At 41.7% G+C, this 144,179-nt stretch overlaps 3 protein-coding genes across 21 annotated transcripts in view; 1 reads left to right on the top strand and 2 right to left on the bottom strand.

Annotated features, from left to right (window-relative positions):
• The first annotated feature begins 13,096 nt into the window (after positions 1-13,096).
• Positions 13,097-15,977, top strand: LOC144270473 (transcription cofactor HES-6-like). 2 transcript variants are annotated; one of them, XM_077826956.1, is made up of 4 exons: positions 13,097-13,310; positions 13,493-13,579; positions 13,685-13,766; positions 13,986-15,977. In XM_077826956.1, exons 1-4 carry the CDS (start codon positions 13,227-13,229, stop codon positions 14,429-14,431), a joined length of 699 nt encoding a protein of 232 aa, XP_077683082.1. In that variant the 5' UTR covers positions 13,097-13,226; the 3' UTR covers positions 14,432-15,977. The 2 variants fall into 2 exon arrangements, with proteins under 2 accessions (XP_077683082.1, XP_077683081.1); XM_077826955.1 differs by having other exon boundaries at positions 13,493-13,766.
• A 13,346-nt stretch (positions 15,978-29,323) lies between these two features.
• Positions 29,324-101,818, bottom strand: PER2 (period circadian regulator 2). 18 transcript variants are annotated; one of them, XM_077827108.1, is made up of 28 exons: positions 101,762-101,818; positions 101,047-101,122; positions 90,113-90,175; positions 87,186-87,239; positions 86,823-86,965; positions 84,857-85,001; positions 79,644-80,123; positions 78,648-78,710; positions 77,540-77,694; positions 76,826-76,947; positions 73,646-73,847; positions 73,477-73,528; positions 67,477-67,616; positions 65,659-65,737; positions 60,219-60,325; positions 59,143-59,296; positions 58,632-58,740; positions 56,991-57,122; positions 54,386-54,482; positions 53,007-53,163; positions 52,780-52,907; positions 51,137-51,337; positions 50,637-50,897; positions 46,736-47,592; positions 38,757-38,943; positions 37,736-37,928; positions 35,714-35,864; positions 29,324-31,536 (listed from the first exon to the last, which is right to left on the bottom strand). In XM_077827108.1, exons 7-28 carry the CDS (start codon positions 79,898-79,900, stop codon positions 31,387-31,389), a joined length of 3,954 nt encoding a protein of 1,317 aa, XP_077683234.1. In that variant the 5' UTR covers positions 79,901-80,123; positions 84,857-85,001; positions 86,823-86,965; positions 87,186-87,239; positions 90,113-90,175; positions 101,047-101,122; positions 101,762-101,818; the 3' UTR covers positions 29,324-31,386. The 18 variants fall into 18 exon arrangements, 14 of the variants coding, with proteins under 14 accessions (XP_077683234.1, XP_077683235.1, XP_077683236.1 ...); XM_077827109.1 differs by lacking the exon at positions 86,823-86,965; XM_077827110.1 differs by lacking the exon at positions 86,823-86,965 and having other exon boundaries at positions 84,857-84,995.
• Positions 101,819-141,209: 39,391 nt separating this feature from the next.
• Positions 141,210-144,179, bottom strand: part of LOC144270455 (vesicle-associated membrane protein 3-like) — a 6,880-nt gene continuing 3,910 nt past the window's right edge. Inside the window, exons 3-4 of the mRNA XM_077826931.1 lie at positions 143,110-143,268; positions 141,210-141,269 (exon numbers count right to left, since the gene is read on the bottom strand). Of these exons, the coding sequence (XP_077683057.1) occupies positions 141,210-141,269; positions 143,110-143,268 (219 nt within the window). The remainder of the gene's footprint in view (positions 141,270-143,109; positions 143,269-144,179) is intronic.

Raw genomic sequence — 144,179 nt, 5'->3', positions numbered from 1 at the left:
TACCATGCATCAATCATCACCAAATCCTTCAAGATAATCGCTGGGGACTTTGCTGCACCACAGAGGTATCCATGAACAGAGGTATCTATTCAGCTTGGAAAAGAGACGACTAAGTGGTGGTATGACAGCGGTCTATAAAATCATGAATGTGGAGAAAGTGAATAAGGAAGTGTTATTTATCCCTTCACATAACACAAGAGCCAGGGGTCACCCAATGAAATTAATAGGCATCAAGTTTAAAATAAACAAAAGGAAGTACTTCTTCATGCAACACACAGTCAACCTGTAGAACTCATTGCCAGGGGATGTTGTGAAGGACAAAACTATGATGGATTCAAAAAAGAATTAGGTAAGTTCATGGAAGATAGGTCCATCAAGGGCTACTGGCCAAGATGGTCAGAGATGTGACCCCATGCTCTGGGTATCCCCAAAACTCTGACTGCCAGATGCTGAGACTGGGCGACATGGGATGGATCACTTGATAATCTCCCTGTTCTGTTCATTCCCTTTGAAGCATCTGGCATCAGCCACTGTTGGAAGACAGGACACTGAGCTAGATGGACCATAGGTCTGATCCAATATGGCCATTTTTATGTTCTTATGTCCAATCTCCTCCTTGGCTGGAGACACTGTTTCTGAGGTGGAAAGTGGAAAATGTACAACAGGAGACAGAGAAACCTTCCAGAAAAGCTAGAGGTGAGTGTCATCAGCTTAGCAATGATAAATCAGTCCATACCAGCAAATTATTGAAGCAAGATGGAGTATATGGTCACTAAAATGCAAGGCTCCCATAACAGAGTCCTGCAGCAGACAGAAAAGTGTTTAGAGGAATGGAATGTGTAGCTAGCAAATTAGCAGCTATGATTTGAATCAAGCTAGACCAACTCCAGACAGCCACACCATCTGCTCTAAATATTGCAAAAAGACACCATGGTCTATGGTGTCAAAACCAGCAGACAGATTAAGGAGCATTAATATAGAACATATGCCGGAGCCCGCCTGCATCAAGAGATCATTGCAAATCTTCAAAAGGGCTCCTTCTTGAAGCCAGACTGGAATTCATCAATTACATCATATGTGTGGAGGTGTGACTGAAGTTGTAATGCAATGACCCTTTCCAGAAATGTGGAAAGAACTGATGGGATGGATATCAGACAAAGGCTGACAAATCAACTTACAAAAGAGAAAGAACTGCTTCAGGACTGGAGCAGAGGCATCCAAGTTTAGTGCTGCAATAACATCATCAAATAGCAAACACTAATAAGGGCCATGTGTTCATAACCACCAAGTTGCCATGGATCCAGAGAACAGCCCCCCCCCCAGTATACACAACATGGCAATATGTCTGAATGCTAAAGAAATTTTTCCTATTTGGTATGATTGGCTGATGGCTCTGCTTATAGGGCAGGATGTGGCCGTGAGAGATGGAGAGCACCTGAGATCTAACATTCCAGATGTAATGTGGGATATTTTTCAAGTCTCTGCATTCAGAACATTTCTGACACCCAGAGGCATTCTCCCCACCTCCATACAGCAACTAATTATATGCATTATATTTCTTCCCCCAGCCCCCTGAAATAACAGATGTAGGCTACTTTCAAGGCAGGTTGTCAGATTCAAGGAGACCCAGTGGAAAATCCTTTGTTCCCATCTCCTCTGTAGCTGACAACCACCACCACACATTAGAGCTGTGATAATATCAAATTATGGTATGCAACAGTCATAAATCAGCTGATATTCTTCATCATCTCACATTACATATGAGGTAGTTTTTTACTCGAATTGCAGTATGTCCATTTGAAAAATTGTGAGCAGGCCTCAGAGATGAATCTATGCAAACTAGAATTCATAATTTACCTCATTCCCAACTCCTCCTCCCCAACATGTTACATGCACCCCAACAGGTATGATACACATACATCCCTCTCTCTGGACTCCCTTAGGCTGGCTTGCATAGAGACTCATCCATTTACCAACATCTAATTTACACATCACTTGTGAACTTAGATCTCTGAATCTTCATCTAACAGGCAAAGCTGGTGTGACTCACATGCCAAGGGGTAAAAAAAAAAAAAAGGAGGATAACAAGAAAAGCAACCAGCAGGAAGGTGGGGTTTAATTAAAATAGGCCATTCCCTAATCTATTTTATACCTTCTAGCTCTTCAGCATGCTTAGCCTCCAGCTTAACACCAACTTAGCCTCCCTTACATTCAATCACTGTGTGAGCATAAGTAGATCTAAATGATTTGATAAACATCAATCATATTGTAAAGCTCATCTTTTTCTCAGGCACTGAGAGTGGGGGCAGTTAGTACAGGATGAAAGTTGTTCTTTAATATTTAGGGAATATTAATTGGCAGTCTATATTGGCAACAGTGGTATTTTAAATTAGCATCTCAGTGTTCTGGCTGGGCACATTTTTCTACTGTGAAAAGTGAAATAAGGGAATGTGTACATGTAAGGAAATCTAAGGGAGTCTTAACAAATGAGTATAAGAGAATCTAACTTAGCCACTTAAATGCTGAATCTGCCAGAGTTTGCAGAGGACAAGCCTCTTCCCTATCAATTTGAATACTATAAATTCAATGCAGAACTTTATAGATCTACCCAGGGGCGGGGGAGAGAAGGATTTTTTCCTATTGTTTGTGAGGTGATTAAAAACAAGTGTGGTATTGAACAGTGATATTTCATTAGTATTGTGCCATTAGGCATGGATATTATTTTGTACAATTTGCATGCATTACCATCAAGCTTGGCTTGTTTAGTAGATCTCATTAAGATTTAAAATCAAGCCAAATCTGAAGACTAAATATACTATATGTAAGGGTTTATTTTAAAAATACAGTTTGTTCATAAACACTGTCAAGTTATTCAATTTATAATATATTTCAAAGACCATATTTTAAGTCACAGGCAGAAAAAGAACAGAGTTACAGTAATTTAACTCACAGTATTATAGCAAACCTTAATTATGACCTCAGCAATGATAACATCTGTGCACTAAGTATGTGATCTGGCATGTGTTGGTAGGCCAAGTATGAGGTCATAGGGTTTAGCATAACAGTGTGAGGTAAATTACGGTGCTGTTTGTAGTGTTTCTTTATCTGTTAGAGATGGAAGGGGACTTCCTCATAGAAGTTCAGAGTCTATCAGTAACAGATATTAATCATTGTTACAGGTTACCTGTTAACTTTAGTATTTACTTGTATTGCGGTAATGCCAGGTGACCCCAATCATGAAGCAGGACCACATTGTGGTTGGCACTGTAGAAACATAACAAAAAAGTCTCTGATGGAGACTTTTTTTATTTTTTGGTGCCCTTACAGGTTTGTGTGACTGGGTTGTGCCTTAACTGGGTATTAAAGTTTTCATTTGGGAGAATTAATTGTTATTACAGACAGAGACCTATCCATACTTCACATATTTTACCCCAGAAGACATGTTTCCCCAACCAAAATGAGAGGACCTCCTCCATTTCCTCCATAGTATCAAGAGCACTACCTCCAAGACTAATTCCCAAGGGAAATGTAAATAGCTACTGTTAATGGAAAGCCTGAACTATAGGTATATTTTCTGTAATTAGGCCAGGTTTGGGCTCAAATGAATTTCCAATCTCTACAATCCGAGGCTGTCCAGAGTTCCTCAATTTCATCTCCTTTACAGAGGACTTAAATGCCCTTCTCACAATCACACCCCATTGCCCTAACTAAACTGCAGCATTGGTTTCTCTCCAAACCTGGATTACTGTGTCCCGTAGACATCTCCAAATATCTAGGCCTCAAGGCAAACTTTGACAATATACTGGCAGACATAACAGGGTAAATAGTTGCCATTAATTCATACCCTGCTAGCTCAGAAAGAATCTGGCACTTCACACATGCAAAACCCTGAAGTAATCAATTGCCAGGTAATCTGTATTTCTATCGGATAGTTCACTGGATTAGGGGTTAAACTGACATCTTGGATGATCCACAGAAAGAAAAAATAAATCTTAGCTGATTATTTACCCTCCCCAAAGTGGAAATAATTTACAGATCACCCACCAATTTAACAATAAGTGAGCTCAAAAATGAATAGACGGATTTGATTAACTAGCTGTTGCAGACAGAGTCCTACCATTGTCTTTGTTAACCAGCTAGGTTAAGTGCTGCTATAGTGAAATACCTGCAGGGTTGTGTAACAGCTTGCATTAGTGAAAGCAAAATCCTATTCTGATCTGCTTTTGCAGGGATATGGGGCCAACTGCCATATTGCGAACAGGAGTGGGGAGACATTGAGCCAGATTTTCGAGTGCTCAGCACCCACAACTGGAATCAGATTGTCGGAAGAGCTAAAACTCCTATTAAGGCACCAAAGGACCAAATTTTCCAAAGTGCTCAGCACCCAGCAGCTCCCATTGTGACACTTACAGTCAATTTTTAAAAAAATAAAATAAAAGCTCAGTAGTCACATACCGAGCTCTTTTCAAAAGCTATTTGAGCCCTTCTGAAAATAGTACCCATAGTGAACTTTTCAATCACAGATCCTGCAAGTGGGTCAGAATAACTCATGGGTGAGGGGTAGCTCAGTGTTTTGAGCATTGGCCTGCTAAACCCAGGGTTGTGAGTTCAATCCTTGAGGGGGCCATTTAGGGATCGGGGGCAAAAACTGGGGATTGGCCCTGCTTTGAGCAGGGGGTTGGACTAGATGATCTCCTGAGGTCCCTTCCAACCCTGAGATTCTATGATTCCCAGCCTGTCATTTCATAAATGGTATTGAGATGTCAGCCCTTACCAAACTTGCTCTACCTTTGATGTCAGCCTTCATTGCTCCTGACGGCATCTTATTGCTTTCTCCCATGCCACCCCCTACGGAGGTGGTGGAATCTCCTTCCTTAGAGATCAGGCTTGACAAAGCTCTGTCTGGGATGATTTTGTGGGTTAGTCCTGCTTTGAGCAGGGGGTTGGACTAGATGGCCTCCTGAGGTCCCTTCCAATGCTGATATTCTAGGATTCTAACTGTCTGGTATGAGTGCTTGAGGGATATTGATCCCTTGTCTCATCTGCCAAAACAGCAGCCTCTGGGTGCTGGTGAGTCTCAGTTGACTGGGTCAGTTTGGATAAGGAACAGGAGAATCTAGCTCCGCACAAAAGTTTTTTAAACCACTTCCTCCTTAATTCATTGAATTGAACTTGTTTAGCATGATAAGGAGCCAAGAGTTGCTGGAATTAAGTAAAGGGTAATCAAATATTTCACCAGTCTAGGCGAATATTGTAAATATTGTGAAGCCTTATACTGGGAAGACATTTGATCGCACAAACAGAATAAACTGTTCCTACAACTGAATGTCACTCACAAGTGCCTTAGAACATTTGGCCTCAGCATTCCAGCCAGCAGCTTCTTAAACACCCTCATTATCTTCCCAACTCCTCAGGTGCTGCTCAAGCACATCATCCCCCTTCCTTCTGCTTTCCACTTTTCCCCCTTATTCACTCCCTGTTTTGTGCACTCTGGCAAACAAGACAACCAATGGAACATGACTGGCTTAACAAAGATTTCTGCAGGATTCCGAGATCCCAAACAGGCACTTTTTGATGAGGGTTAGAACTTAAAACATAGTTGTAGTACGCTAAGTCAGTGGGTCTGAACAAGGGGTCCGGGGCCCCCTGGGGGTCCGCGAGCAGGTTTCAGTGGGTCCACCAAGCATGGCTGGTATTAGACTCGCTAGGGCCCAGGGCAGAAAGCCAAAGTCCCACCATGTGGGGGGAAACTGAAGCCTGAGCTACTTAGCTTTGTGTTGCTCCCTATGGCGTGGGGCCCTGGACAGTTGCCTTCCTTGATATCCCCTAACACCACCCCTAGCTTTTATATGCAGAAAACAGTTATTGTGGCACAGCTGGGCCGTGGAATTTTTATAGCATGTTGGGGGGGCCTCAGAAAGAAAAAGGTTGAGAACCCCTGTGCTAAGTTACTTTCCCCGAGTGCTCAGGCACTATCATTTCCTGCTGTATTTAAGGCTTTTGCTGTTTTTTTATAACATCAGGTGTCCCTTTGAAATGCCAGAGAATAAGGATTGTTGGTAAAACTAATCTCTGATCAATGATAAAAAAAAAAATGAACACAATCTCAGGACTTCCTGTCAATGGACAGGACAGTCTTTTGAATGCCACTCATTATTGAGACTTCTGTGTACCATCTGGTGAACACCGTGATTGCTGCTAAAACTGTATCCAAGCAAATGAGATGGGTGGGGCAACCTTTGTGGCTTTGAAAAGCTCAGAGGACCCCACAGCCCACACCAAAAACACTCAGCCAATCCGGTTTGTAAAAACAAATGGAAAAAACTCAAAGAGTAGCTGAATGGAAAGCAGGGAAATTTATTCTGATTATATCAGTTAGGGTTAATGTTCACACTGCTGAAAGTGGAGAGACTGATAGCACTAGAAAGACCCAGTATCAGCCTGGCAGGGACCGCAAGCTTCTCCATACAGCTCTTCTAATGCACATTTTTCATACCCTACAACTCTCTGTTATTCCATGTTCTTAGGCTGCTCCACACTAGATGGTTTAGTGATTTGGACTAATCTTCAGTGGAAATGAGGCTGAGGCCATATTGCTCATTTCATTTGTGTTGGGAGCCATCTTTTAAACACCAAATGCCGGAGGTGAAAGGTCTGGAATCTCTACCACCTGCACAGTTTTTACTTGTTAGCATAAAGGTCCACTGAGTGACAGTAAAATGATGGCTAGGGAGCAACTGAGCATCAACTTAACATTTACCACAATTTACACTATCCACCATGAATGTTACTAACCTGTGCTAATCATATTCACAACGGTGACATGTCTTAACGCCTATATGACTGCACAATACTCACTTCCAAAAACCACTGGATTTTGCAGTGTTGCAACCTATTAAAAAAAACTACCTCCTGAGGAGTTTACAGTTTACATGCATCATTGTTTTGCCCTGTGCTATGCTGATATTATTAATGAAGAATTTTGGTTACCCCCTGAAGGTTCAGACTGTGCCCCATCCATGCCTCAAAAGGTGCATTAATATCAGGCATACGTTTTTCCAGTGGTTAGAGTCCCTTCAACTGCACTTCATGCCTAAAAATGTACATGAGACATGTGGGTATCCAATGGAATCATGTACTTCTCCATGAGCTATCGCTTATCCTTACCCCTTAGTCTGTAGTATTAATACCATTGGCTCCATGACAGTGGCAGTAGGATGAGCCTTACATAAAGGTGTCTTGATGCCAGGGTTCATTGACTACAATACATTATTTTAAAATAATTGAAAACAATAATTATATATTTTATATTCAAGTATATTCTGTATAAGTAGTCATGTTTGAATTTGTATAAAAATGCACATGCCGCTAAAAATGCTCCCAAATCACAGCCTGTCTCGCTTAGCTACAAGGAGCTTCTCCCTTAACTGCAGTAGTATTAAGGTTTACATCTTTGTGGGCTATAACCTCTAGTAGGTGATAATTCCATGCTTTTGGGAAGATCTGACATTCCATATGGGAGAGAGAAGTGGTAAGCTTGTAAACTTAGCCATCCATCCATCAGCTGTAATATCTGGTGTATTAAACAGCCTGCAAAGAATTTCGATAGATAATAAATGGACTGTGTACTACAACTTCATCCAGAATTTCCCACCTACGAGAAAGGAGTTAGAAGTGGTGTTGAGGAAGTCTTCTTCCATTTGATTCAAGTCGATGCTCACATTCAAATGTATGAGGTTATCTTGAATTGTTCTACCTGATTTGAATTGTTCTACCATTTAAAGTGGCACAAGAATGTCACATTTTTCCTATAGAAGAAGCAGGTATCCTGCAAAAACGTCCATATAGTGCCAACTGACAAACACAGTAATACTCTTGTATTTCTCTCTATATATTTAAGGTACAGCAAAATCAGCTCCAGCATTTGACAACTGGTACAGCTTTTGTCTTACCTGTAACTTTTCTTAGAGGTTACAGAAGGCCCCACTCCAGAAAAGGTGCCACTTCAGTGCAATGTTATCATCAGTTCAAGTCAACTGTAAAATTAAATTAAAATGTAAGGTAATATTAAACTATTATCGATTGTACTGAGGGTTCTTAAAAGATTTCAGATTGGCTCATTTATTTGTTTTATTGCTAATTCACTAAAGAGCATATACTTTACAATCATTCCAAGCATGGAATCTCCATTGATATCATTAGGATTTCCACGCCGACTGGATGTAGATAAATGGATGTCACTAAGGGCCTGCTCTAAAGCCCACTGAAGTCAATGTAATACCCCCACCAACTTCAATGGGCTCTGAACCAGGCCGTAAATCAGAAATAGATTAAACAAATCTCTCTCCATGTTTTTTGGTTTGTCTCATATCTTCTTTTCAGATTTTGCTAGTATCTCCTCTCCTTTTCTCCACAGCTTCTCTGGTCCTCTGGGGTGCAACTTCCAATTAGTTGGACATGCAAAACTTTTGTGCTGCTGCAATTGTGGAAAGCGTGACAGAGCTATTAAAAAAAAAAAGAATAAAAAAAGCTGTCTCACTTGTCTATCTTAGGTTTCTTGATTTCTCAAGTACCCTGGAAATCAGACTTTTCACTCTGAACTTGCTATTTCTCATTGCTCCTAAATGTGCAGATGTGAGAAAGAATGAGAAATTATACTCATCACTTTTTCGGTGTTTTTCATTATAAAAATCATTTCCAAATTAGTTGAGTATCACAGCAGCCCTACAAGTAAGGTTAGTGCTATCCCATCCCCATTTCACAGAAGGCAAAACTGAGAGGTAAAGTGGCTTGCCAAAGGTAGAAGCAAAAGTCTGTGTCAGAATCAAGAGTAGAATTCAGGAGTTTCTTTGGTGATCCTTCAGACACGCAGCATCCCATTAGCTAGGAATTTTTCAGATTAGTTTAATAGATCAGCACTAAGGGCCTGATTTTGGTTTTATGCTGGTTTTATGTCAGTGCAACTTCGTTGACTTCACTGGAGTGATTTCTGAATTATACCAGGTTAAGTGATAGTAGAAACAGACCATAAATTATTTGTACTGACAAAGTTGGGGACTGAGACTGCTCTCACAATGATGTAAATCAGGTATAACGTCACTGAAATAAGTGATAGGTGAAAAAGTCACTTAATATTTTAATATAGCAGATTACAAATGTTAAGAAAAGCTAAATGTTGTTGAAAGAAAAACCTGCTTGTAGTGTCCTTTTGGATTCCTTATTTGTTACAAATCAAATGCTTTAGATTATATGATTTATACATTTCTTCTACTTACTACACCTTGCTCACTTTGTATCAAAATTAAAATCTACCCAGGGAAACTGTAGTAATTAATTACTTTACCGTATTTCGTATCCATGGTTATTTTGTACCATTCCTCCCTGCAGACTACCTTTTTTTCCTATTATCTTAAATATGACTAAAATGGGAAGTACTATAAAATTGCTGGTCAGATGTGTTTATAAGCATAAACTGTGTCTGTCCTGGCCCAAAATGACATTTGTGAACACTCTGCACTAATTGTGTCAAAATCAGACTAATCCTGTTTGAACTCAATGCATGTGTGCACGGTAGAGTGGAACTACAGCAAGGATTGATTTAGCCTGATGTGCACCAAAGTTCTCATAGATGATTCAGATGAGATTTTCCCAAGTGCTCAGAACTGGCCTAATTCTGCTCCACCTGGAGTCAATTAGGCCAATACTGAGCACTTTGGCAAAGCCTGATTTTCACTGGTAGAGGAAGAGGAGAGTTGAGCAGAAGTAGAACAACAAAAATAAATATACTCATGAAAATATACGCATTAAAAAAAATCTATTGTGAACCACAACTTGAGAAAAAGAGTAGCCTAACTGTACATCTGGAACCAGAAGCTCTTAAATTGATACTGACTTCTGCTTATGGCCATGAGCAGATTACTTAACCTTATAGCCCCAACTTTCATATGTGTGAAATGTGGATAATTCCTATGTTATATGGCTATTGTGAGCATTAATGTTTGTAAAGCATTTTGAAGATGAAAAGTGGTCTTTAAGTATCATTGTCATTAAATGTAATAATGAATCTGACTAAGGGCAATCACAGAGACAAGGTGCGTGACGTTTTATTGGACCAACTTCTGTTGGTGAGAGAGATGAACTTTGGAGATTACACCGAGCTCTTCTTCATGTCTGTGAAACTTCCTTAGAGCATCACCACTAAATACAAGATGGAACAGAGTTATATAAGCATGAAAATTTGTCTCTCTCACAATATAGGTTGGTCCAATAAAAGATATTACCTTACTCACCTTATTTAATACCCTGGGACCAACACGGCTACAACAACACTGCGTAGGAGCTATCGTGTTCTTTTTCAATGAGTAGGACAGTATGCAATAGACTATATGGAACAAGTCAACTGTGCCAAACTGTGAATGATGACCAATACAAGGAAGAGCCATATGCACACACTAACACACACAAGTATGAACATATGTCTCCCTGTAGGAAACAAGTGAGTGCTTATAATAAATACAGCCACAAAGAAAAAGTGATCAGGGATGTAAGTGAGAAACTTTAGTGGGTATTTACAGCATTATCTTCAATTATGCCTTTCTCAAAGGGAGTGTATATGCCATGCATTGTATGAGCACTCCTTCCCCTATTGGCATGCTTACAAAAATAGCATGTGCTAGCAGCATTCATGAACTCAACAATGAAAGTAGCATGAAAACCCTAAAAATGCACTGTGGGGGTGGTTTATGGCAAGATAACACTAGTAGTACAGAGCAGAAATGAAGAGAGTTATGCAGAACACGTACACAGAGGCAGGCAGATACATATACTTGCATATATCTATGCATTTGTCTATCTGTGCCTGGCTCTGATGTGGATTACACACACAGGAGATGCGTCTCATTATCTTGGCGAGTCAAAATATGACATACATTACCAACAAGGGAAAAAAAGAAGGAAACAAAGAAGGGAGAGCGAACACCTGTCGCTCTCCTTGGGGACAAGACCTAATGCTTTTATTTGATTCAGTCTGTTGAGGGGACTGCAGCTGCCAACTGTCATCAGCATCAAGTTACATTCACAAAGCCAGACTATTTCATTCTTTAGGTTAAGGAACAGAAGAGGCAACAAAATCCAACAAGGAAGGGAGGAAGTTTTCATCGTGTTGCAAATACATTGGATCGTGATTCTTTATAGGGTTTCAACATTTATCTTGATGATCAGTCTGATTTTTGAAGCACACACACACTGGTTCATGCTAATTGCTAAATAATTCAAGTATTTAAAAGAACAACATCGCCTTTGGGTATGTAGCATGAATTCTAGAAAATGATAACTGTTAGACGTTCATGGTATATCCTGGAAGATTTGCTGATAACAGTGGCAAGTCTTTTATGGGATTCTGATACTCTATGTTAGTGCCAAGGGTAGTAAAAAACCCCTATAAATAATAGACCAATAATCTGCAGTAACAGTAGATCTGTGTTTCGGTCTTTCACAGGGATTGTACTGTGGTATTTTATTGACCACTCCTTGTTTCCCCAATAAACACTATAAAAGAATGAAAGATTTAGAGAATTATTTTTATTACTTTCTTAATTTTCCCAAAATGAAGAGGAAATTAGAATTTCAGAACATATTTCCATGTTCCTCAGAATTTGCTGAATGCATATTTGACACTATATATATATTAAAAAAAAAGTTTTCCTTTCTATTTACTTTGTCTCCTCCATAACTCATGCAGGCTGCCCCTTCTCCAGAGAGATACCTCAAAGGAAAGAAATGTAATAAGGGGGTCCTTTGAAATCTTATCTTTCCGCTTGTGAAGTTATTCAACTTCTCCTATTTAAATAGGAAGGCTTGAATTCTGCCCTTAGACTGATTTATTTGGGCATTACATACAAATACCTCAAGACAGAAGTTAGTCCTCCAAAGAAACAAAAAAACATGTTTCATTTTTATTTAGACTGGAGTATCAGGTATTAGCCCTACATATGTGAAGCAGTGAGTGTAACGTATATCATAGATACTACACTGTCCAAAAGGTATACATTGGAAAGTGGTGCACATAAACTTTTCACTGTCCTACTTTCTACATTTCTCAGCTAATGGTTCCAATTACTGGACATGGGGGAGTAATGCTTCCCCCCCCCCAATGTTTTTGCATTTGGTCAAAGTTCCATAGACTTCAGACCTGGGAAGGCCCTCAAAGGCCCATTTTTAAACAGGGGTCCCATACTAAATCAGTACAGCTGCTACTGGTCTGGTCTGGAGCATTGCTGGAGCTGCATGGTGCCAATCCCATTAAATTGACTGGGTCACCTTTCTGGCCAGATGGAACGGTGGGTGGGGCAAATTTCAGGGAGTGGGATTGCAACCTGGGGCACGAAGTCACATCATCACTCAAACGTGGCCCGGTCACCCTCTGCTCTGTCCAGACAGACGGGCATCGGGGCCAAAGGCTGTTGCATCAGGAGTCTATCCCAGTTGGGTGGAGCACAGAGGAGTCTACCAAGAACTTGACTCCTGGCAGCACCAGATCATGCAGTGTTCAGGTAAGAGAGGGAAGAATCCCTGGCCCAGGGAGACCCGAGGTCCATGTAGATGGGGTGGGAACTGGAAATTGCCCCCTCCCCCGCGAAACATGTGAATTGGTGCCAGTGTTTCTATCCCTTATCACACGTCTGAGCCTCCCTTAGAGCCCTGGGCGGGGATTACAGCCCAGCACCACTCCCCTAGAGTTGAGATTGAACCCTGGGTACAGCTGGACTCTCTGTGTGTTCCCAATACACCGAGACAAACACGCCTAAGTGAGTCCCAGTACACAGGAGACAAAAAAAAAAAAACAGGCAGGGAAGGACCCCAACCAACACCATCCAGCCTGGGGCATCGTGCCCTACCCCAGCCCTCTCGCCCCCCTCCCGCTGCACTGGCGGAGGCTCAGAGCGCCCCTGGATAGACAAAGCGCCCGTCTCTCATTGGTCAGTTTGCCTAACGCTGGGGCTTCTCCCGGCTCGGCGTGACCAATGGGCTCATTGACATGCAAATCAGAGGCTATAAGTAGGGCCGGGGAGTGGCGGCGCCAGGAGGGGGCGGGGGAGAGGGCAGTGGGGACGCTAGCGGGCCGGCTGGTGCAGAAGGCCGCCCCTGTGCACCGCTTGCCAGCTGCTGCCTCCTGCGCCCCTCCCCCATCCTCCCCCCAGCCCGCGGTGTCTGCGCCGCGCTCTGCCATGGCCCCGTCCTCTCGGCCCAGCAAGAGCCGGCCCAGCCGGGAGGAGGAGGATTTCTGTGACGCGAGAGGGGGGGACAGGAAGGTGAGCCGGACCCGAAGGGGTCCCAGGCAGGACCCGCGGAGGGGGAGGGGGGTAGGGGCTGCAGGACCCGCGGAGGGGGGTAGGGGCTGCAGGACCCCCGGAGGGGACACTGGAGCCGCGGCCTGGCCTCAGGGGGCATGCGGCAGTCGGTGCAATGTGTGTTCCCCCTTCTCCTTCCCCAGGCCAGGAAGCCGCTGGTGGAGAAGAAGCGGCGAGCGCGGATTAACGAGAGCCTGCAGGAGCTGCGGCTCATCCTGGCCGACACGGAGGTAGGGCCGCGGCAAGGGCGCGGGAGCGGGGGCGCCGCGCCGGGAGCCGGGGGGCCCTGGCGCGGGGCTGATCGCTGTCCTCTCTCGCCGCGCCCCGGCGGGCAGTTTCAGGCGAAGATGGAGAACGCCGAGGTGCTGGAGCTGACCGTGAAGCGGGTGCAGGGCGTGCTGCAGAGCCGGTCTCTCGGTGAGTCCCCCTCGGGCACGGGAGATGCGGGGGGGAGAGGGGAAGCCGCTTCCCTCTAACGAGGGGGCTGCAGCATCCCGAGAAGTGACGTGCCAGCCGTGCTGTGAAGGGGGAGGGGTTGGCATGGCCAGAGATCGCGGGTGGTGGGGGGAGGGAAGGGGCTCCCCCGCTTTGACTCCAGCTATGTGTGTTTCCCTATGGGTGTTGCTGCTGCTGCAGAAAGTGACAAGCTGCACCGGGAGGCTAGCGAGCGGTTTGCAGCCGGGTACATTCAGTGCATGCATGAAGTTCATACCTTCGTCTCCAACTGCCCGGGGATTGATTCCACCGTCGCTGCCGAGCTGCTGAACCACCTGCTGGAGTCCATGCCACTCAACGAAGGCAGTTTCCAGGACTTGATCGCGGATGTTTTGTCAGAACCCTCCGTCAGTCCCTGGCCTGGCAGTGAGGGGCTCTCCCAGCCAACGGGGGTGTCCCCTGCTGCTCTGAGCCTGGCCAGCCCCCCTTCAGCTCTTCTTTCGCCTTCCTCCAGTGAAGAGACCTGCTCCGATCTGGAAGAGACAGAGGCTGAGCAAAGCCCGGCCTCCCCAGCTGGACTGGACAGCTCCAGGACACACAACGTGCCTTCACCTAGCTTTTCCAAATCTATGTGGAGACCTTGGTAAATAAAGAAACTGTACAGGAATCAACAAAGATCTACCTAATAATGGGAGAATACTTGAGCACTGTGTTCTCCTTACAGCCATTGGAATGGACAGGGGCTTTCAGAGGGTGCATTTGTGTGTCTAACATTACTGTATATTGGGACTGCATAGATGGCACTCTTACACTGTCAGACCCTGACAGGTTAATTGTTAAACGTGTTAACATTTCATCTGTTTGTGTGTGAGATGTTTTGTAACAATTGGATTGTTTAGGAGAGTTTGGGGTGTGAGGGTGGGGAGGGAGGAAGAGAGATTTTTTTGTAGCAAAGCTCTTCGGTGGATGCACAGCAGTACTTCACAGCCTTGTCTCTTTCTCTGGGCCCTTATAAATGGCCCAAATATCACTCCCTTTTTCTATTAAGAAAAAGCCCTTGTACATTTTATATCTTGGTGGCTCACTCAATGAGAGGTATAGGAGTTAAGTGTGCATGCACAATGTTAAGAGTTATAGTGATAGTAAAGATCCCTGAAAGGGATTGGTGTGGTTAGAATTTTTATTATTTAGTGATCTAGAATCTTGCCTTCAGTGAAGGAAGAGTAAACTAGAGATCAGTTGGAATTAGACAAACATTGAAAATATTGGTGGCAGGGTGCCTTTTAGAAATCAGTGTTTTATGCACATTTTGCTTTTAGCACATCTGAGTTTATTGTGACTTTATGTATATTAGGGTGTCAAATGTTTTATTTTTAATCTTTTTAATAAAAAATATTGAATTCACAAAGGATTGCATGTATTTTGGAGTGTGATACACTTCTAACCACTTTAAAATTAAAAATCCAGTTCCATACTGTTTGCTGTTAAATTTGTATCTGTTGTGGACACACTGCTGGTAATTTAGCACTTAGTTCTTGTACTAAGCATTGTTAGCTCAAGTATTGGAATTTGAATGTTTCTTTTGTTTAATACTGAAAGATGCTTAGGATATTATTGAAGGGAGCAATGTAGTTGTGTTGTTGTTTGACTTTAGGACACTAAAATTCCTAGGCATGGTTACATGAATGCCATTCTAAAGAAACTGCTCTTAACTTGATTTCCCCAAGTAAGTCTCTTTTTGTAAAGCTGTAATTATAACTTAAGTACTAGGCAGATGCTTTACTTGTGGCTTGACTTTACCTGTACATTTTTTCTGCTGAGGAATGACAGGTGTTGAAAAGAAGTGTGTGAAATAGAATTGAAAATTTTCTTCAAAAAGGAAATACTTCCAGTGACTTCTGGAGCATCAACATTCCTGTATACAAGGTCATACACCTCAATGTTCCTATTTTTGGAAGATATAGGCTATTTATGCTGTGATATTACCTTTCACAGAGCTGTCATCGTTACAGGAAAAGTATTGTGAAGTTGCTTCCTTAGTACATGGAGGTATTTGAGCGTAGAACCATCTAGGAGAGGAAGCAAAATAAGTACATGGGGACTAAGACATGTAACTTTCCTTTGTTAACAACCCTATGGAACAATAAAATCAGATATCTACCTATGGAACAATAAAATCAGATATCTAAATTATTGGTAGACCTCTGCTTTGTAACTTTCTTTAAATTATCTGATGTGGGTGTTTTTTCATTCACAGCTGGGTACAGAGTTGTTTGTTTTCCCCAGTTGTGCTAAAATTCTCGCCTGCCTTTGAACTAGCAAGAAGGGCAATGCTCCTCAAAAGGGAGGTGAGAGCACTGCCTGTAAAGACCTTTCTGCTTTAGGGAGGGAGGGTGGTGTTTTGATGTGTAAATGGAAGCAGTGGCATGGACAGTTCAACTAAAAGTAACACCCAAAGCACAAAATGACATCTCCTGGAAACTGGCATTTCACAGAGTGAATACAATCCCAGATTTGCTTAAAAAAAAAAGCCATTGCCCTCCAGTAATACATTCATTTTGAAAATTTTACTCTCAGCCTCTGCTCACCAGTACTGATAACAATGCATTATAAAGATAAATGTGTATTATCCTGCAACATTAAAAACATTTGGCCCTACTTTTAGCCTCTAGCAAACAGTTTACTTATCAGATTTTCTCAAGGGGAAGGTAAAACCACAGGCTGTTTCCTCAACCCATCACCAACCAAAATGTTGAGCATTTTAAAGCCCTAGGCCAGGAATCACTAGCCAGCAGGGCACAGAATGGGAGACCTGCACTAATCTTTCTCAGGATGGGTAGGAAAGGGAAGACCGAAAGCTAACCTGCTCTAAGGCAGTGAAGTGGTGTGAATAGCGCCCCCTGCAGCTGAAAGCAAGCATAAGACATAATTGAGCTTAGGTTGCATGCACTTGCCTGAGTTTAGAGATTTAAGTCATCACGAGACACTTGGTGAAGTCCTGTGCGTTCATCCGTCTCAGAGCATTTTCACCATCCATCGCACACATCCAACAAGCCGCTCTGGCAGTGGTTGTCCTCAAGCTCCTCCAAGTGTACAGCTTGTGCGGAGATTCCCAGGCAGCAAGGGAAGTGCTCCGGAGTCTGTGGGAAGTGCAGCAGCTCAGCTTGGTTTCATTTCCATGAGATGAAAGAGACTCTTGGTTAGGGCTCTTCTGATGCCCCTGTGAAAGCAAAGTGCAAATCCTGACACTTCCACGATGGAAACATGGCCAAGAGACAACATCAAAAATGCCAACTTTGGTTCAGCAGTGGATTTTGTGGCTAGCAATAGTCATTCTCCACCCCCCTTTGTAAATGACACTGTAGATCGAGGGTAAAAGGCTTTCCCTTATAAAGCCTTGGAGAAGGGAAGCTAGGTGGTAAATACTGTGATTCCTTAACTATACATACTCACTGTATTTATCTCTCACACCCACATGCCCTACCTTCTGCATTTTGCTGCAGCTGAAGAAAGAAAGCACTGCCTGGTGCATATTTAGCCCACTCCGGAATGTTACAGCAGTGGATTGATGGCTTTTTGTAACTGTTGAATAATATAACTGAATACTCTAAAAAAGAAAAAAAAGGGAGTACTTGTGGCACCTTGGAGCTCATGAAAGCTTATGCTCAAATAAATTTGTTGGTCTCTAAGGTACCACAAGTACTCCTTTTTTCTTTTTGCAGATACAGACTAACATGGCTGCTACTCTGAAACCTGAATACTCTAGTGATTGTTGCTGCATATTTGTTTTTAGGGGCACTGAGGGAGTGACATACTAGCCCCGTAGTCATGCAAGTCCCCAGTGTGCTTCTTAGATTGCGTTAGTGGAGAAGCTGTGTCCACAATGAAATACACAAACAGCAGGAGGAGGTTTTAGTTTTAGGTATGTTAACTAAGGGCGTCTGCTCTTTTAATAAAACCAGAACGCCTGGGTATAAATAATAACAACAGAAACCAAGTGTGTGTACTCCACCCTTCCTGGAGGGAGGGAAATCTACTTTTCTTTCATAATTCTCAACAGTGTTTTAGTTCTAAGAAAAATCAGCTAGGCCCAAGCAATACAATTAGTCCCAAAAAGTGTCAAAAGCATTTTAGAAATGTGCTAAAGTAGGGGATTTTTTTAAATCCACAAATTAGGTTCACAGAAAGTTTACATCCTCTGATTATGTGTTGCTGGATTTCTAAATTTGCATTTCTGTACCTTACTGGAAAGGTGTCAGATGTAACACTTTCCTGACAAAGGCAGGAAGAGGTGAGCATTGGGGAGGGAAGGAGGTTTCCAGCAGCTCTGATGGAAGGGGGAAAAAAAAAAAAAAAAAATCAATGCAGCCCTTTTCAAGTCCACTCACAGAAACTGCCTTTATTCTTTTCCACTCCAAAGTAATATAAACACGCTCTCTGATCTGACACCGCACCCCATTGTAAAAGGAAAGAGAAGCAGCCCACAAAAAGAGGATCTCTTGTTTGATATGCAGTTGAAGGCTTAGATAAGGATGGACTCATTCTCTCTCCCCCTTCCAGTATATATTAGTTACTCACACCTGTTGCAGGGAAGAATTGGCCCCTGGTAGAGCAGGATAGTGCTGATGATTAATGAGCTAGGCATGATAGTGCTCATGATTAATGAGTCAAACATTCTTATAAACATAGTGGCAATACCATCAAATATTTTTGAGCAACTGTATCTTGGGCAGGATGTAGAACTTAGCCATCACTTAAAGGTTCACAATCAAGGTTATTATATTCTAAATTTGACCTACCTTTTCCTTATTTACATTAGCAAATGTGTGTAATTCTCCAGTTTTTCCCTCGAAACAGATGCTTTAATTCTCTTAATTAAAAATAAAACAAAGGAATTAAAAAAAAAAATCAAAAGTCAGCAGGCCAGTACTCATAAGCAGCCCTAGAGAAACAGACCAGGATGAACACAAACAGCCAGGAGAAAAAGACAAATCCAAACAGATTTCATTTCAAGCTTCCCAGAAGTTAGTCCAACAATATCAAGGACTAAGATTTTTAAAGATATGAAAAGTGTTCTGATAAGGAATATAAACCCTTATAATTGATTTTATATGCATGGTTTATTTTTTAGCCAGAGTGCCTTCTATGAAAAAAATACAGGAACTATTGGAACTCAATCCTGACATCTGAAATATTTTTTCTCCTTTAAATTCTCCCTCAAAACTCACTTCTTTCAGGAAGCCTTTCTATTACTCATTGTTGGTATTACAGTCATGCCTAGAGGCCCCAGTGAAGATGGGGCCTCATCGTGCTAGGTGCCGTACAACACCCGCAAAAGACAGTCCCATAACATCTAAACAGACAAAGGGTGTGAGAAAAATAATTATTCTCTCTGTCCAGATGGGGACCTGAGGCACTAAGACTTTGCGCCAGGTTGCATAGGACACGTTCAGCAGAGCCAGGTATTGAACCAAGACCTCCTAAGGCCACGTCTACACTACCCGCTGGATCGGCGGGTAGTGATCGATCTATCACGTCTAGTGTAGACGCAATAAATCGATCCCCGATCGCTCTGCTGTTGACTCCGGAACTCCACCACGGCGAGAGGCAGAAGCAGAATTGACGGGGGAGCAGCAGCCGTCGATCCCACACTGTGAGGATGCAAAGTAAGTGATTCTAAGTCGATCTAAGATACGTCGACTGCAGCTACGCTATTCTCGTAGCTGAAGTTGCATATCTGAGATCTATCCCCACCCCCCACACTCCCCCACCTCCACTGAGTGTCAGGCCAGTACCTTAATTACAAGGTCTTCCTTCCCCTGAGAATCTGACCTTGCTTTCCTGCACCTGAACAATGGTTCCATATACTATTTATACATGGTCTGCTATGGAGTGCCTGAGCCCAAAAACCCTTACACAGATAGTCCTTGCCCAAGTAGTTGGGCCCACTGAATTCACTTACCTTTAAATGTAAGCCGAATAGGCTGTGTGCTCCATGGGCAGGGCTTGGACACAGTAGAAAAAAAGACACTCATTCGTTCTCTGTGACTGTACCTCTATATACATCATTGGTGATACTGACCCTGGAATACTGTGTAGAGTCTGGTGTGCATGTTTTAAAGAGAATGTGGAAAAACTGGAGAGGGTGCAGAAAAGAGCCACTGAAATGATTCAACCACTGAAGAAAATGCTTTACAGGGAGAGACTTAAAGAGCTCCAGCTGTTTAGCTTATCAAAAAAAGATTGAGAGATGACAATGACTGCATAGAAATATCTTTGCAGGGAAAAAATACTAGGTACTAAAGGACTCTAATCTAACAGAGAAAGGCAGAACAAGAACTAATGGCTGGAAGCTGAAGCCAGAGAAATTCATTAGCTTCTCTTCAATGGCCTTATCTTCCTTGAGTGCTCCTTTTGCACCTTGACCATTCAGTGGCCCCACTGATTATTTAGCAGGCTTAAGAGGTACTAAATAAGAATTGCCTCTCCCCGCGTGGATTCCAGGACAAGCTACTCCAAGAAGCAGTTATTAATGGCATCTAGACATTTTTTATCTCTGTATCCCATCCTGAGGTAACATACCCAGTCAGTATGGGGATAGTTGAAATCCCCCATTATTGGTGGGTTTTCTGTTTTTGTAGCCTCTAATCTCCCTGAGTGTTTCATAATCACCATCACAGTCCCAGTCAGGTGGTCAGTATTATATTTCTGCTGTTATACTCTTAGTAGTCAAGCAGGGAATATGTATCCAAAGAGACTCTATGGTACAGTTTGATTCATTTAAGATTTTTACTATATTTGACTCTTTGCTGTCTTTCACACATAGTGCCATTCCTTCACCAGCAAGCTTCTGTCATTCCTATATATTTTGAACCCTAGTATTATTGTGTCCCATTGATTGTCATTGTTTCACCAAGTTTCTATGAAGCCTATTATATCAATATCTTCATTCAATACCAGGTGCTCAAGTTCACCCATCTTAGTATTTGGACTTCTAGCATTTGTATACAAACACTTATAAAATTTGTCAATAGTTAGTTGTCTGCCATTATGTGATGTAATTGAGTGGGGCTCTTTTTCATTTAATTGTTTCTCTTCAGTTCTGATCTGTACTTTATGAACATTTATCCTCTCCTCTTTACTAAGATATAGAGAATCCCCTTTAATAAATCCTCCCCTGAGGGATGTATCTGTCCAAATTATATGCTCCTCCACATCTGTCAGCTTTCCCCCAGTCCTTAGTTTAAGAACTCCTCCATGACCTTCGTAATATTACACACTGTCACTTTGGTTCTATTTTGATTGAAGTGGAGCCCATCCTTCCTGTGTAGGCTCCTCCTTTACCAAAAGGTTTCCCAGTTCCTAATATACCTAAACCCCTCTTTGGCGGGAGGGATAGCTCAGTGGTTTGAGCATTGGCCTGCTAAATCCAGGGTTGTGAGTTCAATCCTTGAGGGGGCCATTCAGGGATCTGGGGCAAAAATTGGGGATTAGTTCCTGCTTTGAGCAGGGGGTTGGACTAGATGACCTCCTAAAGTCCCTTCCAACTTGATATTCCAGGATTCTCTTCCCAACAGCATCATCTCATCCATGCATTGAGATCCTGCACTTCTCCCTGTCTAAGTGGTCACAAAAATGCTACCACGGAGGTCCCGGACTTTAATCTCTCACCCAGCAGCTGAAATTTGGCTTCCAGGTTCTCCTTCCTTTCCCTAAGTCATGGCTACCTATATGTACCATGACCACCAGCTTCATCCCCGCACCTCATTTAAGTCTTTCTAGTTGTGTCAAGAGGTCCGCAACCTTTGCTACCAGTTGGCAGAACCATATGGTGAATTGCTTATCATCACAAACCCAACTATCTATATTTCTAATCCCCCATTACTATTAGACAGAGACAGGTAATAATTAGGTCCCCTCCCCCAGAGGGCTATCGTCAGGGCGAGATGATACCATGACATAACCTTGAAGGAGGGTCCCAATCATTAGTTTTAATTTAGATATGACAAAATAGAGTTAATCTAGACTGAAAATACATATTTTTTCCTTTGTGTCTGAGAAAATGCAAAGATTAAGTCTTTCTGTAAGAACTAATGGAGTTAGTAATCATGGTCATTCCTCTGGATCCACAACTAGATTACAAGTAGAGCTGGGTCAAACTTTTTTTTTTTTTTTTAAAACCACAACCAAAACAATTGATCAAAGGCTTTTGGCTTTTTGTTTGGAAAAAAAACAAAAACGAATTGTAATTAACTTTTTAGGTTGTGGTAAAAATATTGTTTGAAAAAAGTTTTGATTTTTAAAGTTTCAGTTTTATTTATAATCAAATTTTATTGAGGTTTTAGGGGAAAGAAAACATTTCAGTTTCCCTATGATGTAATGCAGTAGAGATTTTTTGACCAGCTCTAATTTAAAAAAAGAAGCCTTTTCTCTGCCTTTCCTCTGATACTAGTGTGCTCTTGTTGATATGCTAGGGAAGTGGATGGGGGGTAATCAGCATAGGTAGTTTGAATCTCAGTTTAGCAAGGCAAGGTGGCAATTCCTCATTTATGCTATTCACTTTCTTTCCCCTTGTGCTCTCATCTCTCTCCATTCCTTCTGCTAGGATATCATTCACCTCATACTATTCTGGTTGCTCAGATACTCCCAAAACTGATAATAGAATCACAGGGTTGGAAGGGACCTCAGGAGGTCATCTAATCCAACCCCCTGCTCAAAAGCAGGACCAATCCCCAACTAAATCCAAGCCAAGACTTTGTCAAGCCTGACACCACCTCCCTAGGTAACCCATTCCAGTGCTTCACCGCCCTCTTAGTGAAAAAGTTTTTCCTAATATCCAACCTAAACCTCCCCCACTGCAACTTGAGACCATTACTCCTTGTTCTGTCATCTGTTACCACTGAGAACAGTCTAGATCCATCCTCTTTGGAACCCCCTTTCAGGTAGTCAAAAGCAGCTATCAAATCCCCCCTCATTCTTCTCTTCTGCAAACTAAATAATCCCAGTTCCCTCAGCCTCTCCTCATAAAAATCATGTTCTCCAGCCCTCTAATAATTTTTGTTGCCCTCTGCTGGACTTTTTTTAATTTTTCCACATCCTTCTTGTAGTGTTGGGCCCAAAACTGGGCACACTACTCCAGATGAGGCCTCACCAATGCCAAATAGAGGGGAATGATCACATCCCTCGATCTGCTGGCAATGCTCCTACTTATACAGCCCAAAATGCCATTGGCCTTCTTGGCAACAATGGCACACTGTTGACCCACATCCAACTTCTCGTCCACTGTAACCCCTAGGTCCTTTTCTGCAGAACTGCTGCCTAGCTGCTCGGTCCGTAGTCTGTAGCGGTGCATGGGATTCTTCCATCTTAAGTGCAGGACTCTGCACTTGTCCTTGTTGAACCTCATCAGATTTCTTTTGACCCAATCCTCTAATTGGTCTAGGTCCCGCTGTATCCTATCCCCACCCTCCAGCATATCTACCTCTCCTCTCAGTTTCGTATCTGCAAACTTGCTGAGGGTGCAATCCATACCATCCTCCAGATCATTTATGAAGACATTGACAAAAACCAGCCCCAACCCTTAGGGCACTCCGCTTGATACCGTCTGCCAACTAGACGTGGAGCCATTGATCATTACCCGTTGAGTACGACAGTCTAGCCAGCTTTCTATCCACCTTGTAGTCTATTCATCCCGCCCATACTTCTTTAACTTGCTGGAAAGAATACTGTGGGAGACCGTGTCAAAAGCTTTGCTAAAGGCAAGGAATAACATGTGCACTGCTTTCCTCTCATCCACAGAGCCAGTTAGCTCATCACAGAAGGCAATTAGGTTAGTCAGGCATGACTTGCCCTTGGTGAATCCATGCTGACTGTTCCTGATCACTTTCTTCTCTTTGAAGTGCTTCAAAATGGATTCCTTGAGGACCTGCTCCATGATTTTTCCAGGGACTGAGGTACATTTTTGTACATTTGGCAAAGCATTGTCAACAAACAAACAAACAAACAAAAAAAGGCCAGGGTTTTTTTTGGGTCAGAAGTATGATTTTTAAGTTGGCTCAGCAGTAACACCAAAAATAATTTAATCATTAACATGAGCCAGCATAAAGAAACAGGAGTACTCATACTTGTGCATACTAGTTAATGTATTAAAAACACACAATGAAGAAAATAGAGAAAAGTGTGCTCTGTGGTTACTAGATGTGTCAGGGAATTCCCCCCCGCCCACCTCTTTGTTCTACTTGCTACCCTAACCATACAAACATGTCAAAGCATAAAGTACTTTGTGCCCCAGCTGAAGGCAAACACTGCCTGATGCTTTGCTGAATAGTAAAAAGACCTTAATGCAACACAACATTAAGGGCTAGTCTATACTAGAAGTGCTACATTGGCCCAGCTGCACCACCGTAGAGCATTTGGTGAAGACACTTTATGCCAAACAGGAGAGAGCCTATCAATATAATAAATCCATGTCTGCAAGAGGTGGTAGCTATGTCAGCAGGAGTAGCTCTCCCGCCAACATAATGCTGTCCACTATGCTGGTGCTTCGGCTTGTGTAACTAACATTGCTCAGGAGGGTGGCTTATTCACAACCTGAGCAATGCAAGTTATACCAAAGTGGTAGTGTCAAGCTGGCCTAAAGGTCCCTCTGGGGGACAGAGTCTGGTCTCACTGGCAGCAGGTCCCTAAAAATGGTCTCACTTCTGAATCCACCACACTATTCAATGATTCATAGGACTTGTGTTATGCCTGCTGCATGCAGTGCATCAAAAACAAGGATACACTACCTGCTTAGTCAGGCTGATTCAGCACTGAGAAACCTTTATTCTTCCTCAAATGTAAGAGATCATTGGACTGGAACCAGCAGCCTGATGACTTGCCACGTAAGCAGCTCCCTCTGAATGCCCTAAATTGTTAAACCTTCTCCCTCCAGAGTTATTTTGCAGCTAACAGTTGCAGGTTGGACAGCATGTACTGTAAAATGCTTGGAAAGCTCTGTACTGTTGATAGAGGTGGAACTAGTGTGCTCATCTTTTGTAAGTCATTGGTTACACCTGGAGTCTTAAAACAAAAAGTTAATAGGGAGGATGAATTCAATCACATCAACTCTTCCTTCAGTGAGTGGCAGGAATGACCATTCTACACTTCAGTTCCTTTAACAAGTGCCATGATAAATACAAGTAACTAGTGGCTCAGTTTTACAAACTACTGTTTAAGTCTTTCTCACTAACTCCATTAAAGTAAAAACCAGACAGTATTCAAAGCCAGGGGCACTGGCAAGTTGTTCTCAAACACCTTGTGCACTTCCAGTGGAAATGCTGTCCAGTGCCACAACCCCAGCAGGGTGGAGGGGTAAACTATTCAACAATTATCTCCTTCAGCAGCAGATCAAAGGTATTTTTGAGGCTACATTGGTAAGTGCTGGATACACTGTTGCATACAGGATATTTTCTGAAAGCTAGGTATGATGTGGCATGCTGTTGAATGCTACTGTTGAAGAGGTGGAGCCCATCCCATTTAGCTGTCTCACCCAGAACAGACCAATTTGGCAACTGCACACACAGAAAATGGGCAAATGGTATTACTGAATATGAACATCTTCCTAATATTTAGCAGCCAGAGTTGAAGTCCTCCAATCCCCAGCAGTTATCTGTTGGCTAAAACTGTTCTGTTTTGAAGTAGTTTGAAGCGTGGGGCAGACAAAAATAAATTTCTATTTGGAATGTGGAAACATGAACTGAATCAACATTTCCATGTTCAATTAAAGTAATATTTCATTTGAACTCATTTTAAATTCAGGCCATGCATCTATGAGGAGAATCTAGCTCTAAATGCACAAAAAAGAAAAGTAACCACCCCCCAAAAAAAATCCAGAGGTAATACAAAAGAAGCAGCAGTAGGAAAAGAAGAACAAATGAAACAAGTGGAGCAAAACAGCCTCCAGCAAATCCAAATGTGTGTGAACAGTGACATCTATAGGCCACAGAGAGAAATATTCCAACAGGCCATTGCTCCAGTCTGCAGCTTAAATTATTCCCAATAGTTTACAATGTGAAGAAAACCACCCATCTTTAATGCTGTCAGAGGAGAACATGCCAGATGTACTTCTTTTGACGTATACCCACCTCTCTCACAACACAAACCACACTTCTGTAAGAATTCTTCACCTGTCAGGGTGGGCAGCTTCTGTTCTTTGTCTCCAAGCGTTCCTGTTGAGTGTGTCTTCCAAGCTCACTCCTAAATTTGTCCTCCTTCAGTGTTTTGCACCATCTTTTTCTGGGTCTTACCCATGGTCTTTGTTCTATGAGTACCAGATAATGTACTCTCTGGGCAACATACACCAACTTTTCTAAGAATCAATACACTCTAGTATATAAAACTGCAGATATAGCATCAGAAGCAGAGATAATACTGGAAAGCAGCCAATATAAAGGAAAAGGTATATTAAGTTTAACCATAGTATGTATTCAGGAAAGTAATGCTTCTTGAGAAATCGTGGTATTTGATTGCATTGTTGCTTCTTTAAACATTTGTACTCTTCCCCTTTGCTACCTGCAAATTATGCAGCTTGTAGTGCATTTTCCTCATTCTTCCACTGTACATTTGTGTATTTATTTTAATTATAAGTGACTCCTATGCAGAGTTTGCAATTCTGTGGATGATTTGATGCTAATAAAGGTTAGTATACACGTCAACATTTTAAGGCATTTTGCAAAGTCTGAATTTGTAAAAAGAAAAGGAGGACTTGTGGCACCTTGGAGACTAACCAATTTATTTGAGCATAAACTTTCGTGAGCTACAGCTCACTTCATCGAATGCATTCAGTGTATTTTCCACTGAATACATCTGATGAAGTGAGCTGTAGCTCACAAAAGCTTATGCTCAGATAAATTGGTTAGTCTCCAAGGTGCCACAAGTCCTCCTTTTCTTTTTGCAAATACAGACTAACATGGCTGCTACTCTGAAACCTGAATTTGTAAAGGTACATTGCCAAGTTAGTGCTTTGGTCAGAAAACAGTAATAATTTTCTGGCTCCAAAGGAGTAAGTTTGCAAATTTAGGCCCTGATTCTACAAACACTTAACACAGACTTCAGTGGGACGTAAATCCTTCCCTGTTCAGCAAAGCACCTAAGGGGATGCTTAAATTCTCTGCTAGATCAGGGACAGAAAAAGGACACATGGTAGTCAGAGACCACCATTTCAAATTAAAAAAGGCCTTTTCTGAAAGTTAGTTTGAACTTCATATATAGTGCCTGCTTTCTGATCCTTAAATGGCACTTTTCCAGCAGCAATTCCATCTCAACACACCAGGAAGGTAAATTGTCAGTATTAATCTAACAGAGGGGACAGATTGGGCAAAGCACCAAAGTGTTTGAAGTCATATTGTGCCAGTGGCAGACAAAAAAACAGAACCCAGGATTCCTTGCTTCTATTCCCCTTTCTAAATCTGTCACAAATAGTTCTGTGACGAGTTGTCTTAAAGGATATTTTCTTAATGTTCCAAATCCAGCAGTGTCCACATCACAACTACCGCTTTTCAGATAAACTGAGTTCTGTCTTGCAGCCACAAAGAAACGGTCGGGTTGCAGGAGCAGCAGCGTGCACTGTCAGAATAACACTCCGGGTAAAAAAAATGGGTTATTCCACATTCCATGGACAGTAATAACTACTAACAAGTTAACAGGCACCAAACACACCTGCGGTAAAATCTATGGAAAAAACAGGAAAGGATTAGCGATTAACTGAAATTGAGCACAAGTTTTGCACACATGCTCAGTGTGTGCAAGTTACTATTCTTTGGCTTCATAGCCTAGTACAAATATTTCAGTCTACTGAATCCGGAAAATTTTGATTTTGAAAATATCTGGGTAAAATATAATTTCATATTTTCATTCCTGGATGACTTTTTACTTGCTTTAATGTGTCCTGGATCTCTGTTTTAATATGGTATCTGACTTTTCACATTTCCACAATACAAATCACTACTCTCTCTTCCCAATTATAGAACATTTTTATACATCTGATAAAAAGGCCTGTGATTGTTACCCAAAGAACCTGTCGAAGTTATCAATCTGGCTACTGTTCAGCAACCTGTGTGAAAGATGGTAATCTCAGTCCACAAATGCCCACAATACAAAAGCCATCACCATAATTGGCACACCCGTTTGTCGGTTTCAGGGAAGATCTCAAAGTAGGCCAATTTATCCTCACACCTAAGCAAGTCCCTGACTAAATGGGGTAATCTGGGGAATCTTGCACTGCTGCTGTATGGACTGTACTAACTCTGGATAAAGCTAACTTTGGTCTCCACAATTAATTTTTATTTATTTATTACTAGGAAAGCTCAATTTACTTTAAAAGAAAGCACTGAGCTCAATCTAGCGCAATTGACCCCTAAACCCCACCCTTTCAAGCAGATAAACCAAGTTGCACTTTTTTTTTTTTTTTTTTAAATTGACTTTCACCTTTGTGTGGCTTTTGGAAACCATATTAATTCTCCCTGATACAATGGGTTTCTTTTGAACTATAGCACTTCAGAATTCCCTTATACAGTAGACAAATACACACTCCGTTTTGGTCAATGTAGAACTACCCTTTGCTTTAAGGTTCTATGAAAAACCTTATATGTCTACCCCTTTCATAGAGCCTTTTGTAGCACCTCTATTATTAAGGCTTAGAATTTGGCATGCAGTTGTGGTAATTGTGAAAAACAGATCTACAATTCTAAAAAACTGAGCCTAATAGTTTTTAATCTGTTTTCCTGTGGTAGGCCCGAAATTTAGGTTTTATAAAAGCTTTTAATCAAATCTAAAGCCAACAGAACTATTTTCACTCCAGTGGAAACTAATTTTTTTTTGAAAGTAGCATTCCAAACTCAAACATTGCAGCATTGTGTGAGGGCACAAGAATGCAAAAATGTAGTTAGAAATGGATTATAAACAATTATTTTCATGAGCTAAAGTTCAAACTTATAGAAAAACACACATACGGAAAGTAAATTAGCTTGAAGCATTGGGTTTTAATACTTTACAGCATTACTAACACCACAAAGGTAGGTATGTCTAATAGTGATTAAACATGACTGAGTTTCAGGGCGTGAAACTGGAATTCTGGTTTCCTCACCTGCTCATTACAAGGATTTAGAGGAGGGCGAAAGAACAAGTAATGATAGTAGTCTAGTTGACATTTAACAAAAAACAAGCAGGAGAATGTCGCCTTCTGGTGTTTTTGAACAGCTAACGCCCATTAATTCACATTCAAACATACTGAAGTCAGGGGTGCTTCCCCTGCCAGTCACTTTGTCCAGAGTCTCAGAACCACTAAGCCAACATTTTCAGCATGCAAAGGTTGCATTTTCCATTTTGAACACTAAGTTTACTATTCTGAGACATTAGCAAAGATTTAATTTTATCTGCTTTGGTACAGTAAGCTATTAGTAATTTGTATAACCTTCACGTTTGAAATAGTAGTTTACATATGTTAGGTATAACTGGCATATAGTTACCCCCAGCTATAAAAGGTCAATAAATAAAAAGGCAGCTAAAAATATACGTTTTATTTATCAGTTTTCTAAAATGCAAAAAGTCAAAGATTAGTCACAAGTGACAAAACCAAAATATATTGCACTGTGTACAGAAAACATTGTTGACAAAAGGTTATGTCACATCATATTACAACATAAATTATAATTTTTCCCAACCTATCTAGAAGTGGAGATTTGTCATTTTAAAGTTACAGGGAAATATTTTAAATACTACCTTGTAAATGCACACACTTTAAAAAAAATGCAAGGGTAAGTTTTTGTATAAACATCCACAAAATGCTCTAAATACACCTTTTCCCTCCCTTTCACTAAGTTAGTTACAAGACATTTGTTAAAAAAAATTAGCCAGAAAAGCATGCTAATGGTGAAAAAAAGAGTACAAAGTGGTTGAGAAGTCCCTGAAAGTTGTTTGTACACTTTGAGAAATAAAGCTTTAAGAGTGCAATCACTCTGGTCCAATTAAAATATATTTCTGCATGTAATAATGGCATATGCGCAATATGCTGGTATATCTGCACGGCTTAATTTCTGCACAAAACATCTAGTACACTGGACTTTATAAACACTGAAAAATTAAATTGGGTTTCCCATTTGAGTTAATATTTACACAGATTTAAGTTTTATCTTTTCACTATTAAAAACAATGGGAGTATGAGCTCTTGCTGGTGAGTGTTTCATACAACATTAAAGTGAAATGGTCACTAGTAAGTTGTGATTCTATGAGTTTCGTAAGTTCTTCCTGTAAGCTATAAAGATGAAAAACACCAGAAATACAGTTGTAGTAATTGTAAACACATTAAGTGAAGACACATTGAAACTAATGTTTTAATTTGACTGTAGCTGAATCTCTTTATACATTTCCCCCTGCTATCCTTCAGACTCAGTACTGCCATCCAGAAGTATTCTAAGCTTAAGTGTTCTTTATCTCAACACTTATTGGCAAATCCACCCTTTTTTGTCCTCTTCTCATTGCCAAGTAGTATAAAAGAACAGCTTCTGCACCTAATGCACAAATATCCAGATCCATACTATTCCAGAGGTACAAGTAAGCTTCCTGACATCAAAGGATTCTACCCACACAGCTGAAGATCACTCAGTAACCAAATATAATGAAATGAGTACTGTTATAAAAACCTTTTCTGTGTATAATAACTATTTTGACTTTGAGAAAAGTCAAACCCTCTGAACACATGCATGTTTAATGTTTTATTTAGCCAGAACTGAAAGACTGGTGGCCAACTTAATGAAGGAACAAACTAGAAAGAAGGGTACACAAACTTATACCAATCTTTAACAAACAGGCAGTGGTAGAGAGACAGTATTCTTTTCTGCAGTTCAAGTTTTTGAACATATATTCGTTCTGAGAATTTATTTCAGTGTAATGAATAGTTCATAGTGTTTCAATGGTCATGAAAACAAAACATTACAAAGTTCATGGCTCTCCTTCATGTTCTCCCATACATTCACAATTTTAATCTGTGACCTAAAAATTTTATGAACAGATATTGACGTTAGTAATATGCTATTAAAATATTCCCAGCATTTAAACAACATGAATGGGAACAAAGAAGATGGGATCAACTAATTGGAGAAAGGATGCGAATTGTGAATCAAAATACCTGCAGAGTATCAACATTTTTCTTCAATATAGTGGAGTAATTCAGTAATTAACAGTGATTTCAAAATGTAAACTCAATTTAGTGCTGCATCATTACTAAGTGGATAGTTGAAAAAAAACACAATTAAACTATGTATTTTACAGCACTCATTAACCTGATTACCAGATCTATAGGCTTTCATGAAAGCTTCTACAATTTATAGAAAAGCTTTAGGCATTTAAGTGAGAGTCTTTTTTTTTTAAAATATATAAAACAGTGTACTGGAAAGATAAGGGATTGCCCCATTCAAAGAGATTAATTCACAAATGACTTTTCTAGAACAAAAAATCCATTTGTTTTATAAACCAGATTCATTTGACTAGAAACAAGTTTTAAAACCTTAAGACATGCTGATGCATCATAGTAATTTAAAGCAGCTGCTTTTCTAAATAGTGCCAAATATTAGGTTTGTTCTTCACTGATTTGACTCAGGGTAGCCAAGTTGTTTTCTTCACTGGCTTCAATCATTTCATTAAGCTCCATTTCATGGATTTCTTCATCATATGGTGTATAAAAACAGCTTCGTGTGTTGTCCTCACAGTAAATACACTCCTTCGAAAGAAATACAATAATGCTTTATGAGGATCTCTCACTAAGTGAACCAATACTTAAAAGTTGGGTCGACATAGCTGTGGCACGTAGGCAGAGGTGGATTAAGGTTTCGTGGGGCCCTGGGCCAGAGCAAGTGTGGGGCCCTTTCCCCACACTTTCTGCCTATAGCCCCGCCCCTGTTCTGCCCCTTCCCCCAACCCCTGTTCCACACACTGTCCCAGCCCATTTCAAGCCCCACTGCAGCCCCCATTTGCTCTTTTCTGCCCCCCCCCAACCACTGCAGCCCCAAACCCAAAGAAGCTCTGCCCCCTCCTCCTCCCACCAGGTCCCTAGGGCTGCAGCGGGGAGTGAGTGCTCCCCCAGTCCTGAGGCAGCAGTAGGAGCCAGAGCTCCTCCAGCACCTGGGCTGAGGCACAGGACTGGGTGCTGCGGCTTCCCCTGCCGCCCTGTGCTTCTGTGGGGGGACGGGGTTCGGGGCACTGGGGCTTCTCGCACCCCGCTTGCCCAGAGCTATCTGGGCTGACTTGTGCCTCCTCATACCAGCGGGAAGCTGGGGGGAGGGGGGACGTGGAGAAGAGAACCAATTAAAGGGGAGGATGTGTGACCTTCCTACAGGTCTCCTCCCTGCCCCTCATGTTACCTGCTCTGTCCTCCAGCTGCCCCCGTCAGCACATTTGGCTACCTCCTGCCCTTCCTGGCGGCCAGGCTCAGGTAGGGAGCAGGATGGAGCTGCTCAGTGGCTGCTCTGTGCAGCACAGCCAGCTGCCTGGGAGAGAGCCTGGCTGGGAGGTGGGGGACAGTAACGGCAGCCCACTTCCTTCCGTGGACTTGGCTTCTGGGACAGGGGCCTAGCAAGCCGGAGCCCAGCGAGCCAGAGCCCCGCTCTCCAGCATGCTCTCTGTGCACCAGCTGCCGCCAGGGACAGAGCCTGGCTGGGGAAGGGCAGCAGCCTGCTCCCTGCCCAGGCACGGCTTCTGAGGACAGGGGCCAAACGTGTTGGGGGGAAAAGGGGGCACTCCGGCTCACTCAGCCGTTTCCCCAGAAGCCGAGCATGGGCAGGGAGCAGGCTGCTGTCTCTTCTCAGCCAGGCTCTCTCTCAGGCAGCTGCTGTGGACAGACTCCCAGCACAGCTGGAGAGGCTCTGGCCCCCAACCCTGCCGCTTGTCTGCTGGGAGTGAGGTGCCCACTTTGCCGGGGCACCTAGGCAATGGCCCCATGGATAATATGCCATTGCATGTAGGGGTGTGAAAAATTAGTTAAGCTGACCTAACCTCTGATGTAGATGCAGATAAGGTCAAAGGAAGAATTATTTTGCGCACGTCAATGTTCTATATCAGTAGTTCTCAAACTTTCACACAGCAAGCCTGTGAGTATGAACCCCCTCCCCAATAAATCAAAAACTATTATAAATGCTGGAGGCAAAGAAGGAAGGGCTTGGGGGTGGAGGCTGACAGCTCATGACCCCTCACGTAATAACCTCATGACTCACGACCCCCAGTTTGAGAACCTGTTCTATATGATGGAATCTTGGACAGTCCATTTGTGGTCATCTGCAGAGGTGGTCTGTGATACTCTGTGCCTCAAGGGAACCCCCTGCACCCCCATGTTCATCCTTATAATATGACTGTGTGGTATCCAGTGCAAAGTTTGTCATATCAGGTGTCTTTGGAAGGCTCATGATGCACTGAGCATTGTTGTTACAGTAATGTTATAAGAAAAGGAGGACTTGTGGCACCTTAGAGACTAACTAATTTATTTGAGCATAAGCTGTAGCTCACGAAAGCTTATGTTTAAATAAATTGGTTAGTCTCTAAGGTGCCACAAGTCCTCCTTTTCTTTTTGCAAATACAGACTAACACGGATGCTACTCTGAAACCTGTCATTATGCAAGTGACGTTATACATTGTAATTTCATGTATATAGTTATGAGACTGAAAATGGGTCATCATAGCTTAAAATAGGCCCAGGCAAAAACTCCCCAAGAGCAGAGGGGTAGTTCACACCTCATCAGGGCATGTATGGGACAAACCAAACCCAGCCCAGCCTCAGGAATAAAGGACACCGGCCTAGGCAGCAACAAAGGATCTGTTGGACTCTTGGGTGAGTCACCTCCTTTCCTTTGGTCAGTTCAGGACTGCAAGGAGATAATGCTCACCTGCCTCTGAAGGGGGGGCGGGGGTGCAGAAAAGCCAAGAGGGAAGAAAGAACATGATAAAAGAGAGTCGTTTGCCATGCTCTTCCTCTCTTCTACCTACATCTACAGACACCACCACCACACGACTGAAGCGCTGATCAAAGGGGAGAGCCTGGCTGAAGGGCAACCAGCCAGCCTGCGGTGAGAAGCATCTAAGTTTGTAAGGGCACTGAAAATGTTAAGATCAGCTTAGAATGCGTTTTGCTTTTATTTCGTTTGACCAAAATCGACTTATTGTGCTTTGACTTTTGAACACTTAAAATCTATCTTTGTAGTTAATAAATCTGTTTATTCTACCTCTGAGGTGGGTAAACTATGGCCCCCTCCTGCCCAACCCCTGAGCCCCTGGCCCCACCCCCTGCTGCTCCCCCCCCTGCTGTTCCCCTTCTCCCACAGCCTCAGCTCACTGCGTCACTAGCACAATGCTCTGGGCGGCAGAGCAGCTGCAGAGCTATAGCCTGACCCGGTGCTCTGTGCTGCGCAGTGGAGTGGCTGGCTCCAGCTGGGTGGCATGACTGCATGTCCTCGTGCTCTGGGCGGCACGGCTCTAACGCCGCCAGCCACCGGTGCTCTAGGCAGCGCGGTAAGGGGGCGGGGGGGGGGTTGGATAGAGGGCAGGGGAGTTGAGAGTGGTGGTCAGGGGGTGGGGGTGTGGACAGGGGTCAGGGCGGTCAGAGGGCAGGGAACAGGGGAGTTGAATAGGTGCAGGAGTCCGGGGGACCAGTCAGGAAGGAGGGGGGGTTGGATGGGGCAGCAGGGGGCAGGAGTTCTGGGGGTGGTCAGGGAGAAAGGGTGGGGTCCCGGGGGGGGGGGGGGGAAGGAGGAAGAGAATCAGTTGGGAATGAGAGGAGGGGTTGGATGGAGCGGTGGGGGGTTGTTAAGGTGGAGGTCCAGGGGCGGTCAGGGATGTGGGTGGTGGTGGATGGGGCAGGAGTCCCTGGGGGGCTGTCAGGAGGCGACAAGCAGGGGAGGGTTGGATGGGGGTGGGGGCCAGGCCACGCCTGGCTGTTTGGGGAGTCATAGGCTCCCCTAACCGGCCCTCCATACAATTTTGGAAACCCGATGTGGCCCTCAAAGCCAAAAAAAAAAAAGTTTGCCTGACCCTGTTCTACCTGAAGCAGTGTGTTTGGTTTGAAGTGTGTTAGAGAGACTCCCCTTGGCTTAACAAGCCTGGTACATACCAATTTCTTTGTTAAACTGACAAACATATAAGCTTGCAGCATCCAGCAGGCATAACTGGACACTGGAAGACTGAGGTTCCTAGCCTTGTGTCTGGGTCTGGAGATATTGGCTAGTGTTATTCGGTTGCACAATCCAAGGAGCAGCTTACATGCTAGAGGCTGTGCGTAAACAGCCCAGGAGTGGGGGTTCTCACAGCATAGCACGGTAAGGCTGGCTCCCAGAGTCAAGGATTGGGGTGACCTAGCAGATCACCGGTCCAGATAACAGAGGGGAACGGCACATGGTCCACTCAAAACTTCTGCAAGCTTGCCAGGCGTAAGGTGGCTAGGATAACGTGGTGGTAAATGCATCAGTTCCAGAGACAAAAAACTTCTTGGCAAAAGAAGGGGATAGATTGCTGTCGGATATAAAACATGGCTACTGTGTTGTCAGTCATGACCTGGATAATCTTTTATTGGACCAACTTCTGTCAATGGAAGAGACAAGCTTTTGAGCTTCAGGCCTTAAAGAAGAGCTCTGTGTAGCTCAAAAGCTTCTCTTTAACCATCAGAAGTTGGTCCAATAAGAGATATTACCTCACCCACCATGTCTCTTTAGGACCAACACAGCAACAACCACCCTGCAAACATGTTCTGGACTGTCATTCCCCGTAGCATGGGAAGAAGTTACCCTAAAAATTGGAATTAAACTGTCTCTCAATGTAGTTGATCAAGTTTTCTGTGCAACAACTATAAAAATGAGTCTCAACAGCAAATGAAGACTTACATAATAAAGGAGTAGTATTAATCCATTTAAACTTACTGAATTAGCAACTGCTTTTGGAAGTCCACCCTTCTGGATCCATGGATGAACTTCAATAAGCTCTCTCTTTTGTTCTTCTGTAAACTTTGGCTGGAATTTTTGCATTTGCTTTAGTTTTTGTTTGTCCTCTTTTAAAACCATTTCCAAATTTCTAAAATAAATGTATTTAGAAATTGAACTGCACAGTTTTAAGGACCTAAAGTCTAATTTTTATCTGGCTTGCACATACAAATATCTTGTGGAAAGCTAACATTTTAAGCTCCCCCATCCCTAACCCCAAATCTATGTTAAACTTACAACCAAAAGTAAGTCTGAAAGATGTTATGGTTGTGTCAGCATCTTCAAGTTTGCAGACAGACCACTCCTGTGCCTCTGCTGATAGCTCATTGCTTTCCTGAAGTGCAGCAGGGAAAACAGACTATCCCTTTTCAGAGTGACTCTTCAGAAACCTGCTGGCAGCATCTGTGAAACTGACAAGAACGTTGTCAGTTGCACTCTGCTGCTGCTTAAGAAAGCTCAGAGCTAGGGCAGATACAGGCACCAGAGGTATTTACTAGAGAGGAGAGCTCAAAAGAGTCTGGATTTCTGATAGGGGTTAGAACAGAAAAAAGGAGACCTGTTCTTCTACAATAGGCCGCACAGTCAGGCAACTCTAGAATTAAAAGTGACAAAGAGACAGAAAACGCTCCTCCTTTCCAGGAGTCAGAGTGTGTGCGGAATTTGGTTCTGGGGCGTTGAATTAAAATTTCAACAACATTTACTAGTCAGGTGCTGATATGGAAGATGAAACCCCAAAGCAGAGTCAAAGGACAGCACCCTGGTAGGAATCCCAGTACCTTTTCCTATTCCTGCTAGCAGGAATAGGAATAGATTGGCTTCTCACTTAGGTGTCACACTTCCACTGTCTTTCATATCAGCCTCTATGCTTATGGGTTTAAATCTCTGGTTATTAGACACTGTTCACTGGAATAATATTTGAAACAATATACTTTTGCAACTGTTCCTACTCAAAAATTCTAAGACTTGGTCTACAACTAAAACTTAGCTCAAACTAGTTATATCACTTATGGCTGTGAAAAATGTCATGCTCTCTGCAATGGAGTTAGGTTGCCCTAACCCCCACTATAGACAGAGTCAGGATGACCAAAGACTTGTTCCGTCAGCCTAGCTACCGCCTCTTAAGGGAGTGGATTTGCTACAGGGACAGAAAAAATGCCCTCTGTTGCTGTAGTAAGGTCTACACTCCTGGCGCAGCTGTGCCACAGTTGCATTTGTAGTGTAGACATACACTAAGTCTATATTTATATCACATTAATAGGGAACACTCAAGTTAACCACCACCCCAAGCTTTATAAATCTAGAGGTCAAAGTTCAACCTCTTTTTGCTCCTCACAGGAGATAACAGGCTTCTCTTTTCACACACCTACCTTATCAAAACTGCAGTTACTGAAAGACAGATAAAGGAGGAGAATCCAAATCAAGTGTTTTAAACTAAGGGTTTACTCACTGCTTGTGGGTCCTTATCCTTCCTAAGGTGCAGAGAGTGGGGCTTTGTGAGGAGCAGGGGATGTGTGTGTTTATAGGGTAGGGAAAGGATTCAGACAGGAGGCAAGTATTTGAATGTGGAGGTTTTCAGTGAAATAGCAAGAGTACAGTGATTTGCATACTACAATCACCATGCACGCCAACTGATAGAAGTGTAACTAGTCAGACTAAAAGGATTTGTATGTATACGATTGTCAGTCAGTAACTGTACAACAACATCCTCAGCCAACACCATAGTTTAGGACCATATTAATCCTACTGAATTGGACTTATCCTTGTTTCTATTGCTATCAAATACATCCATCTTTCAGGCTAGTAAACAGAAAACACACTAAAAAGAGACCAAGCTTGAAAAGCAGAATGACGTAATGGCTTAGTCCATTCAGGGTCAGATAATCTTTACTGAAATAGCAGTTCATCTCTTCTCCCCCTTAGCATCTCTGCAGCTCATACAGGAATAAAAGTACTTAGAGTTACCGGGATGGTATCTGGTAAGTCATCATAACAGCGTCATCTGTATTTGCCATCAGTAACCAGATAGGATCCTGAAGGACATATTTAATGAAATGTTCACTGTTTTCCATTTCAGCGTTCTTTTTTGTATTATGATTATTTTCTGAGGAGTCGATGCTTCCAAAATATTTGCTGGTATGACTTGTCTCACTACTGCCTTTAAAAATAAAAAAAGTGGCTTTTATAATAAATGTCAAATGTTCCATTTAAGTACACTGTTTGAACCATATTTTCTTCCATAACAGGCAAACCCTTTTAGCCAATCAAAATGCCTGATGGAGGTATACAATAGAGAATCCCCTTAAAAGTCTCTGAGTAGGTCATCTGTGTTAACCTCCTACATCCCACAGAGGGAAGATTCCCTCAATAGCTGTTGCTGCCGAACATGGAGTAGAAAATTTGGAATGAAAAAAAAAAAAAAGGTAACTAGAATACATATTCATCTTCCTTTGGGCCATTACCCAGAAAAGACTGCAGCTAAGAAAGGAACCCTATCACACTTATCTGAACACACGACAATGTTACCGACAAGCTTTTTTTAAGTTATAATTCTAAGATCTTTAGTTTTGATTAAAGAAACAAATAAATACTTTTCAGTTTAAATTAGTCCTGTTAAATAGAAAATGAAGGAAAAAACAAAACACATTATTGATCTGTCACAATTACCTCAAACATCTTCCTACCTGGCCTCACAGCCTATCTACAACTAAGATAGCATATGTTAGTTGTTCCAAATGCAGCCCAAAGAAAAACATTTAAACAGAAGTCAACGTTTCTCCATTTTCAACAGGCTATTACAGCAGTCCGAGACAAATAAAGCTATATGAAATTTTTAAATATCATAAGATAGACCGTAAATTAGATTTAAAAAGAAGAGTATGATTTTACTGTAAAGCACTTGGGGTCAAAGTGATATCTGTAATAGCTCACAATCCCGCTCTTAATGTTTCACAAGGCATGATTATATTCAACCAGTAAACGTCACCTGTTCTGCTCCCTGACATGCCACAGCCGTTGGATCCAGATCCCAGCGACTCGGCAGCTGCTGATACGCCACTTCCTGATGAAGCTGAGCCAGTGCCTGAACATGCATCCTCTTGAAGTAAAATATGAAGTAAATCACTGTACGTAGAGAGAGCATCGCTATTTTGAGCTCCCACTGGAGAATCAATCTGGGTGAGAGGAAGGGGAAAAGGAAATCATGACCATTTATTCACTAATATTTATGTTAAATATATGGGACAGACTGAACTCAGTTCTTTACATAAAAGTAAGGAAAAATACCTTTTCATAGAGAAAGGACCAGCTGCACAACACACAGGTAGTCTGACTGATAATTAATTAAGGAGGTAGAAGGAAGTGGGTTAATAGGTTTGTCGGGTAATCTTTTAGTCAAATAACTCATTTAGATTTCAACTACATATTCTTTTTCAACACAAGTTAAAGCTTAAACATCTCTCTTCAATGTAAGGAAATAGTTTGTCAAAGGTACAGTATTAATGTATGTCACTCTGCTGGAGCCATCTGACTTCTTCTGCAGCATCTAGATTCTACTGGGACAGGAAAGACTAGGAATCGTCCCTATTGTAACAACGCAAAAAAAAAAAGTGACATTTGCTACAATAGCTATCACCATTGCTGTAAAAGGGAAAAAAGATAAGGCTTATCTACACACGGTTCCCTAGGGGAAGAAGCTACATGTGTATAAGCATCTTTATACTGATTTATAATTAGTGCACTCTAGGGGATTGGACCAATAACTGTACTTTTTTATAGTACAGTAACAGTATTTTTTTTCTAATCGGGGCTCCTCAATGCTGTAGGAAGTGTCGATCCCACTATAAGTTCACATGCACCCTTTGTGCACAAGACCAGAGGCACACAAGCCATTTGTGCTGGAGCCACACACCTCTGTACCTCCTTGTACATCTGTATAAGGGAAGAGTGGGCACAACACTCCGTCAGTTCTCTTGCAATTCAAGGCCTATACTGCTGAGGAGTGCTAAAAGTGGAAACAGGGGACAGGTCATAGGATCCACATTGACTACATCTCAAAAAGCCTGTGACTGTAAGGTAAGCAACCGTTCTGAGTGTGACAGTGTGGAAATCCACTCAAGGTGGCCAGCAAGCAGTATCTACTGGCAGCAGTACCTGGACAGTGTGAGGGAGAGTCTCATCTATATCAGTCAAACAGAGACTGAAGTACTGCTAGTTTGAACTTGGCATCTGCCTGGGCAGCCATGTCAAGTGCATAATACTCAACAACAGTTAGTGGGTTACTCCAGGCATCTGCCCTACAGATCTCAAGGACTGGCATGTTCCTGAAGCAATAGGAAGCTGCTGCCTGTGCCCTGGTGGAGTGTCCAAAGGAAAAGGCTTGCTAGCCAACTGATAGCAGGTGGAAATACACAGTGTATTGACATTTTTAGGCTTGACCTTTCAACATGCTGGATATAGCCATGCGGAAGAGAGTCCTGTGCTGAGAATCCTGTCCTGAAAGGCTGTGTCTTGTTGAGATAAAGCAGGCCCTGCAAACATCCCAAGTAGGACGCTTCTTTTCTCCAGCAAGAACGAAATTTCAGGAAGAAAAGCAGTAAGGTCAAACTGGTTCACGCGGAGTTCTGAGATCACTTTAGGGAGGAACTTAAGGTGCAATTTCACCACCATTGTGTCCCTGTTGAAGGATGTTCCGGTCATAAGTGCTTGGAGCTAATTGACTTTCCATGCTGATGTGATGGCCAGGAGTGAAAGTCTTGATGGTGAGGTGGTATAATAATCACTGTGAGAGAAGTCTGAATGGAGGTTCCATAAGTTGCAGGAAAACAATGTGGGGAGTTGGGACTCTAATTAGAGAGCAGGGATGAAGAAGGCTCTTGAGAAACCTTGACACTAGAGTCAGAGAAGACTGAAAATGACTATCAGAGCAGAAATGGGGGGTGGGGGGGAGGAATCTTTTCAACTTTGAGGCATTAGTCCTCTTGCTGGAGGTCTTTTGGCTTTGTAAAACAATCTCCTGAACCTATAAGGAGTAGTCTGTCAGTCCTACTCATCCAATCAACGTCCAGGCAATTAGGTGTAATGACTGTGGGTCTGAGTGAAGTATTTGACTCAGATTCTGAGACAGTATGTCTGGACATATGGGAAGGCATACTGGGAGGCTGGCTGGACACATGCACGAGATCCAGCAGCTAAAGCTGCTTCAGCCAGTAAGGGCTACCATAACTATAGCCTTTTCCCATCGTATCTTGGACATTATCCTGCGGATCGGGGGGGTGGGGGAAATCAGTGAGAAAACATAGGAGTTCTTGAGACCAAATGAAGAAAGGCTTCTACAAGGGAGGCTGGGTTCACAACCCCTCTGAAACAGAAATCCCTATATTTGACACGGTTGAATGTGGCAAAGAGGTCTACAGTAGGGGGTCTCACACTGGTGGAATATCCTGTCAAGAATGGATTTCTGCAGTGACCACTCAAGACTAGTTAAGTTCCAGCTCAAAAAGAGCGCCAGGTCATTGCTGACTCCCGGACGATTTTGAGCTACCAAGATTGTCCCATGCTGATGACGCCATTCCCAGAACCTCATGGCTTCCAAAAAGAGATAGAATGATTGAGGGCCTCCTGTTTATATAGTGCACTGCCACTATATATAGTGCTCTGCCAATGTGCCATCTGTCTGCACCACAGAGTCTGAAGAACAGGCAGGAAAGCTACACAGGCTAGCCTGACAGCCCTTAGTTCCAACAAATTCATGTAGAGCTTCAGATGATTCTGACACCATGAGCCTTGCATCTGAAGGTGGTTCTATTGGGTGCCCCAGCCTGTTCTGGATATCTGTAACTAGCGTAATCATTGGGGAGGAACTGAAAAGAGTATTCACTCATGTTCAGTGGATCTAGCCACCACATGTGGTCCTGTGGGACATGAGGACAAACTATAACTCATCTGCTCATATGATGCTTGGATAGGAGTAGGTGGTCCTTGACCACTGTTGTGGAGTCCACAGATTAAAGTGTCAGATATACAAATGCAGACGTATGGCCTAAAAGTTCAAGGCATGTACGTGCTATTGTCAATCTGACCACACGTCATGCACTAATCAACTAAAGAGACCAGAACCTGTCCTGCAGCAGACCCCTTTGCTGATCTGGAGTTGATTAGAGCTATTATCTCTACCAACGGAAAAGGACAATTTCTTGTAGGTCACCAGGAGTCCCAAGTGGGAAAACTGGGAAAGAATGTGATCTAGGGCTGTTTCAATCTTTTCTTGGGACCTGCCTCTTATCAGCCAGTTGCCTAGATGGGGATTCCTGGTTTCTTAGATGTGCCATCTCTACAGCCAGGCACTCAGTGAACACTCTTGATGCTATGGAGAGTCCAAAAGGCAGAATCCTGTACTGATAATGGTTGGACCCACTGTGAACCTTATGTATTTCTAGTGGGCCAGATGGATGGAGATGTGGAAGGATCCTGCAAGTCGAGAGCCATGAACCAGTCTTGAGCGTAAAGCAATGGAAGCAAGCATAACTTAAGACATTTTATTTATATAATGTCTTAAGTTAAGCATATATATTTTATTTATTTGTTGGAGTATCCTCAAATCTAGGACAGGATGAAGTACCAGGAGTTTGAAGGCTCTTCCCATGTTCCTGGGGAACCTCTTCTACAACTTCTAGATGAGGCCATTTCTGTTTCCAATAGTTTCCTGTGAGACGGATTCATAAAGAGGGATGGGGAAGAAAGTCATGTTCTGTGGACTGGTTCTGGTGCTACTCTTGAACACCTCATCGATTCTGAGGAGTCTTAGTGCAGCAGAGTTTAGAGTCAGGGTTGAGATAGCTGTTGTCCTCTACTGTACTTCAGATGCTCCTTTGCATCACATTCTGTCTCTATTGTAAAACTGCAGATGCTGCCTCTGCTGATATGCAAGCTGAGGGCAGGACATGTGCATCTACAGTTGGATCCAAAACGGACGCATGCCATAACTATATGGGTGTTTCTTTGGGCATGAAACCTGTGTGTAGACCATCCCAAAGTTTAGTGGGGTGACTAAAAATTGAGGTTGGGCAGAGGAGTTAGCAAAAGAGGTGACATTTGTACGGACTAATTCTAACAGCAAAAACAGAGCTGTATAGAAAGTTCTACCTAGCTTTCTTTCATGTTGAAAAGAACTCTCACAGTAAAAAATTTCACAGCAGGTACAATAAAATTATGTTTTGAAGGTTTACGAAAAAAATATGGACCGAACATTTTAGGAAGCTCAGACAAGTAGTAAAAATTTACAGTGAAAGCATCAACAAGATGAACAGTTTGTGGTTAAGTCAAACACTAGAAAACATTTTCTACCTCAACATCTACATCTCAGAGCAGATATAACTGAAAAGCTGCCTAACAGTTATATTGTAAAGGTTTTGTTGCAATATAGGTCAAAGATACTTGGAGATTCAAGCTTTTGACTGAACAGAATATATTAAAAATAGAAAATTAGCTCAAATATAGCAGATGATACTGAATGTTCTACATTTCCGGGTGGGAGCTTAAGTTTAATTTTCATGACTAGCATAAACACAGAAATAGCTTGTTTATGAAAATTGAATTTTCCACTCTATCATCTTGCCAAAGTGCAAGGTATCAAAAATGTAATTCGTACATCAGTCCCCGTTTCAAGTCAATCGAGTTCAGAATTTCTCTTCTTTAAGAAATGTAACATAACACAATTAAGATGAATGTTAGATGAAGAATTTGACGGAGATTGAGAGAGAGTCCTAAAAAAAAAGTTACACATATGAATTGTTCAGACCAGTGATTTACCTAGTCCAACAGAGTCTCTGAAAACGGACAGCATTAGATGCTTCAAAAAAAGATGCAAGAAAACCTGCTACAGACAACTATAGAATAAACTGCCCAGTGGGGAAATTTCCAATTTTTGAGTTAGCAGTTGATTTATGTATTAAAATAAGTTTTTTAAAATTAGCATAAAAATTAATATTAATCCTATCTAATTTAACTAGATATCCTCAGCTAATTAATGATTTTAAAAAAATATCAGATATTACACTCTCAGCCTCAATGATGATATTTACTGGTAAGAGAACTCCATAGGTTAATCAGGTATCATATAAAAAGACAATTACCTTTTCCGTTACTGGTGTTCTTAGAGATGTGTTGTTCATGTCTATTCCACAACAGGTGTGCGTGCTCGCCACGTCCACTGGTGCTGGAAGTTTTTCCCCCTAGCAGTACCCGTAGGGGGGAGCGCCCCCCACAACCCCTGGATTGGTGCCTGCTGGCACAGTATAAGGGGAGCTGCGCGCCTTCTTGCCAGACAACTTCGACAGAGGGGAAGGAAGGTGGGATGTGGAATAGACATGAGCAACACATCTCGAACACCAGTAACGGAAAAGGTAACGGTCTTTTCTTCAAGTGATTGCTCATGTGTATTCCACAATAGGTGATTCCAAGCTATGCTGGGAGGTGGGTAGGAGTTCACAAGTTCCAGGACGGAGGACAGCCCTGCTGAACCCAGCGTCATCCCTGGTTTGGGGGGGGGGGGGGGGAAATGATCGCATAGTGCGAGGTGAACGTGTGAACCGAAGACCACGACCATGTGGCGGCCCTACAAAGTCCTGGATGGGGACATGGGCCACAAAGGCAGGCGACAAGGCCTGCGCCCAAGTCGAATGTGCCCTCACAATGGGTGGCGGGGGACACCTTGCAGCTCATAGCAGGAGCGGATGCACGAAGTGATCCGATTGGAAAGCCGTTGAGTGAAATCAGCTGGCCCCTTGTGCACTCAGCCGAGGCTTAAACAGACTTGCAAATCTTGCACCTTTCGCTGATATGGGTTTCTCCCAAACAGCGCAAACAGTCTGCGTGCAGGTCACTACTTGGCATAGAACGCCTACAAGAGCCGTATGACTTAAACCCCGGGGCATGTCCTGGCCCGGACTCAATGACTAAACTAACTGAATGGCTAACTAACTACAGGTACTAACACTGAACGAAGGAACAGTTCTTGGGAAAAGCTACAGCAAAGCTGGAGCAGAGCAGTTCTGACACCTTCACTGGCAGCAAGAAGGAACGGGGGCGGGGGGGTACGCAGCTTCCCTTATACTGCACCAGGTAGGTGCCACTCCAGGTGGCGCTCCCCCCTACCGGTACTTCTAGGGGAAAAACTTCTGGCACTGGTGCACATGGCAAGCACGCACATCTATTGTGGAATAGACATGAGCAATCACTCGAAGAACAAGTATTTCCTTTTGTCAGTTTTAATTTGTTGCGTTTCATTTTTGTTAATGTCCCCTTTTTTTATATTAGGAGAAAGGATAAATGAAAACACACAATTTACCTTCTTCATGCCATCTCCCTTTTTATTGGTCTTTTCTAAACAGTCCCTATTTTATCAATCCTTCTCCATATAGTTATCTCTTGGACCCTTCTATTTCTGCTCTCTCTCTCAAATAGGGTGATCATGATTGATCATTTGAATACGCCACATGAGGTCATTCCATTGGCTCAGATAATGACATTTTCAGTATTATTTTTCATCCCATTCTTTATACATTCTAACATTTGTTTGCTTTTGACTACCACTGCACACTGTACAGAAGTTTCCATTGAGCTGTTCAGTGATATTAGGTCATTTTCCATGTAGTTAGTTACTTTCAAACCCAACCATGAGCATGAGTAATACAAATTATTCCTTCCAAAGTACAATGCTTTGTATTTGTCAACAATTAACTTTTTCCTCTCAAGTTTCTCACACAGTATTCTCTAGAGGTGCACCTATTACATTAAAGCATTGGTTGAAAACATCTAGTAAGCACACCTTGTACTTTAGAAATGAATCCGGACTATGTGTCTTACTACTTGACAGCAACCCCCTTAAAATAATAAGCTTTATGATCCATTGTGGGTAGAGTAGTTAAAAAAAATCATCCAAAGATCTAAATTCAGAAAATTTTGACCAACCCTAAATATGGATTAGTCTTTTTTTTTTTTTAGTGGTTTTAATCTAATTAACCTTTAAGAGGAAAATATTGCATGCTCATCTTAAACTAGTTGAGGCTTATAAAAATCACATGGCATTCATTGTGCGCTCTCTCTCTCCCCAACGACACAGGGGTATCTGGATCTTGCTTAATATGCCAAGAAAAATGGCTATAGCTCCACAGAGCATAATTTAAACACACAAATGCCACTGCAAGACAATTCTATGAACAAAAAAGTTGTACGTATTGGTTAACTCCTTTGCATTATAGACTAGGATTTCCCAATGAACGCTAAAGTAAAATGCATCAGAGATTCTTAGTGTTGAAAATAAAACACTGGACGATGGCAAGGTCCAAACATTTTGGAGATAGGAATTCCAGGGCATATGCATTAGCATCAATGTATTTGGCATCAACTGCATCAGAAAATCCAAATGCCCAATAACTATTTTTAGGGATTCCATATAGGTTAATATGGCTAATGTCATTTACTACAATTAACTGCATAATATTTTATGATTCATAAGTACACAACAGTATACATATCTTGGGTATGTGCGTGCACATGTGCACACCCCCCCCTCACACACTACATAAGTTTTTAAGGGCTAACAGGGATCCAAATCATCTCACTATTAGCCTACCTCAGTGTTGTTAAATCCTGTATAGCAAACATTATTCCAACGGAGATCGTCAGATTTTCTGAGTTTAAATTCAACAAAATCAACACCCACATGTTGATCCTTGAAATTTAAGGAACGTGAGGTAAAGGGGAAACTGACTGATGGTCTGTACAATTTTACTATACCAAGTAGACCAAGGAAAAGCTACAATGGTGGAAAGATACATATATTAATTCATTTCCTCATTTCATTTGCCAAATGTACTGTACTTTTTGCACATGGGACTATGAAGAATAGGTATGTTCAAAGTGTAAAGATGTATTTTTTTCTGGAAACTATATGCAAATACTTACAGGAGAGGATCCTTTTCTGCTGCTATCATCAGTTATGGGTTTGTCTGTGGCTCCTCTTTCAATTAAAGTGCGATGTAAACCAGCAGCAGCTCCATTTTCAGCACTTTTGGGGGTTTCTTCTAATTGCAGAAGGTTTAGCTGTAGAGGAGAACTGCACCTTGACTGGAACAAAGGTGGTGAGGTGTGATCTTGAGGCCCAAGAGACTGCGGCGTGGAGGAACGGGATCGATCATTTTGTGATTCCATGGCAGGAGCCTTTTTGCTTTCTGCTAGTGTATTATAATGGAATGGTTGTGTTGGAAAGAATGTCTGTCGAGGGAAAGGATTTGGGGCAGCTAACGGCGGCTGTGTTGAAAACACTGACTGTGAAGAGGAAGTAGGATCAGCAGAAAAGTTAGGCTGGCCATTGTAAAGTATCTGGGGTAAATTATTGTTCATTTGAGGGTACATGTAGTTGGGGAGCACAAGTGCTACCACTGGCGTTACAAGAGGTGCAGAGAACTGCGATGGCTGCATAGGACAGTTATTTCCAGAGTCTGGTAAATCACTGAAACCAGAAAGGCGAGCCTCAGGACCTGGTGGCACAGTTCCCGCTGCTGAAAAAACTGGGAGTGGATATGCAGGCATAGTAGCAGGGAAAGACATGGCTGAATGGCTAGCTTGAGAAGCATCTGATGGTGACCAAGCTGTACTATTTAGACCTTGCAGAGGGAACTGATGAGGGGGATTGGGTCCAGAAGTTGTACTGTCAGAGGATTCCTGTGGTTTAATTCGTTTTGGTTTTGATTTCCTGTTCTTTCCACTTTTCCTCCAGGATTGATTTATTCCAGAAGTACCATTTCTTTGCCCACGAGCACCTGGAACACAGTGGGGAAATAATTACATCAAATTGTGAAGTGTCCCCTTCAAGTCATCCTCAGAAGCTGCTGAAAATTGTGTCTGTTGCTCTATTCCAACAGAATGGAACTAACTAGGGAGGAGTCAGGTTCACTTTTCCACCTCTGGCGCAGAAACTTGGCAGGAGCAGCTGTATTAGCACAATTGCAGAGAGAGGAAAATCAAGAGGAGGGGGAAAAAGCTGTGCATTTTGTGCCCAAAATGCAGTCCTTCGCCTCTTTGGCCAACAGTTTTGATTCAGTGACTTCAGTTTTTGAGGAGCGAGTACCTCTAGAATTCTCTCTGGCCAATAAAAACAGCAACTACAGAAAGGCAATTCTAGCCCTCTGTTTTAGAGGATCACTGACATGCACACCTTTAATTTAGGAAGAAACTATAAAGACTCTCAAGCAAGCAAAAGAGGTGCAGACAAAAGAGGGAATAAATCCAAAACAAAAGATGTAGCAAAATTAGGAGAACGGGGGGTGGAGTTTGGAGTCCCCCCCCCTTTTTTTTTTTTTTTTTTTTTGAGGAAAAGATCTTAGTAGAAGAGAGTGTTGCTTTATTTTATGTGGAAGACTACACTAAAAATTTCTTTTTGTTATGAACTAAACTGGTGTCAGTAGTCAACTGGATTGATAGATGAAAGAAATTAATAAATTTCACATATTTGAAAATCTCAATTCTGATGCACACTTGCCAGAAGGCAGGGAAGAAAGTTTCTCAATTATCAGTGGTGTTAAACACCTGGCTGTGGACTGTGCACAGTATGTAGATGTCTATAGCCACCATGATACATGAGCCATAATTAAAAATGGAATTCTGCCCTCTCAGACTGAGTTTGACACTGCTGATCTAAAATCAGTTCAATACATTAGTTCCCTACCCCATAATATGACCATCTTTGCATGATCATTTTCATTCATCACCATCACAAGATTACTTATAAGTGAATTTATCCATCAGTTCCAAAACTTGGGATGAGACTGCCCCTTTGTTTTTAATATTAATGTAAAATGCACTAGCGCACAATTTGTAGAAGTTCACATCCTGCCATAAAGAGGTTAATAGAATTTGAATCTTCTGTTAAAATATTGATCATATACACTGTAGAAGTGAAGAACAATTCCATACATAAGTTTAAACATTACTTTTATGGATTTGATTCTCAGTTGCTAACTTTCAAACAAGATATTCATTGATGAAATATTTTGTCCTCACTTGTCATGGCAACTTGTAGTACAGTAGAACCTCAGAGCTACGAACACCAGAGTTACTAACTGACCAGTTAACCACAAGCCTCATTTGGAACTGGAAGCGCACAATCAGGTAGAAGCAGAGACAAAAAAAGCAAATAGAGTACAGTACTGTGTTAAATGTAAACTACTAAAAAAATAAAGGGAAAGTTTAAAAAAAAGATTTGACATAGTAAGGAAACTGTTTCTGTGCTTGTATCATTAAAATTAAGATGGTTAAAAGCAGCATTTTTCTTCTGCATAGTAAAGTTTCAAAGCTGTATTAAATCAATGTTCAGTCGTAAAACTTTTGAAACAATGGTTTGTTCAGAGTTACAAACATTTCTGAGTTACGAACAATCTCCATTCCTGAGGTATTCGTAACTCTGAGGTTCGACTGTATGTTTTGTTGATATATGTTTTAAGGACCTAGTAACAGAATCCTTGGTGGTTCCCCACTGTGAGGGTGGGAGAACCTAACCATGCCCAGTTATCTACATTGCGTGGTTCCTTACTATTTGCAAGTGGGGGGAGGGAGTGCTCTGTCCTTTGTGGGCCTTCTTAAGTCTCTCCAGATGAAAGACACAACCCCAAAGATGTTCAGGGATAATTCCTCCCTGCAGCTGCAGTAAGGGGGTGTGTTTGGCAAGTCTATAGTGCTACCAGCGATCCAGCACCAAAGTAGTGGGTTTTGGGGAGATTGCTCTGGCTGGGCCTCTGAGTCAGGCTCTGAGGTCTGCTATACTCTCCTCTAGGTCAGGGTGAAGGTATCCTGGCTACAGGTTCCGTCCACAGCTTCAGGAGTCACTCCTGCAGTCTGCTGCTTAGGGCAATCTTGCTCTTCCCCCACAGGTGACTGCAGTTTAAAAGCCTCCTCATTATCATCCACGATTGACAGGGCTGGAAAGACAGGGCTAACCCCACCACCTGGACTCTGAGGCCTTCCTCATCTGTGTGGGATTTATACATCCCATCACAGGTATAGCGTAACATCTCACTTTTAAAAAGGACTTACCAATTTTATGCTTTATGCTATAGATCAACAGCAGCCAAACTGAGGCTCATGAGCCACATGCAGCTCTTTTATTGTAAAAATGCAGCTTGCAAGCCCCTGACATCTCCCCATTCTCTGCCTACCAGACTTGGGGGGTGGGGAAAGAGCTCAGGGCCTCTGCCTTGCAGTAGGGTTGGGGCTTCTGTCCAGCAGAGAGGGCGGGGGGGGGGGGGGAAGGGGAAAAAGGGTGTCTCGGGGCTTCAGCCCTGCAGGCGCACCTGCTACGGCTCAGGGCTTCAGCAGGAGTGGGGCTGAAGACCAAAGCCCCAGCTCCTGGCAGGTGTGCCCCACCTTTCAAAACTTCTGAAGATTGTTGTATGCGGCTTGGATGCCAGTAAGTTTGGCCACCCAGCTACAGATTCTTTAAATACAAATGCAAAGAATCTTTAATTTGTAATGGATGCCAGTTACCAATACAAAAGATACAACTATCCATGCCTATTTTACATATAATGTTCTTCTATTGATTCCTCCTACCACTGTGCCCTACAGATCAGTGTCCCTTCTCCATTCCATTCTGGGCTTCCTGGAAGAGGCAGGATTTTATATCCAGGGTTCACTGAACCCTGAAGCCTAACTTTACACAAAGAAAAACTGACAATTTCATTTGTACCACCCTTAAAGCGATCCATGGTTTAACAATAGCTTCTGAACCTGCAACATCTAAGATATGTGTTTTCCTGTTCACAGATCATTTTAATGGTTAAAAAAATTCAAAAGACAACTATTGCCTTACCACGTTCACCAGGACGTCCTATGGGTCTATCTTGTACATAGTAATTGCAGCAGGATTGAAAAATCTTGAATCTTTTGATTTCTTTGAATTTATTCAAAAAGCTCTGCTCTTCTTTTTGTGTATGCACTGCAAGGATTTCCTTTGTAAGTCCCAGTTTCTTAAATGGCTCCTTTTCCTGGTTTACATGTATAGTGTTGGATGGAGGGACAAAAAGTTGACTAACTAAGAGTTCTGTTCCACTAGGACCATCTTCTATCATTTCTAGAATAAAAGTGAAAAAATATTTAAGGCAAATGAGGCAAAATATTCTGCCAACTTTAAAATTAAGACTTTATGATAAAAGCTGTATCAGCTGTAACTGTAAAATAAGATGTCTGTCCATAAGTATTCTATAGCAACAAAAAACTTACATCATTCCCATTGTAACTAGCTATTCCATTGTCAACCAGTGGTAAAATGTCTTAAAATTAAGCTATTCATTTCAACAGTAAGTACTGTACCTAATTCAGGTTGTGTTTTTTTGTCCCCAACATGAACTATGGTGCTACTGTAGCTGCACTGACTGGTGAAGGATACAACACTTTCTGGTTTCCCAGGTAAAGCCAAAGAGGTTAAGTGAGCACCAACTACCGGGGGACCATTTGATTTATCAGATGTCTTCAACACAGCAGGATCTATACGAGTTTTCAACAGCACTCTTTCTTTAGAAGAGAAAAAGTTAATAAAACTTCATTAGATGAAACATGAAATAAGCTAATGAAAAAAATCAATTGCCTGAGTCATAAAATGCTAAAGACTGAATTGCTTTTGAGAAGACAGTGAAGTTATTCAGATTCTGTTCATTCCCAATAGTTCAGCAAGGGCCAACGTGTTTATATCAGATATTACCTCAACTTTCAAGACAACATACTATTATCCTCTAACACACACATATAGAAAAGTATTTCCATCGATAACAGCTGAAATTTACAGATACGCGAAGTAAGAAGAATGCTGCTTGAGAACTTAGTATTTGATTTAAGGATATATTTTGACATGTGATGTTGACAATTTGTGTTTTAATGGTTATAAAGCTTTAGCTTTTTGAATCTCACTGTCTACCGTCATTAAATAATTTTGACCCCCCTCATAACTGCCAACAATTATGAACATTTAAAAAAAAAAGATAAAAATCAAAACAAATGCTTAAAAACAAAATATCAGTCAAAATTATAAAAAATCAAAATCAAAATCAAAATTTGTCATGCCTATTTATGTAGTCCTTCTGCCTCCCTTTTCTATTCCCTCCATCCCTTTTCCAACAATTATGCCAACCTTATATCTAGTTCTTGGAGATGCAATCGCCATCAAAAGTACAACATATCTTTGGTTACTTTAAAATTGTATAATTACTTATAATTTGTCATATCCAATGCTTGCCTCTTAATTGATTTGCTTTAGCTTTGACCCCCAGGAAACATATTATGTATATTAATATGCTCAATGCACTTGTGTGATTACCATAAAAAAAAATCACAGCTGTTCAAATGTCAAAACCAAAATAAGATTATTGCAATTTCTATTTTGATTAGCTGTCAAGGCCTTCAGAAACTCACAAATTAAGGGAATCTTAACCAAAAACAGATTAGCAAACTACAAAAACTGCAAACATTCATAAATTTTCACAATTTTATGTAGCTTTTTAAAAATCTAATACTAATGTGATTTGTTCAGTGTGCACAGATGATGAAACTAAGAAATTTCAAGAATTGTCTTTGACAGTGCAGAAGTTACCCTCAGCTAGAGTTATTTGGAATTTTGATTTCACTACCACATTGTCTTGTTAAAAGAAAAGGAGTACCTGTGGCACCTTAGAGACTAAGCAATTTATTTGAGCATGTAGCTCACGAAAGCTTATACTTAAATAAATTGGTTAGTCTCTAAGGTGCCACAAGTGCTCCTTTTCTTTTTGCGAATACAGACTAACCCAGCTGTTACTCTGAATTGTCTTGTTAGACATGAGACTGTTAAAATCTAACACGGGCATTTTCCCCCTTCACCCCCCCCACCCCCGCAAAAAAAAAAAAAAAAAAATCTATATTTGAGAATGTTCTGCACAGAATTGACATTTTTGTTACATCCTAATTTTAAAAATTAAATTTACCTCCTGATGGCTTTATGGCATTATCAGCTGTTTTCTGCTTCTGATCATCAGAACTCAGTGAAACAGCATTTGATGAAGGTTCACATTTTCTCTTTACTGTGCCAGGTATGCTGCAACTCTCCAAGTACCTATATAATAAGTGTTTAACAAAGTTAAATAAAAATGTTGTAAACTTAGGGGTTAAAAACAGTTTACACACCAACAATACACATTGGATGGAAGCCTACCTGATGACACTGTCTAAACAACTAATCTGTTGATAGGAATACACAGGTTGTTCCTTCCAAGCCAGTTCCTCTGTAATCACATTCTTATGAGCAGCAATGGCTACAGTATCCTTTTCAGTTATATCTTCCATCCGAACACTGGAACAATTTGTTTTTTCTGTATAAAGATTTATGCTTATTACAAGTTAACCCTTCATAAAACTCTTAAAATAAAGCAGATGTAAATCCCTAATTTATGTCTTCCCTCAATGACTCAGAAGTTATCCTTCATTAAAATATAGTAAAACCAGTAAATATTACAATAAAATGTTGTTTCTGCAAGTCACATGCAACCGAATACTGCATAAATGTTTTTCACATTTAGCGGAAAACCAATAGTCCTTATAGTTTTAACTTGAAATTTAAATTTGCATTACAATGCCCATGTACAAAATAACTATATACAATGTATTCAGTAATTACTTATTTTAAGTCAGCATAATCAACTCAGAATTTATGGTGTCTGAGGACTACTATGGTGGATGTACAGTATAAAGGAAGCAGGGGAATAGCCAAACTCTTTGTATGTCCAAATTTTAAATCTTATGAGTGATAAGTTGAAAGTATCTATTAATTTTTGGAGTTACAAGCAGAAAGAAAATATTTTAGTTGTTTTTGTAACCTTTTGTCCCTTCCTAAATTTAGCTTTTCACTTTAAAAACTGCGAGCTCAATTCATGTGCCTCATGATATTTTCTCTGAGTCACACCAGAATTGTTGGGCCGAGGCATTTGTTACAATATCTATGCTGACATGATCTAATACCCACTAAAAAATGCAATTACTGATGGTTTGGTGGAATACTCCCCAGTAAGGCTAAAGAGAATAGTGTGCAATGAAGACAGGATCCAGGAAAGTTCTCACTACACATCTTCTTACAACTGCACCTATATTATGTACCAACAATGTTGCAGTTCAAAATAAAGTCCCTGCTTGAAGGAATTTACTACTTACAGAAACAGAACAAATATGCAAGGAGAAAGACAGAGAATAATAATTAAATTACTTATAACATAGCATAATCCAAATAGTTATCTTAGAACACACTTGGACAACTTTCAAAGACTTAATAGCTATCACAAAAATATTCAATTAACTGGAAAATTCCAAATAGATACAATTCTCAAACACTGAACTCACATCCATAAACACAAAAAGTACCAAATAAAAGGAACGTTCTGTTGTTTCCCAGTTAGTATTTAGTCTGACAGTTATATTTGGCCTGGAAATTGTATTTAGTTATTTTAACACAGCTGACTTGTGAACAAAAAAAAAAAAAAAATCTGAAATTCTGCTGTTTTACAGGGGAAAAAAAAAAAAAGCAAACTCATGCTGTTTTACCTCCAAAAGACTTTTTCATATGTTCCAGCTTCACTCTTCTACCAGTGAAAACATGTTGCCCTTCATTTCTGGCCGTATGTGCATCTTGACATGTCACCTGAAAAGTGTCAAGGGGTGTGTGAAGAGAAAGTAGTCACTGGAAAATTTTGGCTTATTCATACATATTGGGTCCTCAATGAGCTCCCTAGGCTTCAGAACCCAAGCTCCAGCCTGAGTCGCAACTTCAAAGAGCTTTGCTGTCCACACAGCTATTTTTAGAGTGCTTGTGCCACCCTCACAAACCTAACCTGTTGACCCAAGCTGGGAAGGTTGTTTCCACGGACTGTGTACAAACACTGAAAGGACTGGTGACTACGATTTTTTTCCTTGACTGAGAAAGCAAAGCAAAGACTTACATAATTTAACTACACACTGTAGTCGCATCTCAGACTGCATTTAATTCTTCCAGCGTTAGCTAGGGGACCACAAACTACCAAGAACAAAACACTTTTCCCCAAAATATTGGGCCATTTAAAACTAGCAACTGAGCTGGCAGAGGAAGATTAGAAAAAGAATATTCTACACAACAGACGCAGTCTCATTTATGGTCTCTGGAAAAAAAAATGCTTAATATAGCACTTCAAAAGAGATCTGCCTGCCTTTTTAAAAAGCATTAATTAAAAATTCTTAGTCTATTCCCACAAAATGTATCATTCTGACCCTGCCTCTGGACTTGCTAGAATAGTTTCAGCAAAAAGCTGTATTTCTGATGCGGATGTTTAGAAAAAAAATTCTTTAAATCAAGACGGGGAAGGTAGAAGTCTTTAAATAAGGTTTTAGTGAACACTAAGATACTTTTTCCTGCACACAATATTTGTACTGATCGGTAGAAAACAAAGAATGACATACTCGAAAGCCCACAGGAGTTGTAACACAACAGTATCACTAAGAAGTTATATTAAATAAATTTTTAAAATATTTTTCAGAAGAATCTGCAAACTTCTGCAGTCCAGATTTGAATGCCAGCCCAACGCAAAAACACACAAATACTAGAGCTGGGCAAAATTTTTCAGCGTATGCTAAATTGCCCAAAAAATGCTTCTAGGTCCAGGCAACCAGAGCAGTCGCCCTGGGCATCGTCTTCCAAAGGACTCTGTACCAGTCAGAGAGCTGGATTTTTTGGCTCAGTTTCTCCGGGTGGGCACCAAAAACATCGTCTGCCCTGGCCAACAAAAAGGCCCAGGACCATTCCTCTTTTGGGGGGGTGGGGGGGCATCAAAACTATTTGTGAATTCAGGTCCAATTCAGTGAATAGTTTCAACCAAAAATGGAAGAGTCAAAAAGGTCAAAACAACACATTTCAACTTGTCATTTCAAAATATCAGTTCATTATGAAATTTAGCTAATAAAAAAGATCTATAGGTAAAAAGTATCCAAAAACAACCCAAAATGAAAAATTAAAATGATAAAAAAATTTCAGACTGAACAAAAATGCTGCACTCAACCCAAAACAAAGGGGTTTGGTTTTGTTATTTTGGCAAGAAAAACTAAAAATTCAGTTTTAGTTTGAACTGAAATGAGTTGTTTTCATACTTTTTTTGATTCAACCCCTGAACTAAAAAAAAAAAAAAACAAAAAGAAAAATCCACCAACTATTTGCTAGGCTCTAACTAGGGATAGGGCAGTGTCATCAGTCTTTCTTGTTGGCAAAGGAACCCAGTCTCAAGGCCCAGGCACAGCCTCAAAGGACACTGCTATTCAAAAAGAATCTTTTCCCATGTACATGAGTGGAAACCATATGGACAATCATTCAAAAGAGCCAAACTACTCCACTCCTAGACAACTGTCTCACACTTGCAATGCGGTGGGGGTTATTTCCTCAATTTAGGCCATCCACACATGATACAAGTTCACTGCTCTTCTGTAGAATGTCTCACAATCCTCACAGGAAGAAGACAAATACAAAGATTTCCTCCCCCTCATTTCTTCCATCCATAAACAGATAAGCCACCCAACTAGCTCTTCCCTTACAAAATTAAGGAAAAAAATGTTGTGCAAAACTAATAAAGCTATGTCCCCGCTTAGAGGCAGATTAAGCTTTTGTGGGGCCCTGGGCCAGAGCAAGTAGGGGCCCTGCTCCACTCCTTCCACCTGCAGGCCCCTGTCTCCTCCCTACTCCTGCTGGGGAAATGGGGTGAGGGTATGGGGGCTTCCTCTGCCTGCCCGGTGCTCCTGCCAGGGAGCAGGGTCAGGGGCTTCCCTGACTCCCTGGCAGGAGCACCAGGCAGGCAGAGTGGGGCAAGCCCCTGTGCCCCAACTCTGCTCCGCAGTAGGAGCGCCGGGAGGACAGATGGAACAGGTTGGCGCCCATTTTTCCACGGTCCGTGGGCACAGGCCCCATTGGCTAATCCACCACTGTTTTTGGTCCTGGATAGGAATTCCTCTCAAACAGGACCAACCATCTCCCCAACATTTCTGCTGGAGGGACCTGGCCAGAGCCACAATGCAGCAATAGCCTCGGTCCTAGCCCAGAATCTGAAACCACAGTAACAGTAAAAATCATTTTCAGTTATAGCAAGTTTTGTACCAAAAAGGCTTCATTTAAAAAATAAAATTTAAAACTTACATGCTTGTCCTTTAGCGTTTCCTCATTGTTGTTCCCATTGCTGTCACTGGATGATGCTACACTCATTAAATGCTCATGTGATCCATTACTACCCAAGCTTCCATAGCCACTAGATCCACTGTTGTGTACAGGCTGCAAATATTAGCCATCAACTTTAACAAAAGTTAAGCACATACTGATAATTCAGAATGAGAAAAACTAGCAAGATACTATAGCTGCATGCTTTCTTAAGACCCCAGACAGGGATACACCCAAAGTAGTCAATAGGACTCTGGACAAAGCAAAGTTCATTGCAGGGTTGGGGTAGTTTGAAATATACTTTAATAAGGATAGTATATTTGACTTCTAATGAAGAAATCATAGCTAGTTAAACCACAGCATGATTTTGAATGCAACACTGACAGTATTTCTACCTGGTCAAATATACCTATATCACTTTTGATAAAGATAAAATACTGTCTATTAATGTCTTTATTGTTAGACTGAGTGGGACTATTGTGTAGCTTCTTAAAATTCCAAATAAAGAAGTTTAAAAGATAACACCATCAGCCAAATAAAGAAATCAACTTTATAACAGTTTAAAACCTAACCATTATCAGACAAAAAACCCTCAAAAATTAAGGATAAAGCTATAACTCACTCCATCATGGGATATTAAAAGCAAATTGTAGTTTTAAATAACTAAGTGTCTTGCAGTCTGGAAAACTGTCATTAAGATTAAATAATTAACCTTAACTCTACCCCGTGTAATAGATTGACAGTCTTATGCATGGAATAGTGCCAGTATCTGTTGGATACTTGGGGAACTGCACGTGTTTGATTTGGAGCACATTAGTGGAGCATATGAATTTATGTGGCCCGAATCCAGTGATCCCCAAACTTTTTACCTCATGCCCCTACTTACTTGTCTGCACTCCCCCATCCCTCCCAGAGCTGGGGCTGGCAGCCGGGGCCCTGGGTGCAGGACTGGGGACCAGGAGCAAAGTTGGGTGGCGCTCCCTCCCCACTCTCCCATGGGAGCTGGCCCAGCCCCCAGCTGTGCCCCTGAAATGTTCCTCCATGTCCCGCCTCCCCCCAGGGGGCACACCCCACAGTTTGGGGACCTCTGTCCTAATTTGTCATACAGGAAGATCATTTTCCACCCAAAAGAAAAGTGTTATTTTGATTTCCTCATTATGATGCTGAACAGGCCATTCTGTCTGAATTGGGAGAATGGACTGCAATGCAATTAATTCTTGTTACCGCTGCTATGGTGATGGGGCGGGGGGGGGGGGGGGGGGAAGAGGGAATATAACTTTTGTACTTAAAAAGTAAACTGTAATCATTTAAACTACTGAATGGGGAGAATAAAAGTCTGGGTACATTTGTTGGCGTAGGTTGTGAGATTCCTGGTGTAAAATGCAGATGGGATCATAAGGGCGTTAAGTTTTTGACTGTAAATTTGTGTAAAGGAACGTGTTACACAGTAGAGAATTAGATAATTAAACAAATGACATCTGTAAAATAGGGTAAATACACTGATACCACAAAGGGATGTTATGAAGACGAATGTATTAAAGATAAAAAAACTCTTGGTACTGCAGTAATGGGGGCCATGTACGTACCCAGGACCCCAGCACCATATAAAACCCCAGACCTTACCTGTAACAACAGCCGGTATATTTGTTCTGTGATTTCCTGAATGCTAGGATGAAGGATTTTATCTTCTGTGTAGGTGGGAGCAGCAAATACATCTTCATTTAAGGGACCACTGTAAAAATTATCATACCCAAAATATTCCAAATGCATGTAAAACACAACTTTAATCTCTCATATATATTAAATAGGCTCTTGTTCCTATTCTATTGCATCTAAAAAAAAAACTTTGAATCTGATAAAATGTGCAACCTTACTCTGAACATGGCTTCTCCATTCTGAAGTAACTCTTGACAATATTGGAAAAACCTGCAGCACTTACAAATTTGTTAAAAGCATTTAATGTATTATAATATACACTTACAATCACAAAACCCAAATACCAAGATAAAAAAAGCAGTCTGAGTTAGTCATTTTTGTACAGCTCTCTTCCACTAATTTAAAAAGAGCTGCTACGCAAACTTGAACCCCCCACCCTCATTAATAAATATGAGAATCTAATAACTTGTCTACTTACGTCCTAACTTTGTGTCTTCCAATTATAAATGAGACTTTTCGGCTCCAAGGATTAATGAAACTAGACCAGCTGGTGTCCATAGTTATGTATTCCCCATTTCTAGTGCAGAACCTGATTGGTGAATAGTCAAAAGGCTGTCCACCATATTGAAGTACTATAATGCAAGTTTTAGAAAATATGTCAGTTTTATATTCCATATTTAATGTGGAAATTATATTTAATATGCTTTTATTCAATGTTTACAATAGTTTCACAACAAAAAAATTGAATATGTATATATTTATGGCAGACATAAGGTTTATCCAGTAGCCAAACTCGGGGTAATTTCACATCGAAGGAAAAATTACAAGTGTTTGGCCACCAGAGGAAACCAACCTTCACTGAATATATTTTAAATTTATAAATGTTTAAATTATATTCCTTGCCCATACCAACATCTACAAACACATTTTAATGAAAATAAATCAGACTATTTGCAATACTGAATTTTTGTTCTCCAACATAAAATTATTCACTAGATAGAAGACCTAAATATATATATATTTTTGTAAATGCATTTTGTACATAAATACTTGATGCCATCGTAGCAACACTAACTGCACCAAGAAAAATGTCCCCAGAAAAAATAACTGAAAAAGTATTCCAAAATTTATGCAAAAAGAGTTGACACTGACCAAGAGGCTGGTATTCTCTTTTCTGTCAATTCATTAATCAAAGAAAAAAGATCACTCAAAAATGACAATTATCTTTCTGATAAATGGCTAACATATTTACTTATTATGGCCATTTTGTCTACAAGAGTCAGATTTTACCCTAAGGAGCAAGAACTTGAATAATAATTCTCCTGTTTTGTTGTTGACTAGTGTTAAATGTTCAGCTGTAAACCAAATGAAAGTGTAGTTTAGTTTTTCTTTGCTTTCAAAACAAATAATCAGAAAATTGACTAATTCTATACAACCTACTAGCTTGTCTCCCCTTTAGTTCCTTGAAAGTTTTAAGGTCTCTGAATTCTAACTTGTATTTTGTAGAGTTCTTAGACAAATCTACCCTATTTGCCAATGTAAGAGATAACATACTTTTTTTGTGAATTGCTAGCATTAGAGGTCTGTCACTTGGGTGAAGATGCAATAAAACAGGGGTTCCTATTAAATCCTGAGGTAGGTATCCCAAAAGAGGTACAGCTCTGAAAAAAAATTTAAAAAAGAAAAAGAAAGTCAAGTAGAGTAAATGCACAAAAAATCCTATTTTGAAATATTTCATTTGAAACTCTCTTTTCCAAACTTTAGCTTTTTTTTTTTTTAATTTAAAAAAAGTTATGTGGAATTGCTTTGGGGAAGCATTCGTATCAGTTCCATAGTAACATGTGACAACCCTTTGGAGAAGATTGCATTAATTTTTATAGCACTTACCTATGGCACCTACCACCAGAGTATCTGAGTACCTCCCTAACATTCATGAATATTAATGAGTTTGTTCTCACAAAACTCCTCTGAAATAGGGCTGTATCCTCAATCTACAGATTGGGAGCTGAGACAGAGAGGTCATACCAGATGTCTGTGGCAAAACCAGGAACTGATCTCCTGAACTATTCTGGTGCCTGAACTAGAAGTCCACTCTTCCTCTCAGATTAAAGGTTTAATTTTCTGAAGAGTTGCCACATAGTCAGCCTGGTAGTTTAGGTATTTAAAAGGAATTAAGGAAGACTTAAAATGTTAGAAGCTGGTCTAGAATTTTATTAGACCACCGTAACTTACCAATGACTTTGTTCCAATGAAGAAAGCTTTTACGTTCATGCAACAAAAACTCATTTATAGACTAGTTAAAATATGCATATTAGGGAGATTTTCAAAGCACAGTTGGCAACTAGGTGCTTAATTCCCACATGTGCCTTGAAAAACATCTTAGTACTACTCGCAGCATTCCTACTTATGCCAAAGAAGTTGATGGATAAGAAGTTATTGGCAAGATACAAAAACAACTACCTTTGTAGACATCAAGAGTTGACATCTGGGATTTTCAGACATCTGCATTTGTCAGAGACAAAGTGCCTGACAAGCAGAGAACAAACTCTAGGGAAGCATGGTCCTTGCTCCCAAGGAGCCTAGAAGCATTACAGCACAGGCACTGCTTTCAGCAGTGTACTTCTGACAGTCCATAGGAGAACTCCCCTCCAACATGTTCGGTCAGCGTTTCCAAAAGCATGAAGTGCACCTCCTTGGGATAGGGGCTGGAGCACACAGACAGACCTCAACTATTCCCAAATCTCAGCATTCATTTAAGAACAGGTCTGTAGCTGTTGTGCTGCAGAGAAAACGTGACCTGAGCATAACTGATCAAGCAATGTCTTCCTGAGTTTACAGACAGCCTGAAATGATAACCTCTCAGAGGTGAGCTGCCTGCTCATTTTAAATGAGTATGCTAATTATGACAGTTAACAATGTGGATATTTAAAGTACTTCAAGGCTACAAGCACATAAAGGAGAGGAAGTGTATTATGAAGGTTTCAATCTACTCTCAATGTCTTCTCATTTTGGGTAGACTTCAATATCCCATGACCAGGTTGAAAGAGATGGGGGTGAAATTGGTTTCATTTTCCTGAAAGTAGGCAGGTGGAAGACACACTCAGCTAGCTTTCAAATAAAAATTAAAAAAAAAAAATCTAGCTAACACTACCTTATGTGGTGTGTTGGAGTGCAACACCTGCCCTACTCATCTTAGCAACTTGAACTCTTACCACTAATTTAGTTATGAAGAAACATGCAAGTTTGGCTACCATTAAGCAAGAAGTCATCAGGCAAGAATTTTTAATCTGAATTTCAAGATACATATTAACAACAAACAAGGTATTGTCAAGTACATTCTACATATCAGAACTGTTAGGTATCATTATCTATTTCCACATACAATATCTCCTCCATGAGCTGATTAACAGCATTTCTAAAAATTGAATGGATGGTTAAGAGCTAAGGTTATTATGAAATTTACTTGGATTCAAATGTGTATATTGTTAATAGAAAGTATGAAGTATTAAGGAAACAGAATATGTGTAGAAGATACCTTATCTGGTCATTAACACACACACACACACAGCCCCCCCCCCCCCCCCCCCAATATCTAAATTGTAACACTTATGTAACTGGTAGGAGAGGTTTATTATACACTATCAACCTTTACTGTGAGTTAAAGATTTTATGCAGGAATTAAATTAGACTCAAGAGAAGCACATATTGGTCAGTATATTAAAGTTCATATTTAAAGGTAACATGGCTATTGAGCATCATGTAATTGTAACATACGGTAGGAGTGACAGTTAATTACAGGGAAGGGTCTACTTTTTACCCAACACATTGAATATGCAGATCTACTTGCATAATTAAGACAAATTCTGATTCTGCAACCCCTAAACAGACACTGGTCATCATGTAAGCTTTACTTACTTTGTGCAAGTCTATTCATAGTTTCAGTGTTACATTATGAACAACTTTCAGTTGACAGCAGGATCTCTATTATAAATATTTAATTCTATACTCTTAAACTGAAGCTCTAAAGTTGAGGTATTGTTTTACATAGTCTACTTGACTCCTGAGAGACTGTGATAATAAACTGCATACACATGCATGTCTTCCTAAGCATTCATCTCACTTGCAGTTTGGAAAATGTCAATGGTCCTAAAATTAATAAAAATGTATCAGCTATGTGGGCTGCGGAACTTATTGTAACAGTCTTAAAACCATCCTAAGTTCATTGTGCTGCAGCAGCCCTACTCTGCTCTACAATGTGGAGTACCAGAGTTCAAAAATGTCCATTGGTTAAACTAGACTAATAGAGGACGGAAGACCTCAGAGCATCAGCCACGAAGGAAGGGGGAGTGCTGTACGCAGGGCCAAGGAAATAAGATGATCTTCTTCCTATAGTCATTCCCACTCCTTTTAAATTTAACTCCTGGAAATGCACTTTTGGAAAAGCTCTTCTTGAAGAGGCATCATGAGTCCAGCTCTTTTCCCAGGCTTAGCCTCACAAGCACAGTTGTTGGCTTTTAACTGCTTAACCCTCGCTCAGGCCCAGGCCACACCTCAAGCTCTCACCCCGCCTCTTCCCTACCCCTCGCCCCTCCTTGCCAGCAGGGGAGAGGCACTTGTGGGAGGGGAGAAGGGGAGCTGGCTGCCAAGCACTCACTAATTTTTTTTTCCTGTGGGTGCTCCAGATAACATGTAAATGGAAATCCCACAAAGTGGCTAATGCTTCACATTTTTAAGATCCACAAACCAGAATGGGGTCAGCACCTATACTCACAGGTACCAGGGAGCTAGCAAATTTAGGAAGGGCAAACACATAGATGTGTTTCAGTCTTCAGGTAAAATGGCAGCCAAGCCAAAAAATCCAAGAAGTCCAAATGGAAATAAACAAGCGCATGCCCTGCGGAGGAGGAATTTGAGGAAAAGAGGAGGGCCAATTGACATTTAAGCAGTACTCAAAAATAAAATTATTTCCTTTAGACACATCTGAGGTGATAAACACCAAAAAGGATACAGCAAAACCCCTCTCTCCAGCAAGTACCTGCTCATAAAGTCAAATTACACTCACTTCTGCACCTTAAAGATGATGATAACAAGTAAATGGAAATCCCACAAAGTAGCTAATGCTTCACATTTTATAAGATCCACAAACCAGAATACTGAACAATCTGTGTCCCAAAAATTTATATTAGGTAGCTTCTCTGGAAAAGTATCTCCTCCCATCTGAGGAAGATTTTTCTCCCACAGACCACCTCAGCAGAAAGATCAGAGCTCTTTGACCTATGTGTTTGTCAGAGCCACTATGGCATAATGTGATAAAGTCTGTGCACAGCACTTAACACTGCTGACCAAACTAAGTTCAAACTCAAAATAATTCACAGCAGTAGTTCAGAACCAGAGTGCTTTGAGATGGGACTACTGCCTAAACTGAAATCAATATAACTTTGCAGCTAAGTCAGTCAAAGACAAAGTGAATAAATACAGCTTGTGAAACCACAGCACTGGTGTTGCAATGACAGCTACCATATAAGACGAAATTTTACTAAACCTAAGCTCTCAGAAACAGAGCTATCTAAAATCTGAGCTCTCAGAAACAGAGCTATTAACCAGGAATGTAAATTGCTTTCTTATGCACTACCAGTTTGCCTGCATAGTAGTACTGGAAAATCAGTTCTTGTAAGTAAAAGGTATTGATTAAAACATGGGAAGTGGTTATTGTAGCAACTATAAGTATAAAGGGAAAGGTGTTATGCAATCAAAATAAAAAACATGTCATAGAAAATATATAAGATGTACTAGGTAAAGTGAAAAAGGGCAAAATTGTGAAATGCCTCCCAGTAGGTATAAATACAAAAAGAGTAAGCACAGAATTTTGAGACAGTTTGATCACTGCAACTGCTGTTTACCACAGGGGTTGGTCATATATGTACTTTTCCTTTCTGTATTAAACTCTAATAATCTGGTTAATAAATTGATTAAGCCTAGTTATTGGACGTCTCGTTATTAGTTTATATTGTACATAAAACATGCAAGTCTCTCTCCAGGTAAAGAGATTTACTTAGTCTCCACCATAGTTGCTGATGCTTCATGTGTGCCATATATTTTTCAGATAAAGTCACAACCTCCAATCTGGGGGCTTGATGCCTTATTTGGCTTCACCCCTGGAATGTGGATAATTACTCTAAGCAGATTCTACGTTCTTCAAATTTCACCAGTTCAACTTTTCATACTGCTCAAATCAGACACAGCAGAAACAACTGCAGAGATCTCAATTTCAACTGCAACAAATGCTGCAACACGGGAAAATCATTTGATTCCTCTGCAGCGTTTGCCCTCAAGGACTCAGTAAAACTATAGAAGAGAATGGATTGCTATCTAATTGGATAGTGTGTGTCCACTGTGAAACTGTGCCAGCAGGGAATGCGTGTGGCGTACAGTTATTTATTAAAATGTTCTCTAACTTTAATTCTTTGACTCCTTTTACTTAATATGTAATGTTTTGTGGTTTTAAAAGCACTCTTCCGCAGAGACAACATCGCCCCACATCAGCATAGGTGGGTAGAGCGATTACTAGCGGGCAGTTTATTAGCTGGCAGGTATGTTTTCCATTTTCAACTGCAATAAAAGTCACTTAAAAATTAGCTGTTAACGAAATCCATACTGTGAATTCACGTTATAATAGATATAAGGTCAGTTAAAGTTCGGGGATTTTTGTTTTTTCTTGGTTAAATTCATTATTTTAAGAATGAGACACAGAGTGAGAGAGTGAGTGAGTATCTATATCTATCTGCCTTTATGCACCCTCTTGTAGTCCTTAGTATGCCAGGCTTTTTTTTATATATCACAAAACACATACATAAATAATATATTTGACAGCAATGTAAGATATCTGCTTGTTTCCTAAAACCTGGAAGTTAGTTAAGGACTAAAACTGCTGTGTAGCTATTGGATATTTTGTGGAGGACAGATAAAAACAAAAAATATAGTTTCAGTTGTTCACCTTTCATCTATATCCTGGAACAAACAACTTGGTGTGTGCGTAGTTGTAAAAATTCTCTTATCCGGAGGAATTCTGGGTGCTGGGAAAAAAAAAAAAAAAGAAAGAAAAATAGCTTGAAAGCACTTTTCATATGCATACATTGCTTTAGAATAACTGGATCTTTCTGTCAGCATGGAATAAATTTTAACTCAACAGACAGCCGTCTTCAGTGTTACTAACTGGCTCACATCCATCTGCACCCTCTTAATGACAGAGCACAGTCCTGATCACCCATATATTACAATTTATAGCAATATTTTACCTCCAAGATGAATGTGTTGGATACAAACTCAAAATTGTTGTGTTTCTTGATATCTGGATTCACTCCTTGGGCGCGGCTGAGCTTCACCTCACACAGGACCCAAGAGAGTAGTGAGACCAAAAGACAATGTACATTGCTTTAATATGCCACGACCTGATCCTGGGCCTGGTTTGGCTCCCAACACAGGTGAGGATAGCCCCAAAGCTAGTATTACTTTCACCCACTTGCAATCACCTGAAAGGACCACTGTGGCATCTGGGAACGGCTAGACTGCAGCTGCACTCTGGAAATGGACCCAAAAAGCCTGGCATAATAGGGACTACAAGAGGGAGCATAAAGGCAGATATTCTAACTTCACATCACTCAGGGATCCCTCTACACTGGGAAGTCTAAGTATCTGACTAAACCAGCTGCTTTGTGTTGGTGTGCTGGTACAATGCAGATGCAGCAGGGACCAGGATCTGACCTTTGAGGCTAGTGTGATTTGTTTCAAGCAGAATGGCTCTTACAAGCAGAATCAGATTCTTAACATGCCTATAGAAAACGTCTACCCAAGAAGACTATTTTCATTTTAGGATGGTTTTATGACTTGGCTCAAGCTTAACAGTTACACATTGCAATTCTGATGTTGCTTTTAAGACCATTGTGATTAAAATTAAAAGTACATAACTGAAAATGTGGGCCTATATGTTTTGCCATACTAGTTTTTCAGAAAAAACATAAAATGAATCCTGATAGCGTTGCCATAACTTCAGTTAGGTGCACACCTGCCTTATGATTACACATACCCAACGTACAAGTAAATCCTTATTTGGGCATCAGCACACTTGTGCATTTATAGGCCTTCCCTACCACAAAGGGCTCTGTGGTCCTCCTGTAAGGAGACAAATCTCACGCCATGTGAATAAATACATCCTCATGCAAAACATGTACAAAGAAGTTTCTCTTAACCATAATCAGAAAATTGATATTTCAATTTGCAGTTATTTTCTCTGCTGTTTATGTTCCTTTTCAAGAACAATGTTGATGTCACCTTTCTCTCCACATCCCAACCCTCTGCAGGCAATTGAGGATACATATTAAGAATGAAATCCTGACACTAATGAAGTCAATGGCAAGACTTCCATTTGACTTCAGTGGGGCCAGGATTCTATCTAAAGGACTCCAAATGAGCTTCAGCAATTACCTCAACTGCTGCATTTATAGTTATTTTTAACAAAAACAACACATAATCATGGACTTGGCTGTGAAAGCCCTATATTGCTGTTCACGAAAGGATGTGAAAACCCACAAATAAAAGTTTGAGTACTTTCCCCCTTAAATACTCATGTTTATAACACGAAAAATGGGTGGCAACCCTGATCTAGTTACCTCAGGACAGTTCTTACCAGACAAAGTAATTTTTCCTAAAAAAATTACATGTAATTTCATAAAACAACTGAATGTTTGTTATTTTAATAAAGCAGACCTTTTGGTTTTTACAGATAAAAAAAATCACTGCATCTTAGTGTTATTACCTTCATAGCCAGAGTGCACCTTTTCTGCAAGCAACACACAGCAAAGCTGATCTTCTGCATTCTCAGTATCTTGTATTTTGATAAGGTAAGGAGTTATACGAAATGGGTGGTAGCAGATATATTCATGTTCTTTTCCTGCACTAATAATGAAAAGAAAGACTAATTAATTATTTGTTTTGCACAGAATTTAGTCTTCAGTGAGGTCTTCAGTGCAATAGCTCATGGACAGAAATTTCAAAAAAGTGCTTACGAGAGTTGGGCATCTAACTCCCTTAAGAACTTTGGAAAAATCTCATCTCACGATCTTCTTGGAGAGTACCTAGAGGGAGACCCAATACTGACTAGGGCCTTTGAACATTAACTGTAATGAGAGTAAGTTATTCTGCCATCTTATATAAAAAAACCCAACACTGTTTTTTGTAATGATTTGCACATTAACAACAAGGAGTCTGGTGGCACCTTAAAGACTAACAGATTATTTGGGCATGAGGACCCATCCGCATTAGCCACACCATCAGGGGCTCATTCACCTGCACATCTACTAATGTGATATATGCCATCATGTGCCAGCAATGCCCCTCTGCCAAGTACATTGGCCAAACTGGACAGTCCCTATGTAAAATAATAATGGGCACAAATCAGACATCAGGAGTGGTAACATACAAAAGCCAGTAGGAGAACACTTCAATCTCCCTGGACATTCGACAGATTTAAAAAGTAGCCATCCTTCAACAAAAAACTTCAACAGACAGAGAAACTGCAAAGCTACAATTCATTTGCAAATTTAACACCATTATTTTGGGCTTGAATAGCGACTGGCTGGCTCACTACAAAAGCAAATTTTCCCTCTCTTGGTATTGACATCTCCTTGTCAATTATTGGGAGTTGACCACATCCACCCTGACTGAACTGGCCTTGTTAACACTGGTTCTCCACTTGTAAGATAATTCCCTTCTCTTCATGTGTCAGTATATTTATGCCTGCAACTGTAATTTTCACTCAATGCGTCTGAAGTGCAGGTTTTTTTGCCCACGAAAGCTTATGCCCAAATAAATCTGTTAGTCTTTAAGGTGCCACAGGACTCCTCGTTGTTTTTGTGGATACAGACTAACACGCTACCCCTCTGATACTTGATGTTCACATTAAGTCACGGGAACATCACTCTATAACAACGGAATCTTTCTCTTGCCTTAATCCTGGTCTTTCCTTCAAAAAGGAATTAATTTTATATTTACACAGTGGCTGTATGCTAATATGACCTTCACTTAGTAAAACCCCGCACAAAAACCTCTAGTACTCAAAGTAGTTTTTCTAGCTCAGCATCAATAAAATCAGAAGTTCATAGCTACAACATAACAAAACTGTTATTTGTGTACTTTTGAAGTATTATCGGAGACAAAAATGACAGCTCTTCAGGGAATATTTTAGTTGACATATGGAACTATCTAGCTATATTCAATGTTACCAAGTTTCTATTCCTCATGCTTGAGAAGATCTAGAAAAAAGGAATCCTCTAAAGGCTCAAAGAACCTGTCAGGCAAATAAAAATATACAAATTTATTATATTCTGTGCTTGAAACACTTAAACAGAAAACTTCTTATCTGTTAATTTCCCCTCTTTAAATGCCATCTCTACTAATTCTCACTACAGGGTTGTTTTCATTTTATGCAGATCAGGTGTGTACTTCTGTGGTGGTGAGCAATCCAACTGGCCAGAAGAATTCTTCCACAGTAATAATAAGTACAGTTCTTAAAGAGAACGTTAATTGTGGTAAAAATTAGCTGTTAAATTTTCCAATCGCTCAGCTTTAACTATCGAAGAAAAGTGAAATAGTGAGGGAAAGAAAAAATGTTGGCTGCAAAAAGAATGAGCCCTGCCCTGCCACCTAACAAGGAGAGTTACTTTGGGACCAACTCTGTGGCTGAAGCATGCCTCAGAGATGCCTGGAAATCAATCTTGCAGTGCCCTGTGAATGTAGAAATGGAGGCCCAAACCTCTCTCCTGTACCTCTTTCTAATAGATATTGAGGATCTCTCTGCTTAAGACTTGCTACTTATCTGGTGGAATGGAAGAGAATCCCTACTAAAACTGATTTGATTTATGCCTTGTACAGATCTGTAATACAGCATCTGCTACATCTGGAAGTAGAGGACTGAAGACTTTCCTCCGCCATATGAGACAGAAGGAAATAAAATATGATTTTCTGATGATTTGGGACTGGTTCTTTTGAGGTAAACAACCAGCCTCTTGACAGCTCACATGTTCTGTAATTTCTCTTATGAATGTACTGGATTCCAACATGAGTGGGAGAATCACAAATCTTAAGAGTTATTTTTAAATTTTAAATAAAGAAAAGAAAGAAAGAAAAAAGAAATTCACTCCAAAAAATGAATGCTAGAGGCATTCCTGAAAACAATGCTGTGTTGGTTAATAAATACTACCTTCGTTCTTCCATAAAAATGATTTTGACCAGAAATATGTTTCAATACAGAAATTAAGACTCTACAGAGAGAAATTGCCTTGGAGGGTAGGAACAGTCCGGACAGTACGTATTGCACAAGACTTAACCTCCACAGGAGGAACAGTGTATTTAGGTTGTTTGGCCAGCTTGTCAATCCTTCCAGGATCTACTGATGTGAGTGTTTGATATTACTGAAGACGACATGCTCAGCTTCAGTACCCCTCCTAAACCTGAAACTTCGATGTTTTGATAACTAGATCTTACAGTGAAGCCATCTTATAGAAAATGTATAATGGATTCTGAGGGTCTCATTTTCTTTCCCCCGCATCAGAACGATCTTCAAGACCTGGAATAAAATTCACAATGCTGGATTTCCTTGAGGAAAGCAGAGTCTGAAACACACAACTCTAATGTTTCAACTGAGGGGGCCGGGATCCAGAAAAGCCTATTCCTATTGGTCATAGTCAAATTCTTTGGCCTCCAACAGCAATAGTTCTCTATTTCTTGGGAAACAAGGAGATATGAGGCCTCCTAAATCTCTTTTTGTGACACTTAGATTTTTGCTGGCTTCCTGAGGCTTTTACACAGCTTCTTTTCCATTTTGGCTCGTGAAAGAAGCGTTCACTTCATTCACGCTCTTGAAGAGAAAGTGTGCTCTGTCCTATGTCTGGGGACCACAACCCGAAGGAAGGAGTCTAGTCCTCTTAAAGGCCTGGGTTGAATATTTTCAAGGGTGATTAGGGAATGTGACCACACAATTTTCTTAAGTGTCAACGGAAGTTGTGCCGCTAACACCCCAATCACCTTTGGAAATTTCAGCCCTGGACAGAGGACTGTTTTCCCCATGGACAGGTAAAGGCAGAATGCCCCCTTACTAACATTCAGTGGGGGTGTTTTGGTTGGCTCGCTCCTAGTACTAAAAGGGGAAGGCTCTATGGGAAATCAGGACCCTGAGACTGACAGTCCCCAGGAACAATGGGGAGAGGCCAATGCTCCAGGTCAGCTTGAATGACAAGGCGGGCAGGCTGGCTAATCAGGGAGTCAGGAGGCCAGGGAGGTCCTGTCCTCTGTGAGAGCTGGAAATACCTGGGTCAGACAGAGTGGGGCCGAGCTAAGGAGAAAGCAGGGGCCCAAGCTGAGCTGGGGAGCAGAGCTGTGCCAGATCCAGAGGGACCAGAAAAGCAGCCCAGAGAGAGCAGACCCTGTCCTGGGAGCAGAGCTGCAGCCCCAAAGCCAGAGACACAGCCTAGAGAGAGTAGACTTGCCCTGGGAGCAGAGCTGCAGCAACCAGAGCCAGAGGGGCCAGAAAAGCATTCCAGGAAGCAGGTCAGTGCTGGGAGCAGAGTCACAGAGGCAGCCTACGGAGCAGATCTGTCCTGGGAGCAGAGCTGTAGCAACCAGAGGCAGAGGGGCCAAAGAAGCACCCCAGGGAGCTGGAGGCAGAGCAGCAGAAGCACTGAGACAGAGTGGTGGAGCTGGGGCTGGAGCAGTCCAGAGCTGAGTGCTGTGAGCAGCTGGGGAGAGCTGAGTGCTGTGAACAGCTGGGCCCAGCACAGGGAGATGCCTCAGCCAAGAGGCTCTGCAGGCCAGGCTTGGATTGTAACCCCGACAGGGCGGGGGCGACACTGGGAAGAAGGATCCTACCACTTAGAGCCTGAGAGCGTGTGGCCACCACCAGAGCAAGTGTCCAACCCCCAGCATCCCTACAGCACAGCCAGGGCTTGAGAAGGCGGCCTGGGACTTACAAGGAACAGACTGAACTGCCTGGACATTCCAGAGACACTGTTTGATGTTCCCTGCCATAGAGTGGGTTGATGTGTTTCCTTTAACCTTTCTCATTTTCCTTTATTCTTTTTAAAATTAATTGTTGATTAAATAACTTGCATTTGCTTTAAATTGTATGTAATGGTCAGTGGGTCAGAGAAGTGCCTATTGCAGAGAGAGTACCCCGGAGTGGGGACACCCTAGCCCCTGTCCTAGGTGACCACAGCATGGTTGGGGGTCAAGCCCCCCAGGAATCCTGAGCCCAGCCTTGTTGGGGTTATGAGGACTCTGCCAGACAGGAGAGTGGAAGGGGAGTCCTCAAGGGCAGGGAGACCACTAGGTAAAGGAAGTGGGAGCGAGGACTCAAATCCTTTCGCTAGCCCACTTCACCAGGGTAGTGCAGAAGCCAGGAAAGTTCCCCACTATTCCCCCACTTACATCAGGTATGAAAGGACCCATTTCATGAAGTCAAATAGATGACTGGAATCTGGCATCTTTAACTGGCTGCAGTCTCTTCCAAAGACTTCAGGAGTTTTAAGGTAGTTATGGTCTAGACTGAATAGATCAGAGCTAGCACAAGGCTTCTGCCCTGGATACCAGCTTTCATTCTGACAGAGACCATGCTATGTTACATCATGAATGCTCCCTGCCCTGGCAGAACGAGGCTTCCTGTGCCAGACACACAGCTGGCATAATTCTTTGTCTGCAACAGGCTGCAGGTATTCAGTATAAATGAAATATGTTTTGTATTTGGCCTTCTGCTTCCTTGACTGTCCTGTTTTTTCTCTTGGGGGGGGGTGGGGGGGGAAGGTAAGAGGGGTAAGGAGGTAGGAAGCATGAAGGGAGCAGCAAAGAGAGTAGTCCCCATGGTGGGAGGAGGGAGAACACTTGTCCTCTATGTGAGTGCCCAGAAAGTAGAAAAAAAAATGGAAGGAGCTCACTACTTAAAAGAAAAAACTGAGGAGAAAAGCCCGAAAACAGCAGTGTTCTGAACTGCTGTGTTTCATCTGCATGGGGGTGGCAGAACTAGCCATTTGTCAAGGAGTTGGGGCTTCTAAGCTCTTTGGCATATTGATGTCTTATCCTTTTATCTCACACCCACTTCATTTCTGTTTCATCAAGACTGTAAACTCTCTGGTACAGGGATCATCCTCAGGTACCATACAGACAAGTAACAATCACAATGGGATTCTTAAGACACTAATGTAATAAATTAATAATGCGTGTTGAACTGCCCTTCATCAGGATCAAAGGAAGGACTGAGCAGAGATGGACTGAGTGGAATGTACAATATCCACTGAATTAAATGAAATGATGGAACCCTTCAATGATGGAAAACTTAACAAGATCAGTTTCATTTGTACCTAAGTGCAAAGGTAAAATTCCAAACTGATTAATAACGGAGACATGAGGAGGGTGAGGGAATATCTTTTACTGGACTAACTTCTGTTGGAGAGAGACACAAAAGCTTGTCTAATAATAAAAAAAAAAAACAAGATATTCCCTCCTCCCCTTCTTGTCTCCAATATCCTGGGATAGACAGCCTCAACTACACTGCATTAACAAATGAGATGCAGTTACTTTCTATAACAATCTCTAAAATGTAAGTTATGCATGGCCTCTGGTTATCTATGATTTGCCTTGCTTTCAGATCAGGAAAAAGACAGTGAATTAAGAAATCACATCCTACCTGGAACTCGTAATGACTGAGTACTTTTTGATATGCATGATCTCAGTATAATACTTCAAATCCAATTTTAATATTTGGTCTTACCTGATGCGACAGAAAAATGATTTCTCCTCCATGCAGTCTGGTGTGGAATTCTCTAAAAACAAACATTAAATGGATTTCATAACAAGTTGCAATAAACAGTTTAAAGTTTTGTATTCCAAAATGTTCATGTTACTGAAAAACAGATGTATTCAATGCTGAAAGTACTTACCAACTCCATTACAAATACTCCATGATGGCAATCTGTAAGGGGTTGTGGAGCTGTAGAAAACACTGACATCCTGAGGTGCCAAGAACTCCACAAATTTGGCATTTTTAAAGAAATCCCTCTTACAGCGGAGAATAGAGGCAGCTTGATCAGAGATGTACAAGACTTTCCCAGTAATCAGGGAAACAGCTACAGCAAACATGTCCTAAGCAATAACAAAATCTCAAACATTTTAGACAATTAAGAGAACATTTTTAATCTTCTCTCTGATATACAGTGGTTTAAAAATGGTATTTGGAAGTTCAAGCTAACTTGATGTTAAAAATAGACAAGATGAATAAAACTTAACTAATAACAAATGATTAAACCAAGTGTACTGTATGAGACATCAAATCTCAAGACAAATTCTTTTAACTGCCTGAAAAGTACATGTAGCTGGTATAAACACTTTAGGTGATGGTTTTAATATATATTTTGATGTAGTTTTAGCAGTTGGTTGTAGAATCTTACTATATGGACTTGACTATCATAATGCAGAAGTTACTTTGGATACAGAGACAGCTGGACTTGGTCACTACAGTTCCGCCTTCATAAATGTTAATATCACAGGCATATTTTGCATTTATAAAAATTAAATTATTTAAGTGCCTTAAAGATGACACAAATCAATACATTCATCTACCACCAAATGAATGTGCCCAGTGCTTAGTAATTTAGTACACTAATTTAAGGACAAGTGGTTAAACACAAAAGTTAATAAACGGAAATCTATTAGATGGCCTAGTGATGTCTATCTTGTTGAAATAGATGATTGTTCTATACAGCACGTGCGTCGATACCTTTGTCCAGTTCTGTTTCATACATCTTGAGAACAAAAGTTTGATCTCTGCTGCTGGAAACCTCTACAGTCGAATAGATCTCAGTGTGAATGAACGTTTGACATTCAGCCTACATTTTTTTCCCTTAATACCATCTCATCTGCTATTTATACACCTTTAACTATTCACAGGAACACAGAAATAGCCTTTCCTGATCAGACCAAAAGGGATATCTAGACCGGTATCCTGATAATAGCCAAATGAAATACTTCAGAAGGCGATGAAGAATTCTGTAGTAGACAATTACGGAATCACTGATGCATAAGGGAAGTTTCTTCCTCTAACCCCCATCAGGTAGTGGTTGGCTTATGCCTTAAAACATGAACTTAAAGAACATTTTTTCTCCCTCATTGCTGTTAGACCCTCACAAACCCAGGGCAATCAGCTGCCACCTGCATGGACTTCAAAGGCCCACATAAAGAGAGGTCAAAGCCCTCTGTTGTGCTCTCTGGAAGGCAGCTAGAGGTAAATGCTGCCCACCCCCCCAGTATAGAGCCTTGGCCACTCAACTCTTGCATTCTCAAAAGCGGTCAGATCAGAGCATCCCTGCTGCCTCTCCAGCACATACCTCTCCCTGATCTCAGTTCTTGAGATAGTGGTGAGGAACATTTTTCTTTCAGCTCCTCCGCTGCCTCTCATTCCTAACTCTCCTACAGGAGAGTCTAAACCCTTCAAACCGTGTCTGCCTCTTACCCCTACTCTTTTTTGGTTTTTACAGTGGGGTGGTCCCTCCAGGCCCACAGCCTCCACCTCAGCTTCTTCGGAAGGGGTAGGGAATGTACCTTCCTCAGAAAATCCTAGGAAAGAAATAGAGAAGCTGGGGAAGGGGGTTTCCTCCCTCTCCTGCCAACCCAGCATCTCCTGGTTTATCCCCAATGAAGGGCTTGCCTGGAGTCTCCCAACTCAGTCAGGCACCTCATCTATCCCAGATTCTGCAAGAAGTCTAGGGCAGGGATGATATCTGCCCTGATGTTAGCAGGTGCTTCCAAGCCCATGAAGTAGTCCAAATAGTAAGGAAAACTACCAGGGCATATCTACACTGTAAACTTAAGTCGACCTATGTTATGCTGTCTTACAGTAATTACTGCAGTACTTCATGTCCACACTAAGAACGTAAGAATGGCCATACTGGGTCAGACCAAAGGTCCATTCAGCCCAGCACCCTGTCTACCGACAGTGGCCAATGTCAAGTGCCCACTATTCTTCTTGTCAGTGGTGCGCATCCTCACCAGGAGCTTCCACCGAATTAACAGTGGCAGTGTGGTCAGGACTCCGGGCACAGAGCTCCCCTCTAGGGGCAGCCGTGCTCCCAGTGGGGAGCAGAGAACCCAGAGGGGGCAGCTAGGCTTCTGGCAGGGGGAGCCGAGAGCCTGCAGGGACAGTCAGGTTCCTGCCGGAAAGATCCATGTGTGGTGTCCTGTGTGGCTGCCCTGTTCCTGGCAGGGAAGCAGAGCCATGAAATTGACAATAATGACAGCCAACAGATGTAAGTTACTCATAACTACACCAACATAAGCCCTATGACTCTTGTGGAGGTGGAGTTATGATGTCTGGGTAGTAGGGCACATACATAGGCGGACAAGGCTGTAGTGTATATACTGATCTAATTGGGTTGATTTAAGCGGCCTTACATCGACCTAACACTGTAGCGTAGACCAGGCCCCATGCTGTTTGAAGAGTCACTGTTTTAATTCTGTCCTCCTAAATTCTTATTTGAATTTTCTACAATTTGTAGCCAACTTTCCTGTACTGAAAGTGTCCAAAACTGAACATGGTAACCTAGGTGCAGTCTCACCAGATACATTAGCTTCCTGGTCTGTGAGGCACTACTTCTCTACACATAAGCCAAAGGAGTTTAGTATTTACCACCATACTTTAAGTTCTAGAGTGAACTTCTGCCAAAGATAATTTAATCATCAGATTCATAAGTATATGCCAGGATCAAAACCCTCATTTCTGGAGCGGATGCTTTGTAACAGATGATAAAGTAGCAGTCAGGGACGGATAACCCACTATTTGGGATTAAAGTATTTTGCATTCTTTTCAGGTGTTTTTACATATATAGCATATGGGATAATTGTTTAGTTGCAATATCCAGCATGATCAATTCTTTCCCATCACAGGGCAAATTCTTCAGAATGCAGTGTCCAATACCAGCAACAAAACCATCAAAGCTGCTAGCAATAAGGCATTAATCCATTATGCCCAATTTTTGTTTTGTTTTTTTAAAGAAAGGTTACAGTTAAGAATTCCAACCACACTCACCAATTACATACACACAGCAGTAATGGGTCAGCATACTCACTGCATTTTTCATGATGTATTCTGAAGTAATGTTCTCAACTTCCTCCACCGTATGGGATGACACATCAAGACCAGAAGGATGGCTTTCATTAATCATCAGTAACTGGTAATATTCTTCATTGGCTACATAAGAATATTAAGGCAATTTTTTATATTCACATTTCAAAATGTGACCAGTTAACATTGAGCCTGCTAACACTGACTGGACAGAAAGCATGAACTTGTGGTTAAGTACAGAACATGGTATCTAGGTTCTATTCCCACTTCCACCACGAGAAAAAGCATTTAACTTCTTCCTGTTTCAGTTTCTTCATCTGTAATCTGGGGAAGTTTATGTAGCTCATAAGGGTGTTGGGTAGCTTAGTTCATTACAATCTGTGAAGTACTTGGCAATCCTTGGATAGAAGGCATTGCTGAATATTGTCTATAATCAATATACCACACAAATTGTAAGTGAATGGCTAACTAAATACCAAAAATGTATTTTAAAATACAAGTCTCACTCTACATTTTACTAGGTTTATTTTTAATATCTGAAAAAAATAGTTCCTGTAAGTGCTTACCCAGCCCAGTCCCCTCGGCCTTTTTTGGCAGAGTCACAAACCCAAATTATTAAAATGCCACAACTACATTAGTTTTATGATCTTTCATTTATTATGAACTTGACTTTATAAAGAGATCCACATTCGGATACTAGTTCTGGAGCTGACATTACCTTTAACTTGTTTAATGCTTTTAAGTGCATATTTCAATGTTGCCAGCACACTAGATTTTCCTTTGATTCTTTTTCCAGGAGGAAGGCATGCTTTCAGTTCCTGCAATGTTTTCCTCAATTCCTGGTGTGTTTTGGCTTTAGTGGATTGCTCACTGCTATAAAATTAAAACAAAAAAGTTACACTGATATTTAAATGGATACCATACCTTCTAGAAAACCAAAGTCTTTTGACATTTATCATGTCATTAGACTAGTTCTAAAATTATACTAAACAGATTTGTAAAAGTATTTAGCTTCAAAGACACTTTAGGATTTGCTACATTAGCTAAATCGGGGTTCTCAACCTTTTTGGGCTAATGACCCATTTGTAAACTTGATGGCCTGTCACAACCCAGTAAATAGCTCTAGTGCAAAAACACCTGTCTAACTAAATATTTTTTGCCCACAACATCTGATACACACGAATGTAATAAATCCACTAAGTACCTTTGAGGTGGCTCCTGTTACATGGGACTGGCTGAGCTAGTCTCCTGGTTTTGTGCATTGCGACCTCCAGAGTCACAGCTTCGCTCAGGTTTGGCCCAGTCCACCTGACAGATGGGCTGATGGGGCCAAATTTGTGTGAATGGAGTTGAAACCTGGCACATGGGGTTGCAGCAATACTCACCCATATTTAGCCCAGCTGGCCACCCCCCTCATAACGGGGGTGGGGGGACAGTTGGGCCAAACTTGAACAGCACTGAAACCACATGCACTAGGTCACAGACGCCCAGGGCAGGGAACTAAATCCAGCCAGCCCTGTGGGACTGGAGCTATCGCTGTGAGGTGAGTGCAGGACAGGCTCTGCAATCCCACAACCCCGGGGTCTTCCAACTGCCCCGGGTGGAGAACCCAACCCTGAACTAGGGCCTCCCACGTGACCTTTGACATATTCTTGCAACTTATTTTTGGGTCACAACCACAGGGCAAGAGATCCTGAACTAGATTTACCAAATTTTAAATTAATTCATTTTTTGTTCATAATAATTACATCAAATAGCTTTATTCCGTCATTGTTTTAAACAAAAAAACCAACTTATTTTAAAATGCACAATACTTATTTATTTACCTGCATCCACTGGTAGATGGATTATGTTCGGAGTCCGCAATCATCAGGCTAAATGCATTTGAGCTGAAAAAGAACCACCTCAGTGACGTTAAAGTCAAATATAAGTTGTGTTCAGCTTTGAGATCTCCATTTTCTATTTGTTACTTTTAATTAACAGATGAACTTTACACCAATGAAACTGGTGATAATGCCAATTGAGCAGCTTCAGCCAAACTAGCTTGTGTGTAAATGTTATGTGTGCTTAAAAAGATGTAATCCTATGGTAGATTGGTGTGTCCGCTAAATCACTACAGAGTAGACTAATAATGCTAGAGAGTGTCCAGCAGCAGTGTCATTAACAGACCGTCATAAAAAAAGGTATGACGTATATCACCGCTCCATGGTTTTCTTCCCCAGTCTCCTCAAATAATAATACTCAGGACTTAAAAAGAAAGCCACAAGATATCATTAATGCTTCAACTTGGTAAACAAGATTTATGCATGGGAAAGACACATTCTAAATTTGATTTTAAACTGAAGTTCTGCTCTGAACTCACAATTTGACCACTTTAATCTAAATCAGATTACTGTTTTTAATCAATAAGATTCGGAGATTCTGAGATGGTGAAACAAGCAGTTAAAAGCCTTACCTCACTGATCTATTTTATTTGCCTTAGCAGAAAATATGAAGACAAACTTCTTTGCTGCACTTCCAGCAGGATTTTTACTATCTTTTCCTCTTTTTATGTTCTCATATGGCTCTACTTTCAAAAGTATTTCACCATAGCATTATTCTCTTCAAGTAGAAGAAAGTAACTATGTAGAAGCAATCTGCCATCTCCCTATTATGGTATGAGCCAGTAATGAATGAATAAATAAATCAGCATGGAATGGAAAAAGCATTAAGCATAGGAACACAGCCCAACACAGATTATATTGTGTGTATTAACATGAAAGATGGTTAGATTTTAGAATCTTAAAAACATGAGTGGGGAAAAAAAAAAATCAGCATATCACCTTTTATGACAATCTAAAGACTCCACAAGCATTGCTGTATCTTTCCCATTTTCATCAGATTCATTGCCATGAGAATCATGGCCACTAAAGTAGTTTTCATTCATATACTTTCCACTGAAGTCGTTACCACTTGATCCACTGCTCATCTCAGTGTCCTCCTGAGAAGTATCTGGATGTCGTTCAGGCTCGGTTTGAACACCAGTCTCCTCAGCAATCGTTTGACTATGGTTGATTGCAAATTCAGAATATCCACTCATTTTGTATTGCTGCTTTGATGAGTCTGACTGCCGAGAAATATTTCCACCGATTTCAAGCTGTTGTGGGTTCTGCTCCTCAGTGCTAGAGGAGAACCCCCTGATCTTAATACAGTCCACTGAACACTCATTAGGAATATTTGCACAGAACAAGAATTAGACAAGCCATATTCATGTTTGTGCTCTGCATACAAGATTGCCAGTCTTGAAGTGTGAATCCAAAAGCCTAAAGGGGGGGGCAGTGGGGGGAGAGGAGAGAGAGAAAAAAGTAAACTATGCTGAAATACAATTTGTTTTAATCAATTTTTTTCAGTTTGATCAATATTAAAGTTCTGTTATCCACCAATCAAAACTGAAATAATGAAGTAGCTCTAATAATAAGCTTTAGTTTCAAGAGTTTCGTTATTAATATTTTTATCCCAGAATTTGACACCTTTAAACATTTTACACACCAATACATTTCCGTAATTAATTCAAGGCTAACAATATTATAACAAATATTCATTTTGGCATAAAATTCACAGGGGAAAAGGAAGTTGAAATAAAGTGAAATTTTTATTAGAGGACAGCCTTTTCAAAAATTTCAATATTAATCATTTCTTAGTCTATATCATTTCTGTCATGCTTACTGGCTGGAACTGTATCTTACTGCTTCTGCTGAAGACTTAACACAATGAACTATACTAATCTCATTTTCCTATTTTAAAAAATTCTTTCCTCTGTTGCTGCACGAGAGACTCACAAACAGAGGAGACTGACTATCCAGTGGAAGCAGTGAATTGACTATGTATTTAGTGCATGTTGAGGATAACCTAGAGAAAAAGAATTCTCTCATTTCTTTCAATTACAATAATCTTAAGTGTCAAAAGGAAAAAAAATCCAGACAGAAGTGAATTTTTTAAACTGACCTTTTAAGATTAAGTACAATCAAAAATGTCAAGTAGTGCTTTGGAAATTTACCTCTAAAAGAAAGAAAAAGAACTGCTATTAAAGCAGTTTCAAATTTTAAAAACCAACATCAACATTAAACATTATTAAAGCAACAAACATACATATTAAGGACCTGCCATCAAAAGGTAAAAAGCACCAAACAGCAGTCATCCTTAAGTAGCAAACTAAACACCAGAAAAACACATAGGCGAAACAAGGTCAGGAAATTAGATTTCTCTGGTCCACAGACAGCAACACTTGTTCCATAAGAATATGCTTAGCGGTCATTTGCACTTTTCCAAGATTAATGTACTCTGAACAATATTAATGTAATACTTGACAATGCAAATTATTTTTATTCTTACCTAAAATATGGGCGATTCAGTGTTTGGCATTTTTACCATTAAAACATATAAACACTACCTACTATTTGTTTGCAATTCCAATCTGATGGTTTTCAGATTGTGGAGTACAACAGAATGAAAAAGTTTAGTGGTAGTACTGGCAAAACTTAGTGCCTTGCTTTTTAACACTCAAAAGAAAAAGAACAAACCTACAACAGTCAGGTAGTTTTAACTTAAAAATTCTCCTACCGTTTTTCCCCAAAAAACAATTGAAACTATTTTCTTACCCTCCTAATTTTTGGTTTTCCAGACATTTTACATTTATTTCAAGTTCTCAGAAGCAAATATCACTCTTCTTCTCATTCAGCCAAAGATGTGCACAAGAGATCTGTTTTTAGTTGGAAGAGGAAGTGTTTTTAGGGGCATTTATTTTAGCCGTCACTACTGATAACTATAAATATTTTCTTACAGCTAGAATATTTTCTGGAAACCCAAACAGCCTTTTGCAAGTAACACAAGGCCGTATTTTTTGTTTTTATTTTTATTCTACCAGCACAGTGAATTTATGCAATTCAGATCCACCAATCATGACTGAGCTGATGACTGAGCTGTTCATTCATACATACTGAGCTGTTCATTCATACGACAGACAGATCAATAGATGGAGAGCTGTTATAGTAGCACAAATTCTGAACTACAGTTTACTTCAGCAGTTTTTCCTGAGCCAAAATAAGCAGCTACTTGTGTCTCCCTAAAGTTACTTAAACTGAAACACCAGGAAAAAGAAGAAGAGGAGCTTTGCATTGGTCTATAGTGTGGCAAGAAAAATGTTACAGGATAGGGGAATTTCTCTTCCTTCATTTCAGACCGATGGTCTAAGTTACTAGCTAGAAGTTACTAAAGAAAAAAAAAAATCTGTTCAAGGTCTCAAGTCACACTGAAGTTTGCTCCTAGATGAAACTCCCAGTAGCATTTGACATATAATAAAATATCTTCTGTTGGTTACCTAGGATCAAAGAGACTAGACAATTCACCTCTAGCGAACAGACACTCTAAGTGGGTGGGCGCCTATAATACAAACCAAGCACCAGATCTAAGGAACGGTCCAATACGTAATGTCGACCTAATTCACTATACCATTTGTCCTTCCAGCATTTAGGATCATGACATCTAAACCAGTACTGCTGCTAGAAAATCAAAATTTGTTTACAGTAATTTGCCTAAGGCAATAATTACTAGTAAAAGTTTTGCCCTGTATGTCTCAGCAAATAAGACCTGGCCACAAGATCATTTTACAACCTTGTCATGCTAGATTCATTATGGCCAGTTTCATTGTTTACTTGGTCATTCAACACAACAAAAATCTAAAGGAACTGGTTTAATGACATACACAGCTTCCATGGGATCCATTTTTAAGACCTTTCCCACAATGTCCAAAAGTGTCCTTGGAAAAAACTAGTATATAATAATTTAATGAAGACTTCTGAGAAATAAGATTTAAGTCCTCTTCGGTTACTGATGTCCTGGAATTTGGGCTTGGTTTCCAAGGTACAAAGGAGGCAAAGTCCCTTTATGAACTATGGTAATTAGACAAAAAGCTTACAAGATGGTTTAAATAAGGACTTCTCCGAGAAGCTGCAGAGGAAAAAAAAAAAAAAAAAAAGTCTTCCAACAAGAAAAGCCTTTCTGTATAACAACCTCATGTAGACACCAGTTTAGTATTGCCATACATGGGTCTGGAAATCAAGAACCACAGTAGCCAGGATAAGCCAACTTAAACTTTGAATGGAATTCATAAAAGGTATTTAGCCATCTAGCTCCCACTGAACTCAATGTGAGTTAGGCACCTAATCACACCTTTAGAGTATTGGGGGGGGGGAGGAAGAGGAGAAGAGACAAAAAACAAAAACAAAACAAAAACACCACATTTCAAGGCTCCCAAAGTGTAAAGAGATCTTTTGTAGGCCTCCAACCTTAACATGGAAACTATATTGGGAGGAAGGGTTGAAATCTAAAGAACTGGCAGATGCATTTACATCAATCTCTGTTACAGGGTAGCTTACTGCTGGTGTAAAATCAGGTCAGCTACTTAGAGAAGGTAAGCCAGACTTATCTATAGTCATGCCTTTGGGTCACGAAGAGCAAACCAGTAAAGGTTCCTCTTATGGTAAATCATTCCATCACTATTTATTTTACATAAGTCCTCCCAGAGAGTAGAAGGTAGGAAGGAAACCAGTAACTAGAGAAGTCTACCAAAGGGCTTGTCTTCACTGTAACAGATATCTTGAGTCAGTATACTTAAGTTACCGCATGAAGTGTGACTACACTTCACAACAGCATTGGAATTACAGTGTGATTTCGTTATCAGCACAGAGTGACTGGCTTAGTACTGAGGAGTTGATGCAATTTGAGTTGTATTGCCATTGCATTACTAATTTGAGCAATGTTCATTTTGGTGTGTAACAACCTAACATCGTGAAGAGTGATTGGTTTCGTACTACGGGATGAGTACTACGGGATGCCTTGATACAACCACTTTCTTGTTAATATTTTTGAAGCCCCTACACCCAGAGCTATTGGCAAAGTGCCAACATATAAATTATGGATCTTCATATGGTAAAAAGGAAAAGCAAATTAATTTCAATTCCCCCAAACCACAGAAGTACTAGTGATGTACCTCAGTGAACACAATCAACTCTCTATAAATCTAAGTATGAAGATTTTGCCTTATTTTCTAACACCTTATGATAATGTTTTTACCAGGACGGGTCCTGTCATACCGCATACATGAGTACAGATATCAGAGAGATCATTCCTGACAGTATAGATTTTAGAGCTTGCTACTGTAATTTTGATTAATGTGAAATGTTTCCAGAAGTCCTCTTTTAGAGGGCTGCTTTGCCAACTGGTATTGTTTTGGAATTGTTATATGGCAAACAACTGGCAATGATTTGACCATTCCGTACTATTTGCATAAAGAATTAGGTGTGAAAATTTACATTGAACACAGGCTCCCTGGGCAAGCAGGCAATGCTTCCTCATACCTGGTAGCAAAAGAATGCTAACTTGACAATAGCCATCAAAAGTGAGAAGTCACTTTAGTATATTAATCTACAAGTTGCCAGTGCATCTGTAAAAAAAAAAAACTATACAAACAGTTGAGTTTTAAAACTTATTTGAGGGCTAAGAGTTAGCAGATTATCCTAATTGTGACATTCTTTCCAGCTAAGAGACAGCAAAATACTTGTGTTCTCAGACCTCAGCACAAGGAAAATGCAGAGCAGTATTTGGCAGACTTACAGTAATCCAGGAACATTTATTTCCTTAGTATGTTTTTTTTCCACATCTAGTCTTCTTCAAGTCGCCCTGAGCATAAAAGCTTACTACTTGCTTAATGAAGAGTTTAATACCAGAATTCATTAAAAATTCACAGCAATAAAAAAAATTCTCAGCAATATCCAGACCAATAAGCAGATGCTGCAATCTACACTGAGAAACCCTAATGCTTGAAAATTCAGTCTTTTAAGGAAGTGAGTAAAGCCTAATTCACACAACTTACATATTTACATTTCTGGAAATTAAAGATAAATTAAAAACAGTTGGAACAAAAATAGCTTTCTGAATAAACTATTTAAAATTTAACTTTCTACTCAAATGAATCAGAACAATTACACACATTCCTTACCTGCTTTTTAAAATCAAGGTTGGCATAAGTGTTATCAGGTTCCCTCCCAGCTAGCATCAAAAAGCATGAAGTACCTAGGTCCAGAATTTCCCACATGCACTCCTCTTGGTCATCCTCATCCATTAGAGTCTGGACACCTCTAAAACTATAAAATATAAAAGAAATACCAGGGCCCCCCAACAATGTCCTTTTCTTATAGTTTTGAGAACAAAAAATACCACATATTGCTCACAGTTATGCCAACCCTATACACATAGCCCCTTGGCAAAGAAGGAATTCTCATCCAGCAAAGGAAGCATACAGACATTTTAATACACTTGGATTTCAGCAAAATTATTTAAAGTTTCAAAATACAAATATCTTTAAACTAGATAGAACACACCTAAACAGTATGTAGAGTTCTGGTTCAGCAGTAGCATGGTAGGATTCTAAGTCTGCACAGGCTAAAAAAAAAAAATGTCTCCTCCAAATTAAGAACCACCTATTGTGGCCTTTACCACCACCACTAAACACCCAAGTCAACAGGAGCTGTGTGTATTCAGCACCTTTGGAAAAACTAGGCTACTTGCTTAGGAGTCCAAATTCAGATACTCGGATTTCAAATTTCTGGCCTAATGATTTTCGCTATCCATATTTCTTGTCGGCGTCACGCTAGGAGGCCTGCAATTCAAAACCTACAGTTTCCTGAAATAATAAACGCTGGAAAAAAAAAAGTTGTTTCTTCTCCCTTCCTCATGCTCTGCAGCAACACAAAATTTGTACAATTCTTGTCAGTTTAACCGTTGCCCACAAAGGCTCACAACAGCAATAATGTTAATGAAAAGATATACATTTTATTCTAAGGCTAACGTACATTCAACTAAGGCTATGTCTACACTCGCAACTGAATGACAAAACTTGTGTCTTTCAGAGGTGTTTAAAAAAAAGAAAAGAAAACCCACAAACCCTGAAAGACAAAAGTTTTGCTGCCAACAAACGCCAGTGTGAACAGCACTACGTCAGCAGGAGCTCTCTCCTGCCGCCAACGCAAACGCTGCTCCTTGGGGGTGGAAGTTTTTTGTTGGCAGGAGAGCCGACAAACAGCGGCTGCACTGCGTGACTTTTAGTGGCACGGCTGTAGCGACACAGCCATGCCACTAAAAGCTGTGTAGCGTAGACATAGCCTCAGAAGCAAAAGCACTGGAGCTGCCTGTTTATTGACAAAGTCAACACCCATTCTTTAATTTTCAATCCCCTTTGAAAGGTTCTCTTTACAACCATATGGGGCATTCACGTCTTTTGTTGTTTTAAACGAAAGGTTAAATTCTACAGAAATGGACGTCTTAAGCCTTCATATTCATCAGTAAAAGCCTCCCACTAGCAAGGGGATTTTTCAAGTCCTGGTTTGGTGTACATTAAAATCTGATTCAGCACATCTTAGGGAAAGTAAGACTCTAGATTGTGTGAAACCTGTGGGGGGGTTTTTGCCAGATTTCCTGTTGAACCCAAAACATCCAGCTATGTTGGAAAGTATAATCAATACATGGCCGTCACAAGTAGCAGAATAAATTAAAACAAACAGTATTTTAAATGCGACAAATATCTAAATCATTTTCAAAATACTTAGACTAAAAAAAAATTGCATTTGAATACCCAAGACTAATGGTTTAATAAAAAAAAAGGACTAGCACTAGAACCTTGCGTTAAATACGCTGAAAAACGGCATATGTCAGTAAGTCTCATAATAAAATGCTGTGTCTTTACAGCTGCTGTTTGTTAAAGTACACTACAATGTTGGCCAGACTTAAGGAAAAAAAACTTATTCACAATGTTCCATTCTGCAACATGTGACATGAGTGAATGTGAGTTTTGGATATGCAAGGAATACAGGATGGGCCCTTTTTATTTTTTGGTTCTAAAAGACTACAGAAATTTTTTTAAGTATAACATTAATGATTTTACCAAAGAGTAGTATAGAATGTCTTACGTTATAGTTATAGGTTACATAGCAGGTAATCTTGTGAACAGATTAATTCCATCAATGTTTGGCCTCCCTTATTGTATATTTTAGCATGATGGGATTTGGCTAATTGCTTCCCCAAAAAGACTGTCCTCTGCTTCGAATGGTGGCTGAGAAGAGAAAATTAAAGCATTCAAATATGGCAACCTAAGAGGAGCTTTTCTCGGAGAGGAAATCTAGTTCCATCAGTACGAAAGGAATATTGAGCTAAAGAGAACATTCAGACCAAATCATGTCTTTTGAGATTGAGTTATGCATATTGTACAGAACATAAAATAGAAAGTCTTCAAATATTAGAGAAGAGGCAAGAACCTGATTTAGGTGACACACCTGTATCACAGGATCCAAGCCAAATCCCCCTTTTAAAGAGAACAGAAGTCACACCTGTAGTATTAAAAACAGAACAGTAAACTGTCAGTTTTAAAAATTTAACTAGTTAAGGTTTTTGTAGCAACAGATAAAGATCAAATGATCAGAAGGATAATTAGGTATGTATGTGATACGACTGAGGAATACAGTAAGCTTCTTTAATTACCAAAATACTTAGAATTCTGATTCTACATGCTCAGCAATGTTATAAAACTAGCCAAAACTCATGTACAGGTACCCATCTCCTCCCTTCCAGCTTCTCTAATACATTGTCCCTCTCCAGCCTACATAAAATGAAGCTTCTAAGATCATCTTCCTTGCTTATTGCCCTGACGACATCACCCCTTATTTGAAGCTCTCCACTATCTTCCCCTATTCACTGCATCATCTTCAAAGTCTTTCAGAACACCGCATCCAATAATTGTTTCATCACACATCCCAGCCCCGCAACATCAACCTTGTTTACCTGTGTCAACTTCTTACATATGGAAAGCACTCCATGAACTGATCTATAAGGAACTGCCCTCTCCAAAATGTACAATGGAGCCTTATCAAAATTTAGTTTTTCTTCAGAAGATGAAAGCTTAGTGCATGCACAGACTGAAGTAATGTTTTCCTACTTTTTAGAGGAAAATAAAATGATTGTTAAATAACTCAGCTGTGATTTGTTATTAGGGCTTCTGATTTTAGGTTTTAACAAGTGATCAGTAACCCGCCCCCCCAATAAAAATAAATCTGTGTTTATCTAATGAACACTGCAAAAACCACAGGAAATAGTTACTCATCATGGTGATTTCATCCCTTTCCCAGTGCAATTTATTTAAATAGGTAGGGCCCTACCAAATTCACAGGTGTGAAAAACACATCATGGACTGTGAAATCTGGTCTTTGTTGTACTTATACCCTATATTATACAGACTTCACGGGGAGACTAGCATTTCTCAAACTGGGGGTCCCAAGGCTATTGTACAGGGGGTGTCACAGTATTGCCACCTTCACTTTTGTGCTGCCTTCAGAGCTTGGTGGCTGCTGGCTGAGACCCCAGCTCTGATGGAAACGCCGCAGCAGTAAAAGTAACAATACCATACCATCCTTAGTTTTGCACTGCTGCTGGCAGAGGCACTGCCTTAAGAGCTGGGCTCCCAGTCAGCAGCTGCAGAGGTTTCTGCAGCTGGGGGAGGTTCCCGGAGGTGGGTCTGACCTGGCCCCGGGGGCGGGGGGGGGGAGATGCCCCTACAGGTGAAGAGGACGTCCCATCCCTCACCAGCGTGTCCAGGACCAGCAGCTAGATCCCAACATACGATAGGAGCCCTCGTCCAGGATGCCCCCAGCCTTGCCCCTCCCTGGCTCTGAGCAGAGAGGCCCAGTGCTTGGGAGTTAAAGGTGCCTTGGTCTTGCTCTGTGTGTGTATGTGTGTGGGGGGGGGGAAGCCCCCCCCCATGGCACTTTGGGTGGGGCGGTCGCTCACATATAAGGCTAGCCCTGCTCCCCAAAAAAGTGAGAACCCCCCATACCATGCCACCCTCACTTCCGCACTGCTGTTGGCAGCGGTGCTCCTTCAGAGTCAGGCACCCAGCCACCAGCTGCCGATCTCCAGCCGCCCAGCTCTGAAGGCAGTGCTACTGCCAGAAACAGCGCACAAGTAAGGATGGCAACACCATGACTCCCCGCCAACCCCCTTTTGGGTTGGGACCCGTCCAGTTACACCATGCAATTTCACATTTAAGTATCTGAAACTGAAATTCATGATTTTTAAAAGCCTATGACTGTGAAACTGACCAAAATCGACCATGAACTTGGTAGGGCCCTACATATAGGCAGTGTCTCTGCTTCCTGGCTTGTATTTAAAGCCCTCTCTACATGGGGCAGTACTGCAGAATATAGGGGTACAATTTCTGAAGTGCATTATGTGCTGCTCATTAATTGGTATATGTAAACCCTGCCAATATCCAATCGTGCACTTTAACATAGTTATGTTAGAAACAGTACTAGGCGGTATATACAAAAAGAAACTTTACACCTCACCCCAGCCCTTTTCACCCACCCCAGCCCTCATTTTTGGATATCTTCATAAAACTGAAAATATGCCAAAAAATAAACTTCCAAAAATGAAACAAAGCCTGAAAATCAGAAGTCCTATTTATAATTCAGTTCTAATTTCCTATCTAGGACAGTATTAATTCAGTAAGCAGCTATATTATTTTGATTTATACATTACATAGGCATCACTGGACTGTTTACAGATAAACTAAAAAAATTATGCTTAAAGTAACCTTTTAACTATCACAACAGTTCTCTGCATAGGGAAGGCTCTGTGATGAAATCTGTGTGTCAAAGACTATTTAGGTATAGATAATCCACATCTAAACTAGCACTGAAGTGACTAGAAACTAGAATCTCTCCATAAAAGCATACTATGCCCTATGACATCAAGCCTTGGGAGCAGAGATGTGCCCATTTTCTCCTGAGCCACAATCCCAGAGACCAAATTAGCATGTACATTCACGGTTCCCAAAATCACCTTTGGCATTGGAATTCCTTAAAACCTCTGAAAGGAAAACCCAAAATATTGGAAATAACAGAAAATCACTTTATTGCATAACAAGATGCAGCAAATCTAGCAACTAGTATTAAGATGTAACACTAGAGGGCTTCCACTTTCTAGAAAGGAAACAGAAGCCAGCTCATTTCCATGTGCTTCATGACTTTTACCTCTCTCTCTCCTGCAGTTCCTATTTCTTAAAAAGCTTTCTATATAAATAAGTAACAGCTCCAAAGCAACATCTACCACACACACACACACACGATATAAATTCAGAGTAAGCAAGAAAGCAGAAGGTACACACTTCAGATCATTTCTTGGGGGAGAGCATAAGACAGACACTCACCTTAATGAATGTGCTAATTATGATCTTTCCAAATCAAGGTCTGAAACTGTAGTTAATACTCTCCTGCAAAAACAACAAACCCAATATAGTTTTATAAATAAACTACAGAAGAAGACTTTAAAACCCTGCCTATTTAACAAGTCCCCGTAATTAGTGGAATAAAAGCCTAGTCATACATGGCAGAAAACATGAATTGTAAAGTTAGAGAGCAGTTATATTCATTACGTATTACTGATTCAAAGGTAAACCAGAGGAAATAGGGAAAATGCCTTAGCTTAGCGACAACTGAAATCTGAAAATAAAACTACAGTATTGTTTTCTTAAACTGTACATGAAGAGTTACTGATTTGTTTTCCTTTGTAAATTCGAAAAAGCCAAAAATGCCTCACACCTGTTTTAGATCCTAAATCAACAGGACACAGACACATATTTAAATACATATGTTCGAAAAATCTATTTCTAATGCATTTATGTAATTGCTTACCTGCCAAGATCCAAGTTAAAGAATCTTTATTCCTACAATAAAAATTGAGATCAAACACCCTGAAGCATGGAAAAAGTTGCATTTCTTACTCTACCGGTGTTTGAGAAAGTCAACTCGTGCAAGACACACTCAGAACCTTGAACTAGAGTCTTTGCAAGAGAAAAACTTTTCAGATAACTGTTGAACTGCATTCAGCTAAATAATCCAATGGAGTAAAAGTACACAGTACATACATAATGTTTGGCACCCATTGTGGCCATTACTAGCCCCTTGCTCTGACACACTGCTGTGCATTCACAACTGCAGTAGCTATTCTTGGGAAACATGATCTACGACCATGAAAGAGGAGGTCTCAGCAGAAGCCACTCACTATCAGCATGCTGCTGTCAGGACAGTAGAATGGAAATGTAAAGTTCCTTCAACTATGTTCTGGTGGAACTGAAGGGAGTAGGAGGCCTCAAACCTCAGCAGCTGAGTCCTTGAGTCCAAAACCCACCTCCTGAGTTACCTGTGATCAATCCTTCAGCACCTAATCCAGCTGAAGCAGAGTTTGACTTCCACCTCCCCACAGCACCTAGTTATTCCCACTACTTCACTTCATCCTTTATCATCCAGCAGGACCATGTTCCCTCCCCTAGCCAACAATAAGCAGTGCTTATCTCACTCCTCTTACATATTTAGCACCATTCTCTTGCTCCTCCTTCACCATCACTGTTCACCTCCACAATAGGTCTGATTATTCAAGGCTTCCAACACCCTCCAATAGCTCTCTCCCTCCCCCTCTCGAGCCTTCTTATTTCCCTTTAACAATAGGTTTAGATCCTAGTCATCACCACTACATTCAACATTTTCCTTTGTTCCCTTTTTTCCTCTTAGGAATAGCACTGCACAGAGAAGTTTGCCCATGATTAACAAGCTTGTTGCAACCTGTTCACCACAGTCGTTCTTACCCATATGCAAACTATGCAGCTGCATCAGGCACCAGGAAATTTGGGACACCAAACTGCCCCAAATTTCCTGGTGCCCTACGCAGCTGTGTGCTGCTCCAGCAGCCAGTCCAAACCCCGCACCGCCTCTTCCCCAAAGCCCCACCCCTGCTGCATCCCTTCCCCTGAGCTACATCCCAGGGGGCTGCAGCAGGGGTCAGGTGCACCCTACACTGACGGGGCAGCAGGAAGTGGAGTGACTCCGCCTGCTCCGCTCCACCGGCTCCCAGCCGAGCCTCCTGTGAGTGCTGGGGGGCAGTTCCCCTCAAGTCCGAAGGCTGGGAGCCAGGGGAGCAGAGCGGGCTGGGTCACTCCACTTCCCGCCGGCCCACAAGTGCGGGGTTGAGCCCGCCCTGCAATCATGAAGCGGCAGGAATTGGAGCCCATGCACCAAAACGTCTAGGGCCAGCCCTGCCGTTCACAGGCACATTTCCACAGAGGCCAAAGATAATCTCCACATATGTCCCATGCTAAGGCCTTGTGTACGCTGCCACTTTACAGTGCTGAAACTTGCATCACTCGGGGGGGGGGGGGGGGGGGTTCATACCCCTGAGCGAGAAAGTTTCAGCACTGTAAAGTGGCAGTGTAGACACCAGTGCTGGCAACTATTCCCCTCGCGGAAGTAGGTTTTTTGTTTGTTTGTTTTTTTAAAAAAAAAAAAAAATCACTGTTGCTGGTGCCGCAACTACACAGTCGCTGGTGCTGTGACAGCGCTTTAACGTAGGTAGTGAAGATGTACCCTAAGTTATAGTCCCTTGCCCTCAAACATTAGGCTATATACTTGTAACTCTACGGTTACTCATTCAATAGATTTTGTACTTTTCACTATAAACCATTTAAGCTCACATTTAAGTCAAAACAGCATTTTTGTTCATTCATTTATTTTTATTCAGGGTAAGGTTATTCATAGATTCCAAGGTCAGAAAGGACCATGGTGATCATCTAGTATGACCTCCTGTACAGGCCTTAGACCTTTCCGGGGGGTGGGGGGGAGACAGACACACGACCCTAGAGCTCATCTTTTAGAAAAAAGATCTAATTTTGATTTTAAAATTGTCAGAGAGGAGAATTAATCCACCACAACCCTTGATAAATTGTTCCAATGGTCAGTGACCCTCACGGTTAAAAATGTATGCCTTATTTCTAATCTGAATTTGTCTAGATTCAACTTCAAGTCATTGGATGCTATACATTTCTCTGCTAGACTAAAGTGCTCATTATTAAATATTTGTTCCCTGTGTAGATACTTATAAACTGATCAAGTCACCCCTTAACCTTCTCTTTGTTAAGGTAAACAGACTGAACTCCTTGAGCGTTTCACTACAAGGCATGTTTTTTAATCCTTTAATCATTAATCCTCTTCTCTGAACCCTCTCCAATTTATCAAATATCCTTCTTGAATTGGGGACACCAGAACTGGACATGGTATTCCAGCAGCAGCCCCATCAGTTGCAAATACATAGGTAAAATAACCTCTCTAATCCTACTTATGGATTCCTGCTTATGCGTCCAAGGTCACACATAAGCCCTTTTGGCCACAAGCTGAGAGCTCATGTTCAGCTGATTATTCATTATGACCTCCAAAAAAATTTTCAGAGTCATTGCTTCCCAGGACAGTGTCCCTCATTGTGTAAATATGGCCTACATTCATTGTTCCTAGGTGCATACATTTAGCCATATTAAGATGCATATTGTTTGTCTGTGCCCAGCTTACTGAGCGATCCAGATCACTCTATATTAGTGACATGTCTTCTTCATAATTTACCACTCCTCCAATTGTGTGTCATCTGGGAACTTTATTAGTTTAGGTCTTCTTCCAGATCATTAATAAAATGGTGAAACAGCAGAGGGCTAAGAATAGAATCTGTGACTTCCGCAACCTCTATGACAGAATCGCAGCCTTACGGATAATCATTAGGCCATACCATAAGTAAAAGGTACTACTTCAAGCTTAGTTGATGGCAATGTGGAACGCAAACTGAAAAAGTTACAAGCCAATCCTGAGTCTGAAGTGATGGTATGATGGAGGCAAGCATTACCACATCCTGAAGCCAAGGCTATGGAGGCACTGTTCATTCTCCTCAAGTTTGAGTGGTTAATGACATGACAAATCTGCTGCAACCTTGCTCTGCTGTGGGCTATTGCTTCCCAGTTGCTGGAGGCAATCTGACATGCTTTGAAGTTTGACTTCAGTGTGACTTTATATCATTTGTACTGACTACCATAAAGAACAAGTGCCTTGCTTTAGCTGACCATAAAACATAGCTGTAGGTATTCTCGTGTCAGCCATGTGAACTAGGAGCCCAGACCAGTACAGCTGAGTTTTTTATGAGCACATTTGAATGCAAGATAGCTGACTGTGATGAAGGATTTCGATACTGGGATCTTATCCCATCACCTGACCATGCAAACTGACCAAAGACAGCTCATATAGAACAGAACAAGTTTCCTAATGTAGCATCCATTTGTTGTCCATGTCTCACAACCATGTAGAAGCATTGCAAGTACAACTGCCTAACAAACATCTAACTTCGTGCTTATTTTGACACCCATAGCATTCCATACATGGTGTGACAACATTCCAAATGCAGAGTTGCCCTTGGCTGTGCAATGAGTAATCTCATCCTTAACTGCGGCATTCTGACACAGCATACTCCCTAGGCAGAAAAAATTCTCCACAGACCTGAGAAAGCACTGCTGACCTTAACTGGGTAGTTGTGTGCATCCCCAGCACAAGTTGGTAAATTCTTCAGTTGTCTTTAGACTGATTGTGAAACGAATACAATTGACTGCAGGAGTGAAATGATCAGTTATAAATTGAATGTCATCAATCAACTGAGCAACCAGCTCGGTCATCAGCAAATAAAAGCTCCTTAAGAAGTAATTCTGCCACTTTTATAAAAGCTCAAGTGTTGTAGATTGAACTGCAGAACTGGATAAATTCCCCTCTGTCAATGGCATGAAATGCATCCATAAGCATAGCTGAAAAAAAAAAAATGATGGAAAAAAAGCATGTTAACCAATATACAACCTTGTTCGGTGCCACTGGTGACCAGAAATGGGTCTGATATCTTACCATTTTCCACAACTCTGGACAGCACCCCCCCATCAGGAAAAGGCTGAATGACCAAAAATGAAAATAAGAAAAACACTTTTGCAGGATGCATTTCTAGAGTCCCTCGTGATTTACCGAGTCAAAAGCTTTAGCTGAGTCAAAAAAATACCAAACAAGGACCATGGTTTTGCTCTCGGCACTTTTCCTGAAGCTTATGGGCTGTGAAGATCATGTCTACAGTGTCCCATCCAGACGGATATCTTTCTATACTGAAACTTGGGAGAGAATGGGTTCCACAAGATGGGTGTTAATTCTATTCAATATGACCCATGGAAGAATTTTCCCAGCAACACAGAGCAGGGAAATGCCATGATTTAGGATCAGGAAATACCTCAGTTTTGGGCTGGGATGAAGATCCCCCTTATTCAGAATGAAGAAATAATGGGAGTAGAAACTCTTGCCCCTGTATTCCTGAAGAATTTTCCACCTAGGAGCTATAGAAAACAAAAAGAAAAAGGAGTACTTGTGGCACCTTAGAGACTAATTTATTTGAGCATAAGCTTATTTAATTATAAGCTTATTTATTTGAGCATAAGCTCAAATTTATTTGAGCATAAGCTTTTGTGAGCTACAGCTCACTTCATCGGATGTTGTAGCTCATGAAAGCTTGTGCTCAAATAAACTTGTTAGTCTCTAAGGTGCCACAAGTTCTCCTTTTCTTTTTGAGAATACAGACTAACACGGCTGCTACTCTGACACCTGTCATAAAAAACAAAGAGGCTCTTTGTCAAAAGGCTCTTGTGAGATGGGTTGCAGAAGAAGGAAGATGGGGTAGGGGTGGGGGTGGGGCAGGTAAAAGACAAGAAAAGAATGTTTAGCACCCATTTGTTAGTTACAATCTCCACCCGTACCTCCTGGAAGCAGGGGAAACTGGTTTCTGAAAGTTGGCTATGCAAAAGATTCCGAGCTTGAATGCCTGAGGGCATATGCACACCTACAGATCCACAGCAACACATATTTGAAGAAGAACCTGACTTCTCATATTACTAGTAACAAAAGTAATTTAACTACATAAATTGTTAAACCAAAGTGTATAAAGTGCATCCACAATGCCTGCATAAGGATTTTTAGCATGTAAAGGCCACCTGATTCCTGGTGACTGTCTAGACAGTCAATGAATCATGCTACTTAAGTAACCCTTGACACAATGAGCTCCTGAAACAAAGTGAGTAAATACCGATTTTACAAACTGTATAATTACATATTTAGACTAACTAGTACATGGACTTCACACTGTTGGCCCAATCAATGTATTCATCCAGCCCTTATGTCAGCTTAAGAGCACAATGTAGTCAGGTACAATGTCAACAGCCACAGCACTCAAAACAGCTAGCAAGTAACGAAAATGTGTAAGATTACATGAGCCTACTAAATTTTATTTTTTCAGCGGATTGTGTAAAGAGCTTTACTGTAGCCAAAAGAAAATTATTAGTAAAAAAAACGCTTTACAAGCTGCAGGACCCTGCAGGACCCTGCAGGAGGAACTGAAATGGATGAGGTTAGGATCTGACAAAAATAGCCTTAGTTTCTGTGTCTTGATCTACCTCTACACTAGTACGTTTGTCGGTATAACTTATGTCGCTCAGGAATGTGGGAAAAAAACCACCCCTTCGAAGCAACAGAAGTTACTCCAACAGAGGTGCCACTGTGAACAGCGCTATGTCAGCAGGAAATGCTCTCCCACCGACATAGCTATGCCACTAGTTGGAGGTGGTTTAATTATGTTGACAGCAGGGCTCTCTCCAATCGGCATAGAGCAGCTACACAAGCAATCTTACAGCAGCACACTTCCTCGATACAGCTATGTAAATTTGCTCATGTAGACATGGCCTAAGAATGACAAAGAAAAGGTGATAAGAAACCGAAACGATAGAATGGGAAAAGAAACAAAGGGCAAATATAGAAATGATCCTCAGCACTCCCCCACAGAACCCAGTTGGAAATCTTGGTAACCTACAGACACTCAGAATGGAATCATAGAACTTAGAATAAAAACTTGGAAGCACAAAACTTCAAACATAACAGCTGTTTTGTTACTATGTATCATAATTGCTAGGTAACCAAGCATTGTCAGTAAAGAAGCTTGTGCCCAGTATTACACAATGCATTAAAGAGAACATGCTGTTCCCTTTTAAAATGGGCAATTATGAGTACAGTGAAACTACTGTCAATTCAAATGAATTACTAATAGACTAAAAAGAAAAGGAGGAGTACTTGTGGCACCTTAGAGACTACCAAATTTATCTGAGCAATAAGCTTTCGTGAGCTACAGCTCACTTCATCGGATGCACTGAGCTGTAGCTCACAAAAGCTTATGTTCGAATAAATTTGTTCATCTCTAAGGTGCCACAAGTACTCCTTTTCTTTTTACAAAACCAAAGTTTCCCTACTTCAGATCCTGCAAAACCCTGACTCACACCTCAAATAAAAGAGCCTAATGTCATAGAATACATCGGATTTCACAACAGAAGTTCTTAATTCAGTATTGATGGCAATATTTCCTTACAAGAGTTTAAGACAGAAATGTTTCCATCCAAGTAAATAGGAAACATTATCAAAAGTACTCAAAGTTTCCAAATGTTACTGTAACCAGCAGCGGTATTCAGTCCTGCACCACTATCATCTCTAGATTTTTACTTATGTATTCTTTTTAAAAAGCTGTACTGCAGTATTTGGGTGGTATTCTGATGTGGTTTCTCATTAACTTCATTTTCTTGCAGATAAAAATAATTCTAGATCTATAGAGAAAACAATAAAGTGGCCTCAAATACCTAAATAAATAAAGAGTGATGAAAAACTAGTTTACTGATTTCAGCAGAAACAGCCGCTATTCATAAACAGGAGAAATCAAACTGAATGGTACATCTGTTTAAAAAGAAAAGATCAAAAATACCTAGCTCTTTAGCACTTACAAAACTGTCTTTAATATATGCATAGTTATAAGCACAGGAATTTTTTTTAAACAATGGTAAACCACTCAAACTGCTCCAACACTGTAAATGTGTTAGTAGCTCAAGGTCACTTGACATATGGCATTACAACACAATGGTGGTAAAAAAATATGATATAACTAGTAGTGGTAGAACACTCCTGCCTTCTCTTTGAAACTAATAAATAATGTTCCTGTGAGGTTCACTTACACTACAAATCCATCTGTGGCAAAGGACCTAGTTACAACACACCGTAAGGCAGACAGCTGTTAGCCATATTCCAGGGATGGTCAAGCTTACTGACCCGCTGAGCCACATACCACAATCTTCAGACCTTTGGGCCTGCAAGGGCATGCCTGCCTTGGCTCAGGGCTTCAGTACAACTCCTGCTGAAGCCCTGAGCCCTGGCAGGTGCACCCTGCGAGGCTGAAGCCCTGAGCTACCCTCCCTGCTGGGCAGAAGCCAGAGGTCGCTTATGGAGAACAAGTGGGGGTCATGTGCCCCCTAGATTTTTGCCAGGGTTTGCTGGCCCTGCTCCATCACATGGTGCCACTGCCCTCCTCTCCCCACTGCATGCAGCTGCTAGATCCAGCAAACTGGAGAGAGGCAGCGGCAAAGAGTTGGGAGTTGCAGGGAGAACTGCTACTTTTGCTGTTGCTTCTCAAGGTGGAACTAACACCTGGGAATTGCAGGCAGGGGCTGCTGAGGGTAAGAGGGAAGGTATGCCTGGGAGGGCATGACTCAAGCTGTGTAGAACCTTTAAATTGTGCCCCCCAGCAGGCATCAGTTGTCTCTGGCCGAATCCCCTAATCCCACAACCTCATCCCAGTCTGGTAGGCAGAAAATGGGGGCGGGGGTAGTGGGAGCTCCACGAGCCACATTTTATCTGTAAAAGTGTTGCATGTGGTTCACAAGCCATGGTTTGGCCACACCTGCCATATTCCATAACCAGGCTAAAATCTGTAATGGTGCAGACTCAGGGCCTGAGTGCATAAAATTTAGCACATGTGTAAGTTTTTTCAGGAACAGGACCTTAATTTGACACTGCTATGCCATGTATTAAGCCTTAGTATGGCTGCTACACATATAGATAAGGATTTGGATATCTCAGTAAGTGCTCAGATGGCAACCACTATCAGCACTATTAGCATCTTCTGCATTTATTTTCCTCATCCCTGAGAGATGGAAGCCAATTCCCAGAGGTACTAGTAGTATTGAGAAATGTTAACTAAACAGGTATGTCATAAACAGTCTCAATGGCTAAAGGAACACTGACAACTTGAAATCTTGTCAGTTTTAAAAATGTATTTAACAGCCTCAGGTACTACTCCTGACTCCATGCCAAATTTGATTTTAGAATCATTGGTTTGGTTTTTCTTTTTCTTTATGTTCTTTCCTTACTTGCTATATGAAAAGTCACTTTTATCATTTCCCTGTTGCCTGTGTGGGCCTATCTATATACATACACACGTGCACAGAGAGCTATCAAATGAGCAACATAAAGAACAAAATAACTTTTTCCTCTCAACTTTCAATAATAGTAATCTTGAAACAATAGCAGAAGAAAGAGAAATGTGGTATTTTAGTTGATGGTGTTCACTTTAAATAAACCTTCCATTTTACTCCAGTATTAAAAACATTTTCTATTTCCCTATGTAATCTACTAAATAATGACAATATTAGTATAATGTAAAGTTGTATGACCATTTTTAATGAAAAATAATCAAGCAATTAAATATGTAAGGTTGTGGAGTTTAGAACTTTACATATCTATTTTAGAAAGTCACTTTTCTAGCACAGGTCTTAAGACAATTAAAAAAATATAGTTCTTTAAAATCCTGCTAATCTAGTCTCTCAGCTGAAAACAGTTATTAAAGTCCCAAAAACTCTGTCTTGGTGTCCAAGTTAGAATATACCATAAAGCAGCATTTTTCAAATTTTGGGTCGCTCTGGTCAGCACCACCGACTGGGACATTAGAAGTCCCGTTGGCAGTGCTGCCCAGCTAAGGCAGGCTAGTGCCTACCTGTTTCGACACTACATTGTGCCCCGGAAGCGGCCAGCAGTGGGTCTGGCTTCTAGGCAGGGGGGCCACGGGGCTCCGCGCGCTGTCCCCACCCCGAGCACCGGCTCCGCACTCCCACTGGCCAGGAACTGGGGGGGGGGGGGGAGGGGGGGAGGAGCATGGTGCCTGTGGACGAGAGTCATGGGAAGCTGCTTGCACACCTCCGCCTAGGAGCCGGACCTGCTGCTGGCTACTTCTGGGGCGCAGCAAGGTCTGCATGCCAGGACAGGCAGGAAGCCTGCCTTAGTACCCCCGCTGCACCACTGACCAGGAGCCACCGGAGATAAGTCTGCACCCCAACCCCCTACTGCAGCCCTGAGCCACCCCCAAACCTGGATCCCCCAAACTCATCCCAAGCCCCACCCCAGAGCCTGCACCTAGATCCCTGACCCCCTCCCACACCCCAACCCCCTGCTCCAGCCCAGAACCCCCTCCCACACGCTGAAACCCTCATTACTGGCCCCACACTGCAGCCCTCACCCCCACACCCCAATCCTCAGCCCCAGCCCTGAGCCCCTCATCCCCAACTCCGTTGGGTCATGTGCGTCAACAATTTTCTTCAACTGGATCCCCAGAAAAAAAGTTTGAAAACCACTGCCATAAAGCCATCTTTTAGAGATCATGATGTTGGCAGGACCACATTGTCGCTAAATTCTCTCAAATTATAATTTATTCAGTGAAATACTAACTGCCAATTATTAAACGTTATTAAAAGAAATCAATACCAGTTTTGTCCATATAGTTACATTAAATGAAGTTTAGCCATTAGTATGGTTTTACAAAGACAGTGTATGTGCATTTAAGGTGAGTAATAACATCTCATAGCTTTGAGACAGTTCGCTTACATACATAAAAAGCAACATAAAACAAAGCATCTTCTTGCCTCATATATGGTTTATTTAATTCCGTAATGGAGATTCAGCTAGCTAGTACAATCTTTTGTCTCCACATTTTAACAAATAGAATTTAACTTGCGGGCTGCTAAATCTTCAGTGTATGCATGCAAATCTCTATCTAATTTGCATTCTGAGTTGATATTTATCATTCATCTAGTATTACGCACATTTAAAAGCATTTATTATCATTAACATATATAAATACCACCTACAACATACAACTCAGCTACAATATTGTATAATACTCCTATTGGAAAAGCAGAATCCAGTATAACACAGCAGAGCTTAACAAAGAAAGTCAGCAACAGCTAGATGTTAAGGTCACATTTACCATCAGTTTAAGTGCAAGTGAAGCCCTAAATGTGATTAAACAATGCCTCTGTCCCATCATCCTACCTCCTAATGCCAGACTCCAAGGATTATAACCACCTGCAGTGCCACAGTCTAGCTGGGAACTCACCTCTCACAGTACAGGGAGGATCTTAGCCTCATTGCAGTGCCAGAGCAATTACTTTCCACTCACCATGGAAGAGGAACTAGATAAGAGCCATACATCAGAGGGAAATAGTGACATTCAGTGCACACCCCTCTGTATAGACAACTAACACCTCCTTATATACACATCTTTATCTCCCTAACACTACCATATATGCACCCACTGCAAACCCACTTTCCCCTCATTCACCCGGCCCCTAGTCCAGCTGATTGCATCCTCAATCCGTTTGCCCCCAATCCCGTAAACGGCCCCGCCAGCCTCCTGCACCCCCAATCTCATAACCGGCCTCGCCCAGCCCCCTGCACCCCCAATCCCCTCGCCCCAATCCCATAATCAACCCTGCCCATCCCCCCAATCTCATAACTGCCCTCACCCATCCCCCCACACCCAAATCCGCTCACCCCCAATCCCATAACCGTCCTCGCCCCGCCCCCCCGGAACCCCAATCCGCTCGCCTCAACTTCCCTCAATCAGCCCCTCCCGCCCCCACTCTCATACAGGGCAGGGGGCTCCCTGTGCTCGGGGCCGCGCAGCAGCCGACCCCCCGGTCCGTAGCGTACCGCACCCCCTGACAGGCCCGCCGCGCCTCAAGCGCAGAGAACGGGATACTCCCCCTAACTCGGGGGCACGGTTACATAACGGGGGGACGCGACCCACCGTCCGTCCGTCCGTCACTCACCAGACGCCCCGGCTCCTCACAACGCTGCTAACCCAGCAAAGCCCCGACTTCATACACCCAGAAACGTGACTAAGACACCGCCCCGCGCCTCCGATTGGCCGGGGAGGCACCGCCTCTGCATGCGGCAGGGGGGCACCCGCCACCCCATTGGCTCCGGCAGACGTCGTTCATTTTACATAAGCCTCACGTGTGACTCCATGTTTCACTACAAATCAGGCACGGGTGTTTTCGGAGTAACAGCCCCCCCATTCCGGAGCGACGGTCTGCCGCAGGGCCAAAATACTCACCCCTCCACTGGGCTCGGCAGGATACTACACAGCCGTCAGCAACGGCTGACTAGGGCAGCGATTGCATCACGGCTAGAAACGCAGTGAGACTCCTCCCCACCTGACACTGTGGCTGACGTCAACGGGCGCCGTTGAGGGCAGGCGGGACGGAATCGATGCGTGCGTCAGGAGTCGAGGCTCCGCCTGGGCTGGCCGGAGGGGCGGGGCTCCGTCCCAACGGCTGCCAGGACCGGAGGGGGAAGGCTCCGTTAGTGGCCGACCAGGGCAGGGTCCTTCGCTGCTGGGGGCCTCAGTCTCCCCTCGCCCTCTTCCGGGCGGGGGGGTGGGCACTGTGCAGGAGTGGTCGCCGGGAAAAAACCCGGCGTGGACGTGACATTTTAACGTATGTCAGACGCTTTATCTTGCAGTCAAGCAAGAGGTGACCAGCCCTCCCCCCCCAGGGCTGACCTGGTAAAACGAGAGCAGCTGGTCAGCCCCCGTTCCTACCGTGGGGTAGCACGTGCATGTTCGCTTACCTTGAGGGGGTTTAAAAAAACAACAACACTTTTAGCAGTGAAGACAAGGCTGCCCTTTGGGGCAAGCGCTGCCCGTTGCCAGCTGGTTGTACTGGGCCTAGCCCCATCCTAGCTGAGACCTTTACATCGTAGAAATGGAGACCTGGAAGGGACCGGGAGAGGGCATTTAGCCCAGCCCCCTGCGGTGAGGTGGGACCAGGTACATCATCCTAGACCAGGGGTGGCCAACCTACGGGCGTGGGCCAGATCCAGTCCCTCAGGGCTTTGGATCCCGCCCGCGGGATTGCCCCCCGTGGTGCCGCTCTCTGAAGCGGCGGGCACCACGGCCCGGGGGTGGGGGAGAGGGGGTGGTGCATTGCCCTTGCTTCCAGGCTCCGCCCCCTGCAGCTCCCATTGGCTGGGAACGGGAAACCGCGGCCAATGGGAGCTTCGGGGGTGGAACCTGGAGGTGCAGCAAGGGCAGCACGTGGAGGCCTGTGCCCCACCCTTCCAGGGGCCGTGCGGGGACCTGCCTAAGTTTTAAAGAACCCAACCAAGAAACAGATAATTTTGCTCTGTCTTTTCTGTGTTTTAAGGTTAAAAGCAGGGTATTGATTTACATGGTGTTTCTTATACATTTCAATAAATATTTAAAAGAAAAAAGAGAAATACTGTATGCCTGCAATGCGGTGAGTTAACATTACTATGAGAATCTTAAAGAGTTCTGCTCCTTTAAAATCAGGAGCTAGTTTATTATTGGCACCAGAACAAGTTACTCTTGAGGCCAAAATCAATCTCTCATTTTTAGTGTGTGTTTAGCATATGTTCATCTCAAAGTTTTCCACTTTATGAAATATATTATTTAATGATCACACATTTACACCATCCCCAAGCAGTTTTTCCTCTCATAAGACTTGTCAAAGTTCTATATCGCATCCTGTTTGAAGTTTTATCTAGGGCCCCACAATCCTGAAAGGCAGACCCCTGTACCCACAAAATCTCACTAAAGTTAGTGGACCTCCACCTGGGCACAGCAGTCCATCAGCATGCATTGCAGGTTTAGGACCTATGTTCTTATCTGGCACGCATCACCATGTGTCACAACCTGCCCCTTCCCGAGCACACATTTTCTTCAACATTGGTGTCTCTGGGTGTCTAGAACAGGCCTGTTATTCCCCAAAGCTTTCTCTCTGTGACTGTGAACACAGGGTGATCCTGGCTGCTCTTCCTCTTTTTTCAGGGCCCTGCATACCTCTTCACAATTGCACTGAATACCTCTGCCCTCTGGACTTTGAAAATCACTAAGCTTTTATTTAACCTGAGTAAACAGAACTACAGCTTTGGTAACCCTTCTTATTAGGGTATGTCTACACTGGCAGAGTTTCTTCACCGGCAGTTACATCGCCACTCAGAGAGTGCTGAAGGGAAACCGCTGTTGTGTGTTCACACTGTCAGCTGCCTGCACAATAGCATGTTCAGACTTGCAGCACTTGCATCAGCTTTCAGAGCAGTGCACTCTGGGCAGCTATCCCACAGAGCATATCTTCCTCTTTTGCTTCTAAGTGTTGTGGGAAGGTGGAGTGGGTCTCAGGGCATTCTGAGTCCTGTCCCAATGCCCCGTGATGCATTACTTTGCATCCCAGAAATCCCTGTGCTTCTGTCTGCATTTGGCACCATCCTTCAACGGTTTGTGTAGGAATGGCTCTGGCTCTTCAATCTGTAGGAATGGATCCTGCACTGTTGACAAATATGCTGCTCGTTCTCACTAACACATCATGACTGGCAGTGGAGTTATTCCTTAAACTACAAAGACAAGAGGTGTCTGACATTGATCTCACTGCTTTTGGGCTCAGGAAACAAGCAGTGAGTGGTGGGATCACATCATCATGCATGTCTGGGATGACGAGCAGTGGCTGCAGAACTTTCAGGTGAGGAAAGCCACTTTCAAGGGACTGTGTGATGAGCTTGCCCAGCCCTGCAGCGCAAGGACACAAGAATGAGAGCTGCCGTGCTGTTGGAAAAGCATGAGGGGATTGCACTGTGGAAACTGGCTACTCCAGACTGTGACCGATCAGTTGCTAACCAGTTCAGAGTGGGAAAGTCGACCACTGGACTCATGTTGACGGAAGTGTGCAGGGCCATTAATTGCATGCTGTTGTCAAAGACTGTGACTCTGGGCAACTTGCGTGACTATGTGGATGGTTTTGCACAAATGGGCTTCCCTAACTGCAGAGGGGCAATAGATGGCACGCATATTCCAATTCTGGTGCCAGACCACCTAGCCACAGAGTACATTAATCAGAAGGGGTATTTCTCAATGGTTCTCTAGGGACTTGTGGATCACTATGGGCGTTTCACGGACATTAATGCAGGCTGGTCCAGAAAGGTGCATGACACACGCATCTTTCAGAACACTGGCCTGTTCAGGAAGCTGCAAGCAGGGCTTTCTTCCTGGACCAGTAGATCACCGTAGGGGAAGTTGAAATGCCCATTGTGATCCTGGGAGACCCTGCCTACCCCTTAATGCCATGGCTTATGAATCCATACATGGGGCACTTTGATAACAGCAAGGAGTGGTTCAACAACAGGCTGAGCAAGTGCAGAATAATTGTTGAGTGTGCTTTTGGCCATTTAAAGGCCTGTTGGCACTGCCTATATGGGAGGCTGGACCTGGCCGATGGCAGTATTCCTATGGTTATAGCTGCGTGCTGTACTCGCCATAATGTTTGTGAAGGGAAGGGTGAAAGCTTCACTTAGGGCTGGACCATTGAGTCTTAGTGCCTGGAGGCTGAATTTGAACAGCCAGAGACCAGGGCTATTAGAGAGGTGCAGCATGGGGCCATAAGGATCAGGAATGCCTTGAGGCAGCAATTAGAAGCTGAAAGCCACTAATATTTGTTGCTATGCTCGAGAGTGCAGTGCTTGTAATGCTAGGAGGTGATTGTGATTGGTGTGGATGATGCACTGTGAAGGTTTAAGAAAATTGCCTGTTGCTTTGCAGGGCTCTGTTTGCTTTCAGTTAATGAAATAAAGATTGCTTTCAAACCCACACCATTCTTTTATTAAAAAACAACAACTGGAGGAGAGATGCAAACAAAAAAACACATCAGCACTGTGTGGGATGGTGGAAGGGAGGGCCCCAGGAGGAGGTGGGGTCCCGGAATGGTTAAAAATTTGAGTATGTCCAGGTATCATATGCAACCTTGTCCTTTGAAGCATAGTGCAGTAGGTATTGTACTTCAACAGGGCTAAACTGCAGAGGAATAGGTGTTGAGTGCAGTGGGTACTGGGAGTCCTCAAGGCTGGACTGTGATGGGGCAGGTGTAGAATGCAGCAGGTATTGACTGGAGCAAGGATGTTGACAAGATTGTGTTGGTATCTTGGGGGCCCATGGGAAAGAGTTTTGCAATAGCGGCTGCAGGGGAAGGCAGACGCAGAGCTGCTCGGTTTGCAGTACTCGGAGCACCTGGAACATGTCCACTTGGCTTTCCATTACGTTTAACAGTGGCTTCATTCTGGTGCACCGCGTTCTCCTTTCATTCCCTCTTCTCGCTGTCCTGCCACTCCTTCAATTCTTGTTTTTCTGCCACAGCATGCAGCATGACATCACACAGAAGGTCCTCTACTTTTTTGTTGCCACTTCCTACTCCTGTGCAGCTGTTCAGATGGCGATAACAGAGTGAGAGGCTGGGCTCCCAAGGCCATATCTGTGAAGCCAAAATGCAACATTTTACAGAAGCACTATTGTTTGCAACACACAGACCACTGTATCAGTGGTTTAAAACACAACCACTATTCACATACTTATCACTAACTGGCCGACCCAAGACAAGCACACATGAGCCACAAGACCCCCAAAATGATGAGCAGCCACTGGGGCATGGGAATTCAGTGTTCCAGGATAGTACTGTACACTGGGCACGTGGCTCTTGGGGAGAGACAGCACTGTAGGGGGGGCATTAAAATCATTACCATCCCCACATTTTCCACAAGCTGTGTTCATTATGGAAGATATCTCGCTGCGGAGGGTGATCAGGGAATCAAGGGAGGGTCTTCTCCAAGACTGCAGCTTACGCCCTGGCCCTTACAGAGCTCGCCTGTGTGCAGCTATGGTCACTCCCAGTGAAGGCAGAGTGATGCGGGAAAGTTACCCTTAATGGGGCAAGAAACAAAGCAGCTCTGCCAAAGAACCTGCGGCAGCGGATTGCCCAGTATCTCCATATGAGTTTCATGGAGATCTCTGAGGCAGATTCATGTGAAGTGTGGGCGTCTATCAACACCATGTTCCGCCACTCTGACTAGGCATGTGGTGGTACGGGCATCACACAGACACAAGCCTGCCTTCTGCAAATCCCTCCCTGCAAGCTCAGTGCACAGAAAACTAGCCATCCTTCTGCAACCCTTCTTCCCCCAACAACTTGCTTCAGTGATTCCCAGCATCAAAGCCACTTGCCAGAGGCCTCCTCTCCTGTTACCGCTTTGCCAAGACTGGCTAGCCACCTCTGGGGTAGAGAAGAGCTACTGGCTGCATGCATGTCTGAACACTGAGTCATCTTCTGCCTCTGCCTCTGGGTCCCCGTCCTCCTCCACATCCTTGTCCAAGATTTCTTCCTCCTAGCTCGGTCCAATCTCGACTGGTACACGAGCCTCCTAAGTATCCACGGGGCTCTTCGCAGTGGGGGGGGGTCACCTCCGAATATCGTGTCCAGCTCTTTGCAGAACTGGCAGCTCATGGGCACAGCACCGGAGTGGCGGTTTGCCTCCCAAGCCTTGTGGTAGGCATTCTGCAGCTCCTTCATTTTGACCCTGCACTGCATTGTGTCCCTGTCATGGCCCATTTCTATCATTCATCGTGATATCTGTCCGTAGGTTTCATAATTTCTACAGCTGGAGCATAGCTGGGACTGGACAGCCTCCCCTCCCCAAATGCTGATGAGGTCTTGCAGCTCGGCATTGCTCCAAGCCGGGGGTTGCCTGGTGCGTGGCGCAGCCATGGTCACCTGGAAAGATGTGCTGAGACCACTGCACTCATTGCCGAGCAAACAGGAAGGGGACTTTCAAAATTCCCAAGGAATTTAAAGGGTGGTGTTGATAGTTGGTCACTTGAGGGCAGAGCAGTAGACTTCAAACCTATGACCAGAGAGGCAAGAACAGGCATTGTGGGAGTTCTTGGCCTTGAAATGGTCCATCACTGAGAAATTTTGAGACTACTTGTATGGTGCTCAGTTTCAAGTGTGGACAGACAACAATTGACTGACTTATGAGTTAACATGTGCTAAGTTGGATGCTACAGGGCAGAGATGGGTGGCCACCCTGGCTAGTTACGAGTTCAGCATTCAGTACCGATGAGGGAGAAACAATGTAGATGCAGATGCATTGTCTCGGCATCTGCAGGCATCGGAAGTTGCTATGATACCTATGGATGGAGTGAGAGCTATTTGCCGTGTGAGTCGTCGAGAGCCAGAGGCCCATGAGAAGCTTTATGGGTGTGCTGCAGAAGCTCTGGGCCTGCCCCCTGAAAGTGTGCCTTCTGCCTCAATGAACTATATCGTGTCGGATCAATCTCCATTGCCGATGCTCAATGCGGCTGACTGGCAGGAAGCCCAGCTGCAAGATATTGAAATTCATGATACACTACTTGCTAAAAAGGAGGGGTGAAGCCCAGCTGCTATTATCCCACCTAACGCTGAGGGTAAACTACTATTGAAAGAATGGAACAAGCTAAGACTGATTTAGGGAGTGCTGCACCGAATTACCACTGACCCTTTAGAAAAGCAACAAATGCAACTAGTGCTTCCAAAAGAGTACAGAGCCCTGGCCATGAGGGCCCTGAATGATTACTTTGGACATTTAGGAATGGAGAAGACCCTGGAACTTATTCATAGTAGGTTCTATTGGCCCCGGATGGCTGAAGACATTCACAGGAAATGTGAGACATGTGCTCAATGTGTTCAAAGGAAGACTCTGCTCCCTAGAGCTGCATGTCCGAAGGACATCACCACCAGCAAACCTTTGGAGCTGGTATGCATTGACTTCTTGTCTTTAGAAGTGGACAAGAGGAACACTGGGAACATTTTAGTAGTGACTGACCATTTTACATGGTATGCGCAGGCATATCCCACACATGACCAGAGGGCCACCACTGTCACTCGAGAATTGTGGGACAAATATTTTTCAGTGTATGGGTTCCCAGCTCGGATACAGTCCGACCAGGGGCAAGATTTTGAGAGTCACCTTCTGAAGGAGGTGCTGAGGATAGCAGGAATTAAAAAGTCTAGGACAACACCTTACCACCCTCAATGTGATCCTCAGCCAGAGAGGTTTAATCGAGCTCTGTTAGATATGTTGGGGATGGTACGGCCCGAGCAGAAGGCAACCTGGAGCCAGCATGTTGCGTTTTTGGTGCATGCCTACAACACTACAAAGAACGATGCTACGGGAGTCACCCCATATCTCTTTATGTTTGGGCGAGAACCAAGATTACCCATAGACTTGTGCTTTGGTGTACCAGAGGATGGAGATAGCCATGAGTCTCATCAGTTGTATGTATCCTGACTAAAAGAAAAGCTGCGGGATGCTTATCACTTAGCTATGTCTGCAGCTCAGAAAAACTCAGACAGTAACACGCATCGGAATGATGCTAGGGTCGTTCGGAGGAGTTCCAGCTGGGGGATAGAGTTCTGCTGCAAAATTTGGGTATTGCTGGCAAACACAAGATAGCCGACAGATGGAAAGCAATACCTTACTTGGTGGTGGGAAAATGGGAGATCTGCTGGTCTATAAGATTAAACCCGAAGTGGGGCCAGGGCAGATAAAGACAGTACATAGAAACCTTTTACTCCTTGTGGGGGAGTTGGTAGGCGTCCCTTATGAAGTGGACCACAACATGGCAACTGGGCAGCGCAAACTTGCTAGACCAAAGCCACCATCCAACATAGACGGTGGGCCCCCTACAGCTAACCTACCCCTACTCAGCACATCTGAGAGTGAGTCTGAGGAAGAAGATACTACCATGATGTATTCTAGAATGGAGATGAGATTTCAGTCTCAATCAGCTGAACCAAAGGAGAGTGCCACTTCTTCAGCCCTAAACCCCATGTCAGAAGCATTTAGGCCCGTTGCTCACACACCATGCCATCAATGAGACCGCTCTGTGATGATACATCTAGGTTATTGGACAGTGAGACATACAGGTGGAAGGTATCCCAGCTGCCCTACTAGAATCAGATATGCAGGGGTCTATGTCAGTAGCCGAGGGATCCTCAAAGGAACCCTCACCATCCGTTGCCCAAGATAGGTATTTGTACCTGGTGGTGTAGGCTTTGCCTAAAGGCCTCAGACACTATTTAGCCCTGCCTCTTTTCACTGTGTAATAACAGCTAATTTAGACTCAATTGAGAGTCTTGTTACACACAGCAGAGGTGAACTCACTGATACCTACATCTAAATGTTAGATCTGCTTTGGTACAGTGTCTCTGATTCAAGAAACTGCCTAGTGTGCACCAGCAGTGAAGCTCCCCGCTAACAGCTGAAATCACTAAGAGCTATGTTAAGTGGGGGCCCTGAACCCATCTTGGTGGCCAGCAGGGCAGCTGGTGGAGAGGCGCGGCCAGCAGCGCAGCTGGCCAAGAGTGTCGGAGCAGAGCCCTGCAGAGAGTGGGGGTGAATGAATACCAGAGCAGTGGAGTGAGTAAGGTGCTTCCTTACTCCCTCCCCCTTCACCCAGGGTGGGAGCTGATCTCTGGAGATGCACCTCTGAACTCTGGGCCTGCAATGTCTAAGGACAGCAACTGTGAGTGAGGTGCAGAGGAGGGACGGACACGTTAAAGGGACTTTTGGGTTACTGGACTTAAGAATCTGAGGGGAAAAGAACACTGTCCAACTTACTTGGTGGTAGGTCTTTTGCTCATGGTTTATGTTTATATACCGTGTTTGTGGTGTTTCCCTAAATTAATGCTGCATTATTTCCCTCCTTTTATTAAGGGTTTTTTTGCTACACTCAGATGCTGTGCTTGCGAGAGGGGAAGTATTGCCTCTTAGAGGTGTCCAGGGGGTGGTATGTAATTGTTCCAGGTCACTGGGTGGGGGTTCGAGCTGGTTTGTGTTGTATTGTTGAAAAGGAATCCCTAGATACTGAACCTGGCCCTGGTTGCTGCCAACCCTGACTGGCAGATGGGTAAAATAATTATGGTCAGAAAAAACTTGAAGTGTCACCTTTTTACTCAATATAACATGCCTGTGTGTCTTCAAGCGATGTTTATTTATAGACTAAAACAGGTGTTTGCTGCCAGCACCAAAGAGCTAATACACCTATGAAAGGGTAAATTGGAGTCCATTTTGACTCATGACTTATCACCTAAATAGCCAATAGCTACAGACTTCATTACTGGTGATGATGTAAGGGCAGAAAGAATAAAGATTGAGCTTATCAGACTAGCAGTTTTAAAAAAGTCATTACCCTTTTCCTTGTAAGCTAATATGCAGAAGCAGAAATCCTTGCAAGAATAATTTGGATTCCCACCATACCTGCAAACATATAAGCACATAAGCAACTTACTCTCTTGTTTAGTCCCAGTGAAGTAAATAAGACTGCACATGAGTAAAAATAAATACATACATCAGTGTTTGCAGACTTGGGGCTTAAATTCAGATGTGATACAGTAAATGAAGGTAATAAACCCAAGGGGGAAGGATGGAGATCAGTAGGCAGGTTTAAGTGTTACCCTTCTGCCCGTCAGAGTTGGCAGCAACAAGGGCCGGGTTCAATATCTAGGGGATCCATTCCAATAACACAATGCAAACTGGCTCGAGCCCCCACCCAGTGACGTGGGACAAATATATACCACCCTCGCTGGGCGCCTCCAAGAGGCAATACTTCCCCTCTCGCAAGCACATAGTCTGAGTGTAGCAAAAGCCTTTTAATAACAGAGAGAAACAATGTGGCATTATGTTGGGGAAACACCACCAACAGGATTCATAACACAACCCATGAGCAAAAAAAAACCCACCCCAAGCAAATTGGGGCGTGCCCTTTTCCCTTTGGTTCTTGAGTCCAGCAACCCCAAATCACCCAAAGTCCCAAAAGTCCAATGCCCCAAAAAGTCTCTGTCCCTGGTCAGGGCAGCCCCAGAGTTCGAAAGTTTATCTGCGGAGCTTTACCTCCCAACCTGGGTGGAAATGGGACGGGGGTAAGAGGCACCTTACATGATCTGAAGCTGACCGCCCCATAGCTCCATAGCGGCGCTCCGCTCCGCCAGCCGCCCCACGAACTCCTTCGCTCAGCTGCGCTCCGCTCCGCCAGCCGCCCCACGAACTCCTTCGCTCAGCTGCGCTCCGCTCCGCCAGCCGCCCCACGAACTCCTTCGCTCAGCTGCGCTCCGCTCCGCCAGCTGCCCCACGAACTCCTTTGCTCAGCTGCGCTCCGCTCCGCCAGCTGCCCCACGAACTCCTTCACTCAGCTCCACGGTCCACAAGCAGCTCCTGCCATCCACAAACTGCTCCACGTCAAACTGCTTCACCAGCCGGTCCGCAAGGCACTCCAGCCGTCCCGCAAAGTCCTCCACAATATATCTTCAGGCTCCCCCACTACTTAACACAACACTCAGTGATTTCAGCTCTTAGGTAAATTCAGCTTGTAGTAGGGGAGCCCCAGTGCTAGTGCACTGTCAGCCCAAAGTAAGCTCAGCAGCCTATAACTAGACTTCTAATGAAATCAAAATTAGCTCTGATATTCCACAGTGGAGAGAGGAGGAAGTGCAATTAGCATGTAAGGCCCTCACCAAGGGGCCCATGCCACCAAGTATTAATACTTGTCCCCAGCCTCTCTCCCTTCACACAGTTTTGGAACCCATGACCCTTGCCTAGCGAGTGCTACTTAGTTGATGGTGAATCCCTCCATCATAACAAAAGGCCACGTACAGTTCCAAGCACAGTTCCCATAATCAGGGTAATAACAATTTATTCTTCCTGCCCCAATAACAGAGACACTGGGGATCCCACAGCAGCCAAAGTGACCATTTTGGGCACCTATGGTCTCATTCTAGGCGTGGTGGGTGTGCCTATGCAAATGAGATCAGCCCCTGAAGTTCTTTTCCACAACTTGCCGCACCTCACCACCAGATGTCAGGGTGGAGCCCATCCTGACTCTGCTTACATAAGTAACAAACTCACGTTATATTGTTACATTTCTTGTTTGCATTCTACATTCCTATGTTGTGTGTAACTGCATCAAAAAACCCATGACCACAAAGTCAACTGTGGAGAGTGTGAGCGGGGAGTAATAAAGGCTTGTTACCTCTTTTTACCTGAGTGTTTAGCTGATATTAGGGACATAGTGTATTATTTTCCTTAGAGGGAGAAACTGATGATGGACTCAGGTATTTCTGTGATTCAATCCTGTTTATTCATAAAAAAAAATGTACAAAAAGGCCTGTTTCCCTGAACGTCACAGGAATCAACCACCAGAGGACAGCTTCTTTGGTCACAGTTCAAAGCCCTTTTCCAGGCAGCGATCTGCCCCAAAGGTCTCTCTCTCCGCTTTTTCCTCAGGGTTATACTACAAATGCTTCTCTAGCTGTCTCTGATGTGTCCTTACTTCTCTGGTGCTTTTGGCTGCTTTTTTCTCTCTCTCAAACACACAAACAGTTCCATGTGTTTCCATCCAGCCCCCAGTAAAACCCCTCTATCCCCATACCTCAGGTTCCTCACCAGCTTTTCATGTGGCCTGTGTTTTGAGTGCTGGCTCCTATTGTTTCAGCAATCTTATTCCATAAGGGACATTAATAGCTTCATACATTTGTCCTAAATGAAGAGTGGCTGTTATGCCCACCAGCTTTGATCCCCCCAACATAGCAGTCTAAAACAGTGAGCATGAAAAAAATTGAATTCTACTGAAAGGCCCTTAAAAGGAACTTTGCCAATTTCTGATTTTTTTCCCCTCGGTGTTTCCTCTCTCCCCCCCACCCTGCCCCAAAAGCACCAATCAAAAATCTTCAATATTTGTTTTCAATTTTAAACTGATAACAGAATCTCTACTATTAATAAACTGTTGGTGAGTTGTAGGCTGGTTAGGTTTTTTTGACACACCTACACCTCTCATCATAGGATATGTAATAACTGAAATCAGACAATCAGTAGCAATCTACTATGAATGCTAAATATAGATCAATTTATACTTTTGGGGGGAAAACACCTGGTTTTAAAATCATGAAGAGGTGCTTCTACAGTTATGAAGGGGGACTCTGCTGCAGAGTAATCCATCTTAAATTCAGTTTCTGATTTAGTATTGTTCTTCTCTCTGAATTAGTTTTTCATTGGTAGTTCAAGCAGGCAGCAATCTGAATTCAGTTCCTTCTAAAATTAAGGGGAGTTTTGATATTGTTCTCAGTAGGAGTGAATGAATATTTTGACTGGCTGTGTTTTGTTGTATTTGTGACAAAATCATTCATCCTTCAGGTTTCCACGGAGAATCCAGCTATTACAGGAGAGTGATATGCTTGATAGGCACTGATATAAAACAAAACATGGATTTTAATAAGCTTTTCAGGCATCACAGAAGTCACACATAATCTAAGCCAATTTAAAATGTCTTAAATTAATAAATACAGTTGCACCCAGCCAAACAGAATTTCTGATGAGCCAAGCACATTTTAAAACTCTCTGATTTGCTCACAGTTGACTCTGTTTATCCACTGCATTAAAGACCAGAGCCACATTTTGCTGGATACAAGGGGAAAACACCCACTGATTTCAAAGGATTTGGATCAGGCCCCAAACTAGGTTCAGAGGTTCACTCCTGGAGTTGTATGGGAAAACCTACAGGGGAATTGTTCATTGTTCACAGGGGCAGAGCTATTGGATGCTCATCTCAATGAGAAACAAATTCACCCACAATTTTTTTAAATCAATAGGTTTTGTAATAATTTTTTAGAAAATATTATTGACTTTGCAAGACACTCTACATGGATGAACAGCACAATGATACCCTCTGTTCATAATATTGGAGTGTCAGAGTTAAATGTTACCACTACAACCAACCAGACAAAGCCTACTTTCTTTAAGAAAGGAAGTGTAAGGAAAAAAGAGGCAGCTTAATATGAATAATTTTAACTATCTGAGGCTCATTAGAGAGCTCCGACGCAGGAAACAATAATCTTACCTTTCAGAAAATTGGAGCAATAAGATATTGCTTCTAGAGCCAATTATATAAGCTTTGCACTCCTCATTATTCATTTGTGGGTAGAGAGTGGAAGCTGATAGGTTTTGGAATATTTTTCCTGTATCCCTGAAGAACATTTTAATAGCCTTTTTTTGAAAGTCAAGCCTCTTTGTACTCTTCCCTTGGCTGGTAATTTACCATGCTTTATTTTGTTTTTCCGGCCTTGCGCTGTCATTATTAGCTGGATATTGTTGTTTATAATCTGGTAGCTGTTGCTGGCTTCATTCAGCACTGCAGAAAGATTTCAGTTATGTACTCGCTGTAAGATGTTGATGGCTTTTGGGTACCAGCAAATTTCTTAGTCCTTTTATTTAATACTGTGGGGAAAATATAGTAACCAGTGGAGTAGAGGCAGTCTTCGTTTCCAAAGCCTCAGTCATCTGAGAAGCAACCAGTGGGCTCTTAATTTAGCACCAAGTATATTCACTTTGTTGTCTCTCTCTCTCCCTCTGTGGCAGCGACAGTCTTTCATTCACTATTACTAATTGGCATCAAATAATTACACAAATTGTGGCTTTTAGTGTGCATGGTTAATTATGAAGTTCAATAGGGCTAATTTAAAAGTAGGATGTTCTTCAATATTAATCTCATCGACTGATTTTCAATCCTTACTTTGAGAAAAAACATGTCAATATCCCTAGTCTCTGGTTAATGAATGGGCAGTGTAGAAGTTTAATGTCCCCATACAATACTCATTGCTGAGAGACCAAACAATAATATACAGACTTTCACAAGAAACACTTAGGAGTTATGAGTAAGGGAGTTTGAGGGAAGTTGTGGCGAGGGTCAGAGAATGTTCTGGAACCTGGACTGGCACCTTTCTTTTAGCAGAAGGAGCTGTGAGGAGAAAGTGGCTACAGCCTGCTGAAGCTATGTGACACAGAGAAGTGGTTACTAGTCAAGGTGGGATAGCATATGAAAGGGAGGTGTAAATTTCAACACATGTATCTAGTTTTAAATGTTTGTATTTCTTCCTTTCAGTGGGTGCACTTATTCTGGGCTCCAGGTGTTTCTGCCACAAATTAAAAATAAAATCAATTCAAAAACAAAGCCAGCAATTGCTTTCCACCTCCAACCTAAAGAATATGTTGGATCACAACCAAATAAATTCCCAACAATACCTCTACTCCCTTAAGGATCAGTCCTTGAGCTTATTGCTTCCTCCCTATACAAAGAGATGGGCCTTATAGCATGCCCTGAACATCAGCAAAGTTTGGGCTGTTTTGGACCAAAGGAAGGTGGCACGTTCCATAGCTCAGGACCCTTCAGGCTGAGTACCTATCTCTTTTACACCAAGCAGGGGTCAGCTTGGGCACCTACTGATCACAGCTGTGGCAATATAAATAGAGAGGGAGGTGGGCTCTCAAATAGACAGTTTCCTTAAGCTACTTAGATAATTATACTGATATCTTAAATTCCACCTGAACAGCAAGAGCAGCTCATGGAGCACTAGGGTCAGACATCCTGGTGACATACACCACATAAAGAGTGCACTCCCATAGCCTGATTAAGCTTTAATTTTCAAGTTGGGTTAAGGTGTAGGCCCATGAAAAGCACATGCCAGCAGTCCAATGCAAACAAACAATATGCTTGCATTCATGTCTCAGCATTTGCTTTCTGTAAAGGCTTCCTCACAGCCAGGTAATTTGAATGCCGGTAGCAGGTCAATTCCTTGTTGAGAGTAGGGTGATCAGAAAGCAAGTGTGAAAAATGGGGACAGAGGATGGGAGTAATAGGTGCCTCTATAAGACAAAGCCCTGAATATTGGGACTGTCCCTATAAAATCAGGCTATCTGGTCTCCCTAGTTGAGAGAGATACGCTACATACACAGGATACTGTATTCTAAGGTAATTTGTTTATAAATAAGTACATTCTTGAACAGGGATATTAAGCTATACACTGTTTCCACCATCTTATAACCTACACAGGTATGGCAGCACAAGGCTTTCAGAATGCCAGCAAACAGCTCTGTGCTCGTTACTGTCTAAACCCTTTCTCTCTTCCTGTTGTAGGACTTCATGATTCCAGTTCTCAGTTGGACCAGTCCTGTTCTGAGTGCAGAAGTGGAATGGTGTGGGGTAAAGATGGCTTTTTTGTGGATGCTGAGCAACTTCGAAAATCAGGTCATTAGTAATTTATCCAAGGAGTAAGTGGAGAATAAAACCCACATCTTCTGAGCTACAGGCCCCTGCTCTTGCCAGTAGGCCACATTTCTACATAATGCCATCATGGGCACTTATCAGCACCCGTGCTTTTTGTAGATTTTAAATTTTTACTTTTTAAAGACATGATAGAGTTGCCAGTTCATGTGTTAATACAACAGGGCAGCTGGTCAGCAGTGTTCTACTTTGCTACTTGTTGCTCTTACAGAGGATTAAGATTAGGATTAAACTGTGAGGGGAAAAAAAGATGAAAGCTGATGTGGGTGCAGAGGATAAATTGTTCATATTTATTTGTTAAACAGTAGTCTTAAAACAGGTTAAATGAAGTCTGAGAACACCCTTCTGATTTGTTTGAAGGACACTAACTTTCTGTTCCACCCTTCAGTTTCTGCTTATTTATAGTGGGTTGTTAAATCATATGTTGAAGGGGAGGCATGGTGTGTCTTTGAGCTGGACACAAGTTTCATCCACAACTGGGCTGGGTAATTCTCTCTGAATGGTAAGGTCATTATCATTAAGGCAGGTGATACTGGGGCATTTATGTCCCAGGAAGCCACAGGCAACATCTTACATATGACTCATGATGTTATGAGTCACTGTCCATTCATAAAATGGATGCATTCATGTATCACTCTTATTCTGGCAGGACAAACATGTATCTCTGCAGTTCATTCTTGCAGGGTTCATTCTTGCAGGACCATAAAAGAATAAAGGGTGCCACATCAGATACAAGAAATTTAAAGTCATAACTTTATTTTTTATAGGGAAGGGGTGGTTATACTTGTAGCCTATTCACCTGCAATGCTCCTTTAACAAAGTGAGCTAATGAATACAGGCAAGTAGATCTAATCTGAGAAATTTTGGGCATAGAAACAGAGAATATAGGAGGAGAAATGCTATCACATAGGAGAGCGAGCCCTGGGAGAGTGAGGAGGTCATGACTGTGGTCTGGAGAAAATGTGGGAGATGGAGGGAAAGCAAATGCTTGGGAGATAATAGCACTAACCAGCAGAATGACATAAAACAGAAATTTGATTCAGCATGAGGGAACATAGGGGGTGGGAAAAGCAAACAAGGGATTAGAGAAGGCTGAGAAAGTATTGGAGGAGTCCAGAGAGAACTGACAACCTACAACAACCTGAGGGATTTGAAGACTGTACTGAAGTGACTGAGGAACATAAAGGAAGGATCAGAAAGTCTCAGTTACACAACTCACTGCCTGCAATGGACTGGCTCATGGAATCAGTAACCAAATTAGGAGCCCTTAATCTGTCGGGTGCTATTTTGAATCTCATTCAGGTGGGCTGTAATTTAAAACTATCACTCTATCACAGCAGTTGTGTCCTTTGTGAAATAAGCTCTTACAAAAAGAATTGGTGTATAATTTAAAACAGTATCTCCTATGCAAATGGGGTAGAATTTGGCTCTAACTTTACAATAGCACAGAAGAGAGTTATTTACCAGCCAGCTTTGTTTTTGAAATTATTCACTTGTCCGCAAGAGGGTACACATACCTTGTGTACTCAAAATTAGATCACTTGCAACTATACATCTCCCTCTAAAACTAAATTGCTGTTCCTCTTCCATTGGCCCATATAGCTTTCAGATTGATCCTCTGTTATTTAGCTGGGAAGTGGCTGTTTGAAAGGCTGTTGGAAATTTCTGCAGTCATCTACCCTCTCCCTCCCTCCTTCCTAGACTCCTGTTTCGTTTTAAAGACAAGATAAAGCCCTCATTTGTGAAGCAGGTTAATTTGAAATGGTTAATTTGAAAGTAACAGAATACCACTAGCCGTCACCTACAGCCCCCAACTAAAACCTCTCCAGTGCATTATCAAGGATCTACAATCTATCCTGAAGGACGATCCCTCACTGTCACAGACCCTGGGTGCCAGGCCAGTCCTTGCTTATAGACAGCACCCCAACCTGAAGCAAATACTCACCAGCAACAACACACCACACAACAAAAACATCAACCCAGGAACCAAACCCTGCAACAAACCCTGGTGCCAACTCTGTCCACATATCTATTCAAGGGACACCATCATAGGACCTAACCACATCAGCCACACCATCAGGGGCTCGTTCATCTGCACATCTACCAATGTGATATATGCCATCATGTGCCAGCAATGTCCCTCTGCCATGTACATTGGCCAAACTGGACAGTCTCTACGCAAAAGAATAAATGGATACAAATCTGACATCAGGAATCATAACATTCAAAAACCAGTAGGAGAATACTTCAATCTCCTTGGCCACTCAATAACAGACCTAAAAGTGACAATTCTTTGACAAAAAAACTTCAAAAACAGACTCCAACGCGAAACTGCAGAACTGGAATTAATTTGCAAACTGGACCCCATCAGATTAGGCCTGAATAACAACTGGGAGTGGATGGATCATTAGAAAATCTAAACCTAATTTCCCCAATACTAATTTTCCTTTACCGTTACTCACACCTTCTTGTCAACTGTCTGAAATAGGCCACTCTCATTACCACTTCAAAAGTTATTTTTCCTCCTTTGGTATCCTGCTGTTAATTGATTTGTCTCGTTAGACTGACCTCACACTTGGTAAGGCAACTCACATCTTTTCATGTATTTATACCTGCTTCTGTATTTTCCACTCCATGCATCTGATGAAGTGGGTTCTAGCCCACATAAGCTTATGCCCAAATAAATTTGTTAGTCTCTAAGGTGCCACAACGACTCCTCATTGTTTTTGCTGCTACATTATGCATCACCTAGGCAATGACACTAGCCATTAAAAATAAGAGCACAGCTGGTTCACGTTTCTTATTAGCTTTTGCAGTTAAAGTGAAGGGAAAGGACTGAACAATCATCCAGAAGAGATGCTCAAGATTGACCATGTTTTTGTTTTTGCCTCCTATACATCAAAATCCTTTGAAAAATATCCAGACCTGGAGATTTTTGAGGAAAACAAACTACAGTAATCTGAAAAGAGACTGCTAGCTGATTGTCTGCCCTAGATAAAGCTTAGGCAGCCTAGTTGTCAACAGGAAAGATGTATGAGAAATCAATATGACTTGTTTCAGTAGAAAAGACAACAAGGGAAATCGGGCAAATACATCGTTGATGTAACCCATGAGTCTAATTGTGATTGCACCAATGACTATTTTGGCCGATAAACCTACAACTGTGTGAGAATGGAATATTAAATCAGACCAAATAAAATAGAGAAAATACTATAAATTGTTACTATATGTGACTTCAAACTTCCTAAGCATAACTATGCAATGCTAAGCAACACACACAAGAGGTAATACGGTAAATAATATGGAGTTGTACAATATGTTATCTAGTAACAATAGCATCCTTTCAATTATAAGATAATCTCTAGAAATTTTTGACAGGTTTCAGAGTAGCAGCCGTGTTAGTCTGTATCTGCAGAAAGAACAGGAGTACTTTTGGCACCTTAGAGACTAACAAATTTATTAGAGCATAAGCTTTCGTGGGCTATAGCCCACTTCATTGGATGCATAGAATGGAACATATAGTAAGAAGATATATATATCTTACAGAGAAGGTGGAAGTTGCCATACAAACTGTAAGAGGCTAATTAATTAAGATGAGCTATTATCAGCAGGAGAAAAAAACTTAGGGTTAGGGTTGAAATCATGGTGGAATTCAATAATTTCCATCCCACCATCAACCTCAGCCTAGATCAATCCTCACAAGCGGTCCATTTCCTGGACACTACTGTGCTAACAAGTGATGGTCACATAACCACCACCCTATACTGGAAACCTACTGACCACTATACTTACCTACATGCCTCCAGCTTCCATCCAGGACACGCCACACAATCCATTGTCTACAGCCAAGCTTTAAGATACAACTGCATCTGCTCCAATCCCTCAGACAGAGACAAACACCTACAGGATCTCTATCAAGCATTCTTAAAACTACAATACCCATCTGCTGAAGTGAAAAAACATATTGACAGAGCCAGAAGAGTACCCAGAAGTCACCTACTACAGGATAGGCCCAACAAAGAAAATTACAGAACGCCACTAGCTGTCACCTTCAGCCCCCAAATAAAACCTCTCCAGTGCATCATCAAAGATTTACAACCTATCCTGAAAAATGATCCCTCACTCTCACAGATCTTGGGAGACAGACCAGTCCTTGCTTACAGACAGCCCCCCAACCTGAAGCAAATACTTTCCAGCAACCACACACCACACAACAAAAACACTAACCCAGGAACCTATCCTTGCAACAAAGCCCAATGCCAACTCTGTCCACATATTTATTCAAGTGACACCATCATAGGACCTAATCACATTAGCCACGCCATCAGGGGCTCATTCACCTGCACATCTACCAATGTGATATATGCAGTCATGTGCCAGCAATGCCCCTCTTCCATGTACATTGGCCAAACCGAACAGTCTCTACACAAAAGAATGGACACAAATCTGACATCAGGAATCATAACATTCAAAAACCAGTAGGAGAACACTTCAGCCTCTCCGGCCACTCAGTAAAAGATTTAAGGGTGGCAATTTTGCAACAGAAAAGCTTCAAAAACAGCCTCCAGTGAGAAACTACTGAGCTTGAATTAATATGCAAACTAGATACCATTAACTTGGCTTTGAATAGAGACTGGGAGTGGCTGAGTCATTACACATATTGAATCTATTTCCCTATGTTAAGTATCCTCACACCTTCTCCTCAATTGTCTGAGTGGGCCATCTTAATTATCACTACAAAAGTTTTTTTCTCCTGCTGATAATAGCTCATCTTAATTAATTAGCCTCTTACAGTTTGTATGGCAACTTCCACCTTCTCTGTATGTATATATACATATAGCTTCTTCCTGTATGTTCCATTCTATGCATCCAGTGAAGTGGGCTGTAGCCCACGAAAGCTTATGCTCTAATAAATTTGTTAGTCTCTAAGGTGCCACAAGTACTCCCGTTCTTTTTTCTAGAAATTTTGTTATCTGGTGATTCCATTCAGCAGAGAACATCTACCTGGTTCTGTAATATGGCAGTCTCCAAAAGGAAGATGATGAAGTCAAGTATATCTGCATTTGTCGGGGTGATTCAGCAACACTGGCAGTTATTAGCTGCTAAGTGAGGGTTAGCCGGTTCAGATGCTGAGATAGAAATAGAACGGGTTCTGGGATGATTTCTGCAGTAGGGCAGTATTTGCCTGAGAGCTGCTCTACAAAGCACACGTAAGTCCCATACTAAAGTGTTCTTATCATGCATACCGTCTATTCATAATTGCTGTGGCGGATAAACACTTTTGATGATAGCCATCTGTGCCACGCACTGAGAAACGCTCCTGTGCTGTGAGGCTGGGCTCTGTGAATGTTCTTGGTAGCTGTCTGAGAGTTCTAGGAAAATAGAAGTATTTGTGTCAACAGTCGTCACCATCCAGAGTTGTCTCTGCACACACCTTACCGAAGGTCCTGAGGCTGCACGGTTTCTCATTTCAGACTGCAGCTGTTGGCGATAACATTGCTACCTCTGCCCATTTGTATGGTGTTCAGCACCTTTTTAAAATCGTGGCTTAGTCACCACCATTCAGAAGTATTTTGTTCACTCGCTTTCTTTCGCATATTAACTCAGGAATCCACCTACTTATGGGGTCTCTTTCCATTTTGACATGTGTGAGTGACACCCAAGTCAAATGGATCTCATCACAGTTTAGGGCAACTGAACTTGAATTTCCCCTCAGTTGTTCAACAAGGGCACCCACTCTTGGCTTCCAGTTCCCCAGCTGTTGCCTTTCTCGGGGAAGACCTATATCTCTCTCCCTTCTGACTGGCATATTCCAAGCCACACAGTTCCCCGCCTTCATTCTGTATTTCCTGGCACAGACAGGTTGCCCACCTGCTTGCTTTCTCTTCCAAAACTGATAACAGAGTGATTGTCAACAGTTCTAAGTTACTATGCAGTACTTCCTATGCAAGCCTATTTTATTCTTAAGGTAAAGAGCATTACAGAGAACCCATATTAAAAACAATAAAAGAACCAGCACGCATGCTAATAAGCTTACCAGAGTTAACCCCAACCCTAACATGGATTCTGGCAGGCCCAGTCCTTCCAACCCTACCCTAAGGATTGGGGCCTGCTGTGGACCAGGGGTCCTGTCCATTTGCTGGATCAGGAAGAGGGCCATGAGCCAGTTTAAACCCGGGCTATGTATCCAAAAACCCTTGCTTTGTCTGTTGGTGCCTGAAGAATCCAGTTGGAACTAGTATATGTATCCTTCTCCAGGTGGGTGGTTTCCACCATTTCCTTCCTTTCTCTAGACATCCACATGTAATACCAAAGCTGCTAGCTGAACAGCATACAACTTACATACAACCTGTATAGGAGAGGCTTTTACTAAGCCCATAAACTTAACTTGAATTTCCTCCCTATATAACCCATCTGTGCTTTAAACGTTTTATTTTATAGTTTGATAGGGTTCTTTGTGAGGGGAAAATGAGCCATAGGGACAAATCACCTGTGGTTTAATTAGGCATAGCAGCTGATTTCAGTGGGCTGCACCTAGTCACACCAGCAATCTGACCCATAGTCATTCTCTTTTAACCGTTAGTCCAGCGTGCTCATCAAAACAAAATCCATAGCCACCATTTGACATAGTTTGTCCCATACAGTCACTCATACTCCAGTGCACATACATTTATTCATTTCCTGAGTTGCCTTTTTTAATACTTCCCTTTGGGCTTTCCCCTCCATATTGCTCCATATTCATTGCTAGATGAATTCCCTGTGAAAATCAAGTTTTAAAATAAAGTATATTCTTTCCAGGATACATCTTGGCATTGTCTGCTTTTTTCCCCCTGTTACAAATGCAAACTTTAAACTGATTTGTTGGTGAAAATATAAGGAGATTTGCTGGGTGAATAATGGATTTTTTTCACATAGTGGGCAATTAAAAAAGTCATTGTGGGTAAAATGATGTGTTTGATTTCAGCATTTTAAAAATGTTTTTGATTGTTTTTAATAAAATGAAAGGAAATTATTAAATTATTAAAAGTCATTTCAAACAAAAAAAATTAAAATGTTTCATTTTGAAAATGTCAAAAGAATGTTTTGGCTTTTTTTCAGGTTTTTTTATGATCACTGAATAAAATTAAGTGATTTTGATACAAATTCACTAAAAGTTTGGTTTCACGTAATCTGCTTTTTTTTCCTCTGAAAAAAGGTTTGGTCAAAACATTTCAACCAGCTGTAATGGCGCATTGGGCCTATCTCTATGAATGATGGAACAGAACTATGCAGGAGTTATTGTGATGTTTATATACTGTGCCATGACTTAAAATATAGGTGCAATCCCTGGGAGGAGGAGGAAAGGGGAGGACATAGGTCCACCCGTTTTTTTCCTTTGTTACTATCCTGTTGTTGCTTTCTCCTTCAAAGAGTTCAGATACTAAACAAGTAATGAGGAATATAGGAATTGCCAGCCTGGATCAGATCAGTGGTCCATCCAGTCTCGTATCCTATACAATGGCCAGTATCAGCTGCTTCAGTGGAAGGTACAAGAAATTCTGAAATAGACAGTATGGTTTAACCTCTGCCCAGGGAATGTTTCTTTTATATAAATGTCCAGTCCTTTCTGAATCCTGCTCAACTCTTGGCCTCAATAATATTTTGTGGTCATAAGATCCACTGGCTAACTATGCACTGTGTTAAAGGAAGTCTTTTGCAATTGAAAGGGCAATAAATAATATATACATGTGGCTGCAAGATTAGTGTATTCTCCCCCCAGCTCTCCCTGACCCACAATATCTGGTGGTTGTGTCACTACCTCCAATCTCTCTTCACCCAAAATATGGTTGCACACACAGTTTGCTACATTGATATTTATGCAGTAGAGCTTTCCCTATTAGATTTTATAAATCAAAATCCAATGTGAATGTTCAGATCCTTACTTTCAGCATTCCAAGAACCCTTTAAATCAAAGGAAGGGACTGCAATGTCAAGTGTATAGTGCATATAAAACATACACAAACATCTTAAACAAAAATTTATTGGCACAAACCTACATGTTACAAATGTATACAGTACTCTTGGAAAATATATTTACCACTTCAAAAATCACTATACACAAAAAGTAGTCATATCAAACTTTGTAAACGATATCACTAATTTAGCATCCAAAACAAAATAAACAAAAGTGTCTGCATGCATAATTTCTCAGTCAGAAATGGAGTTTCACTGACCTACAGGTAAAGCAATCGAAGAAAAATTACTGGTCTCTACAACAGTTTTTCAAAATAGCTATGATAAGACATGACGAATGTTTCTTAGCGGCACAAACAATTGTTTGCTCAGTACAGTAGAGTATACAAAGTAAGTGATGCCACTCAGAGCACAGAGATCCTTTCTGACCTGCAGTACAAAAGAATTAACATTACTGTGGGGGCCTTTAAGAAATAAAGTTAAAGGTTAGGTCTGGAGTTTAGGCACCAGTTTCTCCTAGACATGGCAACTGAATGCTTATTTCTGTTATTCTACTAGTTAGGGAAAACAGCACTCCATGGATTAAGTGGGGAGAAATAGAAAGGTGTTTTTAATCTCCTATTACTTTTCAGCTGTGTTTAAGGAGTGCTGGCCTGTCAACTGGTGACTTAAACAAACCACTAAACTATACAAGAAGAGTCCTCTTCGCTCTATCCCACTCCTGATACAGTATCGCTGGCATCAACAGGAGTCTTGTCACCAGCCTCAACAGTTCAAGATCAGGCTTGTAATGCATATGAAACCTCTATTGACTTTAATGGGTGTTGTAGTCCTGTTCCTTCACCACTAAAGTAAATGGGAGCTTCTCCAGTTACTTTAGAAGGCAAAGGATCACACTCTACATGTGCAGAGAGATCTTGGTTCAAAGACAGACCTGGCCTAAGCAGGTATAACTTAGTACACAAAGCAATTGTTGATGTCAGTACAAATTCTTTGAAGTAGGTGGGGATACAGCTGTTTGCACCAGCCCCAAATTTGACTCTAATCTGATCATAATATTGGGACAGAAAAGACAATGGGCCACTGGATGTGCTTGCGGAGCTTTTACTGCCATCCACAGGGCTTTTTTGAGCACATCCAAGGGTAGAATTTGGCCAAGTGAATATACACTTTTCCAGGGAATATTTTCAGCCACAGACAGCCCTGATCTTTATGGTAAGTCATTGTCCCACAGGCAGCACTGGGGGGTGGCTTACTGTATGAATCTGTGTCTAGTGGAAATTGCTTCTTTATTTATCAAACCCAACATTCAATACAACAAAACCTTTTAGAAAAACTGGAACATTTATAGAGAAGCTGGATGGTAAGAGACACATTAACTTTTTCATTACCTGTCTAAAATACAAAGCCTATTTCTTTCTCTTCTGATCATCCAGAAAGAGAGACTTGAGCTTAATTTATCATGTAATATTTCTATTCTGAAATTTCCCTTAGTATCTCTAGGGGAGGATGTGGGGAAGGAGATGATAAATATTTCCTGTGCAAAGATGACTGGACTTTGGTGCTAATAGCGTTCAACTTGAAATGCAGGATATATATTGCAGGGACACCAATGTCTACACTGAGCCTTTATGATTCAGCATGGCAAAACTACTCTAAACTATTCAGATGTGCTGACAAGCTTAAAAAATACAAAAAAGGAAAATAATTGCAACAATAGGCCAGGTACTGGAGACCACTGACACCATTTGAGGCTGCTCTAAATTGTAATGGCTTGAAATGGAGGCTGTTATAGCAAATGAGACTAGCCAAAGTATAGCACGCTCCGACCATATCCATTACACTGCTGGCATATTCCTGGCATTCCCCTTGCACTAGACCTGTTGCAGGTATTCCCTGGGTAATAGGTTCACGCTTTTTATGCGTCCCTTTGTATGCTGGAGTGGTGCAAAGGGGCCACAGTGCACTACAGAAGTTGGCCCTATGTTGGCATTGAACAGAAAAATTTTCCAAACAGCACTGCTGCCTTCTTTTCTTTTGCACTTTTAGAATGGTAGTCTAACAGAAAAAGCTGCACATTTTCAATACATAACACACACAATATTGGTGTGAGATGATATATTTCACAGATGAAAAATACTATGGGCCAAATCAAACATTACATTGGTAAGTGGTCATGTAAATTACTCACCAGTAAGTCAGTGGGAACAAGGAAAAATAACTATAACAGGAAAAGCATATCACAGAGGCTGTAGAATAAATCAGTTTTAAGTGGTTAGGAAAGTTACATTAGCAATCTGTTCAATTGCAATGTAATAGGCAATATTCTTTCTGTCCTGCCAAGATTACAGGGACTATGGAATTCTATCTCACATGAGGTTGATGGATTAGGTGGGGAACAACATTTATTAATATGGAAACAAATTCTTTGTGATTATTAGCATTCAGCTAATATAGGGTTGGGTGCTATTGAAGTAGGTGTACAATAGCACAATGCAATTCATAATGAATTATTTTGTTTAAACTCCATTGTACACATACGTCCTTCTCACCTTGATCCAGGCAGGCACTTAAACATGTGCTTAATTTTCAGCACATATTTAAGTGCTTTCCTGAACAGGGGTACTTCTCTCAATCAGATCTTCTGTGTGGCTCATTCTGGACCTGTCTATGAACTAATGAGTCCTCTAGTCACCCTGAACTCAATGGGTGCAGAAAGGTGGTCAGGTGACGTTCCCCACCTTGCAGGATTGGGTCTTCTATATACATTTGATCATAAATGAAAAGCACCAAATAATACTATTTAGCTGGCCATAAAGTTTGCTTTCTTGATGAACACTGCATTAAACCTGGGTAGTTTTGTATACACTATACCAAATACAACAGACACTAATTCTAAAGGGGAAAAAAAAGGGAGTTTATTATAAATTCATTGTTATCAACCTAAGCAAGGGTTGGGGACAGCTTGCAGCACAGCCCCTCTACATCTGCTCTTTCTTATCTGGAAAGTGATTTTTATGACCACAAAGGCTAAAGACTTAGTGTATTGTTAAACAAAAGCTTAGATTCTACGGAATTGATTGCTTTCTCTTGGGAAATCTTTTTGCCACAGATAAGAGGATTGTTCAAGTCACAGGTTAAATGACAGGTGTTAGGCTCTATCCTTTCAGTAAGGCAAAATTCTTAAGATAATTTTCTAGACAAAATATTCCTGTGTGGGTGTGGTTCATTTTGAAAATCAATTGGTGGCATCACAGGAATTGTCATCCCAAAATATGAGTCAGATTTTTATTATGCAAATTTGTGCTGATTTCTCAGGCACTTCCATATTTTCTTTGTTATTTTTAATCCTCTTATTTATTGGGGAAGTGTGGGGGGAGGAAGAGAACTCATACAAGAACATGTCAGGCTTATCATATCTGTCTTACTACAGCAATATGTTTTTCATAAACACATAGGGTTTTGAAACTAAATATTTGGATTTTTTTTATGCCTACCAAGCTCTTTCATAACAGACCTTTGGTTTAAAAAAAACAACAGCTAAATGTAAACTCACTATGCTTATGTCTCTACCTTGAACCCGGAATTTCCCTAGAACACCATACAAGTCTGTACTTAATTATTTGAAATATCATAGTGTCTCCCTGTACACTTGGCAGGACCATCTTAATAACAGCCTACAGCTAAACCCTCAGACCAAGCCAACAATACAGTGACAAATGAAAAAAACTGCTGTATCCTTTCAGATCAATACTATAATTAATAGCCAAAACACCGGAAGCAATGACATGCTGTGAATCTGTAAATTCCTGGGTCCATTAAATCCAAGATATCCTATTGATCACAGACAGAAGATTACATGAGGTGTTGTTACTGGTTTCTCTTTTAGAAAAACATGCAATTTATTGGCTGACAAAACTAACTTCAGAAGATGGATTAAAATATTACAGGCTCTTAACTCTTTCAAGTTCTTTTCACCACACATGATAGAAAACAAGGGATCATATATGCATGTTGGGGATATTAATTAATTCTAGGCACTTTTTTTCCACTCTCCTCCATCAGCATCCCCTCCCCCAACTTTGGTCTATGGATTGATCGAGGTAAATTGGCATAAACTAGCAATGGAAAAAAGTGTAGAAGGTGGAGCAGAAACCATTGTTTATCCTAGTGGTTAAAAAAATAATTCTTCTATAACTAAAACAGATTCCTGTTCCTGGCAGACTAAGGTTTTGTAAACTTTCTGAGGCAGAGACTTTTCATATGTGTTTGTATAGCACCGAACACAATGGAGCCCTGATCTTCATTGGGGACTTAGGGCACTGCTGGAATTCAAACAGCACATGCATGGCTTCGCTTTCTAGACACAAAATGGGTAGCTTTAAAAAAAAAAAGACAATTATCACACTGCAATATTTCACTTTACTGCAATATGTCATATTCCCTATGCTTTAAATGGCAAATGCTGAGGAGGTAAATTCATCTCCTATTTGCACTAATGGCTATTTTAAATGGTGCCCACTATATTATACATCAAACCATTTTATGTGACTCAGACTTAAATCATGTAGCAAGAACCCTGTATTTATGTAGGTGAGGTGCACTGATGTATAGTCAGCTACAAAATCATTCAATAACCTTCAGTATTTTTTAATTCTACTTGCTTTATTTTACTCATGTCATTGACGTTCACAGCTCGTCCTAGTTTAGTACCTTGCCCTTATTGTGCTATCATTACTGTGCCATCATTGTGCGGTTTACTCCCTCTTCTGTCAATGTTGATGATTGGTCTGCTATTTGAGGCACTAAAAGGCCAATTAAAATGACCATGTAACAATTCAAGATGTGTTGAATGGTTTAAAAAAAGTGGCTGGATAACCATCAGTCCACAGGGAGCATCATGCCTGTTCCATTTTTCCCTGTCAAATAAAGGTGCAGGACCATATTCTGCCCTTTATCCCACTCCTAGGACCAATAAGAAACCAGTTTGAAGACTTGAAGGCATTATGGGTGGAGTTTTCTAAAGGGTTCTGCGTGGGCCCAACCCTGCATTCACTGAAGTGAATGGTGAAAAAACCATTCAGGGAACTCCTGTGCAATGGGAGTGAAGCTAGGCCAACACACTCTTGCAAATCTGCCCCTACACAATATGCTCCAAAAGCAGAAATTTGAACGACCTTTGTTGCCTTTTGAAGAAGATGGGGAACGAAGAGTTTGGGTTAGGGTGGCCAGATAGCAAGTGTGAAAAATTGGGACAAGGTGGGGGGTAATAGGGTTCTATGTGGGGATAATAGAGTCCTAGATAAGACAAAGCTCCTAAAATCAGGACATGTGGTTATCCTAATGGGGAGTGTGGGTAGCAGGGAAGCAGGAAAATGGGGTAAAAGCTAAAGGGTGAGCAGATTTTTTCATAATTATTTTTAATATCCTCTGAAGTGTTTTTCCTTTGAAGGCCTCATTACTCGGTTACACTTATTGAACCTACAAAGGCTTCATTATTTTACTTGAGAATCATGAATTAGCCATGAGAATGTTTTCATGTTTTAAAAGAGTGCAGCATTTGGCTTTGTTGCTTTTGCGAGCAAGTGCATGTGATAAAGTCATGACAGAATGAGGTTACTGCAGAAGTGACTCATTGTTGAATAACCAAGTGTCTACTCCAGCAAAACTGCATGTAACTAGACTGCCACCTTTTTTTTAGGTTTTCCATTTTATTGTAAGATGTAGCTTTTCAACGTTAACACAACAGAAAAAAAAAATAAGCTCCTTGGGAGGCTTAGATCTGTGTGTGTTTAAGGTAGGGAGTCCACAGGTCCACAGCTGAGAAAGAAAGCCACTAAGTGCACCAGCGAAGAACTGCTTTCATGAATTATAGACAGGAAATTAGTTGTAGAAAGAACCTTTCTTGAAATGGAACGGGAAGTGTTTCTGGGAAAGGCAATTTGGAGGAAAGAATGATTTCTGAGTGTTGTTGGTTTGTTCCTTTACAAATTCTAGTGCAGTGCCTATGTAGGGAACAGTCTTTGAAGAATACTGACAATTATTTTTCTGTACAGAGCTAGTTAAACTATTGGCTTTTAAATTGAATACAGTTAGTGTTGCACTGTGTTCAGTTCTGTGTGGTGACAAAGGGAGGGAAAGTACAAAGAGTTTCCACTTCCTCTGTATGGCCTGATCCAATGGCTAGTAAACTCAGTGGGAATTTTTTCACTGACTTCAATGGGCGTTGGATTAAAGCCCTATACCCCTGTATAGGTGATAGGAGAAATGGCTGTGCACAAGGACATGTGGAATCACAGGCTTAATATTGGATAGAGCCAGTGTGCCTAGCAACTGGTAAGATAGAGCTCCTAATGCAGAGGGTGGACCTAGATTCTCAAAGAGGGGAGTAAGGGAGAGGGTGGGGCTTTACGCACACACCTCTCTCATTAATTAGAAGCACTAGGTTAGCACGTGGGTGGAACAGAGGCCAATTCACCCTGTAAAAGGGTGAAGAAGGGGCCACTGAAGCCAATATTTCCAAAGAGTTTCTGGAGGCTTTCTGCCTGCCATAGCAGATATACTTCTGGGAAAGATCACCATTTCATAGCCCCTACTTACCTGTCACCCAAATAAGGACAGCGGCTTAACACCACAATCTTGCCCTAAAATGATGGCACTGAAAAAAGAAATTGCAATTTGAGCTCAATACAAATTCTATCATGCAAGTGACGGCACATCTTGAGGACAGAGCTGGACTGCTGATAGGTTTGTGGGAATTTCCCTGGCTGTCAAGCTAGACATGTACTGGACTTTAATTTTTATATTTCTTTCCTACTGTAATTATTACAGTGTTGTTCACTCATTGTAGGTATTTTAATCACTCATTCCAGACCTCGGTTTAAAAAAAGAAAAAAAGTGCCAAGAGCTCTGCATGCTTAGAAAAGACCTCATCAGCCTTGAACTGCTATAGGATTAACGTTATACAAGATCCCAAGGAATTAAAAATGCTGGTTTTAAAAATGATTAAACAGTGTCTTTAAATAGGTCTTAGTCCTATGGGGCCAGGGCTATAGTTAGGATCTTTACAAGATTTTTTTTAATTATGCCACTTACAATGTGTTGAAAGTACCCTTGCCTAATATTATTAAGTGAAGACACCGATGTTACAGCAACATATTTAGATAGACAAGTGAGGAAGTGCAAAGATTTGGGTTCCCAGTGCAATGTTAAATCACTCACATTTTACATACTATATATTATATTTTAGTGCCAAAATAATGCAAGGTGAGCTGTGTTAGAAGGGGAGAAAGTGAAATGTCCAAGCAGGGATCCTTGGAAATATTATGTCTGTGCAGAACAGGAGCAAATACTACCGCTGGGGTAATAACTGGAACAGCCTCAATGGCACCCCCTGTAACAGCTATGGAGTAGGGACAGAGCTGCTGTAACAGGTGCACGGTAGTAAGGGAAGGGTCCCTGGATACACCCCTCTCCAGCCATCCTCTCTTTGGTGTGGTGTACCCTGCTAACAGTGCCAGTTGCTCTTCCGTGTTGAGTATGTGTAATCCAATGGTCAGGGTCAGCATGTGTTACAAGTCCCCCTCTGCCTGACCCCCAGAAGATGAGGGTTTGGTACAATGGTCGGTTACATAGAATCATAGAATCATAGAATATCAGGGTTGGAAGGGACCCCTGAAGGTCATCTAGTCCAACCCCCTGCTCGAAGCAGGACCAATTCCCAGTACAGAGCCTGACTCTTTAGCTCAAACTGTACAGACTCATACTTTCAGAACTCAGAGTAGCAGCCGTGTTGGTCTGTATCCGTAAAAAGAAAAGGAGGACTTGTGGCACCTTAGAGATTAACAAATTTATTTGAGCATAAGCTTTCGTGAGCTACAGCTCACTTCATCGGATGCATTCAGAACTGGAGGTCACCAGTTCAATCCCCAAGGCGGTGGCCTTCACAAACAGCCAAATTATGGCTGCCTCCTATGTGGAATTGCTGGGGTGTGGTTGGGGGAGAAGCTCCCCGTGAATCCTTTTACCAGCCCCACCCATGCACATATGTGCTAGAGCAGGGGTTCTCAAACTGGAGGTTGCGAGGTTATTACATGGGGGGGGGGGGTCGAGAGCTGTCAGCCTCCATCCCAAACCCCGCTTTGCCTCCAGCATTTATAATGGTTTTAAATATATTTAAAAAGTGTTTTTAATTTATAAAGGGGGGGGTCACACTCAGAGGCTTGCTATGTGAAAGGGGTCACCAGTACAAAACTTTGAGAACCACCGTGCTAGAGCAATCATAACTGGGCCCTTTACACTCTAACCAGCAATAATTCATCCTTGCTCATACATAACACTTATTGGACATTCACATAGGCAGCTGTAGTTCTGGGTTGACTTATATTTTAAATTTAAATTTCCTTTTTTTTAAAGACATGGTGAGTAGAAAAAATAAATAAATCATGGCTCCAACACTAATGAGATGTGCAACTGCGATTTGGTGGGTGCGGTGGGTTTTCTGTTTTACAGCTCCATAGATTGTAACCTGCACCATTCTACAGCTACAGGGTTCCACAATGCAGAAGAATATAGCATTGCACAATTCTATGTTACCACTGACTGAGCAACTTCATCCCCCCATTTGGAAGCCATTCAGCAGTTCCTTTCTGTAAGCTGTGAAGATGAGCTGGGCAGGGAAGGAGGTGCTTGCTCACTCATCCAGTCATGGAATAGAAACATTACTGTGTGACTTATCTTACCAATCACAAGTAGCCAGTACAGCACAAATAGCAAGGGTCAAATAGTCACAAGTGACTTATTCATGATGAATCCAAAGAGTTAAAAACATTCATTTAATATATTTAATTACCAAAGGTGAGGACATTTTTAACTGTTTGCAGGCATTTTGCAAGACACAAGAAGAGACATTTTGTGGATAAACTGTTCACTGTGAATTATTTGCTGAGGGCTTCTCCATGTGAGGAAACTGATCGGCATAGTTATTCCAGAGTATCTGCCCAGGGGTTCACTCTAATCCAAAATAAAAAATGACTTTATTCCAGAATAATTACTCCACTTTCAAAGCTAAGTAATTATTTTGGAATAAATCACTTTTCTTCTGGAACAGATGGTCTACCTGGGGGGCGTTATTCCAGAATAGCTCATTTATATGTGAATAGCTATAGATGTCATTCCAAAATAGCTAAACTGGTTAATTTCTCCCCTTGTAGATAAGCTCTGAGCTCTAGCAAGCAACGTATCTCCTAAGAGATGTAGCCTAAGTAATGGATACTGTAATGTATCTCCTAAGTAGTATACATTACAGTACACTACTTAGGAGACACAGGGCACCTCCACACAAGGCCCAAAGGGAGAGCAAGTGCACATTCTGCAATCCTGGAAATACAAGTCAGTCAGGATTTTCTAGTGGGATCTTACAATGTGCCTGAGCTACCCAGCTCCCCTTCTCCACCCTCCCCTAAAATTCCTACTTTGGTTCTGTCATAGAATCATAGAATCATAGAATATCAAGGTTGGAAGGGACCTCAGGAGGTCATTTAGTCCAACCCCCTGCTCAAAGCAGGACCAATCCCCAATTAAATCATCCCAGCCAGGGCTTTGTCAAGCCTGACCTTAAAAACTTCTAAGGAAGGAGATTCTACCACCTCCCTAGGTAACGCATTCCAGTGTTTCACCACCCTCCTAGTGAAAACGTTTTCCCTAATATCCAACCTAAACCTCCCCCACTGCAACTTGAGACCATTACTCCTTGTCCTGTCCTCTTCTACCACTGAGAATAGTCTAGAACCATCCTCTCTGGAACCACCTCTCAGGTAGTTGAAAGCAGCTATCAAATCCCCCCTCATTCTTCTCTTCTGCAGACTAAACAATCCCAGTTCCCTCAGCCTCTCCTCATAAGTCATGTGTTCCAGACCGCTAATCATTTTTGTTGCCCTTCGCTGGACTCTTTCCAATTTATCCACATCCTTCTTGTAGTGTGGGGCCCAAAACTGGACACAGTACTCCAGATGAGGCCTCACCAATGTCGAATAGAGGGGGATGATCACGTCCCTCGATCTGCTCACTATGCCCCTACTTATACATCCCAAAATGCCATTGGCCTTCTTGGCAACAAGGGCACACTGATGACTCATATCCAGCTTCTCGTCCACTGTCACCCCTAGGTCCTTTTCCGCAGAACTGCTGCCTAGCCATTCAGTCCCTAGTCTGTAGCTGTGCATTGGGTTCTTCCGTCCTAAGTGCAGGACCCTGCACTTATCCTTATTGAACCTCATCAGATTTCTTTTGGCCCAATCCTCCAATTTGTCTAGGTCCCTCTGTATCCTATCCCTGCCCTCCAGCGTATCTACCACTCCTCCCAGTTTAGTATCATCCGCAATGTCCCTAGCTGGGATTTGTTAACCTTTAGATCTACAGCTTTCCCTAGAGTAGTGGTTCTCAACCTTTCCAGGCTACAATACCCCTTTCAGGAGGCTGATTTGTCTTGCATACCCCAAGTTTCACCTCACTTAAAAACTACTTGCTTACAGAATCAGACATAAAAATTCAGAAATGTCACTGCCACGCTATTACTGGAAAATTGTTACCTTCTCATTTTTACCATATAATTATAAAATATATCGATTGGGATATAAATATTGTACTTACATTTCAGAGTGACACGTGAGCCTGTTTTTCACTTGTGAAGCCAAAGCTCAAGGCCTGCTGCCCATAATTTAGCTTTGCAAGGCCCCCGTGGCAAGGGGCCCTGGGCAGTTGCCCTGCTTGCTATCCCCAAACACCAGCTCTGTGTACGTTTCTGTGATTTTATTTATTGCCTGCATCCCGTCCATGACTTTTAATAAAAATACTCATACTAAAATCATAGCCTTATATAGAGAGCAGTATAAACAAGTCAGTGTGCATATGAAATTTTAGATTGTACTGACATCACAAGTGCTTTTAATATAGCCTGCTGTAAAACTAGGCAAATATCTAGATGAACTGATGTACCCCAGGGAAGACCTCTGCGTTCTCCAGGGTATGAGTACCCCTAACTGAGAACCTAGAGAGGCTAATTCTGCTATCTTTATTCAGAGTGAACAGTAATTTAGGCCTGTGTATTCAGGATGGGGGGTTGCCTCTATTTAGTTACTCTCAGTGTAGATGTTCTGCACCAGTGCAAGCCATGTTTTGCACCAAGGCAGTGTGGCCGCATTAGCGGTTTTTGCTCGTATAGCTACATAGACATAATTACACTAGTGCAAATTTCCCTCCTCTATACAAGCTTTTAGCAGTCTCATGGAAATAAATCAGTTTACATAGGGAGTAATGTACTACTAAATGTTAGAGTGGCAGTTATTTTTTTACAAGAGCCAGACAATTGTTTTGCTGGTTAAAAAAAGTTTTCAAGTTGGACTGCTTAGCCTTTTTCTGCAAGTCCCCTATCCTGCAGGCTGCCAAGTCAATGGGAATGGCACTCAGCACCTCACAAGATCAGGCTCTTAATTACTTTAGAGTAAACAAACGTTCTCTCCCTAGTCAATGAGCTTTTGGAGTTTGTGCATTTATTCCCTCACAAGATTGAAGTAAGCAGGACATATCATTAAGCCCAGTAATACATTAGTAGCTTTCAAAATGACATTTCCATTTCATTAAGGCTGGGGGGATCTGCTATTTCTCTGTCATATGGAACATGTAAAAATAAAGCAATAAATAGACAGCAAAAAATAAAGTAACTAGAGCCTTTCAACTAGCCATTGCTTATTTTCTCTTCAGAATTCTGCTTAAGCACAATTTGTATGTACGTCCATTACAATGTCACGTTAGTGTATATATACTGATTGGCTTAACTGTCTGTTTTGGGTTTTCTCTAACACCATATTTAATGATGGTTTACAATGAAAATATTTACAGGTGTATCGATACATTTACAAATTTTGTCTATGGCAGCCAAAGACAAAAACCAAAAACCAAATACTTCTTCTGGTATTTATGCCAACAATTACCCTTTCAAAATCCTGAGGAAAAGTTATCAATTATCACTCTACGTGGATCCTGTCAGGATCATTAGGCTCCAAATTTGACACATCTTTATTTGTATTTGTTACATTTGTTTGAAAACAAAAACCAATATCATTCTCTCTGGATAGTAATCCCTCCCTCTTCTAAACAAATTATTCAGTGCTTAAAAAATCCTAATACAAAGCCAGAAGCTCACTGCTTGTGAGCAACCCTATAACAACAGACCAGTGTGTGTGTGTGTGTGGACAATGGGAAAAAATTTGAAATGAAAATCTATTTCAGTTTCAAACTTCCATAAGCAACAAGGGCCATTGTAAACAGAATATAAACAGGTTTCAGAGTAGCAGCCGTGTTAGTCTGTATTCGCAAAAAGAAAAGGAGGACTTGTGGCACCTTAGAGACTAACACATTTTTTTTGAGCATAAGCTTTCGTGAGCTACAGCTCATGCATCCGATGAAGTGAGCTGTAGCTCATGAAAGCTTATGCTCAAATAAATTTGTTAGTCTCTAAGGTGCCACAAGTCCTTTTTTTTTTTTTTTGAGAATATAAACAGTGAGTTTTAAAAAAGTATAAAAAATATCTCAACAGAGCCCTTTTAAAAAGGGGATGCTGTCAGTTTAAGACTGTATAGATTGCCTTACTTGTGTTACTAATAACAATGCCTCAGATCAGCAGTTCTGTGACATTTTCATTCCATGGCCCACTTTATAAAAGAACTGTTCTTTCATGGGTCCTCCCTGCCACAATTCGCACCCACAATCTCCCACTGATTGATTTTCAAATGGTTCATTTGGTGAGATTCCATGAAAAAAGGCACCCCAATCCTGCAAATTGATGCATATGGGCATATCCCTGTAACTGTGCAGAGCCCCCTAACTTCAGTAAGATTACTCATGTGCTTAAAGTTAAACATGGGCATAAGTGTTTGGAAAACTGGGGTTCAAGTGCCATACATTAACCATAAATCTGAGGGCTGCCATCTTGGCTTATTAACAATCTAAGGGTTTTTTTTGGTTATTTATGATTGTTTTCTTGTCAGTGTCATTCTTGCTTCTCATCCAGTTCTCCTTCTGGTTCTCATACACTACCATGCTGCCACAGGGTTTGTATAGGAAACAACCAAATGGAAAGTTTAAATCCAGGAAAGCATTCCTATAGTTGTACAAAACCTAGACCAAATAGTTTCAAACCTGGGTGCCTAAAATTAGGCTCCAGAGTCCATATTTAGACACCTAAATACAAATAATTTGACATTCAGATTCATTAAACATCTGCATCTCTCTTTGACTAAAACAGAATTAGCAGGTGCTCTATATGAATCAGGCCACATTTATTTGTGTGTTTAGATATGGATTTTGAAGCCTAATTTAGGCCGTCAAGTTTGACGTTTTTGGCCCTACTATTTAATAAAAATCTTAATTTTGGGCCTAAACTACATGACAGTGTCCTTTTAAAGTAAGGACTTTCCCTATAACTGTTCTCTTATGATTCTGAAAAGTGTAGGATGCTTTTCATATATTACAGTTTCTGAAGGTCATTGTGGATGCATTTTAAGACACAATGATAAGACAACACATGGAATTACTTGGCAGTATTTAGCTGGTACAGTTTCATGTGGAAACAGTATAATACCAAACACACTACACTGAATGCTTACGGATTATAACAGGCAAAATTCCCAAGACACCAGGAATTAAAAAGCAGAGTTCAATAAGAGAACATCAGAAAAGATGAACCAAGCCATGCCAAGCCTTCCCCTCGTTGCCTTTTCAAGTGCAGAAATAAACTAGGAAGGAAAGAAGGAAAAAGAAAACAACAGATGTTATCATATAGTTAATATTGGACTTCAGTCAGAGAGCATATCCAGTCAGAAAACAGGCAAGCACATTAGCACAACCCTGCCTAAGGAGCACACTGTGGTGTTATTACAATAACAACTTGTATTTTGGTATCACAGTGTCTGGGAATGGGCAGCTCTGGAAAGGGTGCTGGTCTGAGCTGCAGGATAAATGTGCTGGGTTAATCATCGAAGGTATGATCCTGTCCTCATAAAAATCAAGGGCAGAACTCCAATTGATTTCAATCATAGCCTGATAAAGCTCTCACTACACAGCAACATTTAGCCCAGCGAAATGGATGTGACTGCACCAGACACTGTGTTTTAAGCACCAGAGAAGTTACTTAGGTCCCTATTCAGGACAGCACTTAAGAACACACTTAACTTTAAATCAGTGCTTAAATCCCATGGACTTCAATGGGATTTAAGTAGATGCTTAAGTGCTGTGCTGAAAGGGATGCTGTCTTGAATCAGGGCCTAATTTCTCTGCCTCTCAGTACTCAATCTGTGAAATGGGGATAATATTTTCCTTTCTCCCACCCCTCATCTGATTTGTCTATTTAGATCAGTGGTTCTCAACTCTGGTCCACCGCTTGTTCAGGGAAAGCCCCTGGTGTGCAGGTTTGGCCGATCGCAGCTCCCACTGGCCGCGGTTCACTGCTCCAGGCCAATGGGGGCTGCAGAAAGCAGCACAGGCCGAGGGATGTGCTGGCAGCCCTTCTCGCAGCCCCCATTGGTCTGGAGCAGTGAACCGCGGCCAGTGGGAGCCAGAATCGGCCGAACCTGTGGATGCGGCAGGTAAACAAACCGGCCCGGCCTGCCAGGGGCTTTCCCTGAACAAACGGTGGACCAGAGTTGAGAACCACTGATTTAGATTGTTATCTCTTTGGGGCTTGGACTCTCACTATGTGTATGTACAGTGCCTAGCACAGTGGGATCCTAAAGTAAGTTGGGACTTCTAAGCGGTACCAGAATGGAAACAACAACAACCTGGAGTGCAAAGAAGTATTTATGAAAAAATGTATGACCCTGAGCCTTAAAGCATTGATTCTCTCAAGTATTCCACTAGGACTAACAATTATATAAACAACCTCAAATCATAGCCTATGTCTACACTACAAGCTAGGGGTGTGATTCCCATGCTCACGTACATATACTTGTGTTAGCTCTCGCTGAGCTAGCGTGAGTATAAATAGCAATATAGTTGAGGTTGCAGAGACATGGCTTAAGTGTGTCGAGTACAAACCCACTGAAACCAGTGGGCACGTACATGGCATGGCTAAGCCTCCACTACCTGTGCTACCATTTCCATTCTTGTAGCTTCAGAATTATGAAACCCAAAATCATTCTGGGTCACATTGGTGCCAGCTTTTATATAACTCACACGTTACATCATGCACCTAACTCATGTTCACTGATCATTTGTAAGTATAACAGAAGCAAACATACACAGACTGAAGGTGAAGTAGGTAATCTGAGAAGAAGGTATTAGTACATGCCTATAACACAATTTGCTGTTAAATCTCTTTTAGATTACTGGCAGTATTGTCTGACTGAACAAACGCCCAGTTTTAATACCTAATGCCATATTAAAGTTACACAAAAGAAACAACTTCATTCATAACAGCTGTTGCTAACACATAGAGTTATATATATATATATATATATATATAATATATATAATAACAGGACTCTGTGTTCAGATTTCATACACAGATAGAGACATTAGGGTTAATATAAATTAATATATTATATTAAATATATATATTAAAAAAGAAAAGACTTTGCAATCCTTCCTTTCTGATACTAATGTCTCTATCTATGTATGAAATCTGAACACAGAGTCCTGTCATTATGATATCCCTGCTTTGCCGCCTATACGATTGTGACCCATTGTTCATATTCTATTTCCAGGTATTATATAGATATGCAGAATACAAGACACTCCTTGTGTCACTGAGAACTCAAGGCAGCTTTGGGCCAGGTTTTAGATATCTAAAGATGCAGATAGTCACCTCATGAGATTTTCAAAAGCACCTACATGCTTAACTGCCATTGACTGGCACTTTTGAAAAATCACATTAAGCAACCCTATGTAACTTAAAATTTGGCCTGCTGTCCAGATTCTATAACAGTGAGCTAATTTACACGACTGAGTCTTCTCCCACTAAAGTAAATAGGATTTGTGTCATGGATTTTAATGAGAGTAGGGCTGAAGCTCTTTGAGATTGCATAAAAGTTTACCTAATCCTGAAAAGGTGATATTTAAACTGGGAGAAACTATGTAGTATAACAGAGTGGGTGCCATTAAAACTTGGATGTTTCCAACCCACAGTCAATTAATGTTCAGTGAAATTCATAGTATATTTCCTTATAACAACAGGACACTTGAAGGGAATATTCAGAGTCAGACTATCTTCCTAAATGTTTTATTTCCTTCGCATGAGGACATTGGAAATCACAGAGCTATTTATATTGTACATAAAAAATAAATTACTTACTTATAATTACAATAAGAATGACTGCACATACTACACCAAGGATGATCATCATCTATTAAGAGAGTTAAAGAAAGAAAAATGAGGTCTTTGCATTATAAAAGGTTGCTCCTGGTTTTATCTTTAGGTGGGCTGTTCACTCTGTCCCAGTGTTCTTAATCATTGCACAGACACCCTGTAATCAATTTTTATAGGTCCCTAATGTAGCATTTCCTAGAACCGAGACAATCTGAGAGAGAGCATCTATTAAGATACAGTCTAACACGTTTGAAGCTGTGTTCGCTGGCTGTGTTGTAGCTGTGTTGTATAACGTGGCCAGCTAATATGGCTTCAGATGTATTCACCAGTATCTCAACAGGGCTTTTAATCATGGTAAGATAACCTGATTAGCTAATGTGATTGAAAAGCACACACTTTGTGAGAGTCAAGATGGGCCCTAATGTGTGACAGGAAGGAAGAGCCAACAATTGGTACTGGCCACTTCTCCTCTCCTTCTACTCCTCCTCTGGCTCCTGAAGTCTGGAAGCTTTCTTTACTTTACTTTCTTTTCAGGGGAAGCAGGGAGGACCTGGGGGGTCAGGGTAGGGGGTCAGGTTCCAGCCCTGGAGACAGCTGGGCTTACTTGAGAAGGAGGTGAATTGCCAGTAGCACCACAGGTTTCTAGGGGAGACAGAAATGAAGCCAGACAACTGGGTTGGGGTTTGCACTGGGGAGGCATATGGATGGGTGTTTGGCATGGGGACAGGGAGAAGGAGGGTTGAGGCAGGGGGCTGGAAATGATGATACTGGAGTGGAGAAGTAGGTGGTTTCAGGATGGGAAGGAAGAGGAGTCTTCCTTGTTCCATGGAGAGGATGAGTCTGTTGAGGGGTAGGGGCAAGATTTTGGTGAATTCAATCTTTGCTTAGCCTTAATCTGGCCCTGCTGAAGAGATTCTCTTCTGCCTTCATTTCCCATGGTGGCCTGAGGAGGCCCTGGGTCATCGTTGTCTTCTACCTCCAGAAGCTTACCTCCATGAAGGAGAAAGAGGTTCATCAACCCCCACAAGGAGAGAAAGGCTTTTCCACCCCACTCTTCATATATGCTATGCTGATACTGGCTTTGTGCATGTTTTCAAGTGTATTTTTATTATGTTGGGGCTGAGGTTTTTGCATGTGTATCAATTTCTTCAGTTTTCGTGTCACATGTTCTCACACTTAGATTTTTAAATTAAAAATTTTTCCCCAAAGAAACAGTTGGGTTTGAATTATGTGAGATGAGGGTGGGGTGGGAAATTCTTGCAAAAAAAAATCTAAAAACTTTTATGATACCCCCAACTTTTACAAAACATTCTAGAGAGTCTGTGAAATCCAAAAGTTGGCTGGAGTTTACATAGTAACTATTGAACTTAACAAGAGCTTTGAAAGGGATATAATTGCTCAAGCTTCAGTATGGAAGCGAACTTCTAATTATTTGGGGGAAGTTAGAAAGAAACTTCCCCTTGGGAAAGCTAATTCCATAGCTGCCTATTGCAGGGTTTCTCGTACCTTCTTCCAAAGCTGCCAGTGCTCGCCAGTTTCAGAGGCAGGATACTGGGCTAGATGGATCACTGGATTGATTCTGTATTGTAATTCCTATGTTCTCTCATTCTTGTCTCTAGAAATTGGCTGAAGCCTCATAATTATGATTCAAATTTCAGATAGCACAAAGATAGTGTAGGTTAAGTCTATTTCTATTCAAAGTCACTATAGCTTACAAAGACTATCCTACTGGTTTAAAGAGTAACATATCTTACTTTTCAGCATTCAGAAAAAGGGTCATTTAAAGCCAACCTACTGTTACAAGGGCTCATTAAAGCAAAGTGAAAGTAAACAATTAACATTTAACAGATTTAACAAGAAATACCTATCCTCTTTACCTTGCAGTTTTTCCACCAGTATTTTCTCTTCAATTTAGCTGCACTAGTTTCAAACTGTGAGGCACCAGCTTGTAATGCATCTGCCCGGTTGTCAAGCTCTGAAAGCTTTTGGTCTCTTTCTAGAACCTTGTCTACATTCACTCGCATGATGTCCACCACCTGAAAAGATAACCCTCAGTTAGCAGACTCCATACATGGAAAGGCTGTATTCATAGGACTGAAATCTCATGGCAAATGGGAAAGGTCCCTTTGCTATCAAGGTAAAAATTATGGCTTGCTATTATATAGACAATTCCTCTATAACAGGGCTACTCAAACTTATCCTAGGAGCCCTAGGTAGATAGTAAGGTGCACATAATCATGCTGAGCTCAAGTGTCCTTACAGACTATAAAATACTAAGACATTAAAATGTACTCTAGTTATTTCCATGAAGTTTTTTGAGGAACATGCATGCACTGGTGCTTTAACCCAGTTAGCAAAGCAGCTATTGTTACAGGAAACTGGCTGACATACCTATCACGGGGCAGGCACCAACACATTTGCATTACATGCTAGCTCATAGTGCTGGTTAGGAACACAAGCCCAAAGGTATTATTTTCACTGCTGATGACTTAACAACATAGTTGCCCTATCATAACTATAGAAGTAGGCTTGATAAGAGTTTCTAATAGGAGCTACCACAACCTCCTTCGCAGACAAGGTGATCTTCCTTCTTCAGATTGTAGTCTGAAATCCTGTTTGGTATTGCAGGTGGGGAGAACATTTTGGATAGAAAAACTCTAGTCTTTGTTAATTTCACCATGGAGACCAGTATGGGCCTGATGCCCAAAAGAGCATAGATTGGAAGAGACACACAGTAGGTACTGGGAAAGGCATAGTAATTCAGTTATTTTATACATATTGAAACATATTTACATTGATTGGGCATTTTTAGCCAATTAATGCTTAAAAATAGAAATCCTGATCCAACTTCATCAATGTCTTACATAGGCACAGTTTCTGTTTAAGTCAATAAAGTTGTGCCCACGTATGGCAGCAGTAAATGTGAGACTGGCCTGCAATTCCTTAT

The sequence above is a fragment of the Eretmochelys imbricata genome, chromosome 9, assembly GCF_965152235.1.
Source record: "Eretmochelys imbricata isolate rEreImb1 chromosome 9, rEreImb1.hap1, whole genome shotgun sequence".
Lineage (NCBI taxonomy): Eukaryota > Metazoa > Chordata > Testudines > Cheloniidae > Eretmochelys > Eretmochelys imbricata.
This window is presented reverse-complemented; position numbering and strand designations above follow the sequence as displayed.

Excerpts from the sequence above, each read along its gene's own strand:
- LOC144270473 (XM_077826955.1), top strand. The coding sequence starts at position 13,227 with ATGGCCCCGTCCTCTCGGCCCAGCAAGAGCCGGCCCAGCCGGGAGGAG. Across the intron at positions 13,311-13,492 it reads CGAGAGGGGGGGACAGGAAG|GCCAGGAAGCCGCTGGTGGA; the intron begins GTGAGCCGGACC and ends CTCCTTCCCCAG. Across the intron at positions 13,767-13,985 it reads GCTGCAGAGCCGGTCTCTCG|AAAGTGACAAGCTGCACCGG; the intron begins GTGAGTCCCCCT and ends CTGCTGCTGCAG.
- PER2 (XM_077827108.1), bottom strand. The coding sequence starts at position 79,900 with ATGAGTGGATATTCTGAATTTGCAATCAACCATAGTCAAACGATTGCT. Across the intron at positions 73,529-73,645 it reads GAGTATTTGTAATGGAGTTG|AGAATTCCACACCAGACTGC; the intron begins GTAAGTACTTTC and ends GTTTGTTTTTAG. Across the intron at positions 67,617-73,476 it reads TCATTTTTCTGTCGCATCAG|TGCAGGAAAAGAACATGAAT; the intron begins GTAAGACCAAAT and ends TTTCATTATTAG.